The 126,225-nt window shown below is 35.4% G+C and overlaps 3 protein-coding genes, 1 non-coding gene and 4 pseudogenes across 5 annotated transcripts; 5 read left to right on the forward strand and 3 right to left on the reverse strand.

Annotated features, from left to right (window-relative positions):
- Positions 1-3,454: 3,454 nt before the first annotated feature.
- LOC147787709 (myrcene synthase, chloroplastic-like) lies at positions 3,455-4,810 on the reverse strand (annotated as a pseudogene).
- Positions 4,811-13,819: 9,009 nt separating this feature from the next.
- Positions 13,820-15,932, forward strand: LOC111777719 (myrcene synthase, chloroplastic-like; annotated as a pseudogene).
- Positions 15,933-28,283: 12,351 nt separating this feature from the next.
- LOC111777715 (myrcene synthase, chloroplastic-like) lies at positions 28,284-98,790 on the forward strand (annotated as a pseudogene).
- On the reverse strand, positions 42,905-45,300 carry LOC111777716 ((-)-alpha-terpineol synthase-like). Its single transcript, XM_087118344.1, has 7 exons — positions 45,217-45,300; positions 44,838-45,120; positions 44,385-44,760; positions 44,000-44,218; positions 43,716-43,854; positions 43,365-43,613; positions 42,905-43,269 (listed from the first exon to the last, which is right to left on the reverse strand). Exons 2-7 carry the CDS (start codon positions 45,091-45,093, stop codon positions 42,976-42,978), a joined length of 1,533 nt encoding a protein of 510 aa, XP_086974470.1. The 5' UTR covers positions 45,094-45,120; positions 45,217-45,300; the 3' UTR covers positions 42,905-42,975.
- On the forward strand, positions 45,774-45,913 carry LOC111797786 (small nucleolar RNA Z247). The gene has a single exon (XR_002815611.2). It is a non-coding gene; the product is annotated as a small nucleolar RNA Z247 (small nucleolar RNA).
- On the reverse strand, positions 58,487-60,857 carry LOC111777718 (terpene synthase 10-like; annotated as a pseudogene). The gene is made up of 7 exons (XR_015412037.1): positions 60,727-60,857; positions 60,346-60,628; positions 59,861-60,236; positions 59,542-59,760; positions 59,324-59,462; positions 58,956-59,204; positions 58,487-58,863 (listed from the first exon to the last, which is right to left on the reverse strand). The product of XR_015412037.1 is annotated as a terpene synthase 10-like (transcript).
- On the forward strand, positions 73,549-84,063 carry LOC111777111 (golgin candidate 5). Its single transcript, XM_023656554.2, has 20 exons — positions 73,549-73,990; positions 74,319-74,532; positions 75,025-76,094; positions 76,386-76,457; positions 77,239-77,313; positions 77,683-77,797; positions 78,099-78,160; positions 78,249-78,296; positions 78,476-78,760; positions 78,860-78,919; positions 79,061-79,144; positions 79,244-79,309; positions 79,393-79,491; positions 79,565-79,783; positions 80,542-80,656; positions 80,723-80,943; positions 81,618-81,677; positions 81,775-81,888; positions 83,631-83,705; positions 83,775-84,063. Exons 2-20 carry the CDS (start codon positions 74,385-74,387, stop codon positions 83,805-83,807), a joined length of 3,021 nt encoding a protein of 1,006 aa, XP_023512322.2. The 5' UTR covers positions 73,549-73,990; positions 74,319-74,384; the 3' UTR covers positions 83,808-84,063.
- An 11,238-nt stretch (positions 98,791-110,028) lies between the features above and the next one.
- Positions 110,029-112,993, forward strand: LOC111777125 (terpene synthase 10). The gene is made up of 7 exons (XM_023656582.2): positions 110,029-110,205; positions 110,299-110,569; positions 110,931-111,306; positions 111,498-111,716; positions 111,972-112,110; positions 112,195-112,440; positions 112,624-112,993. Exons 1-7 carry the CDS (start codon positions 110,029-110,031, stop codon positions 112,924-112,926), a joined length of 1,731 nt encoding a protein of 576 aa, XP_023512350.2. The 3' UTR covers positions 112,927-112,993.
- Positions 112,994-126,225: the final 13,232 nt, after the last annotated feature.

The raw sequence follows: 126,225 nt of genomic DNA on the forward strand, positions 1-126,225 counted from the left end.
GTTTACGGCCGAAAGTAACCGTTACAAAAAGAAACATAAAAACAATAATGGTCAGATTTACTCGAGGAGAAAAAAAAAACGAGAATGGCTACACAGGTGAGATTCACTGTAGATTTACGTGAGGATAGATCTGATCAATAAGTTATATATTAAATCTTCATTTTCTTTTATCCTGTTTTTTTATAGATATCACAGCAAATTATAGTTAGATTTTCATTGAATTATTCTAGCTTTGAGTTAAAAACGAAATGTCAATCATTTATACGATTCTAGTAAATCACTAAGATTAGTAATATTAGATTAAATTTTTATGCCAAATGAATAGATTAAAGATAGAATGGCAAAAAAAAAAAAAAAAAAAAAAAAAAAAAAACTTCTGAATAGGAAACAATGAGATAAGAAATAGGAAACACTAAGATAAAGGAAAGATTTGGAAACAGACTGTAAATTTAGAATACATGGGAACAAAATTAAAAGGCAAAAGATAAAAATAAAAAATAAAAAAATTAGGGAATTAAAAACCACAAACTAAATATAGAGGGAAAGGTAAATATAAAGGGTAAATAGGGAGAGTAGTAAAGCCCACAATAACTTGAAATAGCTGTATCTATTTCTTATACAAGAGTAACCATGAAAAATAAGATTTTTAATAAAAATATAATTATAGATATATAACATTTTAAGACTTCTAACCATAGACCAATGTAAACTAGAGAAATAATGTTGTAGAGTTCAAACCTGAAACTAATGTCATGGCTCATATAGGTTGACTCGGATTTCAAAGGACGGAATCGAACTTTAAGCAAAGATATATTCGTGATAACGACTTAAGCTAGCCAGGTAAGTGACCTTACTATCGGCATGGTTATATTTGATGTTGACACGTGCCTGTGGTTCTGCACGTGTCATATATATTGATATGTGTGAATTGTCTGTGGATCGATATGCTTCCTATATGTTATGTTATGTTATAATATGTGGTTTGTATGATAATAAGTATGGTACGATGTGCTCAAGGATATGTTTGAGATAGGATACGAGAAGAATGCACAAAACGAAATGTAACGATAGGAGTAAGATACGTTCATGAAACGTTAAGGTTAGGTTACATACCGGAGTGCTATGGATAGGAGAGATTGATGAAAGAATACGGTTAGGTTATGGGTAGAAAGGAATAGGTTTGTGATAGATTGATAGAACGATAGTGTTAGCGTACGTTCTTGTGAGGATATGACTAAGGTACGTTACGTAATGATATGTCTGTGATAGGTATAAGAACGTGAATGCTATGGTAAGTTAGAGAACGATATGACTATGAAGTGTTTACGTTATGACTTGTTTATGATATGATACATTGTATGCTAGATTATTGTGCTTAAGTACCTAGTTATGTGAACGTGAATGTATGCTATGTATGCTTTTAGTTTGATGTGATGTGTAATGCATGTAACGATATGAGGTCCTCGAATGATTATGACATGTTTGTATGGAATATGTGAATGTGAACAGCATGAATTGTATGACATGAAACATGGTAAACTGTCTGGAACCATAACCCCGATAGAAATGTGTATGAAATGTGAAATGAAAATGAGAATGACATGAAGCCTGGATCGTGACAGGGGGGTTATGGTCATTAAAGATAAATGTAGAAATAGGGGGACCTCATGCATTATGTGTGTTCATGCATCTAGGGGATACCCCCATCCCATCACGAGGGTGCGGACGCGTACATCCAATGGCAGGACAACGATCGTTATGCATTGCATAGCGCTGCCGTGACGGTTCTAGTTTTAACGGGTCCCGACATAAGGGGCTCCCAGAGTATGCCCACCGGATAAGGACAGTGGCCCAGCGGTGTGCGAACTAGCTGGTGAGCCCATACTCGCACGTATGGGCTGTGTGTAGAGTATATGGTACACGTCCACGATTAACCGTTAGGACAACACCGTAGGAAAAACGAAACGAAACGAAACGAAAGATAGGTACCATCATTTCATTGCATGTGATTGTTGCATTTAACCCCAATAATGGGGTCACTTACTGAGTATTTATTTAAATACTCAAGTCATGTGCTACTACATTTTTCAAGTTAAGGTAAGGCATTCCTGTACGGCTGACGACGGCATCGCAACTCGAGATCATGACACATGCATAGGATAGTGGTATTTATTTTCTTAGACTTAGGATAGAATAGGATGTTTTAAACTTAAACGCTTATTTATATTATTTCGGGTCTTTTGTTGTGTCGTTTTAAAGATGTTTTTGAAACACGTATGTCCATGGCTGTGTTTTAAGTTAAAGGTTATGTTTTATGGAATTTAAATGAAGTCTTCCGCATTCAATATTTATGGTACGTATACAGTAGCGACCTTAAATTAAGTAGAAAATTTTGGGTCATTACATAATTCATGTATGGAATGTGTCATAGATGAAATGAGGAAACCAATGATGTTTATGCTATGTTTTGAATCTAAATGATGGAGACCTCATGCATGTTTGTGTGTCACGTGCATCAGGATAGTTTTCGTTATGGTCTGTTAGTATGGACGCGTATCTTCGATATTTATGTTTGCCAGGATATCATTCGAGCCTTTCCTTTTTTGTGGTGTCTGGCTATGTGTAATGCATTAAGCCCAATCATATCAGGCCCATGGGGTACGTATATGAGCCTGCCTGGTGGGTCCATATGCGTGTATGTGGGTCGTGTGTGGGTTAGTACCACACATCAAACCTTGCCTGGAACTAAAAAGAGTTCAAAGTTATGTGACAGTTTTAAGATAGTTCTTAATCATGTTATGCGTGTGATTCCATTGCTAAACCCAACAGTAGGATGACTTACTAAGTATTTCAGAAATACTTAAGCCACGTGCTACCCTTACATTTTTCAAATAAAGATAAAACGTTCCTGCACGAATGATGGTAAATGTTGTAATAATGATGGAAGTCAAGATAAAGTAGTATGCATTTATTTTCATTTAAAAGTTGATAAGAGGTTTATTTCATTTTTTATATTCAAAGACTATTTATTACAAATTTCTTGTTTTGAATTAAATGGTAAGCCCATTTAAATGTTTATTATAAACTTCTGCCTAGTTTGACAAAGCAAATTAAGATTAAATAATTCCCAAAACTTCAAACATTTGAAGTCAAATTGATTTGGGAGTTTTAAGCCATTTATGCACTGGAATTGCATATCCAAACTATTTATAAAGGTTAATAAATACAATAATACATTCAATAATAACAATATTTGTTGACTATGTGTATGACTTTAAGCAGCCTTGATGAATAAAGTCTCATGGTCTTCATACGTGTCCATCTATGTTCATAGACTGTATGTTAGATTTAAAACTATTTCAATGAAATCTTTAAAGATAAATGACGAAGAATTCAAAGTTTGAATTTCATTCATTTTCTTCCATGACTCGATAATCAACTCTTTTATATATCTTCACGCTTCATGTTTGGAGGTATCTGTGTCATTCATATAACATTGAATGGCTATAGCGGCTTCACCTCTTTTTACTTCATCCTATGGTTTAGAAAACATTATTGTTAGTATTGTTCGTTCACATGCTCAAAAATTATGAAACTAATAACATACAAAAATACTATTTTAAAAAAATACCGTTGATGAAGCTAAGTCATTGGTGAGCCAAAAGATCATGGATGAATGTCGAATTATATCAGGATGGTCTACCAAGCATTCCAAAATGTCTTTCATTATTGAGTTTGTGGCAAGGATGTAAGCATGAACGAGAACAAGAGCTCCCAAGGATGTGATCCATGCATTGTCTAAATACTCTTGAAATGAGGTTGGCATCCTATTCCCATGGATCAAAAAACAAAAAAAAAAATTCCATCAATCTATCTCTTGCGAAGTCGAGTTTCTGTCCGAGCTCAGTGTTCTTCAGTGTTCTTCCAGCACCTTCGTACATACTAAATAAACCATTACAATATATTAAGTTCAATGTTTAAAAAAGAATTAGGTGAAAAATAATATAGAATATGACATAAAGATCTCTATGGAAACACTTCCTAGATTATATTTTCTTTTAAAAATACTTTTTTGGACAATTAAAAAATCATTTCAAATTGATAATTAAACTTATTACATAGAGGTATATTTGAGGTCATCTTGATGTGTGGATTGGACAATATTAAAGTCTAACATGGCCAAATCTAACAACACGAGATTTGGTTTGGATTTTCTTCGATATAAATCGATGAACCATCTAACCTCCAATCTTGGCATTCTCGAATGAAGTGGGAGTTCGAGAGCATGCCTTCCCATAGTACAAATTATTTCATCACCACTCGATTTAAAGTATTTTGATAAATTTTGGATGGCAAAATGTCTAGCTTCATCCAATAGGCCATCACCTTCCATTGCTAAAAAGGAAGCCTAAGGATAATATTCCCATATCTTTCTCTTCACAAATACTATTAAAATTTTCTAACTCATCATTAAACTTCTCGAAGAAATTTGCATATAATCAAGGAGAAACATTATTTGATAGAACGGGATATAAGAATGGAATTTGAAAAAGAAATGGGTTACCTTCAGAGATATAATAGTCGTGTTGCCATTAAAATCCTAAAATGAAGAGTGGTGGCATACAAGTTGTTGTTCCACTCCACTCTGGAACTCTTCCTTCATATTCTCTAACATTTGATTTATTTCTATTTGGATGTGGTATGATAGTCCGAGCTTTTGCAGTTGGTCGACTAGCTCCAATTGTCTCAAACTATTTCCATCCAATAATATTTTTTTGTTCAACAACATTTTCACTCTTCTTTTTAGCATATCTCTTCTATTTAAACTATTCTCTCCGTGAAATTAAATAATGACTTTGTTTTGGATAAATAGGTGAAAAATAATTCGAGAAAACATATCATAATATACAAACTAAATTATATCGACACACTATCGTGAATTCACTCGTTAGCGATTCAACAAACTCATGCTTCTAAATAAGAGGTTGGTAATTTGTGTTAGGATCGAAACCAGTTGTTAGCTCTGATACCAATTGTTTGAATCGCTCAATAACGCACACACTCGATCAAGATGAACACAAAGAACAGGAGAGAGAAAATACAAGGAGAAATATTGGCTAAAGGTTTTATATTGATGACTTCGGGTATTGTACAACAACAGAAAATAATGAAGAGAAGTACATTTTGAGAGTCTGACTAATGGGATATATATATGGTTTCAATTTACTAAATATGGCTTCGAAAGATTTAAACCCAGATATAATCTAACAAATATACCCCTATCAAATCTTTACCAAATCTCTCCCATATATATCTCTATCATGTCTTTACGAAATATCTTCCAAATATATCTCTACCAGATCTAGGCATCAGGCTCCATATCCCAATAATCTCCCACTTGGAGACTGATCCAGTCAACCGCAACAATCTCAGACGGCTCCAGTCAACCCCAACAATCTCCTACTTAGAGACGGGTCCAATCAACCCCAACAATCTCCCACTTGGAGACTAATCCAGTCAACCAAAAATTTCATTCTCAATCTGTATCATATCAATTGAGGCTTTGCACAACCTCAATGTTCCAACATCAACACAAAATGTTTGCTGGATTTCTTGCACCCTCTATCTTCTCCAAACACATCACCATCTTCAACTAACCTCGGAGTAAAATGGTATCACCTTCTGTGTTTTGAATGATAGACCGGGTTCCTCGCCAACTGCATGACACTCTAACTATCTACCTGAAGAATCTTCTCGTGGTGCTTCTTGCCTAATTCTTCTAGATAGTCTGTCATCCATATCATCTCCTTTCCAGCTTCAGCTAATGCCACGTACTCAGTCTTAGCAGGTGAAAGAGCAACACATTTCTGAAGCCTAGACATCCCATCATCCATTGCTTGCTCCCACTTAGTTGTATCCTCCAACTGTAGGGCCCCATCAAGGGGCTTTCGTTCCCCTTCATCAGTCACCAACCGATAGTGTAAAGAAGGTACATACTTATCTGGTAATCTGATGGCTCTGGATGATCTTTTCAACACCTGCTCAGGTGTCACTTGCTCGCCTTCCAGTTCTTCAGCAACAGTCTCAGGAGTTTCTTGAGTATCAGCTACAACATCACTAGGTGAATCTTTCAGCAACTCAACCTCAACCTCAACTCCAACTTGCTTCACCTCTGGTTCCTCAGCAAGAGTCTTAGGAGTTTCTTGAGTATTCGCTACAACATCACTATGTGAATCTTTCAGCAACTTAACCTCAACTCCCACTTGCTTCACCTCTGGTTTCTCAGCAACCGTCTCAGGAGTTTCTTGAGTATCTGCTACAACATCACTCTGTGAATCTTTCAGCAACTTAACCTCAACTCCCACTTGCTTCATTATCCCGGTACTTTTCTTCAATTCTCTAACAGTCTTTGTGAAGCTAACTCGTTTCTGTTTGCTCATAACGCAGTTCTCACAAGAACTAATAACAATCTCCGCATCAAATACACCTTGTTCATAGCCGACGGTTTTTCATACATATTTGACAACGCCTTCAACAGGCTTGACGTTGTCTTCTCCTTAATAATGTTGAACGCCACGTTTCTGGATAGCGTCAACCGGATCAGCCCTAAGGCTGTCAATCCTTGAGCTTCCACTGTTTAGTGATCATGGTATTCGGCTTCACCTCCAACAGAGGTTCGTGAAAATCTTTCTGGTACAGATAATCTTCAATCTGCATCTTCCAGAAACCGAAATCGGATCCATCGAACTTCTCAATTCCAATCTTTGAACTTTCCATCTTCACAGATCGTGGTGACTTTCGCCTCGCTCTGATACCAGCTATTAGGATCGATACCAGTTGTTAGCTCTGATACCAATTGTTAGGATCGCTCAACAACGCACACACTCGATCAAGATGAACACAAAGAACAGGAGAGAGAAAATAGAAGGAGAAATATTGGCTAAAGGTTTTATATTGATGACTTCAGATATTGTACAACAACAGAGAATGGAGAGAATACATTTTGAGAGCCTGCATAATCGTATATATATGGTTTCAATTTACTAAATATGGCTTCCAAAGATTTAAAGGAGATATAATCTAACAAATATATCCTTATCAAATCTTTACCAAATGTCTCCCATATATATTTTTATGGTATCTTTACGAAATATCTTCCAAATATATGTTTTCCAGATCTAGGCATCAGGCTCCATATCCCAACAATTTGCAGACCGACGAACATAAGAAGTATTATAAACTTTTGTATCAACAGTCGATCGGTTAATCATTTGGAAAGGAACACAAACGTTAGGATGAGAAGAAATATTTCGTCCGAGGTATGAGTAGAAATGGAGGAAAGAAGAGGAAGATGGAGAAGACGTCATATTGTGAGCAAACAAATCTCTCTCAATTGCTTTATAACACAAAAGTGAAAGAAGTGTATTGCTATTATCTCTCCCAATTCCTTTTATAAATTAATGTTCTCATTTTCAAATAATTAGAAGGAGAAAAACGTGTATTGATATTATCTCCAATCAATTATCCATAAAATTTTACAACAAAATGAAGTCGTGGTCACTACTTCTCCTCCTCATCGGGCAAAGGCAACATGTCATGGTTTTGGAATCTTAATTTATGTGGAAGGGAAAAAACTTGCCTTTAAAATATTTCATAAACGATATCAGACTTAAAAGAACGCTGAACGAACTTAAGGCTACTAAAAAGATATGAGTACCAATATTTTAATATTGGTTCTATGACTTCCATCACGACACCGTGATCCATATATGGGTGTCTTACTTTTATTTGTAAAATAAGAGTAGCACGCTTGAGTACGGTAATAAATACTTAGTAAGTAACTCCATTATTGGAGTCGGAAAATGTAAACACATGCTATATGGTGGGACATATCATTTTAAAACATCATGGCATGTCTTAGGCTGCTTTCCCGTTCAAGTTAAGTTGGATGTGTAGTACTTCTCTACACACAACCCACGCATGCACACATGAGCCCACCAACTAGGCTCGCATGCCTCTAGACCTGACTCGTCGGGTTAGCAATCGCTAATCGGTTGCTCGATACAATGGAGGGATAGGGTCTACATAACATCATAATGAACATAAATGTTCACGTTTTTCATTTATGTTATTATGTTATTAAATTTTAAATAAATTTATGAACATTTAAGTCTATGACAATCTTTAAAGTGAATTATTAAAATAATTTTTTTCTACCTACAAAAGTCGATCTTATTTTAAAAGAAAAAGGAGTTCCTTACAATTTAAGTTCTACAGCAAAATTCTATTTTATTCATTCACATTTTTTAGAACAAATATTATTTGCACCAGATTTCTTTAACGAGTGTAGGACTTTCGAAGTTGGCCTAGTAATAATCAATGTCTACTTCCTCTCAGGCATCCGTGCATCTTTCATCCTTCATGAGATCATTAACAAGACCAAGAAAGTCGACTACTACTAGTTATATGTATTTATAAGCATTGCTTTGTTCATCACTATTTTCCTTGTTTTCGTCCACATTTTAGTCACGCACAAACTCTTCACCATCAAAGTTGACAAAATCGCCTTGACCGCCACCACCTTCAATGACGTTGCTGCTGGATTTTTCTTACATTTTTTGCTATTAAACATAACCCTGCCAAAGGTGAAGGGCAATGGGTCATATTTTCGAGATTTGGATTCATGGTTTTCATGACAATGGTCACTAAATTGGTCATATTTTCGAGATTTGGATTCATGGTTTTCATGACAATGGTCACTAAATCTGAAACAATTTAGTTATTACGGCGCCACAACCATCCCCGCCGCCAACAACTCCTCACATATCCTTAATCAACTTAGTTCTTCGATAAGACAGAAGAAAGAGACTAATGTTACTTTTTTTATGTTTCTTTTAGTAAGAGAAACGAGCATTTGTTTTTAACTTCTTGTTGAATAATACTTTTGAAGAGTACCATTCATGAAATTTTAATCAGCTGGGTAGCTGTGTTGCACTGTGACCCACTACAAAAGGGTACTACTAACCATTGCTTGAAAGAGATATGTTTTGGTTTTATTTTCAACAACAATGCTTTTCAAAAAGAAATAAACGTGTGTCTGGATAAGTGGAGAAAAAAAATTGCATCAATTTTAACCATTTTAATTTCATCCATTTAAATTTAAAACTTAAATTAGTTGGACCATTTATACCATCCATAAAATTTTTATTTCAATTTTTCATTAGAACCATTTACGACATGCTTAAACCCATCTGCTACTCTATGATATACACTTCTTTGTTATATTTTTTTTAAAATAATATTGTGAGTAGAAACGAATATTATTTGCATTATAAATTTCTTCGATGGAGTACTTTCATTCTCGAATTAGTCGTCAATATTGGTTTGTTGTTCTTTTTATTTCTCATTAGTCTTAAGTTGGATTTGTGCTTCATCTAATGCAGTTGATTGTAGGTCATTCAAAATAAACCTTATCATAATCTTTATCTTCTTTTTCTCTCGCTTTGAGGTCACCTTCATCAATCGTAATATTGTTGACGGGGCAAACAAGGTCAACTACGTCTAATTCATTGTATTAATGGGCGTTACTTTGTCCATTACTGCTTTCCTTTGTTCTTGTCTCAAAATTCTCATAATAAGTAAAATCAACATGGCTGCTACTGTCTTCAACGAATCGCCCCTAGATCTTCCTCAAACTTTTTATTGTTTGTGGTAACAAAACTGAAGGCCACGAGGAACGCAAGAATTTTTTATTATTTATTCTAGTGAACCATTGGCTTTGAGCATGTATCTATCACAGTGACCCACATGGCTTTTTGCATGTGTAAACCTTTTTAACAATGATTAATACATAAATTTAGATGAAAATTTTGTAAGTGGCTTGGAATGGTGTGACGATGATGGTTTTAGTCTCGACTATTGTTTCATATCACTGCAACATTGTTCTAAGTCTTTTTTTTTTTTCTAGTACAACATTCTAACTAAATATCTACTCCAAAAACAAATAGTTCAAAGTAATATTACAATTTTTAAAACGAATAAGTGTATTTAAGAAACAAATGTCAAAGTTTAGGACTATTTTTTTAGAATGTATACCTTGAAATTATAAAATATGTTATACTATGACACATTATTAATCAAGATCCAACCAGAAGATGTAGTTTTAAAAATGATTCTATGATTCATCACTACTTTAAAAAATAAATTATCTTTTTACCAAAAAAAAAGGAAAGAGACTAGGTAAAAAACAATTAGATAGAGGAATCCACCAATAGATACCCATTGCTTCAACCATTGCTTCAACCAATGTGTTATAAATAACCAAAGTGATTTTGAAGATAGGTTGGTTAAGAAAAACTTGAAAGAATGAAAAGTTATTAGTTACAGAAATAAGGTCATCTTTTTTGTTTTGTTTTTGTTTTCTGTGTCTCAATCATAAGAATTTCAAACTTAAAGCATAATTTGTTTTGAGTCATTTATATTGGGTGGCCTCCGAGTTATTTTCCTAGGAAACATGTGGGTTAGAAAAAAGTATTCGGAAAGAACTCGTATTAGATTGTGGGGATAGTTTTCACTCTTATATGTGAGGGGAAGTAACGTGATCATGTCGTAGGAGAATATCGTGACCAACCTGTGCCGATTTTAGATTCCGAATCATGAATATGATTAATTACAATAGGTTTGGTTTTATTTGCAATTGGGGGAGACTGAAGGTAAGAACAATGCTTTCCATAATGATATTAACTAAAAATAAGTCATATATCAATGATTATGTACTCTTTTTTTTAGATTGACACGTTCTCATTAAAAAAAAGACAAAATTGGCCAATGTTCTTTTTATGTGGTCCACGTTGTTGGACAAGAGTACCACACATGTATTTATTGTCCTCGATCAAATAGCTGTACACGATTTTTTTTTTTCGTTGTTTGCCTAATATTATGTTTTAATTAAACGTTTTATTTTTATGACTTTAATTTCACTTTGTGAGTAAATAAGCTCGACTTGTTCAAAGGGGGAGAAACCAAAAGTAAAATCTTAAGACTTTGGGCTCAAAGTGGATAATATCGTAACATTGTAGAGGTTCATGATTCTTAAAAAAATTTCAATGCATGACTGCCACATTCCATGATTCCAACGGGATGTTTAATATTTCGTTTTTAACAAGTCGAGTTTATTTACTCACAAGATGAAATTGAAGTCTTAAAAACAAAACGTTAAACATAATACTATGCAAACAGCGAACAAAAGAAATTGTGTACAACTCTACTATGGAGAACAATAAATACATTTATGGTACTCTTTGCCCAACAACTTGGACCACATAAAAAGGGCATTGGCCAATTTTGTCTCGTCTTTTTTATGTTCATAATGAACGTGTCAATCTAAAAAAAAAAAAGTACATAATCATTGATATATGACTTATTTTTAGTTAATATCATTATGGAAAGCATTGTTCTTACCTTCCGTCTCCCCCCCTTGCAAATAAAACCAAACATATTGTAATTATTCATATTCATGATTCAGAATCTAAAATCAGTATAGGATGGTCACGATATTCTCCTACAACATGGTCACGTTACTTACTCCTCGCATATAAAAGTAAAAACTATCCCAAAATCTAACACGAGTTTTTTCAGGATGCTTTGTTCTTACCCACATATTTCTTAGGAAATAGCCCGGGGAGGGTGACCCAATATAAATCACTCAAAATAAAGCATGCTTTAACTTTGAAATTTTTATGATTTAAACAAATAATAACTTTCAATTTTTTTAAGTTTTTCTCAACCAATCTATCTTCAAGATAGCTTTCCTTAGGGTGTGGCGTCACCTTTATTTATATACTCATTTGTTCAAGCAATGAGTATCTATGGGTGGATTCCTCTATCTAATTATTCGTAACATAGTCTCTTTCTTTTTTGGTAAAAATATAATTTTTTTTTTTTTTAAAGTGGTGATGAATCCATAGAATCATTTTTAATATAACATGTTTTATAATTTTAAGGTACATTATAAAAAAAATATAAATACACTTATTCATTTTAAAATTGTAACATAGATATTTAGTTAGAATGTTGTAAAATAAAAAAAAAAAAACAAAAAAAAAAAAAATGTAACATTAGTCTCTTTCTTCTTTGTCTAATCTAAGAACTAAGTTGAGTAGGGATATGTGAGTAGTTGGTGGCGGGGATGACTGTGGCGCCGTAATAACTAAATTGTTTCAGATTTGGTGACCATTGTCATGAAAACCTTGAATCTAGATCTCGAAAATATGACCCATTGCCCTTCACCTTTGGCATGGTTATGTTTAATAGCGACAAATGTAAGAAAGATCCAGCAGCAATATCATTGAAGGTGGTGGCGGTCATGTCGATTTTGTCAACTTTGATGGTGAAGAGTTTGTGCGCGACTAAAATGTGAGCGAAAACACGGAAAATAGCGATGGACAAAGCAATGCTCATAAATACATATAACTAGTAGTAGCCGACTTTCTTGGTCTCGAAAACAAGGAAAATAGCGATGCACGGCTGCCAGAGAGGAAGGAGACATTGATTATTACTAGGGCAACTTCGAAAATCCTACCCTCGTTAAAGAAATCTGGTGCAAATAATATTTGTTCTAAAAAATGTGAATGTAATAAAATAGAATTTTGGTGTAGAACTTTAATTGTAACAACCCTCCTTTTTCTTTTAAAATAAGATCACTACTACATGCATGTCATGACTTGTGTACGTAGAAAAAAATCATTTTAATAATTCACTTTAAAGATTGTCATAGACTTAAATGTTCATAAATTCATTTGAAATTTAGTAACATAATAACATAGAATATTGAGTGTTCTTCATGATGTTATGTAGACCCTATCCCTCCATTGTATCCATCAACCGGTTAGCTAGTGCTAGCCCGATGAGTCATGCCTAGGGGTATGTGAGCTTGCTTAGTGGGCTCATGTGCGCATGTGTGGATTGTGTGTAGTGAAATACTACACATCCAACCTTCCTTGAACTGGAAAGTAGCCCAAGGCATGCCATGATGTTTTAAAATGATTTGTTCAACCCTATAGGATTTATTTAAATTTTCCAACCTCAATAATGAAGTTACTTACTAAGTATTTATTACAGTATTCAAGCGTGCTACTCTTATTTTTCAAGTAAAAGTAAGACACTCGTGTATGAATGACGGCGTCGCGATAGAAGCCATAAAACCAATATTTGAATATTCTTACTCTTAAAAGAGTAGCCTTAAGTTAGTTCAGCTTTGATTTAACTCTAGAGTATCTTTTATGAAATATTTTAAATGAAAGGTTTTCAAAAATTAATATTCCAAAATCATGACATGTAGCGTTTACCTGATAATAAGGTTTATGCGGGGGAGAGTACGGAGGAGGAGAATTATCGATTGGAGATAACAACCATACACGTTTTTCTCCTAATTATTTCAAAATGAGAACATTAATTTATAAAAGGAATTGAGAGACATTTGTTTGCTCACAATATGACAATGGGTCTTCTCATTCTTCCTCTTCTTTCCTCCATCTCTACGCTTACCTCCCCACGAAATCTTTCTTTCTCATTCTAATAAGCTTATCTCCCCACGAAATCTTTTTTCTTATCCTAACGTTTATGTTTCTTTCCAAATGATTAAGCGATCGACTATCGATACAAAAGTTTATAATACTTTTGTTGTTCGGCGGTCTGCAAGTTACCAACCTCCTATCTGGAAGCATGAATTTGTTGAATCGCTAACGAGTGAATTCACGGTAATGTGTCGCTATAATTTAGTTTGAATATTATGAATATGTTTTCTCCAATTATTTTTCACCTATGCTAAAAAGAAGAGTGAAGAACAAAAAATTATTATTGGATGGAGATAGTTTAAGACAATTGGAGCTAGTCGGCCAACTACAAAGGCTCGACTGTCATACCACTTCCAAATAGAAATAAATCAAGTGTTAGAGAATATGAATGAAGAGTTCCAGAGTGGAAAGGATTTAGAGTGGAACAACAACTTATATGCCACGGCTCTTCATTTTAGGATTTTAAGGCAACACGGCTATTATATCTCCGAAGGTAACCCATTTCTTTTTCAAATTCCATTTTGTTGTTTTTTTTTTTTTTTTCTTTTTTATATTTCGTTCTCTCAAATAATGTTTCTCATGGATCATATGTAGAGGTCTTCAAGAAGTTTAATGATGAGTTAGAAAGTTCTAATAGTATTTGTGAAGAGAAAGTTAAAGGAATATTATCCTTATATGAAGCTTCCTTTTTAGCAATGGAAGGTGAAGGCTTTTTGGATGAAGCGAGACATTTTGCCATCCAATATCTATCCAAATACCTTATATCTAGTGGTGATGAAATAAATTGTACTATGGTAAGGCATGCTCTTGAACTCCCACTTCATTGGAGAATGTCAAGATTGGAGGTTAGATGGTTCATCGACTTGTATGGAAGAAAACTCGAACCGAATCTTGAGTTGTTAGATTTGGTCATGTTAGACTTCAATATTGTCCAATCCACACATCAAGATGACCTGAAATATGTCTCTAGGTAATAAGTTTAATTATCAATTATGATTTTTTTTAAATTGTGAAAAAAAAATTTTTTAAAAGAAAATATAATCTAGGAAGTCTTTTATATTTGATATTATTTTTCACCTAATTCTTGTTTAAAAATTGAACCTAATGTATTGTATTGGTTTATTTGGTATATACGAAGGTGGTGGAAGAGCGTTGAGCTCGGACAAAAACTCGATTTTGCAAGAGAGATTGATGACAAATTTCTTTTGGTCGGTGGGAATGGGATGCAAACCTCATCTCGGATATCTTAGAAGAATGTCTACAAAAATTACTTCATTAATAACAATAATTGACGATGTTTATGACGTGTATGGAACTTTGAATGAACTTGAACTCTTCACCGATGCTGTCTAGAGGTAACTTCTACCCACTAAATCGAACCAAATTTAACAACAACAACAAAAAAAAAAAAAAAAAAAAAAAAAAATTACCAAGACAAATAATTGGTGTTCAAAGTTGTCGTAATTAATAAATGAAGGTTTTATTCAACAAATGATTATATGTTGATACTCTTAGATGGGATATTGGCGCAATTGATGCATTGCCTAACTACATGAAGATATGTTTTATTGCTCTCCACAACACAATCAACGATGTGGCTTTCGATGTTGTTAAGAATCATGGAGTTAATGTCATTCGATTAAATTTTATGCTAAATGAAAAATTCTGTTAGATAATTTTATGATACCGTAACTCCTTCGACATTTAAAATGTTGTAGTGGATAGATTTATGCAAAACGTTCTTGATAGAGGCAAGATGGCACTACACCAATTATAAGCCAACATTCCAAGAGTATTTAGACAATGCATGGATTTCAGTATCGGGATCTCTTCTTCTCGTTCATGCTTACATCTTTGCCACAAACTCAATAATAAAAGAGGATTTGGAATACTTGGAAGACTATCCTGATATTATTCGACATTCATCCATGATCTTTTGTCTCACCAATGACTTAGCTTCATCATCGGTATTTCTTTTAAAATAAAATTCTTCATGCTATTAATTTCCTAATTTTCGATCATGTAGACGAATAACACTAATTATGACAATTTTCTAATTCATAGGATGAAGCAGAGAGAGGTGAAGTTGCTAAGTCTCTCGAATGTTACATGAATGACACAGGTACCTCTGAACATGAAGCACGAAGATATATAAAGGATTTGATTATCGAGTCGTGGAAGAAATTGAATAAAATTCAAATGTTGAATTATTCACCAATCATCTCTCAAGATTTCATTAAAATGGCTTTAAATGTCGCTAGAATTTTTCATACAGTCTACCAACATAGAGATGGACATACTGTGGAAGATCAAGAGACCAAAGATCGTGTCTCTTCTTTATTCATCAAGCCTACATAGATTCATACACATTGACAACAAATATTATATATTGTTTAATGAAGGGTTGTTTGGTAAATTTATGGAGAGTAAATATTATGGAATTTGATTTAAAGATATCTGTGGAATAGTTAGGGAATGTATTTATTATACCGACTGTTAATAATTTTTTTCTTTTTAAGCTTGATTTTTTAGATTTTATCAACGATGGGTGAATTACAAGATGAGGTACATAGAAAAACTTTAGGAACTTGAAAACAATATAAAACAAAATAATAAAAAATTTATTAAAAAAACCTTATACCATTAGTTTTACTTTGAATCAAGTTCTACTTTTAGTTTCTATGAAAGGTCTCGTACAATTAGAAATTGTGTTCCTTATAAACTCGTGATTTTTTTAAGCTGTCGGACAAAGTACATCATTTGTTCGATGCTCAAGTCACCTTTGACTTTATCTTCGAGGCTCACAATTTTTTTGTTCGACACTTGAGGATTCTATTGACATGGCTAAAGTAAGGACATGACTTTGATACCATATTACAAATCACGAACTACACAATGGTATGATATTGTCTACTTTGAGCATAAATTCTTATGGCTTTACTATTAGTTTTCCAAAAGGCCTTAATAGAGATGACGTTCCTTACTTATAAACCCATGATCTTCCTCCTAATTAGACAATAACGTGCTACTCCTCTCAATAATCCTCATCCGCCTCCTGTCTAAATATCCTTTATAATCTAAATCCGCATAATTGTATAGTTTGTAAGCTGATTGAGTTTGTTTGTAAACAGTCTATAGCATCCTTAGAAGTAGTTAGACACCTTGGTATCGACATAGTTGCTTCCGAGTACCTTTTTCTACGGTTAGTCATATGCAGACGACTAAAACTAATAAGCATAAGACACAAGACAAATGTTATGGTGGATTTGAAATAGAGCCTTAAAATCAAACAAATGAAGCTGAAAATTTCTAGGTATGAGTGTATTTTTTCTTTTTTTTTTCAAAATTCTCCATCCAAAGTATACCTCATGAGCTCGCTTTTATCCCTTAAATCACAAAATTTGAACCACTGACCGTTACACAGTGATGTAGAAATGAGAAAAATGCGTAAAATTTAAAATCTTGAAATTCATGTAATTTGAAATTTGATTAAAATAATAATGATTTTTTTTTTTTTTATAAATAAATAAGAAACTACCACTAAAATACAACACTAGGAGATCAAACTATTTAAAATACATGAAATACAGGACTTAAAGGTGAGTACAAAGGCACTTGAGACTCTTTATTGCCAACTGCCCACGTGTACCTCCACCTCGACCGCTACGCCAAACTCCACCCGAAAAGAAAGTTATCGTAGCTGAAATGAGTATATAAAATATAGTTAGTAACAATTTTGCTAATAGTTCATATTTCGTTGTTAAGTCTTATTGATGTTGTTCATACGTTCGGTATCTTATTCTCTTTTGGGGATTCGTTCCCCCATATAGGCTCTTCCTAGACTACACCCTAGGTTTTCTCATTCTACTTTCTCTTGGTTCTTTGCCCTATCTGGACCTCCAGCCCTCGTAATATTCTTAAGTTCTTTAGGTCTCCTGGTTAGTCGTTTCTGCTAGTCTCTCATCATCATGATCATATCTCAAAGTCTTCGAGGCGCGACCTCAGTATAAATCCCATAGGGTTCAACCATGTCAAGCCTCGACCAAATCTAAGGTGCAACTGTGGACCTCTACCGCTCGGGACAAGTTCACAAAAAGAAAGCTAACTGGCAAACTTTCTAATATTGCCTACAGGGCACAAATCATGTATCATAAAATCATATACCAGTTCTATTGTTATCCGAACTCTTGACAAGTGAGTTAGGTTTACGAACCATACATGTAGGGATTGTTTAAGACCATATAACGCCTTCTTCAATTTGTATACCTTGTACTCTTTATCTTTTTTCTCATGACCTTGTGGTTGCTCAACAAACACTACTTCTTTTAATTCTCCATATAAAAAAAAAAAAAAAAAAAAAAAAAATTCACGTCAAGCTGATACATGTTCCAACCATTCTAAACTGTTAAATCAATTATCATTCGAATAGTATTTCACCTAGCCACATGTGTAAACACCTTTATATAGTCTACACCATGTTGTTGTGCATATCCTTTTGCCACTAGCCTAGCCTTATACTTGTCAACTTCGTCATTTTCGTTGAGTTTGGTTTTGAAAACACACTTTACTTCAATCTTCTTATTTCATTAGGCAAATCTGTCAACTCTCAAGTCTCATTTCTTTCAATGGCTTCTATCTCCAAGTCCATTGCATCTCTCCATTTTGAACTTTGAACAACTTCTTCAAAGATAATCGGATTTGTAGTTGAGGTTAATAGAACTAAATTGTTGTGTTCCGCTTCTTCAGAAAATTCAACACCCCTCACATAATCTTCAATCCATAATGGTGCTCTTCTGTTCCTCACTTCTAATGTGCTTTATTCACATGTTGAAGAACTTGATTCACATTACTCACGGGAAGATACATTGACTTCTCCTTCTTTTTCTACTACAACCTCTTTTTCAAATTCTTCCTCACTTTGGTTAGATCCGCTTCCTTCAATATTACTATATTATCATTCGAGAGTACCAAATCTAGCTTCTTCATTACTTTTCCCCAATCCCTAACACTTATTTTCTTCAAAAAAAAAATTACATCTCTTATCACAACTATCTTCTTGGACATCAGATCATAGAGTCTATATGCTTTTGACTCTTCCTTGTTGTTTTTCGACAATCGGCAAGGATAATCGGCAAGAGAAATCCTTTTCGGTGAGAGGAAATCGTTTGACGGGAAGTTGTTGGAAGAAAATAAAAATGCAAAAAACAACCGAGAGAGAGAGAGTTGCTGAAGACTTTTGCTTGAAATGAGGTGGTGAAATCTTTCTGAACACATTTACCTATTTAAATATCTAACTATCCTAAAAATGGCCCGAGGGTGGCCAACTAGATGTGTGTCACTCCCTACTAAAGGGCAATTTTGGTAATCCATTCAATGTGTTTGTCAAATGGTCAAAAGAAGGTATTCAATCAACTAATGAAAACGTGTAAATCTAAATAAGAAAAACCTCAGGTTTTATCTAACAATCTCCTCCTAAAACCTGTGGTATATCTACCTTATTTTGTTTAAACTCCGATTTGAGCCCTATGGCTCGGTGTCCCTGGCACCATGTCCTCCAGACTCCACGTCTTGTTCAACCACTTCTTCTTCGAGCTGGCGCGCCGCCAGTCCCAGTGGTTCACCTCTTCCTAATAGGTCTTCCATCCTCCAGTACCGGCCGAGAGGCTGACTGGTTGCTCTATCCCTTGTTGTTTTTCGACAATCGGCAAGGATAATCGGCCAGTGAAATACTTTTCGGTGAGAGAAAATCGTTTGACTGGTAGTTGTTGGAAGAAAATAAAAATGCTAAAAATAACAGAGAGAGAATTGAGGAAGACTTTTGGTTAAAATGAGGTGATGAAATTTTCTCAACAATAGAATTGACCTGTTTAAATATCTAACTATAGTAAGAATGGCCCGAGAGTGGCCAACTAAATCTATGACACTTCCTACAAAATGACCAATCTAAAATTTTTGGTAATCCATTCGAGGTGTTTGTCAAATGGTCAAGTATTCAATCAACTAATGAATCAACTAATGAAAAGGAAACCTCAGTTTTATCTAATGAATCAACTAATGAAAAGGAAAACCTCAGTTTTATCTAACAATCTACTGCTAAAACGTATGGTATATCTACCTTATTTTGTTTTAACTCCAATTTGAGCCCTATGGCTCAGTGTCCCTGGCAGCATGTCCTCCAGACTCCACGTCTTGTTCGGCCACCTCTTCTTCGAGCTGGCGTGCCACCAGTCCTGGTGGTTCACCTCTTCCTAATAGGTCTTTCATCCTCCGATACCTGGCCGAGAGGCTGACTGGTTGCTCTATCTCCAACTCTAGGATGTAAAGGCGGTTTGTCATGCACCGAACTTCCGTGAGCAATCGTCGTCGATCATCGCGGATCCTAAGTAGCCCACGCTTGATGAAAATGTGGCAGCCGGCCTTATCGAGTTGACCCAGGCTCACAATATTAGTCTTGAGCCTCGGGATGAAGTAGGCGCCAGTCAGCTTGTGGTGCTTGCTTCCCTTGCCAACGAACAGGATGGTGTCGCGCCCTTAGATTTCGACGACGAAGCCGTCGCCAAATTTCACTGTCTCGCAAATCCCCGAGTCAAGTTCGAAGAACGCAGACTTGTCCCTGGTCATATGGTTTGTTGCCCCCGTGTCGAGGACCCATCGCCGGTGCTCTTGCTGCTCGCCTCTTTCACCGATTCGAGCGAACACTCGCTCCTCCTTCAGTTGAATTGGCTCCCCCAGCCCCGGTGCCTTTGTTATGCACAGTTGGAGTTCTTCCTCTGGTTCGACACTCACCGAAGTAGTTATGTCGTCGTCGATTACCTCCGTGGATTAGATATTTTAAGAAATTATATTTTATTTTTTTAAAAAAATAAAAATTTAACTAAACAACACAACATTAAATATCTGAACCAACCGAATCCAAAAATGGTTACGAGAACCACATTATTGGTTGGGTTCTTATTTTTGTAATTGTATGAACCAATTAGAAAATAAAAAAAGTGAGAAGTTTAAAGATATTAGAACCACATTCGTGTTTTTGGCATCACCCAACAAATGGCCACAAAAAACTCTCCATTTGATATCACATATTTCATTTGACTGTAATAAAATAATAATCATTTAAATTTATTTGAGACCTACAAAATATTTATTTATTAATATAAGTACAAATCTTGATCTTTTTTTTTTTATTACTTATTATAGAAACATTTGATATCACATATGATTGATATTTGAGATTTTAAAATTACTTATTATAGAAACATTTGATATCACATATGATTGATATTTGAGATTTTAAAAATGAATGGCCACAATGTCATAACTGATCACATCATCGACGTCACTACAATGTCTATTGAAAATTTAAATAAAATATCTCGAAGGAATCTATGGACTTATTCGTTTAGTTTAAAACAAGAAATAGAAATATAATCGTCAAGATAAAATCTTAGCATAATGTTTCAGTATGAAAATGAAAACACATATATACATGATGAGACCTATCTTTTAAAACAATAGCTTCACCTTGAGCTCTTTCCAGTTCGGAACAGGGTTGGATGTGTTGTATTTCCCTACACATGGATCATGCACGCGCACATAGACCCACTAAGTGGGCTCATATATGTAGTTTTGGACTTGGTTTGGTCGGGCTCAACAGGCTAACGCATTGCTGAACGCCTTGGAAGGGAAATGCCCCCTGATATCATGACAAATATAAATATCAAAACTACGTATCCGTACTAACATAACATAATGAGAAAGTATCTCGGTGTACATGACAAACATAAATGCATGAGGTTCCCATGGTTTAAAATTATAGCATAACATCAAAATCATTTCCTTCATGTCATAGATACGCAGTAATCATCATGACTTTCATCTTACATTATCACATGCATAGCATGACGCATGCAAGGGCTACCCGGCAATACATCATCATACATCATACAAATCTTCCAACTCCAACGATAAGGTCACTTTTTTAGTTAGTCTAAGCCGGAGTTACTAATTTGCTCCTGAAGTTTCAATTCAACCTTACATCCATAATCTCCGTGATATGAATTACAACAAAATGACCACAAATTTGTAGTCCAATTATTTAGGGTAAAAAAATATTTCAACATATACACTCTATCTCTATCTCTTTCTAAGTCAATCTATTGTTTCTTATTTCAATTGCAATTAAAAATCATTTTTGTAGTGGTTTGATTATTCTAGTTCATATTTATAATTAGCATAATAATTTAGGCTTTATCAAATTGATAAATTTTATCTCGTGTTTAAAAAAAATTTAATCTTTCCATTTAATGTTTTTTAGAATATAAATATATCTAATAAATACAAGGCCACCTGACGGTGATTTTATAATATATTTGAAAATTATTTATATATTTGCAAATATGTGTTTGTTAGAATGTCATCATATTTTCCACATCTTTCATTTTCTTTTTTCTTTTTCTAGTGTTTTTTATTATTATTATTATTATTTTATTTTGTTTTGCTCACAGGTCAATTCTAATAAATTCATTTTTTTTTTGTTTCAAATGGCTACTTATTTCCAAAAATTATTATCATTTAATTCTTTAAGATAATGTTAAAAATACAAAATAAGGAACAGACACAAAATATTTACAACAAAAAAAGTTGAAGAAGACGACAAGTGTTTATGACACCTGTTCTAGAGTCCGCTCCCGACTTCAACCAACTCCTTGTTTACGTGAAAAACATGAAAAACATGGGATGAGTACAAAGACTCAGTAAGTAGCCTAGTTGAAGGCTCTATGCTAGGGTACACGTTTTTCTTTTCTTATTCTAGTTCTTTTTGTAAGTACTTAGGCCCTTTGGTTTTGTTCTTGACTTGTGAATTCTTATCACGATCTATCTTGAAGACTGGATTTTTAAATGTTGGTTCTGCTCTAAGGGCCTTAGTATTATGGTTCTCAGATGGTCTTCAGAAGTTCTGTTCTTGGTTAACTCCAAGACACTTTCCATAGGATTTATGGTACGAGTCATGAACTTGATAATCTCTGCTCAAAACATCATACATTCCAAACGACACAGTCTTAACTTATGTTCAAGGCTTCATACATTCCAAGGGACGTAGTTTGAACCCGCATCCAGGACTTGCCATGTGATACGGTCTGAAAACCTATGTCCAAAGCTTCATGCTTTTCAAGCGGGTAGTCTGAAAACCTACTATAACCACCACATAAATTATTTAAAAAAAATCAATTGCCAGAAAACGCGCGGAATATCTAGCGAGGCACCAAAATTCTCGCACCACTCACAACCCAAAGAGAGAGAGAGAGAGACCCTTACGCAACTCCGATGAGGAGAGAGTAAAACCATCTTAGGTTCACCGGTGAGATTCGAAAGTTCTAGAAGTTGCAAAAATTGAAATGATATACGTTCTTAGGCACTCACACAGACCGGTGCCAACGCAAGATTGGATGGTACGCCGAAACAGAGCTACAAAAGTCGAGAAACCATCGGAAACGTCGTTGGATTTTTGTTATACGGAGGAGAGAGATATAGACTTTGAAATCGAAATAGGTTACCTTCGCGGATATAATAGTCGCGTTGTCTTAGACAGGTAGCATATGTGTTGCTAGTTGCACTCTAAATCCTTTCCCCTCTCAAACTTTTCATTCATATTCTCTAACATTTAATTTAGTTCTATTTAGGAGTGATATGCCAGTCCGAGCCTTTGTAGTTGGTCGACCAGCTCCAATTGTCTCAAACTATCTTCATCTAATTATATTTTTTTTTCTTCAACATCATATTCACTCTTCATTAAATAATTACTTTGTTGTGGGTAAATACGTGAAAAATAATTCGAGAAAACATTTTCATAATATACAAACTAAATTATATCGACACATTACCGTGAATTCACTCGTTAATGATTCAACAAACTCATGCTTTTAGATAGGAGATTGGTAATTTGCAGACCGCCGAACAACAGAAGTATTACAAACTTTTGTAATAAGGTGGAAAATAAACAATATAAAATTAAAAAAGGAAGAAAATAATAAAACAATATGAGTACGAATATTCTAACACTGATTCTATGGCTTCGATCGCGACGCCATCCTCCGTACACGGGTGTCTTACTTTTACTTGAAAAATAAGAGTAGCATGCTTGAATCTTATAAGAAATACTTAGTAAGTAACTCCATTATTAGGGTCGAAAAATGTAAATACATGCTATATGGTGGGACCTAGGCAGCTTTCTAGTTCAAGCAAAGTTAGATGCGTAGTACTTCCTACACACTATCCACACATGCACACATGAGCCCACTAGACAGACTTGCGTATCCCTAGGTCTGACTCATTGGGCTAGTAGTTGCTACACCCCACGCCATGGCCATAACCATCTCGATAACCGCCACCAACAACGACCCACATATCCCTAATCACTTTAGTTCTTCGATAAGACAAAGAAGAAAATAGTGTTCTTAACTTCTCGTTGAATAATAGTGTTTTGAAGGTACCATTTCATTAAATTTTAACCAGTTGGGTAGCTGTGTTGCTTGTGTGACCCCATACAAAAGGGTACAATTAGACTGTGGAATTCATCGATTTAAACTTGTGAATTAGTTTGACCATTTATACCATCAATTAATTTTTTGTTTCAACTTTTTTTTAGAATCATTTGCTACACATGTTCAAAGTCATCTGCAGCTATTTGATATACACTTCTTTATTATATTTTTTAAAATAATATTATGAGTACGAAACAAATATTTTGTATTAAAAAATTCTTCGATGGTTCATTTTCATTCTCGAATTAGTCGTCTATAATAGTTTGTTGTTCATTTTATTTTTCACTAGCCTTGAGTTGGATTTGTTCTCCATCTAACACAGTTGTGTGCAGGTCTTTCAAAATTAACTTTGTCATAATCTTCATCTTCTTCCTCTATGGCATTGTTGTCACCTTCATCCATTGTAATCCATTGTAATATTGTTTGATAGGACTAACAAGGTCAACTAGGACCAGTTTAGTATTAAAGGGCGTTACTTTCTCCATTACTGCTTTCTCTTTGTTCTCGTTTGCATTTTATTCTTGCTAAAATTCTCATTATCGAAGTGGGTGAAATCAACATGACCACAACAGTCTTCAACAAATCGCTGCAGCATCTTCCTCACATTTGTTATTGTTTGTTGTAACAAAACTGAAGGCTATGAAGAACACACAAATAGTTTTGTTTTTATATGGGTCTTATACAGAGAAGGTGCACCTATCTTTTCGGTGGCTCAATCATAACAATTTTAAAATTAAGCGTGCTTTGTTTTGATTCATTTATGTTGGGTGATCTCCGAGCTATTTTCCTAGAAATTGTGTGACTAAGAACAAAGCATCCTGAAAAGACTCGGGTTGGATTGTGGGGATAGTTTCCACTCTTATATACATGGAGTAAGTAACATGACCATTCGTAGGAGAATACAGTGGCCATCATGTGCCGATTTTAGATTCCGAATTAGGAATATGAATAATTTCAACAAGTTTGGCTTTATTTGCAATTGGGGAGACCGCAAGTAAGAACAATGATTTCCATAATGACTAAACGTATGTCACATGTTTGGTAATTGATCATCAGGTTTGATTTACACGTTCATTATGAACACCAAAAAAGCTGGGAGACAAAATTGAGCCAAAGTCCTTTTCATGTGGTCCACGTTGTTGGACAAGAGAACCACACATGTATTTATTGTTCTCGATCATACAATTGTACACGATTTCTCTTCTTCGTTGTTTGCATAGTATTGTGTTTTAATTAAACGTTTTATTTTTAATACTTCAATTTCACCTTGTGAGTAAATAAGTTCAACTTGTTTAAAACGGAATATTAAGCATCATATTGGAATTATGGAATGCGGTAGTCATGCATTGAAAAATTTGTTAAGAATCACGAGCCTCCACAATGGTATGATATTATCCACTTTGAGCACAAGCACTCAAGATTTTACTTTTAATTTCTCCAAAAGGCCTCATATATACAATTGGAGATTGTGTTCCTTACTCATAAACTCGTGATCTTTCTCTTAATTAGTCAATGTAGGACTACTCTTCTGAATAATCCTCAACAATCCTCTCCTCGAACAAAGAACACCACAAAACCTCCCCTAATCTCCTTTGGAGCTCTCAAACAGTCTCCTGTTAATTGAGGCTCTACCCCCTTTTTGCTTTTGTGGAAGATCAACTAACACTCTTAACCAAATGGCTTGATCTAGGTTATTGGATTTATTAGATTCTTAAGGCAGCTAGGTGGCTTAATGCGGGCTTCTAGATCTAGGTTACTCTATTATGACTCCTCTTGTCTTTCGTAGTTTGGGAGCATTAGGGTCTAGACCCTCTGAATGGTACTCACAGTCCTAAGGTGGTAAGCCTATTAGAGGCATCCTGATCTAGGTCATCGTCTTACAACTTTACTTTAACGTCGTATCTCTTTATAGATAAAGATGCTCCACAGGGAGAACACACAATCAAACACTTGGAGTTAACACGTATTGTATCATGCACACATACAAGCAAACAAGCTCAATGAGAAGATAAAATCCATCAATCATCCGGAGCATAGATTGCAATAGTTCATCCTCCTTTTAACACAATGGAAAGCATATTAAACAACGTTCATCACAAATCTCATTATAGAGGTCTTTTCCTAATTCTTACATCATGCCTAACATACTCATCCATATTGCCCAACTCGTATTTTAGTCATGTATATTCTCTTTCTAGCTTACCATAATACATAAAACAACATGTTTATCGAAAATTTCCACCTAAGGGCATTACGGTAATTTCATCATAACATACATACAATACATACTCATCCAAAAAACCCCTTCTAAAGTCCTTAACCTGTATTTTTTAACAACGGAAAGTAAGGAATATTTGCATGCTAGCATGTCCTAGCGATCCCTACAAATATTACCGGACTAAAGTCCATTGGGTTACTCACTTGGATGACACATGCCTTCCTGAGCTAACTTTTCTGGAGTTATGAGCTCCAAAATTCCTTAAATCTCTCGTATGTGGCGGTCACATGCACATTCAATTTCTTTGTGAAAATTAAAAATTTAGCAAACTTTTTTATTCTTTTCTATTTTCTTTAAATTTTCATACCTTTCTTTACAAACTCAAATTAATTTTGTTTTTTCACGAGAATGGTAGACTTTTCCGTTTTAATAGTTTTTTTACTATTATTATAAAAATTAATTAAAAAAATTTCAAACCATATTTATTTTATATTAATTAAACTAAAAGTGAGCATTTATTTCGAATAAAAAGTGAAAAATACTAAAATCTAAAAATCAAATATAACTTCAAGAATAAAAACTAAGTATTAATGGGTGATAAGAGAGGATAGAGAATGGTTAGGAAATAGACGGCCGCTTTAGCTTCGCTTTCTCCCATGAACTATTTAAGTACCAATTTTAAATATATTTTCACTAAATTGTCTAAAAATAAAAATAAAATAATTTTCTAAACTCATTCAAAAGAATCTTAGACATTGAAATGAAAGCACACTTAATATATATTATCATTATGGAACAACGTTGATAGTTCGAAGATCGACGAACAGCAACATCGCCATTTAACAACAAGCATATATGACAGACAACTTAGAAGTTGGAATAAGTTGGAATAGATACTTTTTTTAGTTTCTCCTTTTGTTTAAGGTTCTTAATGCCTATATTTTTCTTTTTTTTCATTAAGAAATGGGTTAGCTTTTTCTACGAGGAATTGGTTAAAATTTGAGGCATGTGAATTCTATTCCTTTTATTGGTATTAGCAATAATAAATATTTTTAAATTTACTTACTTTTATAAATGGTCCTTCCTAATCTCTATCCATTTATGATGTTTTAATTCTCCATATCGACACTAATTAGCATTGTTGGATGATGGAAGTCCCACATCGACTAATTTAGGGAATGATCATGGGTTTATAAGTGAGGAATACTAACTCCATTGATGAGGTCTTTTGGGGAAGCCCAAAGCAAAACTGGAGAGCTTATGCTCAAAGAGGACAATATCATACCATTGTGGAGAGTCGTGTTCGTCTAACAAGCAAAACCATGACATGAGACGTAGCCATTGCTTCACCATAAGATGTTGACCATGGCTTGTGGATCATTGATAGGAGATAATAGCAATACACGTTTTTTCTCCTCCTAATTATTTCAAAATGAGAAAATTAATGTATGAAAGGAATTGAGAGAGATGTGAGCAATGGGTCTTCTCCATCTTCCTCTTCTTTCCTCCATCTCTACCCTTCCCTCCACACAAAACCTTTCTTCTCATCCTAACGTTTATCTTTCTTTCCAAAGGATTAAGCGAGGGACTATCGATACAAAAGTTTATAATAATTTTATTGTTCGGCGATCTGCAAATTACAAACCTCCAATCTGGAAGTACAAGTTTGTTCTCGTTAACGAGTAAATTCACGGTAATGTGTCGATATAATTTAGTTTGTATATTATGAATATGCTTTCTCGAACTATTTTTCACCTATTTATCCACAGAAAAGTCATTATTTAATTTCAGGAAGAGAAGAGTTTGAATAGAACAGATATACTTAAAAGAAGAGCGAAAATGATGTTGAACAAAAAATTATTATTGGATGGAGATAGTTTGAGACAATTGGAGCTAGTCAACAAACTACAAAGGCTCGGATTGTCATATCACTTCCAAATGGAAATAAATCAAATGTTAGAGAATATGAATGAAAAGCTCGAGAGTGGAAAGGATTTAGAGTGGAACAATAACTTATATGCCACCGCTCTTCATTTTAGGATTTTAAGGCAACACTGTTACTATATCCTCGAAGGTAGCCCATTTCTTTTTCAAATTCCATTTTGTTGTTTTTCTATCCGGTTCTCTCAAATAATGTTTCTCATTGATTATATGCCGAGGTCTTCCAGAAGTTTAATGCTGAGTTAAAAAGTTTTAATAGTATTTGTAAAGAGAAAGCTAAGGGAATGTTATCCTTATAATGAAGCTTCCCTTTTAGCCATGGGAGGTGAAGGCCCTTTGGATGAAGCGAGACATTTTGTCATCCAATGTCTATCAAAATACCTTAAATCGAATGGTGATGGAATAATTTGTTCTATGGTAAGGCATGCTCTCGAACTCCCACTTCATTGGAGAATGCCAAGATTGGAAGCTAGATGGTTTATCGATTTGTATTGAAGAAAACCCGAACCAAATCTCGTGTTGTTGGATTTGGTCACGTTAGACTTTAATATAGTCCAATCCATACATCAAGATGACATGAAATATGCTTCTAGGGAGTAAGTAAGTTTAACCGTCCATTTAAAGTGATTTTCTTGATGTTAAAAAAAAGTTTTTTTTAAAAAAAATATAATGTAGTAAGTCTTTTTCTACCTAACTTTTAAGTTATATATGATATTTTCTTCGTTTCTTAATTGTTGTATCTCCATGTACTTTTTTTTAAACATTGAATCTAGTATATTGTAATGGTTATTTTGGTATGTATGAAGGTGGTGAAAGAACACTGAGCTCGGACAAAAACTCAACTTTGCAAGAGATAGATTGATGGCAAATTTCTTTTGATAATGTGGGAATGCATGTGAACCTCATCTTGGATATTTTAGAAGAATGTCTACAAAAATTACTTCATTAATAACAATAATCGACGATGTTTATGATGTGTATGGAACTTTAGATGAACTTGAGCTCTTCACCGATGCTGTCGAGAGGTAATTTTTTACCACTAAATTGAACAAAAAAAAAAAAAAAAAGTGACATTTATAAAAAAAAAAAGTTTTATTTAACAAATGGTTATACATTTTTTTTCTAATAAAATGGTTATTGATTCGTTACATGAAAATATGTTTTATTGCTCTCCATAGTACAATCAAGGATATGGCTTTTGATGCATTTAAGGAGGATGGAGTCAATGTCATTCAATATTTTTATAGGATTTAATTGAAATTTCTATTTTTTATTGCACAAAGAGTATTTAGACAATGCATGGATTTCAGTTTGTTGATCTCTTCTTCTCCTTCATGCTTACGTCTTTGCCACAGTCTCAATAACGAAAGAGGCTTTGGAATGCTTGGTAGACTATCCTGATATTATTCGACATTCATCCATCATCTTTTGTCTTACCAATGACTTAGCTTCATCATCGGTACTTCTTTTAAAGTAATATCCTTCATGCTATTAATTTCCTAATATTCGAGCACGTGGGATGAATAATACTAATAATGAAATTTTTTTAATTCACGGGACGAAGGAGACAGAGGTGAAGCTGATAAGTCTTTCCAATGTTACATGAATGACACTGGTGCCTCTAAACATAAAGCAAGAAGATATATAAACAATTTGATTATCAAGTCATGGAAGAAAATTAATGAAATTCAAACTTCGAATTCTTTTCCGATTATTTCTAAAGATTTCTTTGAAATTGTTTTAAATCTCGCTGGAATTTCTCACACGGTCTATCAACATAAAGATGGATACACTATTGAAGATCAAGAGACCAAGGATCGTGTCTTATCTTTATTCATCCAGCCTACATAGATTCATACATTTTGTCAACAAATATTATATATTGGTTAACGAATATTTATTTGGTAAATTTCTCAAGGGTAACAAATAGTTAAAAGCATAGTTTAATGATCGTTTGTAGATATATAATAAAAATTCATAAGAATAAATACAAGTATACAGTGTCACTAGCTGACACTAAATTATCTGATTCCACCTGAAATCTATTTTTTGGGTTAATTTTGTTGGTGGAAATTTACTGAGTTTTTGGTAGTATGTTCGGGTGATATTAAACTAATTGAACAGAGAGGTTTGACTAGGAGAGATTAAATGGATAAATTGTTAATTTTTGTGGTGAATTTTAGTTCCTTTTAATAGATTCGGAAGCTCACTTCTCCAACACTGTCCATGACGGTGATTACTTCAATAATCGTTTGGTAATTTTTATTTGCAAGGATCTAGAAGAATAATTATTCCTAACTTTTTCAATTACGTTCCAGTATTAAACAGAATTTCCTTCCTCTCTTTCTTCTTTTATGTATGTAAAAATGACAAACTAAACAAACGTGTAAATCATTAATAAAAAGTCTTTAATGAACTAAGATCACACCATCAACATACTTAAACTGCATAACACTATCCCGCCTTCTCTATAAAGTTTAACTCTCCATACAAAAATTAAATTAACAGAGGAATCTACATCTTAATCAGGTAAAATTGATAGAATAAAAAATGTAGCCCACACCTTTACTTCCCAGTTGAGGTCTATTGTTATCATTGTTCTTACTCCTCCTATTGATATATGCCACTGTGATCCTCCGATGGTTACGGTCTCCAAAGCTGTTTCAAGTTGCACATCCAATAGAGCTACTACCATTTTCGTTGAAGGCGGCATGCTCGAATAGTTGTAGATGGAACATTTAGTTAATGGCCTTAGGGTTCCAATCAACTACTTGTTTTCTCATTATTGTGTTAGTGTTCATTTACATATGCATAGAAATCCTTCACCATTGGGTACTATGCTCGTTCTCTATTGTGGCAGAAAATCTCTTAGTCAGGTTTGGTAATGACATTTAGAAATGATTGAGGAAATGTAGGATATATCACGGGAACCTCCTCTCTAGTAGCACCACTTTTGAACTGAGGATCTCGTATTTGTTATACGCCTCCTCAGTTATAAATATTTCTATTAGTAGCACCACTTTTGAACTGAGGATCTCGTATTTGTTATACGCCTCCTCAGTTATAAATATTTCTATTTGTACTAGAGGGTTCCTTTTTTTTTTTTTTCTTTTTTCCTTTTGATCTAGAGTTAATGAGGAAGGTGTCTTAGTGCATCTCTTCCAATTCTTCTTGTGGCATTCCTTTCCTTCCCACATCATCTTATGCTTGGATGAGCTAGATGTTCTTACTCTTGCTAGCGTTCCCATCTTTTATCATTGGATTGGTGTTGCATCTTCAAAACTCCTCTTGCACCACTTGCTCTCTTGTTGTTAGTGCCATTGTTTGTAGTTTGCAAGCTTATTTTTTTTGTGGTTTGTTTTGTTCTTCAATTTGAAGGATATTTGGAAGAACTATGTGGTTTTTGGTTGTAGGGGCTGCTATATAGTGACTCCATACCCTTCTTCTTCAATTCTTAGTCTAGCATCTCAAGACATGCTTCAGCCTTGTGCATGCAAACTGCCTTCACAAGTCCATTTAGTGCTGCTGCTGTCAAGGATGTTGTAGGTCTGGTGCAGCATGTGATACTCGATGTGTAGCAGCCCTTTTCTTACCACCTTTGTTGTTTTTCCATTTCAAGCTCACCTAACACTGCACAAGAATTATTTTCCTCCATCTCTCTTTTTCATGATTTTCATGTGATATTCAATGATTATTTACTTTTTTATGTTTTTTTAGTAAAAGAAAGAAAAGAATAGTGTTTTGAAGGGTACCATTTCATTTAATTTTAACCAGCTGGTAGCTGTGTGACCCACTACAAAAGGGTACAACTAGACTGAGGGAGGAATTCATCCATACATAACCATTGCTTTTCAAAAGGAAATAAACGTGTGTTTGGATCTCACTTTTTAAGTGGAGAAATTTGGTAGAAACTTTTAATTTCTCTATTTAAATCTAAAACTTAAATTAGTTGGCTCCATTAAATTTTTATTTCAATTTCTCATTAGAACTATTTACGCCATGCTCGGTGCTCTATAATATACACTTCTTTGTTATATTTAAAAAAAATAATATTACGTAGAAACGAATATTTTTTGTATTATAAATTTCTTCGATAGAGTACTTTCATTCTCGAATTAGCCGTTCATTTTATTTCTCACTAGTCTCGAGTTCGATTTGTCCACCATCTAACGCAGTTGAGTGCAGGTCTTTCAAAATTAACCTTGTCATAATCTTTATCATCTTCCTCTCTGCATCGATGTCAGCTTCATCCATCGTAATATTGTTGACAGGGCAAACAAGGTGAACTACGACAAGTTCATTGTATTAATGGGCGTTATTTTGTCCATTATTGCTTTCTCTTTGTTCTTGTCCGCATTTTAGTCTGGCTCAAAATCTCACAATCGAAGTGGGTGAAATCAAAAAGGCCACTATGGTCTTCAACGAATCGCTGCCAGATCTTCCTCACACGTGTTATTGCTTGTCGTAACAAAAATTAAGGTCATGAGGAACACAAAATTATTTTTTTTCTATATGGGTCCTACTTTCAAGAGTTCCGTTCATAGTTTTTGTGATGGTTATTACGAGATCTATAATAATTTAATTTTTTTTTTTATAAATTTTTAGTATCTATCATAGTGAACCACACGACTTTGAGCATGTATCTATCACAGTGACCCACACGACTTTGAACACGTATATATCATAATGACCCACGTACCTTTCAGCATCTGTGAGAAACCTTTTAAATGGTGATTAATAAAAAAATTTAGATGAAAATTGTGCAAGTGGCTTGGAGTGGTGTGACGGTAGTTTGAGTCTTAATTATTGTCTTATACAACATTATTCTAAGTCCTATATATATATATATATATATATATTTATATATATTTACAACATTCTAAGTGAATATCTATTCTAAAAAAGTAAATAGTTCATAGTAATATTACAATTTTAAATAGCAAAGCATATTTAATAAACAAAGTTTAAATCCTACCTTAAAATTATAGAATATATTATACTATCCCACATTATTAGAAGATGATCTTAGCTTAAAAGAGTTGACAGTCATTATCTATACCAACAAAGTGCACATTATTTTACAGTGACTCAATCATAAAGTTTCAAAGCTAAGCATGTTTTGTTTTGAGCAATTTAAGAGTATTTTTCAAGGAAGTATATGAGTGAGAACAAAACATCCTAAAAGGATTCCTGTCGAATTGTAGGGATAGTTTTCACTGTGAAGGGTAAGTAACATAACATTGTTGCAGGAGAATATCGCGGCCAATAAGATTGAGTTGTTAGACAATGTGGCAGTCGTGCATTGAAAAATTTGTTAAGAATCATGAACCTCCACAATGGTACAATATTATCTACTTTGAGCACAAGCTCTCAAGGTTTTACTTTTGGTTTCTCCAAAATGCCTCATACAATTAGATCTTTCTCTTAATTAGCCAAGGTAGGACTACTCTCTTCAATAATCCTCAACAATCCTCTCCTCGAACAAAGAACACAACAGAGCCTCCTCTAATACCTCCTTCTCTAGAGTTCTCGAACAACCTCTCCTTAATTGAGGCTCAACTTCTTTTCTGGAACCCTCGAACAAAGTATACTATTTGTTCGATGCTTAAGTCACCTTTGACTACACATTCGTAGCTCACAACTTTTTTGTTTGAGACTTGAGGATTCTATTGACATGGCTAAATTAAAGACATGACTCTGATACCATATTAAGAATCATGAATTCTATAATGGTATGATAATGTCCATTTTAAGCATAAACTCTTATGACTATACTTTTAATTTTCTCAAAAGGACTTAATGGAAACGGTGTTCCTTACTTATAAACCATAATCTTCCTCTTTAATTAGTCAATAACGTGAGACTACTTTGAATGATTGAATTTTTTTTGTAAGAGCAGTCTAGCATACTTAGAAGCAGTTAGATACCTTAGAATCTACCAAGTGTCACATGTCGACCAACAAATCTAGTAGCATAAGACAGATCAAGGAATGCCATAAAATTTGAAATCATAAGATTTAAAATACCAAAGTTCCGTACTCCATGGTTCTTGCAGCATAAAGTAAGGCCCATTTTGCTGCTCCACAACCAAGTTTTTGAGGCTGTTATATAAGTTTGGAAATAATGTAATGTTGTATGGTAAATCAATCCGTCAACCAAGCTTATGGACCTTCTAATATCCGTCCTTTTGTAATTTTCTCACTAGGTTGAAGGCTTACAATTAAGCATACTAAATTTACGTATATTATTTTTTGACATGTTTCTTTTGCGAAATAAAAATTATTGTTCAACTTGATATGCTTCAATACCAAGAAAATAGCGTAATAAGCCCCTGTTCGACATCTTAAATTTACTCGTCATTTGAGACTTAAATTTATCTAAAACAGAGTTAGAAGAGGTAGTATAAATGATATTGTCAACAAAGAGGCAAAAAAATGATAAAATCACTTTTACCTTCCTTCTTCACATGCAAACTAGACTTCCAAACTAGACTCATTAAGTCTCTTGTATCATTTTTCTTCCAAATATCAATCAATCTTGTTATATCAAGTTTGTGGGGTTTGTTTATTTGTCTTTTTTCTTTTTATTCAAGATTTTATGGGAATGAACCCACTACAGAAAATCTAATTAGTTGGAATCAAATTTAAATAAAGGGCATTATAAGATCATTCATTCTTCAGCGATTCAAAGAGCCGTTCATGTTTGGAAAAAAGTGCGACTCGTTCAGACCATGAACCGGGACAAAAGAAAGATTTTTGTTTATTTGTCTTTCTTCATGAATGTGCTACATAGACCTCTTGTTCTAATTCTCTATTAGGAAATTCAGACTTAATATCAATTCTACCACTAATGCTTCAACAATTCTTACCATTTCTAAGTGAGCTACTCAAGAAAAAGTTTTTTCATGCGCCACAAGCCACAACCATATCCGACAACCGCCACCAACAACTACCCACATATCCCTAATCACCGAAGCTTTATACCATCCATTAAATTTTTATTTCAATTTCTCATTAGAACCATTTACGACATGAGCCATCTGCTGTATGATAGACACTTTTTTGTTATATTTTTAAGAAATAATATTTTTGGGTAAAACAAATACTATTTGCATTATAAATTTCTTCGATGGAGTACTTTCATTCTTGTATTAGTCGTCGTTCTTTTTATTTCTCATTAGTCTCAAGTTGGATTTGTGTTTCATTAGTCTTTCAAAATTAACCTTTTCATAATCTTTATCTTCTTCCATTCTGATATCGTTGTCACCTTCCTCCATCGTAATATTGTTGATAGAGCAAACAAGATTAACTACGACTAGCTCATTGTATTAACCATCAAGTTTGATAATCACCTATGAATGATGATGTACTCCTTTTTTTAGATTGGTAATTGACCATCAGGTTTGATTTACACGTTCATTATGAACACCAAAAAAATCTGGGAGACAAAATTGAGCCAATGTCCTTTTTATGTGGTCCACGTTGTTTGACAAGTGAACCACACATGTATTTATTGTTCCTGATCATACAATTGTACACGATTTTCTCAATCTTTGTTGTTTGCAACGTTTTATTTTTAAGATTTCAATTTCCTTTTGTTTGAGTTATTCAAAATGGAGTATACATCACGTTGGAATTATGGAATGTGGCAGTCATGCATTAAAAAATTCGTTAAAAATCACGAACCTCCACAATGGTATGATATTATTCACTTTAAGCATAAGCTTTCAAGATTTTACTTTTGGTTTCTCCAAAAGACCTCGTACAATTGGATATGTTGTTCCTTACTTATAAATTCATGATCTTTCTCTTAGCCAATGTAGACTACTCTCTTCAATAATCCTCAACAATCCTATTCTCAAGCAAAGAACACCATAGAGTCTCCCATAATACCTCCTTCTCTGGAGCTCTCGAATAACCTCCTCTTAATCGAGGCTCAACTCCTTTTCTAGAACCCTCGAACAAAATATACCATTTGTTCGATGCTTAAATCACCTTTAACTACACCTTCGTGGCACACAACTTTTTTATTCGACACTTGAGGACTCTATTGACATGGCTAAATTAAGGACATGGCTCTGATATCATATTAGGAATCACGAACTCCATGATAGTATGATAATGTCCACTTTGAACATTAGCTATTATGACTGTACTTTTAGTTTTCCCAAAAGGACTCAATGAAAACGGTGTTCCTTACTTATAAACCATGATTTTTCTCTTAATTAATCAATAATGTGGGACTACTCTCAATAATCTAAATCCATATAACCATATAATCCGTCATAAGATGATTGAATTTGTTTGTACGGTAGTCTAGCATACTTGGAAGCAGTTATATACCTTAGAATCCACTTAGTTGCTTCGGAGTGCCTTTTTCTAGGATTCGTCATATGTCGACGAACAAAACTAGTAGCATAAGACAGATTAAGGAATGCCATAAAGGATTGATGTTCATAAGCCTAAAAGGATTGTTACCGCTCTTGCTAAAGAGATTGACACAGATTTTATCTTTGTCATTTTGATTCTTGGCAATATAAAAAGTAAGTAATAGATTATTATAAGATATCAAAGTGATATTATAACATAGCTAAAACACAATATTAAAATTTTCGAGCCAAATGTTGCAAAGGGAACTTAGCACATGACAGTGAAAAGAAACTTAAAAAGAAATCGGAGTACAAAAATGAAAACACAAATCAAATGCTTTAAACCCTCAAGAAAATACTATAATTGCGATAGAAAATTGTTAGTGGGAGAGGGAGTGATTGAATAGTTGATGAGAAGATTGAATTATGAAGAGCAAGAATTCTATATATATATATATAATACAAAAAGATATTTAGAAAATCTACTTGCAAAATAGACAAACAAAAATCTGGTACAAACCCGTAAACAAATCAAAAACTAAATCAAATCAAAATTAAATCAAATTAAAACTAAATCTAACTCCTAATGATTTAATCAGATACATCAATCTAAATAAATACGTGATCTTTAACACTCCTCTTGTTTAGATGCTATGAACTCCAAGCTTTTTCCTAAACACCAATTTTATTCCAATTATCTTTCTGTTTAACACTCCTCCTTGTTTAGATGCTATGAACTCCAAGCTTTTTCCTGAACACCAATTTTACTCTAATTATCTTTCTGTTTAGAGGTCGATCAACCAACTCTCTGGTTTTATTTTTCTCGATCACCGAAGGCTCCTCCTCTGACAGGTGCATCATCAACCAAAGTATCTTGTTGTTCATCTTCAGACTCTTTTAGTCGTTCATCTTCAGACTCTTCTAACATGCTACCAAAGATTAAATTGTTTGGTGCATTAGAAATTCAATTCACCTTCGTTAGTTCTTCCCAATTCCATTGTTCATTTCCAGCAAAATGAACATCTTGGCTGACAATAACACGACTAGTGTGTGGTTGAAAAACTTTGTAAGCTTTGGATATAGTGCTATACCCAATAAAGATGTCAGCTTCTGCCTTTTTGTCAAGCTGATCATGCTTGACCTGTGGAATGTAAGTGAAGTAAAGACACCCAAATACTCTAAGGAACTTTAAAGAATGTTTGTAACCATACCAAACTTCAAATAGTGTCAGGTTCTTCACAGCATTTGTTGAAATTCGATTTTGCAAGCACACAACAGTGTTTGCTGCTTTTCCCCAAAAACGTTTTGGAAGATTCTTCTCATGAAGCATGCATCTCGTCATCTTCATTATGAATCTATTCCTCCTTTCACTGACGTCATTCTATTGAGGAGTGTATGGAGCTTCAATTGATGTTCAATTCCAGCCTCTTCACAAAACCTATTAAAAGTTTCTGAAGTGTACTCTTTGCCATAATCTGGTCTTATAGTCTGAATCAAGCATGCACTTTCATTCTCAACTTTGGCTTTGAATTTCCGAAATACACCAGCAACTTCTGACTTTTACTTCAGCAAGAAGATCCAACACATTCTTATTAGATCATCAAAGATCAGTATGAACCAATTGATGGTGTTCGCTGAGGACCACAAAGATCAGTATGAACCAATTGCAGCTTTTTCGAGCCTCTCCATGCCTGTTTAGGAAAGGGTTGCCTATGTTGCTTGCCAAAATTACAAGTACGGCAAGGAGGCATGTGTTCATCAATGGCAGTGAGTTCTTCTACCAGCTTCTTTGATTGCATCTTAAGCAAACCTCGATGATGAGAGTGTCTAAATCTTTTGTGCCAAATCTCAGTGGCACTAACTCTCAATATAAAGGTCGTCGGATTTAGAGCAAAGCTTTTTTCTTCCATTTTGACATTGAACAAGTCTTTGCCATTAGCATCTTTGATCAAGCACTGCTTATTCTCAAACAATACTTTATAGCCTTTATCAAGTAACTAACCAACACTTAAGAGATTTTGATCAATTTTAGGTACAAATAAAACATCTGGAATAAATTTTGTACTTTCATAATTTGTTATAGCTATTGTGCCTTTTCCCTTGACTTCCAAGTGTTCACCATTGCCAATCCTCACTCTCTTATCTTCGGTGTCTTTTAATTCCTCAAAAAACTCCTTGTCATATGTTATGTGATTTATGCACCCACTGTCAATCAACTAGCTCTCGCTTGATTCTTTGCCTGAGGAAGAAGTGACCATAAACAATTGATCTTCTTCTTCTTCTTCTTAATCAACTACCTGTGCATCTACTTCTTTCACATGATCTTTGGCTTTGCAGATCACAGCTTCATGTCCAAGTTGATTGCATTTGGAGCAAAAGGCGTCAGGTCTTCTCCAACACTTGTATGGTGGATGACCTTTCTTCTCACAATGGCGGCAAGGTGGATAGGATTTTTTGAAACCTCCTCCTTTTGTCTTCTGATAATTGGCAAATGAATCTCCATACGTCAATTGATTTTTGAAATTTTTGTTATTTTTATACCTGCTGCTGTCTTGATGCTTAACAAGTAAGGCACTTTCAATCACCCCTTGTTGCCTCATAGACCTCCTTTGCTCTTGTACTTGTAAAGCATTCAAGAGCTCTATAAGAGAAATCTTTGACAAGTCTTTGGTGTTCTCCAGAGTAGTAATGGTGACTTCAAACTTCTCTGGAACAGTGACTAGCAGCTTTTCATGATCCTGGAATCATTTAAAACGGAACCAAGTAATCTCACCTTGTTGGCAATGCTGAGGAGTCTGTCAGAGTACTCTTGCACCGACTTCGACTCCTTCATCTTCTGCAACTCGAAATCCCTAATCAAATTTAGGACTTTCATTCCACGAATCCTCTCATCTTCTTCATATTCAGCCTTGAGATAATCCCAAATTTCCTTTCCTGTTTTGAGGGACATTATTCGCATGAAGATCATTTGAGATATAGCGGCAAATAGGCAAGCTTTCGCCTTTGATTTCCTTGTCTTCTTTTCCTTCTGTAATTTGATTTGTGCTACAGTAGGATTTGCTGGAAGCGGAGGGACCTCGTAATCCTCTTCTATTGCTTCCCAAAGATCCAAGACCTCCAAATAAGTCTCCATACGAATTGCCCACATTAGATAATTGTCTCCATCGAAAACTGGTGGTGCAACAGCGGAAAAACTTGATTTTCCTCCCATATTGATCTCACAGATCCCTCAAGAAGATAACTTTGATACCAATTGTTAGTGAAAGAGGGAGTGATTGAATAGTTGATGAGAAGATTGAATTATGAAGAGCAAGAATGCTCTATATATATATACACAAAGAATACAAAAAGATATTTAGAAAATCTACCTAAAACATTCGGCATAAAATCTGGTAACAAACCAGTAAACAAATCAAAAACTAAATCAAATCAAAATTATATCAAATTAAAACTAAATCTAACTCCTAACGATTTAATCAGATACAACAATCTAAACAAATACGTGATTTTTAACAAAAATAAACAAAGAAAGAAAATGGAGTGCAGATGTCAAGTATATCTGCTAGGATTGGTGTTACGTACTTCAAAAATATTTCTTCCTTTACAACAAGATTACGAATAAATGATGTCGAAATTTAATATGTTTTGTTCTACTATGAATTGTTGGGTTCTTTGTCATCGAGATAATTGCTTTGTTATCACAAAATATCTCTATTGCTCTTTTTTGCTTTTGTTGTAGATCAACTAACACTCTTCTTAACCAAATGACTTGACACGCTTTTGGATCTGCTGCAATATATTTTGCTTATGAAGTTGACAACACCACTGTTACTTATTTTTTTGATCTCCAAGTGATAACTCCTGATCCTAGAGTGAAAATATTGGCTGAAATACTCGGTTTACTATCCACTGATCTTGCTCAATCACTATCCGTGAACCCATATAATTTGAAATCAGAAGATTTAGAATAACAAGTTCCATACTCCATGGTTTTGGCTGCATAAAGTAAGGCTCATTTGCTGCTCCACAACGAACTTTTGAGGCAGTTATTTAAGTTTGGAAATAACACCAGTAGGAAATGTAACGTCCTATTGTGCATTAAGTAAATCAATCTGCCAACCAAGCTTCTAAACCATCTAATATCTGTCATTTGTACTCCATCTTCATGTTGTAATTTTCTCATTAATATTCGTGGGTGTGGTTGTAGGATTACAATTAAGCATACTAAATTTACTCATAATATCTTTGACAACTTTCTTTTGGAAAATAAAATTTTCATTTTGAACTTGATATACTTCAATACCAAGAAAATAACGGATTAAACCCATATTTGACATCTCAAATTCACTCACCATGTGAGACATCAATTTTTCTAAAAGAGAGTTAGAAGAGCTAGAATAAATGATATTGTCAACAAAGAGACAAATAATGATGAAACCACTTTTACCTTTCCTCTTCAAATGCAAACTAGACTCATTCTCACTTTTCTTGTAACATTTTTCTTCAAAATACCCATCAATCTTGCTACACCAAGCTCGAGGGGCTTGCTTTAATCCTTATAATGTCTTTCTCAACTTGTATATTTTTGTTTGTGTCTTTCTTTATGAATCCTCTGTTTGTGCTACATAGATCACTTCTTGTAAATCTCCATTAAGAAATGCAGACTTGACATCAAACAGATAAAGAGGTCACCGCAATTCTATCGCTGATGCTCGAACAGTTCTTACAATTTCTAAGTGAGCTACTGGAAAAAAAAAAAAAAAAAGTTTCTTCAAAACCTACCCCTTGTTGCGCATACCCTTTAACCACAAGATAGGCCTTATGCTTTTTTATGCTTTCATTTTGTTCGGGAACACATTTTCAAGTTAATTGCAATTTTTTTCATTTGGTAAATCAATCATCTCTCATGTTTCATCTTTCTCAATTGTTTACCTATCTTTTATCATGACTTTCTACCACTCTTATTTTTAAGTTGCTTCTTCATAATTTATAGGATTTGAAACATTAATAGCAAATTTAAAAGATTCATATATGTTAGTGAAAGATTTATAACGTCCTTAGCAGTGTCTTGTCTTAAAATTCTTCAAGAGAAAAGTTGTTTTCTTGGGATGATGAAGTTGATAAATTTGTCAAATTTTGTGTTGTATTAGAGGTACTAGAAGATGCATAGGGGTTGACTATTGTATCTTGCTGCACTGATTCTTTACTCTAATTGTAACTTACATTTTCATCAAATATTACATCCTTTCAACTAAAATCTTTTCATTAGGAGGGCAATACAATTTATATGCTTTTGATTGGGTATAATAACCAAAGAAAATGCATTTTTCAGATTTTTCATCAAACTTTGGACGAACTTGAAGATTTATCAAAGCAAAAACTACACAACCAAAGACTTGTAAATGACTTATAGATGGTTTTTTTCGTGCTTCATAAGGAGTTCAATTTAATAGATACATATCGCTAAAGCTTCTACCTGAAATTGGTTTGTAAGTTCCCTTGCTTGTAAAGATATTTCTTGCCATCTCCACAACAGTTCCATTTCATTCAGCGATTCACCATTTTGTTATGGAGTGTAAGGAGATGTTGACTCCCTTTGGTTGTCTTTTCTTGCACAAAACAAATCGAATTCTTTAGACATGAACTCCACACATCTATTTGTGCGAACAATTTTAATGTGGAAGCCAGTTTAATTCTCCGCCATAGCTTTAAAATATTAGAAATTCTCCAAGGTTTCTAACTTGTGTCGTAGGAAGTAAACTCAACTCATGCAACTGTAGTCATCAATAAGTAGTAAAAAAATAAATATTTCTACATACAGATTTTGTTTGAATTGGCCCACATAAATCAACATGAATGAGTTTTAGACAATTTGAAGCTTGTTTAGACTTTCTAATTTGCTTGCCTAGGTGCATGAAAGTGATGCATGCTTTGAGGGTTTTGTGTACATGCCTAGAAGGTTTTAGATTTCACTATAATCAAGTTAGTTAAAGTTATGAGTGTGTGAAATTGCATCTCTAAATTCGAGGAATAGAGTCACTTACTAGATGTTTGCTACAAAGGTCATAGTATACTTCAAATAGAATTTTGTTTGTGCATAAAATTTTCTCATTCTTTTGTTGTTTTGCAAGCATGTTTAATATAAAATAATGGCCGGTTTTACACTTCAAAAGATTTTCGTAATGTGCATGTAAGAACAGTCATAATCTAATCATGTTTTAGAAGCTGGACGTTACAGTTTTAAATTTATTCTATGCTATTTTTTCTTTCATAAATTCACTAAACAAACCATCATTAAATAATATATAATATTTGTTGTTAAGATGAATGATTCTATGTAGAATTGATGAATAAAGAAGAGACACGATCTTTGGTCTCTTGATCTTCCACAGTGTGTCCATCTCTATGTTGGTAGACTGTGTGAGAAATTCTAGCGACATTTAAAGCAATTTCAATGAAATCTCTAGAGATGAATGGAGAATAATTCAACATTTGAATTTCATTCAATTTCTTCCACGACTCGATAATCAAATCCTTTATATATCTTCGTGCTTCATGTTCAGAGGCACCTGTGTCATTCATATAACATTGGAGAGAATTAGCAACTTCACCTCTCTCTGCTTCATCCTATGAATCAGAAAATTTTCATTATCAGTGTTATTCGTCCATGTTTGAAAATTAGGAAATTAATTGCATGAAGAATTTTATTTTAAAAGAAATACCGATGATGAAGCTAAGTCATTGGTAAGACGAAAGATCATGGAAGAATGTCGAAGAATATCAGGATAGAGTTCCAAGTATTCTAAATCCTCTTTCATTATTGAGTCTGTAGCAAAGACGTAAGCATGAACGAGAAGAAGAGATCCCGATACTGAAATCCATGCATTATCTAAATACTCTTCGAATGTTGGCTTATAATTGGTGTAGTGCCATCTTGCCTCTATCAAGAACGTTTTGCATAAATCTATCCACTACAACATTTTAAATGTCGAAGGAGTTAGGGTTTCATAAAATTATCTTAGCGAAAAAAATTTCGATTAGCATAAAATTAAACCGAATGATAAAATATTTACCATTTTTCTTAAATATTGAATGACATTGACCCCATGATTCTTAACAGCATGGAAGGTCATATCGTTGATTGTGTTATGGAGAACAAAAAAACATATCTTCATGTAGTTAGGCAATGAATCAGTTGCGACAACATCCCATCTGAAAGTATCAACATATAATCATTTGTTAAATACTACTTTTTTTTATTAATTATGACAACTTTGAACACAAATGGTTTGTCTTTGTAAAACTTTTTTCATGTTTTTTCTTTTTAATTTGGTTCGATTTAATGGGTAGAAGTTACCTCTCGACAGCATCGGTGAAGAGTTCAAGTTCATTCAAAGTTCCATGCACGTCATAAACATCGTCAATTATTGTTACTAATGAAGCAATTTTTGTGGACATTCTTCTAAGATAGCCGAGATGAGGTTTGCATCCCATTCCCACCGACCAAAAGAAATTTGTCATCAATCGATCCCTTGCAAAATCGAGTTTTTGTCCGAGCTCAGTACTCTTCCACCACCTTCATATATACCAAATAAACTAAAACACTATATTAGGGTCATTGTTAAAAAAAAAATGAGGTGAAATAGTATAAATATAACTTAAAAAGTTCTCTATGGAAAGACTTGGTAGATTATATTTTCTTTTAAAAACAACCCTTTCAAATTGATAATTAAACTTATTACCTAGAGGCATATTTCAGATCATCTTGATGTGTGGATTGGACAATATTGAAGTCTAATGTGGCCAAATCTAACAACACGGGATTTGGTTCGGGTTTTCTTCGATACAAATCAATGAACCATCTAACCTCCAATCTTGGCATTCTCCAATGAAGTGGGAGCTCGAGAGCATGCCTTACCATAGTACAAATTATTTCATCACCACTCGATTTAAGGTATTTTGATAGATGTTGGATGGCAAAATGTCTCGCTTCATCCAAAATGCCTTCACCTTCGATTGCTAAAAATGAAGCTTCGTACAAGGATAATATTCCCTTAGCTTTCTCTTCGGAAATACTATTAGAACTTTCTAACTCATTATTAAACTTCTCGAAGACCTCTACATATAATCAAAGAGAAACATTATTTGAGGGAAATAAAATCAACAAATTGGAATTTGAAAAAGAATTGGGTTACCTTGGGGGATATAATAGCCGTGTTGCCTTAAAATCCTAAAATGAAGAGCCGTGGCATATAAGTTGTTGTTCCACTCTAAGTCCTTTCTATTTCGGAACTTTTCATTCATATTCTTTAAGATTTGATTTATTTCTATTTCGAAGTGATATAACAATCCCAACCGTTGTAGTTCGTCCACTAGCTCTAATTGTCTCAAACTATCTCCCTCCAATAATAATTCTTTGTTCAACATTATTTTCACTCTTCTTTTTAGCATATCTCTTCTATTTAAACTTTTCTCTCCCTGAAATTAAATAATGACTTTGTTGTGAGTTTAGGTGAAAAACAATTCGAGAAAACATATTCTTAATATACAAACTAAATTATATCGACACATTACCGTGAATTCACTCGTTAGCGATTCAATAAACTCATGCTTCCAGATAGGAGGTTGGTAATTTGCAGACCGCCGAACAACAGAAGTACTATATGTTAAACCTAAAATAGATCATAACTGTATATACTAAAATAGTCTAAGATTTACTAGTTTATGATTTGAAGGGTTTGTTACCAAATCTATGATTTTATGGTTTGTTACCAAATCATAGATTTGGAATGTAATCTTCATTATACGCATCTATAAATACATGAGGTCGTGACCCATATAGGTTATCGTGCCATTCAATCTAACATGGTATCAGAGCCAAGGTTTATTTTTTAAACTCCTCGCCATGTCTTCTCTCCTCCATGTCTGAGGAGATTCTTCATGATGTGGTTGCCGCTACTACGTCCAAGGAGGCGTGGGATACCCTGCAGCGGATGTTTTCATCGTCAACTCGTGCTCGCACTACTCAGATTCGTGTTGAGCTTGCCACGTCCAAGAAACGAGATCAATCTGCTGCAAATTATTTTTGCAAGATCAAAGGGCTAGCCACCGAGCTGGCCGCCGCCGGCTCTGCCTTGCAGGATGATGATGTGATCGCGTATCTTCTCGCTGGTCTTGGCCCTGACTATGATCCCTTCGTCACCTCAATGACTACCAAGAGTGAAGCCCTCACCCTTGATGATGTGTTTGCACATCTAATGACGTATGAAGCTCGCCAACTACAACACCAGGCTGAACTTCAGTTAAATCTTGGATCTTCTGCCAATTATGCTAGTCGTGGTGGTCAGCAGAAGAATCGTGGGCGTAGGGATCGCGGTCGTGGTCGTTCTCAAGGTTATGCACCCTCTCGTCCTGCTGGTGATCGTCGTGGCCCTTCTGCTCGTCCTTCCTGCCAGATCTGCGGCAAAGTGGGGCATACTGCTATCCGCTGCTGGCATAGGATGGATGAGTCCTATCAAGATGAACCTTCTTCTGCTCCTCCTACGGCACTGGCGGCTACTTCCTCTTACAAGATTGACCCAAATTGGTACAGCGACACAGGCGCTACGGACCATATCACCAGTGACCTGGATCGTCTCGCTGTGCGTGAACGTTATCATGGAGGTGAACAAGTTCAAGTCGGCAATGGAGCAGGTTTGCGTGTTTTGCATACTGGTCATTCTCTAATTAATACTGCTACTCGTCCTCTTGCGTTGCGTAATATTTTGCATGTGCCTGAAATTTCCAAACATCTTCTTTCTGTTCATAAATTTTCTCGTGATAATGACGTATTTTTTGAATTCCATCCTTGGCATTTTTCTATAAAGGATCGACAGTCGAGGAAAAGTCTCCTAAATGGGAGGTGTGAATCTGGTCTTTATCCTATTAAGCCATCCGATGTCGATAATCTCAAGCACGCCTTGGTGAGCAGATCTACTACTCACGCCCAATGGCATGCTCGTCTTGGACATCCTTCATCTCAAGTAATAAAATCCATTTTGCGTCTAAATAATATTTCGTGTGCTAGTGAGTCATCTTTGTCAGTTTGTAATGCGTGTCAGTTAGCAAAGAGTCATCGATTACCATATACTAGTTTTTCCCATAGGTCTTCGTCACCTTTGGAACTTATTTTTTCGGATGTTTGGGGCCCTGCACCTCCATCTGTTGGGGGTTTTAAATATTATATTAGTTTCATTGATGATTTCAGTAAATTTTCGTGGATCTATTTGATGCATGATCGTACAGAAGCTCCTCGTATATTTTTGCAATTCCAAGCTCATGTTGAGCGCCTCCTAGATACTAAAATCAAGTGGGTTCAATCTGATTGGGGTGGGGAATATCAGAAAATTCATAACACATTTTTTCGTTCCCTTGGAATTGGTCATCGTGTTTCGTGCCCTCACACACATCAACAAAATGGGTCTGCTGAACGCAAGCATCGTCATATTGTTGAAACTGGCCTAGCCCTTCTAGCTCATGCTCATGTACCTATTAAATTTTGGGACGACGCGTTTCTTACAGCCACATATCTCATCAATCGTCTTCCTACTCGTGTCATCGATAAAAAATGCCCCTTAGAGCTTCTTTTTCATACCCCACCAAATTACTCCTTATTAAAAATTTTTGGGTGTGCCTGTTGGCCTCATCTTCGTCCTTATAACAAACAAAAGCTCTCTTTTCGATCAAAGGAATGTGTCTTTCTAGGCTACAGTTCTTCACATAAAGGGTATAAGTGTCTTGACACCGATTCTGGTCGTGTCTATATGTCTAGAGATGTCATATTTGATGAAAATGTTTTTCCATTCAAGAGAGCCTCACCTAATTCTTCCCCAATCATGCAGTCGACGCATAATGCCCCTGATTTGTGCACCTTGCATTTGGGTAATAGCAGTACTAATTTGGAGAATGATCACATGCATATGTCTGGGCCTACTAACTCTTTGGATGCAGAAAATTTGGTGTCTACATCAGCTTCGGAATTGCCGCAACAATCCTCCGCGTCGCTGCCATTCGAATCGGCGTTGGTTGTTCCGCCAATGATTGAGGCATCGGCTTCTCCGCCAGCAGATGATATTGCGCAATGCCCGGTCGAATCCTCGGCCGTTGGTCAACCAACTGCTGTAGCATCGGTTGCTCCCCTCGCAACGGCTGATACGGCCGTCCCCTCAAATGTGGATCCTGCACCTACTACTCATCCGTATGGTACTCGATTGAAGCACAATATCAAAAAACCCAAGGTGCGTACAGATGGAACAGTAACATATCTTGTAGCTCGGTCTTCTGCCTCTGAACCTACTTCACATATTACTGCTATGGAGCATCCCCTCTGGCGTCAGGCAATGAATGATGAATTTCAGGCACTTCAAAAAAATAAGACATGGCACTTAGTTCCTCCTCGTGCTGGTCTTAACGTTATTGATTGCAAATGGGTTTTCAAACTCAAACAAAAGCCAGATGGCTCTATTGATCGCTACAAAGCACGCCTGGTTGCTAAAGGTTTTAAACAGCAGTATGGCGTCGATTATGATGATACCTTTAGTCCAGTTGTTAAGCCCACTACCATTCGGCTCTTATTATCTCTTGCTATTTCTCGTGGTTGGGCTATTCGGCAGATTGATATTCAAAATGTTTTTCTTCATGGCCTTCTTAATGAAGATGTTTATATGAAGCAGCCCCCTGGATTTGTGGATTCTCAACACCCTGGTTATCTCTGCAAGCTGGATAAGTCGCTTTATGGCCTTAAACAAGCTCCGCGTGCCTGGTTTTCTCGCCTTAGCTCCAAACTATTACAGCTGGATTTTACACCTTCAAAGGCTGATGTCTCTCTTTTTATTTTTAACAAAACGGGCATTCAGATGTATATTCTCATCTACGTTGATGATATTATTATCATCAGCTCATCTTCTACGGCTACTGAGAAACTTCTTACACAGCTTCAGGATGATTTTGCCGTCAAGGATCTTGGTATTTTGAGTTATTTTCTTGGGATTGAGGTCCGCCATACTTCTAGTGGACTTATTCTGACACAACATAAATACATTCGAGATTTATTAGCCAGAACCAATATGCTCACCTCCAAAGGTGTGCCCACACCTATGCTTCCCAGTGAGAAGTTGTTATTGAATGGTGGTGAAAAGCTCTCACCTGAGGATACTACTCGCTATCGAAGTGTCGTTGGTGCTCTCCAATATTTGTCTCTGACACGTCCTGATATATCCTTCTGTGTCAACAGAGTGTGTCAGTTCATGTCCTCTCCGACTTCTATACATTGGGCGGCAGTCAAACGAATTCTCCGTTATCTACATGACACTATTGATATGGGTTTGTGTCTTACAAAGTCCAGCACTGATTTGTTGAGTGCCTTTTCAGATGCTGATTGGGCTGGGAATCCTGATGATCGTCGAAGCACTGGAGGCTATGTGATCTTCTTTGGTGGCAATCTTATCTCTTGGAGTTCGAGGAAACAATCGACAGTTTCTCGTTCTAGTACGGAAGCCGAATATAAGGCGGTTGCTGATGCCACTGCCGAATTAATTTGGATCCAAGTTCTCTTGCGTGAGCTCGGGATCTCGCAAGCGCGAGCGCCTAGCCTATGGTGTGACAACATTGGTGCCACCTACCTATCCGCCAATCCAATCTTTCATCGACGGACGAAGCATGTTGAGGTTGATTATCACTTCGTTCGTGAACGAGTATCGACTCGTCAGCTTGATGTTCGACTCATATCTTCCAAGGATCAGCTCGCCGATATCATGACAAAGCCACTGCCAGCTCCTTCTTTTAGCTATTTTAGGCGCAATCTGAACTTAGTAGTACATCGTCCAGATTGAGGGGGGGTGTTAAACCTAAAATAGATCATAACTGTATATACTAAAATAGTCTAAGATTTACTAGTTTATGATTTGAAGGGTTTGTTACCAAATCTATGATTTTATGGTTTGTTACCAAATCATAGATTTGGAATGTAATCTTCATTATACGCATCTATAAATACATGAGGTCGTGACCCATATAGGTTATCGTGCCATTCAATCTAACACTATAAACTTTTGTATCGACAGTCGATCGCTTATTCATTTGAAAAGATCGGTAAAAGTTATGACGAGAAGAAAGATTTCGTGGAGAGGTAAGAGTAGAGACGAAGTACGGAAGAGGAAGATGGAGAAGACCCATTGTCATATTGTGAGCAAACAAATGTCTCTCAATTGCTTTATAACATAAAAGTGAAAGAAGTGTATTGCTATTATCTCTCCCAATTCCTTTTATAAATTAATATTATGATTTTGAAATAATTAGAAGGAGAAAAACGTGTATTGATATTATCTCCAATCAATGATCCATAAAAGTTTACAACAAAATGAAGTCGTGGCACTAATTCTCCTCCGTACTCTCCACCGCATAAACCTTATCATCAGACAAAGGCCACATGTCATGGTTTTGGAATATTAATTTTTGTGGAAGTAGCTTGGAGTTAAAATATTTCATAAACAATACCGTAGACTTAAAATAACGTTGAACTAACTTAAGGCTACTAAAAAGATATGAGTATGAACATTCTAACATTGATTTTATGGCTTCCATCGCGACGCTGTTATTCGTACACGGGTGTGTTACTTTTACTTGAAAAATAAGAGTAGCATGCTTGAGTATGGTAAAAAATACTTAATAAGTAACTCCGGTCGGAAAATGTAAACACATGCTATATGGTGGGATATATCATTTTAAAACTTTATGCTATGCCTTAGGCTGCTTTCCGTTCAAGGTTGGATGCTTCTCTACACACAATCCACGCATGCACACATGAGCCCACCAGGCAGGCTCACGTATCTCATTAGAACCATTTACCACATGCTCAAAGTCATCTCTCCTCTGTGATATACACTTCTTTGTTATATTTTTTAAAAATAATATTCTGGGTAGAAACAAATAATATTTGCATTATAAACTTATTCGATTGAGTACTTTCATTCTCGAATTAGTCATCACTATTAGTTTGTTGTTCATTTTATTTCTCACTAGCCTCGAGTTGGATTTGTCTTCCATCTAACGCAGTTGAGTGCAGGTCTTTCAAAATTAACCTTATCATAATCTTTATCTCCTTTCTCTTTGCATCGATGTCACCTTCATCCATCGTAATATTGTTGACGGGGCAAACAAAGTCAACTATGACTAGTTCATTATATTAATGGGCGTTACTTTGTCCATTACTGCCTTCTCTTTGTTCTTGTCAGCATTTTAGTCTTGCTCAAAATTTTCATAATCGAAGTGGGTGAAATCAACATGGTCGCTATGGTCTTCAACGGATTGCCGTGGGATTTTCCTCACACTTGTTATTGCTTGTGGTAACAAAACTGATGGCCCTGAGGAACACGAATCTTTTTTTTTTTTTTTTTTATGGGTCCTACTTTCAAGAGTCAGTTAACACATTTATAATAATTTAAGAATTTTTCATAAATTTTTAGCATCTATCATAGTGAACCACACGTCTTTGAGCATGTATCTATCATAATGACCCACATGATTCTATGGATTCTTCAATACTTTAAAAAATATATTAGATTTTTACCAAAAGGGAAAGAGACTATATTACGAAATTAGGTGAGAATTTGAAGTTAGGCATTAAGAAAAAGAAGTTTATGCTTTTATGGTAGAAGTCAAGTTGTTGATGTTCTTGTTCGAAGAACAGTTTGTTGAAGAGTACAATTTCATGGATTTTGGATTAGATCAAGATACCCATTGCTTGAACTAATGAGTATATAAATAAACATGAACCACACCCTAACGAAAGTGATCTTGAAAATAAGTTGATTAAGAAAGACTTAAAATAATTGAAAGTTATTATCTATATAAAAAGTTACACTTTTTTTTTTTTCGTGTCTTAATCTCAAGAATTTCAAAGTTAAAAATGTTTTGTTTTGAGTCATTTATGTTGGGGGATCTCCGAACTATTTTTCTAGGAAACATGTGAGCAAGAACAAAAAATCCTGAAAGAATTCGTGTTAGATTGTGAGATAGTTTTCATTTTTATATGAGAGGAGTAAGTAACGTGACCATTTCGTAGGAGAATATCGTGACTTTCCTTTCCTGTGTCGATTTTAGATTCCGAATCATGAATATGAGTAATTACAATAGGTTTGGTTGGAGACCGAAGGTAAGAACAATGCTTTCCATAATGATATTAACTAAAAACATGTCATATATCAATGATTATGTACTCTTTTTTTTAGATTGACACGTTCATTATGAACATCAAAAAAATCGTATTTTGCTTGATTCTGAAATCCTTAAGCAGACCTTTAAGCCATAAACCTCGTTTAATGTCCTTTGAAAGAGCTATGAATTCAGCTTCAATTGTTAATAAAGCTATAAGTTATTGTAGCGTAGCTTCCCAATTCAATATATTCTCTTCACAGTCGTCTTTTTTTAGGAATCACGAACATTCACAATGGTATTATATTGTAAGGGTTCAAGTTCGCCGCTAGTAGATTCTGTCCTCTTTGGACTTTTCCTTTCGAGTTTTCTCTCAAGATTTTTAAAATGGTGTCTATGAATAATGTTTTGTTCTCCTCTCAAACCAACGTGAGATCTCACAATTGATCCCCCTTTTGAGCCTAGCATCCTCATTCCCTCGTCCAATATATGTGGGACCCCCCAATCCACCCCCTTCAGATCTAGCGTCCTTGCTGGCACACTGCCTCGTGTCCACCCTCCTTTAGGGTTCAATCTACTCGTTGGGTGTCAGACTCTGATACCATTTGTAACAACCCAAGCCCACCACTAGAAAATATTTTCCTCTTTGGGCTTTCCCTTCCGAGCTTCCCCTGAGGTTTTTGACATCCTTATAAAGAATGTTTCATTCTCTTCCCCAATCATGTTTCGACATCCTTATAAAAAAATGTTTCATTCTCCTCTCTAACCAATGTGGGGTCTCACAGATATTGTCTACTTTGAGCACAAGCTCTCGTAGTTTTACTTTTGGTTTCCATAAAAGCCCTCGTACAAGTTGAGATGGTGTTCCTTACTTATAAACTCATGATCCTTCTCTTAATTAGCCAATAATGTGGGACCACTCGTCTCAATAATTCTCACACCCTCCCGTCTAAATATCCTACATAATTAGAATCCGCCTAAGCAGATTGAGTTTGTTTGTACATGAGTCTAGCATCCTCAGACGAAGTTACATACATTAGCATCCACTTACTTCCTAGTGCCTTTTTTTAGGGTTAGTCGTATGTCAACGAACAAAACTAGTAGCATAAGACATATCAAGGAATGTCATAAAGGATTGAGTTCATAAGTCTAAAAGGATTGCTACAGCTCTTACTTAAGAGATTGACACAGATTTTATAATTGGCTTTTAACCACAAAAAGTTTATCTTCATCAATGTTATTTTAAGAGGAAGATTTGGAACAACTTTCGTAAAGGAAAGGAACGTTGAAACCCACTAGAACAAAGATTTTATGATTTGGGACAATTTTTGTGTTGGGATATTCTGATGGTCAAAGCTTTCTATTAAGATTTTGGTCCTTTTATGTAAATCACAAAATTCTCGGTCCACACTTAAAAGTCGTTTGACGCGACTTAATCCTACAACTTCGGGGTAAGGAAAGGAGAAAATTAGATGAAAGAATCGGAAGCTAAACAACTCTGGATTGTTCTACTCAATAAGGTTGACTTTTTCTTAAAATTTGAACCCATACCGTAATATCGGATAAATTCTCTCTCGATACTCAATCCCTTAGTTTTAGGAAAAGAAACCTACAACTTTGTATAAAGAATCGAAAGGAGTATAGGTATAGAAGTCTCTAAATCGAGAGGAAGAATAACATAAATTCTTAAAGATGGCAGGTGAGTGAACCTCTTCCTCGATCATTAACTATTTGTATGATGAACTAAAATTTGTGAAGATTGAACCTAGAGCTTTATGGATGATCGATCTACAAGTTCAAGGAAGCAAACCAACTTGAAATAGTAACTGAAACATGCTGTCGAGTTCTATTTTTAGAGGTAAATGACCAATGTCGCATGTCAACCCCTTGACTAGAGGTTGAAGATGATGATGTGACCGATTTAGTTGAACTGACCACCCTTTAAACTTTTTTCGATCACCTTCTATTTTAACCTTTTAATTGGCTCTTATAAAATTTTCTTTGATTACTTGTTCTGTACATATTGTAGAACCTCACAATTTTTTTTCCTTGAAAAATTTTGAGTTTGGAAAGCTCGAGAACGGAGTCCACTAACATGTTCAAATATGTAGGTTACCATCTTAAACTTTTCTTAAAAACTACTTGTGTGGAACCATCTTGTATGACTTTGAAACCTTGAATATGATCTTGTATAATATAAATGTTCATGTTTGGGGATTCAGAATAAAAATTTATGAACTCCAAGTAATTCATTTTACCCTATATGTCAATATGAACTCGACCTTGACTGGTTAATTTGTTTCGGCTAAGCATGATATGAGATGATTGGATATATTACTCTAACTATAATTAAGGTCTGTATGCTTGTAATGAACCTTCATGTTTGCACGTCTGATTTCTTGCTAGCATGTCTAAACTTGTTGATTCTTGATGCATGAGATTTGTATCACTTATGTTATTTTAAGCTAGAATAAGATTGTAGGATGCATGCTAGACTCAAGTAGAAGATAATGAATTTGCATGAATCATTAGAAGTCCATAAGCGATCGAGCTAAGTACCACATAGCATAAGAACGCCTTAGACTTTGCTATTCTTAGATTAGTACCAAGATTATAACCAAGGTTGCTCATTGATTCTTTATAAACTAGTCCACATGATGGACAAGAGACCAAATTGGTACTTAGTAGATGGCAGGCATGAGGATCACTCTTGGCATGACATTACGAACCTATTTAGGGTTCACCACCTATACCTTTGTAGACAGAAATCCGATAATGATGCCTCTAAAAGTGTAATGCCCTTTATAGACCATTAGTGTTGGAATTAGAATGGGGACGTACCTCAATAGAAGTGTTCAAAAAATTCGATGACCTAAAATACTCGACTAACTCAACCAAATTTGTATGATTTGGGTTTGGTTGGGTCTAAATAAATCAAAATTTTATGAATTTGGTTGGTTCATGAGTTTTCTTTACACTAGATTGGATGGAACAAAATCAACTCCAATTTTGTTGATTTTAAAATATAAATTCTTGTTTAAGATAAAATTATATATACATATATTTATCTATATTTATTTAATTTTATAATTATTTTTTATTATTTATTCTTCAACAACTCTCGATGGGTACTCACACTCGTAGTGCGACATGTCGTGTACTTGGATTGGTGCTCTCGACCTCTTGATCCTAGGTTCGAATCATGCCTCATTAAGTTTCAAAATTGGAACAAAAACCCATAAACTCATAATTCTTGGTGATCACCGGAACTCTGTCCTCCAATTCCAAGGTACAAAAAATAAGGCATTTAAAATTATAAGTACATACATATATTTACATTATATCAAAATAGAATTTATATACACAAAGTTTAGACACAAAATGAAGAAAAATTGGAAGTTGAGTGGTTGATTTATGCAAAATATGGAAAACATGGAATGACTACAGAAATTCAGTAGCCTACTTTTAGATACTTAATTGTACAAAGCCTCTCCTTAAGTAACCAGGGACCTAACATGTTACTTGGCTTGGCTCATGGCATATGGTCAACTTGGTAGCTACCCGTAAAGTGTTCTAGATTACTCCCATGAAAGACCGATGTGATCAAATGGTTGGCGCTAATAAGAAATGACAGCAATCTCATCTAGGTGAGAGAAACATGAGGTTTATCATAATATCCTGCTCTTAAGACATTGTGCAAGTCATCCCTCTTAGAAAAAGAATCAGGGTCTAATAATGCTCTGTGTGGCAGGAGGTCATGGTCACTTCGGGTTCAGTGGCATAATACCTAGTGGCATAATGCCTAGCATACTTAAGTTATCGTAAGTTTATGGCATGGGTAAAGGCATGTATGGTCATAGGGTATTGTTCTTAGTGTATAGTTCATTAATAGCCCCCACGTTACTTAAACCTTATAACGTACCTATTTAGGGCACATGTAAAGCCTTAAAAGTAAACTAAGCATTTTTACGGTTATTTTCGTGCCATAAGTACTTGGAGTATCATATAAAGAAGTCTTAAGGATAGCATGACCAAAGTGAGTACTTAGGTTCTTAAAATCCTTAGTCTTAGTTAATAGGGGCAAGATGGTATTTTTCCTCCTAAATCATGGTTCGAGCCTCAATCATGGCCCAATGGTCATGAAAATTTACTACTCTATTAAAACATTGTAATTTAGAGTCATGTATAAAGTTTCATGTCGTTCGGAGGTCATTAAGGTCGTGAACCATAGGTAAATTACCTTAGAGTTATTATGGTCACTTTGTGCTATTACTCAGTTTAGCTACTTCGCCATGTTCAATGACCACTAAATTTCATATAAAACCTTAATATATCATAATATGCTTGAATTAAAATTTTATTAGAAGCAGAGTTTATTTAATGGGTTATTTTAACGTTACTTGATTTTCGAGCAAAACACTCGCTAAAGGTTCTTAACTTATTTGTCCCATAATCCTTTATTTCTTACTTTACTCGAGGTTTATTTAAAATTCCAAATTATTCCTAGAAATATTTCGTACCAAAAAAAATAGAATTGGCTACTTACCTCTAGATCAATGTTTGGGGCCTTGGTTCTTGAGCTTCTAGCATCCGAATTATTCCAAATTTTCTTTGGCAGGCTCATAAGAATATCTAGTTTCTAAAACTTTTGAAAATTATATGAGAACTGATCTAGGAGGGATTTAATTTGATGAAAAATTAGGGAGGGTCTATTTTAGGCTACCGTAGCCAGTTTTATTGAACCAACCACGTCATGGTCTTCTTCCTCCAACAGGGAAAGAAGATGTCTGGGTCGTTAGTGTCACCATCTAAATATCGTGGTGTACATTTTTTCCTCTTGCCTTCCTCATGAAAGTTAATGGTGGCACATCAAGGAAGAGTTAGAGACAAGTTTCTTACCTTGAGGTGACGGTAACGTGTTATATAACCTCACAACATTGACGAAAAACATGATTCTTTGTTGGAGTAAACCGAAAACCACTTTCGATTGGTTAGGGCATTTGAGATATTCTTAGGCCACGATTTGTTCACTCTTTATACTTCCCTCAAGTTCAGGAATTCAAGAAATAGTTTTAGATGAATGAACTTAAGTGATCGTGGCTAATTTTGGGGTCAAAGTCTTGGCCTGCAAGTCGACCAAAGCGCAGCACATCGATCCTTTTGGGTAGTTCAACCTATACTTTATTAGGCTTCGTGTCCTTCATGAAAAATGATTGTTTCATTCCGTTAAAGCTTAAGTAATGCTCAAATTTTAACAAGAATGACCAAAAGTAAGAATTTAAAATTTTACCCTAAAAACTTACTCGAATACGTTTTTCTTCAATTCAGTATTCCTTAGCTCAACTCCCTTCACCGTTTTTTGCAAAAATGATTCTTTATGGTGCAAAAACAACATTGGATAGGCCTTATTTGACAAATTCACGGTAGCCTCCAATTAAATTTTTCAAGTTTTCTTCGAGCTTTATCAATAGCGGTCGTATTGAGCATTTGGGTTAGAGGCACTTTGAATGCTTGCCTTCACCAAAGTTGTGGGCAATCCTGCGTGGAAGGTGGAGAAATAAGTTCGAAGAGAATTGGTGAATCACATGACTCCTAAATTTAAAAGAAATTCAAGAAAAGAAAAACGAAAATGCTAAACCTCTTAATTGAGGACTTGGTGTCGCTTGATTCGTGTTCCAAATGGTTGCCCACACTTCATAGTTCATAGAGGAGTCTCCATCGACCTTAAAGCCTCAAGAACTACCATGAATTTGAAATCAAATTTTCTAGATATTTCACTGAAAAAAATATTCTCCGACTAGAGGCTTAGAGACATCGATTTGAATTACAGTTGTTGGATTCAATGAGTTGTGTGTCTTCTAGAGGCTGTCCAATTTTGAAAAAGATCCAACGGTCGATTTTGAGATTTCATGGATTTTGTTGAGACAATCATCGTAGTGAATGTGATTTTTTTAAGGAGTGGCATAATAGTAAATATTTCAAACCCTAGGGACATTTTTGTAATTTTCCATTTTTAAAATTTATTATTATAATTTATTAATATTATTTTTCTAAAAAGTCCAAAACTTTTCTATATATATATATATTTGTCATTTTTCCAAAACTCATGAATGTAAAGGAAAATCGAAATCAAAAGTTCGAAATTCTTACCTCTTATTCCATTAAAATTTTGTCTCAAAGACTTCAATTTTCTTCTGAGTCAGAGCTTTAAAAAAAAAATTGGGTAATTAATTTTCATTGGAGCTCGGGTGTTACTAATGAAAGGAATGAAATGAGCTAGCGAGATGGTAAGAAATGAAATGAGCTCAAAGAGGAGTTAGATTATTAGAAATAAGTAAGCTATGAATTGAGCTAACTATGAGAAATAATAAACTCTTACGAGCTCGATTCAAGAATCGATGTGCTTCAATGAACTAGATTGACCCATAATTTCAATTTTTTGAGAAATCTATGACTTATCCACGTGGCTTTAGATATGAAATAAGATTTATGAATAATATAAGCTAAATGATGGACAATTAAGAGCCTACAAATAGGTTATTTATTGAGTATTTTTATATTCACACATATTACTTTACCTTTTTTTTTTTTTTTTTATGGAACTCGAGCTGTGTGGTCGAGACGAGTGTGCACAAGTTGTAAAGATGTGGTCTAAGGGTTTGCATATCCAAAGCGTTTATGAAGGTTGATGAATAAATATAATACATTCCATAATAAAATTATTTGTTGTCTATGACTCTAAGCAGGCTTGATGAATAAAGATAATACACGATCCTTGGTCTCATGGTCTTCAACGGTGTGCCCATCTCCATGTTGGTAGACTGTTTGAGATATTCTAGCGAGATTTAAAGCAATTTCAATGAAATCTTTAGAGATGAATGGTGAAGAATTCAAAGTTTGAATTTCATTCATTTTCTTCCATGACCCAATAATCAGCTCCTTTATATATCTCCGCGCTTCATGTTCGGAGGCACCTGTGTCATTCATGTAACATTGGATAGATGTAATGACTCCACTTCTTTCTGCTTCATCCTATGGTTTAAAAAACTTCATTGTTAATATTATTCGTTCGCATGTTTGAAAATTAAGGAACTAATAGCATACAAGAATACTTAAAGAAATACCGTTGAGGAAGTTAAGTCATTGGTAAGGCGAAAGATCATGGATGAATGTCGAAGTATATCAGGATAGTCTACCAAGCATTCCAAAGTCTCTTTCATTATTGAGTTTGTGGCAAAGATGTAAGCATGAACGAGAATAAGAGATCCCGAGACTGAGATCCATGCATTGTCTAAATACTCTTGGAATGTTGGTTTATAATTGGTGTAGTACCAGTTTGCCTCTATCAAGAAAGCTTTGCATAAATCTATCCACTATAAGATTTTAAATGTAAAAAAGAGTTAAGATTTAATAAGAATATATTTATCCAATGAAAAAAAAAAAAAAAAAAAAGCGGATTAACATCAAATTAAATCGAATAGAAAATATTTACCATTTTTCTTTAATATTGAATGACATTTATTCCATGATTCTTAACTGCATCGAACGTCATATCGTTGATTGTATTGTGAAGAGCAATAAAACATATTTTCATGTAGTTAGGCAATGAATCGATCGCACCAATATCCCATCTGAAAGTATCAAATGCAAGATTAATTGCGTAGAAAAAATGAAACTTGGAACCCATATGGTTTGCCTTTATAAAATTACCTCTCGACAGCATTGGTAAAGAGTTTGAGTTCGTCCAAAGTTCCATGCACATCATAAATATCGTCAATTATTGTTATAAATGAACCAATTTTTGTACACATTCTTCTAAGATATCCAAGATCGGGTTCGCATCCCATTCCCACGGACCAAAAGAAATTTGCCATCAATCTATCCCTTGCAAAGTCAAGTTTTTGTCCGAGCTCAGTGCTCTTCCACCACCTTCATACATACCAAAATAACCATTACAATATATTAGATTCAACGTTTAAGAAAGAATTAGGAGACACAACAATAATATATATATATATATCAAATATACCTAGAGGCATATTTCAGGTCATCTTGATGTGTGGATTGGACAATATTGAAGTCTAACGCGGCCAAGTCCAACAACACGAGGTTTGTTTCGGGTTTTCTTTGATACACATCAATGAACCATCTAGCCTCCAATCTTGGCATTCTCCAATGAAGTGGGAGCTCTAGAGCATGCCTTATCATTGTACAAATTATTTCATTACCACTTGATTTAAGGTACTTTGATAGATGCTCGATGGCAAAACGTCTCACATCATCCAAAAAGCTTTCACCTTCCATTGCTAAGAAGGAAGCTTCGTATAAGGATAACATTCTCTTAGCTTTCTCTTCACAAATACTATTAAAACTTTCAAACTCATCCTTAAACTTCTTGAAGACCTCTGCGTTTAATCGATAAAAAAAAAAAAATATATATTATCCGACAAAACCAGATATAAAAAAGGGGAAAAAAAAAACAACAAAATTGAGTTTTAAAATGAAACGGGTTACCTTGAGGGATGTAATAGCCATGTTGCCTTAAAATCCTAAAATGAAGAGACGTGGCATATAAGTCGTTGTTCCACTCTAAATCCTTTCGGTTCTGGAACTTTTCATTCATATTCTCTAATATTTGATTTATTTCTGTTTGAAAGTGATATGACAATCCCAACCTTTGTAGTTGGTCGACTAGCTCCAATTGTCTTAAACTATCTCCATCCAATAATAATTCTCTATTGAGCATCATTTTCACCGTTCTTTTCAGAATATCTCTTCTATTTAAACTCTTCTCTTCCTGAAATTAAATAGAGAATTTATTGTGGATAAATAAGTGAAAAATAGTTTGAGAAAAGATACCGATAAAATAAAAAATAAATTAGCTCAACACATTACCCTGAATTCACTCGTTAACGAGTCAACAAACTCATGCTTCCAAATAGGAGGTCTGTAATTTGCCGATCTCCGATCAACAAAATTTTCGTAAGCTTGTCTATCCAACGTCGATACCCTAAGCATTTAGAAAAAAAAAACGCATAAAAGTTAGAATGAGAAGAAGTTTGTTGGTGTGCAAAGTGAAAGAAGTGTATTCCTTTTATACATTAAATTTCTCATTTTTAAATATGATATCTTCCAAATAAATAAATAAATATTCGGTAGCTCAAAAAATTCGACCAATCTAATCCAATCTATACATTTTGAGTTAAACTCTGAATTGATTCATTAGTCCGCTTAAAATTAGATTAGATTGAGCTGAATCAACCCTAGTTTATTATTAATTTTTAAAAATATGTTTTCTTAGATATAATTATTATTTATTTTTTTAATTTCATAATTTTTTTTTATTATTTATTTGACTCTTAAAAAAGGAAAAAAAAACGTGTCAGTTTAAAGTTATTAGAATCACATTCATGTTTTTGGCATCACCCAACGAATGGCCATAAAAAAATTTCGAAAAATATATATTTTTAAAAAAAAAGTTATAATAAAATGGCAACTAAAACATGTCCAAATTCTTATGCCCATTCTCCATCACATAAAACATTAAATTTATTTGAATGTAATAAAATAATAAGCATTTAAATTTATTTGAGACGTACAAAATATTTATTTATTAATTTAAGTATATATTATGATTTTTTTTTTTTTTTTGTATATATATATAATTATTCTATAAATATTTCATATTTGAGATTTCGTAAATGAATGACTAAGATTTTTGCAGAGCGAGTCGTTACAATTGGGAATAAGAGTATGCCAATTTTGTACGTCAAATAAATTGATACTCACAAATTATCACACGTTTATCTGCCACATTGGGATTCACAACCAAATGTGTTGAAGCCTACAAAGACTCCTCAAAATATTGATGAGGAAAAATGAAATGTTAGAATTGTTAGAATGAATTGATTAGTGGAGGAGACACTAAATATAACGATTCTAGATTTCTAATTACCTAAAGTCGTTACCGTTATCATAGCGTAATCATTTATATGCGAAAATAAGCATTTAGACTTTATCATAAAACATAAATTTCATCTTAAAACACTGTCACATCATGTAATAGCCCACAAAATAAAAATAAATAAACAAATAAAGATAATTATAAAAATAATATACGTGAAAATAATAATAATAATAATAATCAATAAATAAATAACTAAAAATGATTACTTAAAAAAATAAATAAATAAAACTTACCCACGTCACTTCACTAACCTCTCTGTCCCCAAAAACATATAAGAAACGAGGATAAACAATATATCTAAAACTAGAAAACAAAACATTGCCCTAATCTAACCTAAGGCTATAAAATAAGATAAATGCAACTACCCTAACACTGGTTCCATGGTTTTAGGAGCGCATGACTTGAATATTTTAAGCCAAAAGACTATCGTTTTTCCAATTTCTAAAGAAATTTCTCCATTTTTGATTTTTTTGTCTAGAGGGAATTTCAAGATTTAAAAAAAAAAAAAAAAAGAAAAAAAAAAGAAAAAAAAGAAAAATATGGATCTTAAAAAAATAATAATAATAAAATATTATGAAAGTGGCAAATTACCAAATTACCCCTAAAGATATGGATAATTACGAAATTTCCCTTCTTGAAAGAATCAGAAGATCAAAGTCCACTCGATCTCAAGTTGTCAATATTGGTTTGTTGTTCTTTTTATTTCTCATTAGTCTCAAGTTGGATTTGTGCTAGATGAAGCTGAGTGCAGGTCTAATCTTTATCTTCTTCCTCTCTGGCATCGTTGTCACCTTCATCCATTATAAAATTGTTGATAGGATAAATAAGATTAACCACGACTAGCTCATTCTATCAACCGTCAGGTTTGATACTCACCAATCAATGATTGTGTACTCTTTTTTTTAGATTGGTTAGAGGGTTTGATTTACAACTGGGAGACAAAATTGAGCCAATGTCCTTTTTTTTTTTTTTGTGGTCCAAGTCAATGTCCTTTTTATGCCGTCCACCTTGTTTGACAAGAGAACCACACATGTATTTATTGTTCTCTATCATACAGTTGTACACGATGTTTTAATTAAACGTTTTATTTTTAAGACTTCAATTTTACCTTGTGAGTAAAGAAGCTCGACTTGTTTAAAATGAAATATTAAACATGATATTGGAACCATAGAATGTGGTAGTCATGCATTGAAAAATTTGTTAAGAATCACGAACCTCAGCAATGGTATGATATTATCCACTTTGAGCACAAGCTCTCAAGATTTTACTTTTAGTTTTTTCAAAAGGTCTCATACAATTGGACGTTGTTCCTTACTTATATACTCATGATCTTTCTCTTAGCCAATGTAGAACTACTTTCCTCAATAATCCGCAACAATCCTATCCTAGAACAAAAAACCACCATAGAGTTTCCCCTAATACCTCCTTCTCTGGAGCTCTCGAATAACCTCCCCTTAATCGAGACTCAACTCCTTTTCTGGAACCCTCGAACAAAGTATACCATTTGTTTGATACTAAAATTGCCATAGAAAATAAACAAAGAAAGATCTCTATTGCTTTTTTTATTTTTTGCTTTTGTTGTAGATCAACTAGCACTCTTTTTAACCAAATGGCTTGACACACTCTTGGATCTGTTGCAATATATTTTGCATATGAAGTTGACAACGCCACTGTTGCTTACTTTTTTGATCTCCAAGTGATAACTCCTGATCCTAGAGTGAAAATATTGGCTGAAATTCTTCGTATACCATCCATTGATCCTGTCCAATCAGTATCCGTGAACCCATATAATTTGAAATCAGAAGATTTAGAAGAACAAGTTCCATACTCCATGGTTTTGGCTGCATAGGAAATGCAAGGTCATATTATGCATTAAGTAAATCAATCAGCCAACCAAACTTCTAAACCTTCTAATATCTGTCATTTGTACTCCATCTTCATGTAATTTTCTCATTAATATTTGTGGGTGTGGTTGTAGGCTTACAATTAAGCATGCTAAGTTTACTCCTAATATCTTTGACAAGTTTCTTTTTGGAAATAAAAATTTCATCTGAAACTTGATATGCTTCAATACCAAGAAAATAATGGATTAAACCCATATTTGACATCTCAAATTCACTCACCATTTGAGACGTAATTTATCTAAAAGAGAGTTAGAAAAGCTAGAATAAATGATATCGTCAACAAAGAGGCAAATAATGATGATCTTCACATGCAAACTAGACTCATTCTCACTTGTAATATTGTTATCTTCCTCACACACTTGTTATATTGCTTGTTGTAACAAAACTAAAGGCCATGAGGAACACAAGAATGTTTTTTTTTTTTTTTTTTTTTTTTTTTTTTTTTTTTATGGGTCCTACTTTCAAGCCTAGTTTAGTTTTTGTGATGGTTGTCACCATATCTATAATAATTTAATAACTTTCTTTTATAAATTTTTGGTATCGATCAAAGTGAACCACACTGCTCTAAGCATGTATCTAACGTAGTGACCCACGTGGCTTTGAGAATGTGTGAGAAACCTTTTTAATGGTGATTAATACATAAACTTAGATGAAAATTGTGTAAGTAGCTTGAAATGGTGTGATGATGGTTTGAGTCTTGATTATTATCTTATATCACTACAACATTGTTCTAAGTCTTTTTTATTTTTGGTACAATATTCTAATGATAAGTTTAGGACTGTTTATTATAATCTAAACCTTAAAATTATAGAATAGGCTATACTATGATATGACACATTATTAATCAAGTTCCAATTAGAAGATAATGAAAGAGAGTATGTTACGAAATTAGGTGAGAATTTGAATTTGGGCATTAAGAAAAAGAAAGTGTATGCGAAGTCAAGTGAAAGAAGTACCTAAAACCACACCCCAACGAAAGCAATCTTGAATCTTGAAGATAGATTGGTTAAAAAACACTTAAAAGAATTGAAAGTTATTATCTATACAAATAAGGTATACAAAATTTTTTTTTTTTCTGGCTTTGTTTTGAGTCATGTATATCTAGTGATCTTTGGGCTATTTTCCTAGGAAATATGTAGGTAACAATAAATTAGATGTTGCCGTCAGCCTCACAATTTTAAAACACGTTTGATAAGGAGAGGTTTCAACACCCTTATAAGAAATGTTTCTTTCCCCTCTTAAATGGATATGGGATTTCACGATTCACTCTCCTTGGGGGGCCAGCGACCTCGCTGGCACACTGCCGGTGTCTGGCTCTAATACTCAAGCCCACTGCTAATAGATACTATCCGCTTTGATCCATTTTGTATTGTGAGATCCCACATCGGTTGGTGATTTACAAGGGTGTGGAAACCTCTCCCTAACCGATGTGTTTTAAAAATTTTGAGGGAAAACCCAAAGAGGACAATATCGGCCAGCGATGGACTTGAACTGTTACAAATGGTATTAGAACTAGTCGTCAAGCAATGTGCCAGCGAGAAGACCGAGCCCTGAAGGGGGTGGACACGAGGCGGTGTGCCATCAAGGATGCTAGGCCCCGAAGGGGGTGGATTATGAGGTCCCACATTGATTGGATAAGGGAACGAGTGCCAGCAAGGACTCTCGACCCTGAAGTGGGGTAGATTGTGAGATTCCATATCGGTTGGGGAGGAGAACGAAATATTCTTTATAAGGGTAAGGAAACCTCTCTATGGCAGACGCATTTTAAAAATCTTGAAAGAAGGCCTGAAAGAAAGAGATTTCTACGAAGGACAATATCTGCTAACGGTGGACTTGAGTAGTTACATGTATTGTCGTCAGCCTCCCAATTTTAGAACACGTCTGGTAGGAAGAGATTTTTACACTCTTATAAACAATGTTCCAACCGATCCGACCATTTGGAGACGTTTTTCGGTAAATGTTTCTTCACAAAAGATACTCATTACCTTGAGGATATTCAACCTCGACTTTTGAATCGTACAAAACGGTCAAGAAAACGGAGGAGATCTTGAGGTAAAAGTTTTGGGATTCTAGCCTCGGTTTTCATTTAGATCCGTGAGTTTCTTTGAGTTTTAGGTTACGAAATTAGTCTCAACCGGGTTAGGAAGCATTTTTTTTATTTATTTTTTATTATTTTTTTATTTTTTAGATTTCATGAAGAAACATGAAGGCAAAATTGACCAGAAGCCGGAGTACCATTCCATCCTCAAGAACGATAAGTTATGAGTTTTTAGCCAACTTGAAACATGCTCAAAAGGAACTTAACAAAATTCTTTTTTTTTTTTTTTTTTCCGAATTACTGGATTAAAAGTCTTCATGTAACGACCCTATTATACTATAATAAAGTTGTTACCGTATTCATTACGTGGTCATTTTATGCAGAAACCTTTATTTTAAAAAGTAAATAAATGATGCATGGACCTACAAGTTAAAAATAAAATTATTAAATCAACCCAAAAACATATAAGAAACGAGAATAAACAATATATCTAAAACTAGAAAACAAAACATTGCCCTATCTAACCTAAGACTAAAATAAGATGAAATGCAACTATCCTAACACCGATTCCATGGTCATAATGAGTCACCTCTGACATCCGTACAAGCGTACTTTGCCTTTACCTGAAATGTAAAAGTAGTGCATGACTTGAGTATTTTAAGAAATACTCGATAAGTGACCTCACTATTGGAGTTGTGAAATGCAGACACATGCAACATGGAAGGACCTATCATTTAAAATATCATAGCATGACCTTGAGCTTTTTCCAGCTCAGGCGTAGTTAGATGTCTGGTACTTTCCCACACACAACCCACACATGCACACATGGACCCACTAGGTAGGCTCATATACATACCTCTAGGTCTAGCTTCATTAGACTAAATGCGCTGACGTGTCACCGGACAACACGGAAGGAAAGACCCGCATGATATCATGACAAATATTAATATCAAAGGTACACATCTATACTAACATAACATAATAGGGAAGTATCTCGATGACGTGAACACACAATAATGCATGAAGTCCTTATACTCCATCGTGCCATAATAAATGATGCAAGACAATCTCCATTCTTTCATGACATATTAAATTCGATAATTAAGCGTACATAATTCTTATACATCATTTCATACATAACATAGCTTAAAAAACATGGCACAGGGAGATTGTGCATCATAGATTTCCTTATTTCAAAACATATCATGACATGTCATAGCATATCATTACATAACATGACATTTCATCTATACTATAATGTAAGATCCCACATCGGTTGGAGAAGAGAACGAAATACCTTTTATAAGGGTGTGGAAACATTTCTCTAGCAGACCTATTTTAAAAACCTGAAGGTTAAGTTCGAAAGGGAAAGCCAAAAGAGGACAAAATATCTGCTAGCGGTGGGCTTGGACCGCTACAAATGGTATCAGAGCCAGACATCGGGCAATGTGCCAGCAAGGAGGCTATGTTAAAATGTCATCACTAGCCCAAGAGTGTTAAGCCCAACCATTGTATGAGTAATTATATTTATGATTTAGGATTTTAGAAATAAATTTAGGAAAATGATTTAAGTATTTTAGGAAAAAGTTGAGAAAGTTTAGGAATAGATTGACTACGCTTCAGTATAAATACCCCTTCATCCTACTTAGTTTATCATCCAAGAAATCTCGAGCAATATAAAGTAGTAGTTTCTACCGAGTGTTTTGTAAATCTCTTCTCGATTGGTCTAAATAAAGTGTGTGAGTGTTTCCCACAGAGAGTTGTGTTCAACAGGCTATTCCCCAAAGGGGAGTAGACATGAGACGGTGTGCCAATAAGGACGTTGGGGTCTCGGAGGGGGATGGATTTGGTGGGGGTCTCACATCGCGATTGGAGAAAGGAACGAGTGTCAGTGAGGACGCTGGACCCTAAAACGGGGTGGATTGTAAGATCCCACATCGGTTGGGGAGGAGAACAAAACACCCTTATAGGGTGTGGAAACCTTTCCCAGACGCGTTTTTAAAACCTTGAGGGTAAGCCTAAAGAGGACAATATCCGCTAACTATAGGCTTGGGCCGTTGCACATGATATTATTTGGCATATCATATAGCGTAATATAACATAACATCACATATCAAAGTTTATCACACATGACAAGGAGTCACGGAACGCGTGTCATCATACATAAAGCAATTCTTCCAACCAACGGTGGGCTTGGGCCTTATACAAAACATAACACCCTAATCGAAATGACTAGAACACTTTTTTTTTTTCTTTCTTTTACTACAACAAGAAACTATCTAAATGTTGTTGAGATTTATTTTTTAAATAGAGAGATTTAGTGGGTAAGTGAGTACCTTTTTTTTTAAGTGGTTAATAGAAAAATATACAATAATAAAACATAAATAAAAAATAAAAACCCTAAAATAGCAAAATGGTTATAAATTCTAGAATTTTGATTACTCAAACAAAATTCGGAACAAAGGTGATCGAAATGGGGATCGAAGGCAGGCCCTTGGTAGAGGAGGGTAGGGGTGTATATGGTCCGGATTGAGTTGAGTTGAGGGATATTTTTGACCCAACCCAAAAATTCGGGTTGGTTGGATTGGTAACCCAACCCAACCCGAAAACTTTCACAACCCAACCAATCGAACCCTCTATTTTCGGATTCGATTGTCCGATTGTTAAAAAAATTATTTATCCACACTTTATAATTATTCGGATACAATCTTAGATAAAAGATAATTAAAAGTTCACAAATCAATCCATAATTATTCACACAAAAAACAAATTCAATCCAGAAAAAGGAGGGAAACGTAAGAAATTAACATAATTCAACATTGTCATAAAACTAAAAACAACTAAAATATCGACAAAAAGATAGGAATAGATCATAAATTAAAAAAAAAACAATAAAAATGATTAGTTTAAAGATACTATATATATATATATATATATATATATATATATATATATATATATATATATATATATATATATATATATATATATATATATATAAAACAAAAACAAAAAAATATTATAAAAATATTTTAATGGAAATAGACTGACCGGATGAAGTTAAAGGACCCTAAACTATTATAAAAATAAAAGAAATATATAGATTGTGATACAGTAATGTTGCAACAAATAGATAATAAAAGTTCGGGTTGGGTTAGTCCAGGTTGTCGGGTTGAATGTATACTCCTAGAGGAGGGGACACATGTTAGGCGAATCGAGTCTGTGTGAGGAGGGATACCCCATGTAACACCGAGGAGTAAGGTCCCCATGTATCACGGCGGAGTAAGTTTAAACGTAATTTGAAGGATTTAAGGAAGATATTCAAGTAAGGACAAAGACCGTAAGCAAGTCAATTCAATACCTTAATAAGTAGTTTTAAGGATTTAAAGGCTTTGTAAAAAGATTGGAACAAAGGTCTTAAGTAAGTCATTTTAAACAATTTTAAGGACCTTTGGAGAAGATTGGAAAGGAAAATATAAGCAAAAAGGACGAAAAGGTCGTTTTACCAATTTCTAAAGAACTTTCTAGATTTTTAATTTCTCATCCCGAGAAAATTTGAAGATGCTAAAAAAAAAATCACCAAAAAAGAAGAATTTTTAGGAAAATTATGGATTTTTTTGAAAAAAAAATAATGAAATATTGTGAAAGTGGCAAATTACTAAATTACTCCCGAAGATATGGATAATTACGAAACTACCATTTTGGCAAGAATTAGATGATCAATAGTGACCATCTGCACAAAATCCACCTAATCTCGACTATCAGCCATTTAATCTCCTCCAAAATTGGATATATTCTAGAACACTCACAGATCATCACATCCAACGGATAGGATTCAAAACCAAGGTCGGTAGCTCGCTGATCAGAGATGATATTTTCGACGGATTTTCTAGAAAATCTAACCTCCAATTCACGATGATTCTGGAGCTCTCACTGTCGATTTAAGTTCTCCTATAAATTCTAAAATTGGGGCAATAGTTTGGAACAAGAATCGAGCAAGCTCGAGCTCCCAATCGTAGGCAATAAGCATTTAGATTTTAGGACTCCTACTCTTGAATTTCTTCCAAATTCGAGAGCAATGCACCACCATTTTTCTTCAAACTTGTTCCTATAGCTTCTAAACAAGATTACCCACAAGTTTTATGAAGAAATTGAGTGCTGAAAGTGCCTAGAAACCATTCCCCCAATCCAATCCGCCATTAAAGAATTTCAAGGAAAACTCAAAATTCTAATCCGAGGATGCACGAGAATTTGTCGAGTAAGAACGATCCCAATAAGTTTCTGCATCTCCAAGGAATGTTTCCATAGAAGATCACAAAGAGAAATAACCTCAGGAACATGCCCAATTGAAGAAAATCCATTTCGGGCTTAAATTGGGAGTAAGTTTTGAATTCCTATCTACGATTCCTTTTCCTTCAAATTGATAATTCCTTAAGCTTCAGAGGATCAAGTTGAGTAACTTTGATAAAGGAATAGAGAGCTGAAACATCATAGAACAAGATACCCAAGAGATCGAAAATCGGAGGTGTCGGGTAACTTGCAGACTAAGAGTGGTTTCTCAAAATTAAGACCCCACTCTCAAATCCGTTCCTCCAAACTAATTCATTGAGCTTGAGGAAAGAATAAGTAAGAAGTTCCATGAAGAAATCGAGCCTTGAAAACCCCTAGAATCGGCTACCCAATAAGAAATCCTCTGTTTTTGCTCCGGCAAGAAATCATATTTTGGACGACCTTTGGAGGCTAATATCTTAGGCTATGATCCATGAGAAGGTATGAAATCAATCTCTAACTCTCCCTTGTAACACCATCTTTAAGTTTCATGAAGTAATCAAGGGGAGAAATGACGTAATCAAAGCTGTGGAGCTCGATTTTCAAATGGCGGCAATACGCATTTCAACGTCTTCTTCCCGTCTGGAGGAAGAAGACGATGTGGCTGGTAAAGTTGAACCGGCCACGTCAACCCAAAACTCGAACTTCCCTTGGTTTTTTCTCAATTTTAATCCCCTTCCATACCATTTCTCATAAAAATCATTATGATTCCAGAAACTACACACAATAAGGAGTCTGTGGAAGGAAATTTAAAGTAATTCGAGTACCGAAAGCTCAAGAACGGAGGTCCCAAACATCGACGATTAGGTAAGTAACCACCTTGGACTTTTTGTTAAGAAATACTTGTAGGAATCACTTGCATTTCCATATGAACCCTAAACCTAGTATGAATTAAGGATATATGAAAGAAAAACTCAATGAACCGTACGTGAGTTAAGGCCCTAAACCGATCAAATTGCTCGAAAATTAGGTAACGTTAAAATAGCTCATTAAATGAACTCCGCTGCATATAAAATTTTAATGCTAAGCATATTATATCATGTTGAGGTTATATATGAAATTTGGTGGTCATTGGATAAGGATAAGTAGGTAAACCAAGAAACGATGCAAAATGACCAAGAATTAAGGGTAAAATGACCAAAATGCCCCTATGACTACTTGTGAAAATTAAAGGTCTATACATGCTCCAAATGATTTGCTACTTCTTATAAGGTCTATTCTGAAAGACACGAAGATATGTTTGAGGTTTCAAGTTGATTGGAGCAAGTTTGAAATCTAAACCGACTTAGGACCTTAAAAACATTTGAAGGAAACACCACAAGAATCAAGACTCTTCTAGAACCCTCTAAAGAACTCCCTAGGAATCTATGACCTTCTAGAACAACTCATGCTAAGATGGGTTCATATGGTTACAAATGCAAGTTCCAACTTATGTCTCAAGAAAATATGGACCTTAGAAACTTACATGAGAACCAAGAACAACACCACACAAGCTTTACAACTACCCAAGGACGTGGGACCAAGGTCCCCAAACTCAGAAACTTAAGAATGCTAGGTATAAGCAAATCATGCCCAAGAATTTCTCTTCTAGGTGGGATGCCCTGCACCATGTTTCCTTTGCAGGATGTCATGTTTGGCCTCAAGTTTCCCTCACTTAGAAGAGATGCCCTGCATCAAGTTATGGGTACCCAAAATATTTGCAGGATGCCATGTTCATGTATGCACCGAGCACGTGACCTTTATGGTCTATCCTAGGGAGTAGTCTAGGGTTACGATGGAACAAGAAGAGAGTAAGTTACCTTAGCCAAGAATCAAGAATCAAGAATCTCCTAAGACCTCCTACGGTACAACATGCTTATGACTTAGACTATGCTGCTTGGAACGCATGAAGCCTTGCGCATAGATATTCAGACTGTATTATAAGGCAAGCTCTTGATACAGGATTAGACTACATTGTCTGGAACGTAAGAAGCCTTAGATGTAGGTTTTCAGACTATGCTACTTGGAACGCATGAAGCCTTGGGCATAAGTTAACAGACCGTATCAAAGGGCAAGCCTTAAGATGCGGGTTAAGGCTATGTCGCTTGGAATGCATGAAGTCTTGGACACAGGATTGTCAGGTGCATGGCTAGTGCCGTAAATCCTAGGGGGAGTGTTTTGGAGAACGAACCAAGAACAAAACAAGAACCAAGAAAGTACCAAAAAAAAGAGAAAGATCAAAGTCTAGAATATGGATCAAGATCCTAGTTCTAAGGATGAGAACCAAGAACCAAGAACCATGGTACTAAGGCCCTTAAAGAATAACCAAGCTTTCAGAAATCCAGGGACCGAGGTCCTCAAGATAGATCAAGTTAAGAACCCCAAGTCAAGAATAAGAACTAGAGGGCCTAAGTATTTATAGTAAGAGAAAGAACAAGAACCAGACAAGAACAAAGAATGTGGTACCCTAGCATATCAAGGACATAATTAACAGCCTACAAGTAGGCTACTTCCTGAGTCTTTGTACTCATTGCTTATTCTCCATTTTTTCTAGGTGATAAGGAGCTGGTCGAGATCGGTCGGGAGCAGACTTCGAAGTAGGTGCCATAAACAAACCTCACCCATCGTCCTCTACCCTTTTGTCTTAAAATGTTTTGTGTATGTCTCTTATTTTGTATTTTAACTAATATGTTGTGTTTTAAATTCCTTTGCTTTATTTCAAGAAAAATTTACCCGTCTTTTAGAGTTATCGAGTCACCCTGGTCCTTACAAATAAAATATAAAAAAAATAAAAAATTACCAAAACACCCATGAGCTTCGAGATATTTACGAAAATGTCACTAATCAGAAAATCAGATATGTGACTGTGAGCAATGAGCAGAAAATCATTTAAATCTTTAAATCCAACCGTTGGATTTTCACCAAATTTGAGTATGTTCTAGAGGACACAAAGCTCACCACATCCAACGACAGGAATTTAAATTAGAAGACGATAACTCAATGATCGGAGATGATATTTCCGACGGATAATCCAAAAAACTCAATCTTCAAATCACGATGATTTTGGAGGTTTCAACTTCTCGTTAAGCTTCCCCTATAAACGAAACAAGAATCGAGTGTAGTCGAGCTTCCAATCGCAAGTAATAGCCGTTTTTGGGTCTCCTACTCTCAGATTTCTTCTAAATTTGAGAGCAATTGTCCACCATTTCCCAAGTGCTATTTCCTTCCATTTAAATAAATTTGAGATTTCTTTAAACTTATCTAATAGGATATATGAGTTTTAGAGATAATTGTTGGATGAATTTGGATGAATACTATATTTATCGAGATAATAGGATATATGATTATCGAGATAAATGATTTTACTGTTCGAATGCTATGTATGATGTATTATTATGTTATGATGATGATGAAAAAAAAAAAAAAAAAAAAAAAAAAACGAAGGCGAAGGTATAAAATGAGAGAAGTTTATAATTTTAATTGATGTAATATTTGTTTCCCTTGATTAAAATGGTGGGTCCAAATTCTCTTGTTCTTCCTTCTGCTTTCCTTTCCCTTCTCTTTCTTTCATCGTCTCCCGCGATCTCTTTCCTCTCCCTCCTCTCCAACGTTTAACCCCAACCCCACCTCCACGCGCCGTCGACAGCCTCTTCTCCGGCGAGAAACGCGCGACGGCGACGGCGCTGAACCAGATCTGTGTGTCTGACAACACCTACGTTGTGACGAATCCCCCCACTGCCACGCTACCAACGCCCAACTCCCCGTTTCGTATTGCGCACCGTCGCGATCTTTCACCATTCTAAATTTCGTATTCAAACCCAATTGTCTGCCGAAATTGTCTGCAGCTCAATTGTGCAAAACCATCACGTGATTCCGGGATCCTCTGCTATTCACTGCTCCTACCAATACTCAATTGGATCCTCTTCCGCGGTCGATGACGAGGTTCTTATAAGCTTGGCCTTTGGATGACAATTTAATTCTTCCTATTCCTGTTTCTGATCAGTTTCTATGTGGATCTTGCAACTTCACTTTTCTTGTATTGATTTTCCGTTTCTTGCATTATGTCATCATTGGTGTGAGGAAAATGAATGAATGAATTGTTGCGTTCATCGAAAATGTAGCTCACTGGGGAATCCCTCCGCCCTCGTATCATATTGCTAATTGTCAAATACTGTTACCGACTAAATTTGGTTGATTTCGTAGTTTTTTCTTAATGCTCGAGAAGCTTTTATCAGTCAATTGAATTCTTTGTTCTTATTTATTTTTTCAGTATTAGCTGGGGACTTTATGTGCAAGCATTAGCTGATTGAATTGTAGATCTATCGTTTGTTCTTGAATGGCGTGGTTTAGTGGGAGGGTTTCTTTGGGTAACTTTGCGGATCTTGCTGGTGCGGTAAATAAGCTCCAAGAGAGCGTGAAGAATATAGAGAAGAATTTTGACTCTGCTCTTGGGTTTGAAGAGAAGCCGGAATCCAGCAGTGATGGTAATTACTCTATATTATGTTGCTAATTATCATTGGGTATTTGGTTGAACATTTTTTTCTATAATGTGTAATCTGTAGGAAAGCTCAAACGATGCAGGGATGGTATTTTTCTGCTGAGACAGATTATTATGAAATGGCTACTGTGATTAAAATTTCTATTTCATATGTGCTGGAGTCTACCGTCTAGAAAACTTAGTGTTGAATAAAATCAAAGAGGGTTTTGTTCCAAATCCTTTTTCTTGTAAAGTTGGAACTATTGAGGCCACTATTTTCCTTGAATAAAGCACAAAATGCTAAATTAGAAAAGTTGGTTAATAAATCTAACTGCCATGAATCGAAGTTAATTTTTTTCTGTGGTTGTGTGTTCCTAGTTGTTCTTGCTCTGCCATCATTAATCCATGATTCCTGAAATTCAGGAGCTGGTCAATGTCTGTACTATCATTGCCAGTTCTTTAGCCAATAGTTTTTCATGTTCTCTTTATATCCTTGTAGCTCCTGGATTCTGGCAATCAGCTTCTGAAGGGAAAACACTCTTCGATCCAGTCAGGGCGTTAATTGGGGAGTCATCAGAGAAACAGGAACTGCCATCTTCACCAAGCCCCCCTGAAGTTACGGAGTCATCAGAAAAACAGGACCCTTCACAGCTTCAACATGATTTGAATGAAAAGGAAGGCATTGAAAGTGAGCAGTCAGTTCCTTCTCCTTTAAAGGAACCAATTTCTGAAAATGATGTTGAAGTTCCCACAGAAAAAGATGACGAAAGGTCAGACGTACAACAGGAAAGCCAAGGAGAAGCAGAGTCTGAATCACCAGTCATGCCTATTGAAGTTCTTGGATCTTCTGTCCAGAACCATGAAGTATTGGAATCTTCTGCTGAAGCCAATCATGAATCACCAAGAATGTCTGTTGAAAGTCCTGAACCCACTGCTGAAATTTCAGATTCCATTCACAATCTACAGCAGAAAGAGATTTTAGAAGTGGAAACTTCCGAACATCCAGAGATTGGTGCCAAGTTAGGGGGAACGGATGTATATCAAGATGAAGGAAGTAATGAGCTGTCGGTTGAATCTCAGAGTTCTTCTGATGTGCATAGCAGAAGTACTGAAGAAATATTGCTAGCAGATAGGACAAATGAACCAATGGTTGAGGTAGAGAGCACCGATAAATTAAAATCAGAAGTAAAGGAGCCCTTAAAACTGATTCAACAGGTTGAAGTTGAGTCATTTGATGATAACCAGGGTGAAGGTGGTAGTGAAACTTCTAGCGTAAATTCTGGTAGCACTGAGGTAAAAGAAGGCCCTCGGGAATTGTCAAGTGCCCCATTCTTTGAGGACGCTTCTCCGCGAATTTCTAGTTCAGATTCTAATGTAAGTGATCTAACAATTAAAGCAAATGAAACGGAGCAGCAACCTAAAGATAGTGAGACAGAAACCAAAAGGCAAGGTTTGAGCTCAGAGGAAAATATACCTGGTCATTTAGATTCTGCGCATGAACTAGAGAAGGTGAAGGCTGATATGAAAATGATGGAAACAGCATTGCAAGGTGCAGCAAGACAAGCTCAGGTACTCCATGTGGCAATACATTACCTACAACCTTGTAGATAAAGATACTCTCAGGTCGGAGGTTTGAATTTATCCACCCTACATGGTTTTGAACTCTCAAGAAAGATACATTTTGAGCCTGGAGCTCTTTTACATGGTTATTCTTGCTATTGAAAATGGACTATATTTGACTGAGCTGCAGATAATTGAGATTAGATTGTCTAGGGTATCTTACCTGAGAAGTGGTCTTTTGAGATGTTCCTTTCCTTATAGTTTTCTCACTTATGAAATCATTAATCTGATTTCCTGCAGGCAAAGGCTGATGAGATAGCGAAATTGATGAATGAAAATGAGCATTTGAATACTGTGATCGAAGAATTAAAGGTATTTTATATTTTCATGTTAATCAATTAAGATCTTAATTTGTTATCCTTTTTTCGAGCAGTTAGGTGTGGTGGTTGATAGAGGAAGGCCACTTACTTAAGGGGCACTCTAAGCAAATACAAATGAATGAACTTGAGATTTGATCCATATAACCTTGTACCTAACACAAATCTTATTCTGATTATTTTCTGCACTTGCCTTCTCACTATTCAACTTTTTGATCCCTTGTTTTAGCTCACCATCCAAGCCCCCCATACCGTATAGCTTAGAATTTTCGAGCAATTGGAAGCAGCTTTCGATGATGAGACCGATACATTGATATTATGCAATCGTGACTGTCCATCTTTACCACTCTTCGTAGCTTCTTATCTTAAGTCAGAAGTTCATAACGAACTAACAAGTAAACTATCTGGATAACAAACTAATTAGTCAGCTGCTAGTTTAACTGTAAACAACGACTAGTTTCAATAATTAATTTACAAATAACCCTACATCATGTTACTGACATTTTTTCCCTCTTGAAAGTGTGGATGGAAAAACTATCTCAACAACTGAATTTGGTCAATTAATAGTGGAGGCCTAATGCAATTTATGCCTTTTGACCTGTTTTCCTTGTTGATTCGTGCCACTTCATTTTTCTCACTTGAACAAACTCATTTGAATTTCATTATGAAAGCTTGGCTATGCCCATTTCTCTGACATTTTTGTCTTCATTTGTGAATATTCCCTGCGTAGAGAGAGATGAAAGATATGTTACTTACATTCCTTGTTATTATAACAGAAAAAATCGAGTGATGCGGAAATTGAATCGTTGCGAGAGGAATACCATCAGAGAGTCTCAACTCTTGAAAAGAAGGTTTGTCTTTTCTTTTTTATATTATTGGTCCAACATCTTCTGTATGAAGTTTAATCTTGATTTTACTAAAAGTAGTTAAGACAGCTTGAGATTTTCGAAAACCTTTTGTTTTCATCACCCATACACATTTCTTTCCCATGGGCCTGATTTATGAAGTTTGAACTCCAATTGATGGCATTAATAACCATAAGTTTAGAGATATACCAAGCATCAATGGAGTTTGTCCAGTTGGGACATGATTTACTTAAATCACTTTCTCGTAGAAAGTTAGCAACTGTTTCGGAAAAAAAGAAGTGAGCGAGTGTGAATTATATTCATATTTTATTTCCCTTGGGTGATTTCTAATGTTTTTGGATAGTAACATTACAGGTATATGCTCTTACTAAGGAGAGGGATACACTTAGGAGGGAGCAAAGTAGAAGGAGTGATGTGGCTGCTCTTTTGAAGGAAAAAGATGAAATAATTAATCAAGTTATGGCAGAAGGTGAGGAACTTCTTAGTCTTTTCTTATGTATGTCTAATGGTATTTTCTTACATCTAATTTCTGCAGAAACGAAAATTCTTTATCCAAAAAAAAATTCTGCAGAAATGACAACTTTATAGTTGCTTTTCTTTTTTCAGTGGGTATTGTGGGGGAATAAAATATTTGCTGTCTGCATCTCACATTCGCTCAGTCTCTGTCCTTTTCGTTTTGAAATATTTACACCTATGCATGTTAGAGTGTCCTATTAGGCAGTTTGTCTTCCTATTTGATTAACCATTGAGAATATTTGTCTACCAACCAGGCGAGGAGCTTTCAAAGAAGCAGGCTTCTCAAGAATCTCAGATTAGGAAATTAAGGGCCCAGGTATGCTCAGTCAACTTTCACTGAGATTTTTGGGAAAAAAAATTATATTACTCAGACGAATACTAATTTAATTGGTTCTGGAGGCTAGATAAGAGAGCTTGAAGAAGAGAAGAAGGGATTAATTACCAAGCTTCAGGTAATTGAATTGTCAGGTTCTTATCATATTTCTGTAGTATGCTTTAGAATATTTTCATTGAATCAATGTGGAGGTACAGAAGGTTTCATATGGAATTTTATCTTTCCAGAATGTATGGTCTGTTGCACCTATCATTTGCAATGACTTCATTTCTTATGCATCTTATACTTCAATTTCAGGTGGAAGAAAATAAAGTAGATAGCATCAAGAGGGACAAAACTGCTACAGAGAAATTGCTGCAAGAAACAATAGAAAAGCACCAAACCGAACTAGCAGCACAGAAAGAGTACTATACAACTGCCTTAACTGTTGCCAAGGAGGCCGAAGCGCTAGCAGAGGCACGTGCAAACAGTGAAGCCAGAACTGAGCTAGAAAGTCGTCTTAGGGAGGCTGAGGAACGTGAAACAATGCTAGTTCAGACACTTGAAGAATTAAGACAAACATTAAGTAGAAAGGAGCAGCAGGTCTTCTTTGTTCTTCTAAAAGTTTTCATTGTAGGAAAGTGAGCTAAATTAAGAAATTTCAGACAGATGACTTTATCATTAATTTTTTTCTTTCTGCAGGCCGTCTTTAGAGAAGACATGCTTCGTAGGGACATCGAGGACCTTCAAAAGCGTTACCAAGTATGTTGCATTTCCTATTCAGTGCTTCTTTTAGTTCTTCCGACTACACTGGACCTGGGAACTGGAAAACATAAAGGGAAAATTTTGGAAACAATCTCGTTATCTTCCTTTATTTATATCCTAGTAATCGTTGTTTTATAGGCAAGTGAGCGACGTTGTGAGGAATTGATCACTCAAGTCCCAGAGTCCACAAGGCCTCTTTTGAGGCAGATTGAAGCAATGCAGGTCAGTACATCTTACAATGCATTTGGAGATTTATGTTGATCTTTATACTTCAAGTTCAGGCTATTGGACTTATCTCTTAACCTCTCGTGATCATAATAGGAAACAACTGCTAGAAGGGCAGAAGCGTGGGGTGCTGTTGAAAGATCTCTTAACTCTAGACTTCAGGTTATTTTGAGATTTATTCTGTGCTATATACCATTTGCCCAGCATATAGACATGTCTTTATTGATTTTTTATTGAATACACAGGAAGCAGAAGCCAAAGCTGCTGCTGCTGAAGAGAGAGAACAATTTGTAAATGAACGCTTGTCCCAAACCTTATCTAGAATTAATGTTCTCGAGGCGCAGGTTCTTATTTCTAATGATTTTCATCATCCACCTTGCCTTTCAAATATTACCTTTCATCAGAATTGTATTGCAGGTCTCATGCCTTAGAGCAGAACAGACTCAATTAAGCAAAACCCTCGAAAAGGAGAGACAGCGAGCAGCTGAAATCAGGCAGGAATATCTTGCAGCAAAAGAGGAAGCTGACACTCAAGAGGGTCGTGCAAATCAACTTGATGAAGAAATCAGGGATCTTCGAAGGAAACACAAGGAAGAGTTGCAAGAGTCTCTTAGGCATAGAGAGCTGCTGCAGCAGGTTTTGGTTCTTATATGAACTCATAACCCCTTTAACCTAGGAAGTACAGACTCATCTATAAGTGAAAGTTTCCATGTTAGGTGCACATCTGGGTGTGAACACACCTTGGACATAAATCCAACATGCAACACACTGGAACATAGTTTGACCGAAACGCCTTTTGGAAATACCAAAATACCTTGTTGTTTTGAAAAAAAAAATGTTATATACGTGAATATTGACACTTTTGGACACTTAGATAACCTAAGACACTTCTTGGACTAGAAATAAGCTGTTTAATTGTTAAAATTTGTTTACATGGACAATTTTTTCTCCCAAAAATATATTTTAGTTCATGTTTTTTATATGTCATGTTTATGCCATGTCTTTGCTTATGTTTTCAAGTGTTTTACTTACTTTCTGTTTTTTCGACTAAAATATGTTTCTATTACTCATTTCCACTCGAAAGAGGATTTCAAGTATTGATTAATCAAATTGAAGATGCCATGTCCTTGTTGCAGATTTCAGTATCAAACACTTTATTGTCCGTGATATAATCATGTCCTTTCTCTGACCTACTATCTAGCAATCAAAACTAAATTTCTGGTGTTTAAAATATTAAGCTTGCATAAGAGTTGTCTGTTTTACTTGCTAGGCTGGGTGGGGGCATTTTATCATCTGTTGCAGGAGTTTAATTATCATGAAGTTTCTGCATAATTTGTGTGTTAAACTCCTTTATTCATTACTTGGAAATTTTGCTTTTCTTCAATCTCTGACAGGAGATTGAAAAGGAGAAAACTGCCAGATCAGATTTGGAGAGGAAAGCTCATCTCCATTCTACTGCTGTGGCTGATCATAGCCCCATAAAACGGCATAATTCGACTTTTGAGAATGGTATGCTTCTTTGTTTGCATGACATTATTTTTCAGGGTGTATTTCCTTATACCATTACTCGTGCAGGTGACTTGGCACGTAAGCTCTCAAGTTCTACTAGCCTAGGAATCATGGAGGAAAGCTATTTTCTTCAAGCGTCTTTAGGCTCATCTGAAAGTTTATCTGATAGGAAAATTGCTGGGGACGTAGCCATGAGTCCATACTATATGAAAAGCATGACTCCTAGTTCTTTTGAGGCTGCTCTCCGTCAGAAGGAAGGAGAACTTGCATCTTACGTCTCTCGATTGGTTTGTCATTTTAATACCTTGGAACTCTTCAATTCGCACATGTTACCTTACTGCATTGTCTGCATTCCTTATATTACATTTCTAGGGTTTATAAAAGACTTTTGGTCTCAAATACTTTCATTGAAGTAAAAATTTTGTTCCTAAATTTTTTATAGTTCATGTACCATTAAATATGTGACTATTTAGTCTTTATAATCTATATGTAATTGTAGTCTCCCTAGTATAAAGTTCGTATTATTGAGTTCCTACTGACTAGAAGAATTTGATCAATGTGAAGAATTGAGTTTAGTATATAATGACTTAGTTCTGGTAGTTTTATAAACATATGATCTTCAAATAGTGTATTGATCTACATATTTGAGGAACGTCATTAAATCTTAACAAGATTTAACATGATTGAGTTTAATGTTACACTTCTAATTTATAGGAATTAAATTGTTACTCAAGGCTAAAATTATTACTTCAATAACATAAAAATATAAGGACCATAAGTGTTTTATCCCATATTCTATTTAGGCAGTGTTGTGGACATGTGGTAGTTAAGATTAGAGTTTAGTGCATTTCATTCTCCTTTCCTGGGAAGGGATTGTAGAAATATTAAGAAAATTATATATTCAATCTTTTAAGCCCCATTAGTTCAAACTTTAGCTCTATTTTCATTTATATTTGACCAGAAATCGCTGGAATCTATCCGTGACTCTCTTGCTGAGGAGCTAGTGAAGTTAACGTCACAGGTTGGTATTGATTCTTCACATGCTATTCTCTTTATGCCATTGAGCTTGATGCCACTTGCGCTGACTTCACATTTGAATTGATTCTCTTGACGCGCAGAGTGAGAAGTTAAGAGCAGAGGCTGCTATGTTACCTGGCATACGAGCAGAACTTGAAGCGCTAAGGAGAAGGCACTCGGCTGCGCTAGAGCTGATGGGAGAACGTGATGAGGAGGTAAAATAACAAATCTCTTTAGTGTGGAAATCTAGATAGATTGTACATGTGGCAAAAGCACAATGCTTGCTCCTCCCCTATTTAGATTAGTTTATCTTATAGTGGTAGTGCTTTTTTTTTTTTTTTTTTTTTTCTTTTTGGTTATTGGAAATTCACGTTACTTTCATCAAAGCCACCAGAGCAGGGAATCACTAGAATGAATATAGTATCGCATTATAAGAAAGAGAAGAATCTATCTTAGATTGTATCAATCAAACTGGGATAAAAATTTTGGCCATTGAGGTCCTATTCTTATGGCTGGTTGAAAAGGGTTCCTAGTGATGCTTGGTTTCTTGTGAGATCTTTGGGGTGAGTGGACTAACAAAGTGTTTTGAGGGTTGGAAAGGGTTCCTAGTGATGCTTGGTTTCTTGTGAGATCTTTGGGGTGAGTGGACTAACAAAGTTTTTTGAGGGCTGGAAAGGGTTCCTAGTGATGCTTGGTTTCTTGTTAGATTTCATGTTTCTCTTTGGGGTTCGATTTAAAGATCCTTACGAAAGTCCGTAGACACTATTTTGTATGGCTAGAGCTTCTTTCTCTAGTTGGGCTTCTTTTTATGGGCTTACTTTTAAGTATCCTTTCTTTCATTTTTTTCCTCAAAAAAGGCAATGCTTCCACAAGGGGACAGAATTCATGTGCAGCTGAAGGTTCCTTGGAGTTGTCTGGTTACTGCTTTTTAGGAGCAGGTTAGTTACTGTATTTGAGTAGGGTTTGAAACCCAGTGTTGGCTACGTTTGCTAGGGGTGAGCTGGTTGGGCCAAAACCTGGTGCTAGATATGTGTTTGGGAATTAGACAATGAAACGCCATGGCTAGGGGTGAGCTGGTTGGGCAATCCTATCAATTTTATTTACACAACCTATGGTTTACAAGCTAGATGGTGTACCTAGATAATAAAAATAGGTGAGGACACCGAACTTGTGAGATCCCACCTCGGTTGGAGAGGGGAACGGGTGTAGAAACTTCTCCCTAGCAATCGTGTTTTAAAAACCTTGAGGGGAAGCCTAATTTCGTCCAAAGAGCGCAATATCTGCTAGCGGTGGGTTTGAGTTGTTATAAATGGTATCAGAGTCCGACACCGAGCAATGTGTTAGCGAGGAGGTTGAGCCTCGTAAGGGGGTGTACACGAGGTGGTGTGCCAGCAAGGACGCTGGGCCTCGAGGGGGGGTGGATTGTGGGGTCCCACATCGATTGGAGAAGGGAACAAGTGTCAGTGAGGACGTTGGGTCCCGAAGGGGGGTGGATTGTGAGATCCCACATCGGTTGGAGAGGGGAATAAAACACTCTTTATAAGGGTGTGGAAACCTCTCCCTAGCAGACGCATTTTAAAATGCTTGAGGGGAAGCCCGAAAGAGAAAGTCCAAAGACGACAATATCTGCTAGTGGTGGACTTGAGTGTTACAGAACTCATTCAATTCAAAATATTTTGGACGAAGGTTCGTACGATTTGCCAATGTGCTTAAAATTTGGTATGATAGGAAAAAATAGGTTAACTTGGAGTCTTTTTCGGTCTATCTTGATCGTCCCTCATCGGACATGGAAGTAGAACAATAATATAACACCGTCTTCCCCTTCCCGTGACACATAATTACAACGAAACAGGTTCGTACGATTCAAAATGTATGCCGGGCAGCTCATGTCTATTTTATACAACAGAAGTGCGTTTTATTTATATCCTCCAATGACTGTAATTGATTGCTGGTGCAGCTGGAGGAACTTCGTGCAGATATTGTTGACTTGAAGGAGATGTACAGAGAACAAGTAAACTTGCTTGTGAACAAGGTATTTAGTTTTGCATAGTTTGCTATACAAAAGGCTTTACTGTTCCTAATCTTCTCCACTCCCTTGCAGATTCAGACGAGTTCATCAATGGGTACAGCCTGAGAAGTGATTTTGTATAGCACAACAGAGCTATGCAAGTGGTTAAAAACAGGGCCATTGCGATCGAGACGGGGGAGTATTAAGATTTTGTGCATGTACTGAACAGTATATACTTGAACCGAAACTGAAATCTTTTTGAATGTGTTACATAATTCCCAACCGCATTGTAATTTTACAGTATACCTTCATTTTTAGTGTACTTGTTACAGTATACAGTGATGGTTTCAAAGCTTGAATAAGATCCAATATATTTGACTTATGAATTATGAACATTGTTGTTCTAGTAAAGATGTCTAAATGATACGGAATTTAAAATAGTGTTCAGAAGATTTCTATCATTTTATCCTTTATTTTTGTTTTGTTTTGAACAATTAAAGGGTTTGTGTAATATCACAATGCCGACTTGTGTGTTCTTACGATCACGAAAAGAAATATAATTTGAATTCATATACCAATATATGCCCGTATAATTATGCTTGGAGAGGTAATCCATGATCCGTGTACACAGAACATGTGCGAGGTCTCATATGTAAAATTATGCTACCGCCTATGATGCATATAATACTTCCATACTTGATGAGGCTATCATACATATTACATGCATAGATTGAACATGCTCTATAGGGAGAACGCACAGGAGCTAACAGAGATAACATCCATCAATCACCTAAAGAATAGAATAGATTACAAGAACTCATCCTCCTTTCTAACATAGGAGAAAGTGTATAAAACAAACCTTTATCACAAATCTCATCATAGAGACAATTTGGTAATTTCTTACATGATGCATAACGTACTCATCCATATTACCCAACTCGTATTTAGTCATGCATATTCTCTAGCTTAGCATAATACATAATACAACACGCTCCTCGAACATCTCGGGCATAATAGTTACAATAACATGTAGTACATACTCCTCCAAAAAAAATGCGCTTCCGAAGTCTTAATATGCATTTCTAACCACCTAAGATAAGAAATGCTCGCATGTTTGCACGTCCTAGTGATCCCTACAAGTATTAATTACCTAAAATTTAAGTTGTTACTTACTTGAATGATGCTTGGCTTCCCGAGCAAGCTTCTCTACGTGTTGGGAGCTCTAAAATTTCTGAAATTTCTCTCTCTCTCTCTCTCTCTCTCTCTCACGTGCTGTCATCTGCGTATTCGACTCCTTCGTCAAAATTTCCATATTTCTAAATAAGTTTTCGATTCTTTTCTATTTTCTTTAAATTTTAATAACTTTTTTTACACCACTCGGAAAACGTAACTTTTGATCTATCTTTACTAAGGTGTTTTTCTCATAATTTTTAGCCAATCAACAAGAAATAATTGAGTCCAATGATTGTCAAAAGCTAAAACTTACAAAATATTTCAGCTTTTTGATATTAATCGGAATTGGACTTTATGGTCCGAATCTACTCCAACTTTTTTCATAAAACTTGTGCAAAATTCCTCTAATATCACCCTGCTGAAAATTCAGAACTTAATTTCAAGAAAAACTCATCTCAAAAACCCTAAATCCCAATTTCCTTTCTCTCTCTCTTTTCCTTTTCTTTATTTCTTTTGCTTCATCATTTACCATCTAATTAAGGCCAATGCAAACCCCTAATTAGAAAAGGGCCAGAATGATGTGAGTGGTAGAAAATTTGAATAAGTTTGAGTGTTAGAAATCACGACCCTCCACAATAGTATTATATTATCCACATTGAAATAAGCTCTTATGCCTTTATTTTTTGTTTCCCCAAAAAGTCTCGTACCGATGGAAATGTATTAGCAGATTTTAACTTTCTCTCTAGCTCTATCTCAAAAACCCTAAATCCCCCTTTCCTTTCTCTATCTCTATCTCTTTTAATTAAGAATAATGCAAACCCCTAATTAAAAAAGGGGTTCACAATCACCGATTTACCCACTCGGGCTTGACTTTGACCGATTTTCTCAACTGTAAAAGGAAAAAAATAAGTATTTAATTTCTTGTTGGACTCAAGTGTTGTAGAAAAACTGTATGGTAGAAAGTTTGAATAAGCTGAGTGTTAGGAATCACGACCCTCCACAATAGTATGATATTGTCCACTTTGAGATAAACTCTCATGGCTATGCTTTTGGTTTCCTCAAAATGCCTCATACCAATAAAGATGTATTTCTTTCTTATAAACGCATTATCATTCCCTAAATTAGCCAATGTAGAATTCTCTCCCAACAATCCTCCCCTCGAACAAAGTATATTATAGAGCCTCCCTTGAGGCTATGGAGCCCTCGAACAAAGTACACCCTTTGTTCCAACTTGAAGATTCTATTTGATAGCATGTTAGGAATAACTCTCCACAATGGTACAATATTATCCACTTTAACTATAAGCTCTCATAATTTTGCTTTTGGTTTTCCCAAAAAAACCTCGTACCAATAAAGATGTATTCCTTGCATGTACCCATGATCATTCTCTAATTAGCCAATGTGGGATTCTCTCCCAACACTTGAGTGTCACAGTCGTACATATTCAACTGTACGGCGTCGTGATCTTGACATGCTCAAGACAGGGGAACCTAAATCTCATATACGTAAACCATGTTAAACATACTCATAAACCACGTTAATCATGCTGGTACTATAACTCAAAAATGGTGTGTGGAAAAATTGAACGGAGAAGGAGAGGACATGCTATAGGTTTGGCTTGAAACAAAATGTGTCTTGTCTTAATTATTTTGTCGGAAAATTATTGGGTGAATTATTTTTTAATTTGGAGCAATGAATTAAAAAGAGTACATTACTATTTTTTTTTTTAATTATTTTAAAGAGTGAATTGATAATAAAATAATATAGGAAATAATGTAACACACAAATATGGAAAATTATCTAATGAAAAATAACTAATTAATTGCTAAAAATAAATCACAATTATTATATAAAAAAATAATAATAATATAGGAGAACAAAATAGAGTTTGGATGATCTATATATATATATGTTACTTCAATAAATCAACCCACAAATTCTTTATTCTTTATTCCACAAATTGTTACCAATCCTTTTATGATGACCCGAGTCTCTTCTGATCTTAATCCTTCATTTGTTCCTCCTACTGTTAAAGTAAACGCATCTGCGAAAATATCAAATCAAACCAGTGTACGAGATCTGGAAATTATAAACCTCCTGTTTGGAAACATGAATTCATTGAATCATTAAAGAGTGAATTCAAGGTATGAATCATAGAAATCTTTAAATTTATTATTTCCTTTATTTATTTATGTTTAATTTTGAAAAGAGTTGATTGTTACTTGTGGATTCGAATGTGGTTTTTAGGGAGAAATGTTTGTTCAACGTTTCGATGAATTAAAGGAAGAGGTTGGTATGATCATGAACCAAATGATAGACGATCCTTTAAAGCAACTCGAGCTCATTGATACTTTACAACGACTTGGAATCTCATATCATTTTCAAAAGGAGATTAAAGATGTATTGAAAAGAACATATAAGAAGAGTTGTAAAAGTGATGATTGGAAAAAGAATAATTTGTATGCAACATCACTTGAATTTAGACTCTTGAGACAACATGGATTCAATGTTTCACAAGGTATTAACTTTCTTTAAAAACTAAGTACTATTTGTTATGAAATGTTGTAGGATTATACTTTGAAAGTTTTCACTCGGATGGAAGAAAATAAGATTGGTAACAATTTTTATGTCAATGTTATATTGAAAGACGTGAAACTGTTAACATGACAATTTTTCCAATTTAGACAATACATATTTATTAATTCAACAACTTTTAATTTTAATGACAGAGGTTTTCAATAACTTCAAGGATGAGACGAAGAACTTTAGCACAGAACTATATCAGGATTTGAATGAAATGTTATCATTGTATGAAGCTTCGTTCTTAGGTATAGAAGGTGAGAACATTTTAGAAACAACAAAACATTTTACAATAAACTATTTGGAAAAGTACATGAGATCGTGCAAGGATGAATATGAAGTATCCATTATTAGACATGCGTTGGAGCTTCCCTTACATTGGCGAATATCAAGATTGGATGCAAGATGGTTCATTGATATCTATGAGAGAAAAGTAGATATGAACCCTATTCTTCTCGAAATTGCTAAATTAGATTTTAATCAAGTTTAATCTATCCACCAAGAAGATCTGAAATATGCAAAACATATTTATACCGCTTTTAATCTCAAAATATATAAATATTTAACTCTCTTCTAAATTATAATTTTAGGTGGAATGTTGATGCAATAGATCAGCTTCCCGACTATATGAAAATATGTTATCTTGGTCTCCACAATTCTATAAACGAGATGACTTTTGATGCATTAAGAGACAAAGGAATTGATGTGATCCAATACCTTAAGAAAATGGTATGAATTTGATTATAATATACTTTTCTAACTTTACATCAAAATTATTATGTAATTTTTATAACGAATTTAATTTTACAGTGGATAAATTTTTGCAAAGCTCTTTTGTTGGAGACTAAATGGTATCACACCGGCTATAAACCAACATTGGAAGAATATCTAGACAATGCGTGGATTTCAATAGGGGGAACAGTAATGTTAGTTCATGCATATGTTTTTATGACATCTTCAACGTTCGAGAACATGGAGAGCTTGAATGAACATGATATAATTCGATGGTCTTCTACAATTTTGCGACTTGCTGACGATCTAGGAACATCAACGGTATGAAAACAATGTCTTATTATCTTTTTTAAAAGCAATAAAAAGCTAAGTATACGAATAAATAAGACTTTTCCAGGAATGAAATTCAATATAAATTGCTCAATTTAACATTTTAATACTTCTCTTAACTAACATAATTCGTAACTAACATAATTCTATGATTTAAATTTTATCTAGGAAGAATTAGAAAGAGGCGATGTTCCAAAATCAATACAATGTTATATGAAGGACACAGGAGCATCAGAGAATAATGCTCGTGAATATATAAAGCATTTGATTGATGAAACATGGAAGAAGTTAAATATGGTTGAGGTCGAGAATTCTATTTTTCTTCACGTGTTGATCAAGAGAGCTAAAAATGTTGCTAGAACAGCTCAATGAGTGTATCAATTTGGAGACGGACATGGCGACCAAACAAATGCTAATGTAATGTTTCTATTTGTTCGACCCATTTCAATTCACCCATATGGTGAATAATTGCCAAAGGTTAATTAAGTAAATTCATTAGAATTTACACAAGGTAAAATTATGTAGTTTAAACTTCCATTTTGAAGAAAAAATAATTTTTTTTTAACTCATCCATCTAAAATTTACCTCTTTTATTGTCAATTTATATAGTTTTTATTTCTTTTCATTTTAAAATTACAAGAAATCAATTCTGGATAGAAAAATGTCAACATTTGGGTGAAAAATATTTAAGAAGGTTTTTTTGTTCGAAAAAAAAAATTAAATTATACGAAGTTAGCAGGCATTTACCCTTTATTTTTATTATATGTAATATATTAAATATTAACTCAATAATTTTAGTGTTTGTACGTTTAACTCTTTAGTTAATTATTTTTTTATTCATTAATTATACATCATTTCACTTAAAATTAAGAATTCCCCTCCGGTGCACTATAAGATAAGTTGTGTCCATTAAAATGTACACCCCAAAATTTAAGGGGTCGAAATACCAAATGTGGCTCAGACTATGCAATGCATGACTCACAAATGAAGTATATAAGACATGTACATTAAAAAATGGGGAATGGGGGTAGGGATACATAGTGTATAAGGACATGTGAACTACAACACTCGTGGACTCGACAGATACTCAGGGCCGACATTCCTTTGTGATTGTTGAGCTTCCAAACACCCCCTCGCCTTGTCCATCTTCAGCATGGATCTGAAAAAACGGAAAGTAGAACGGTAAGAAATCTACTTGTAGGCTCTCATCGCATCCTTGACCTGAACAAATAACCATGGTTTATTTATAGGCTCTAGGTGCGTCGATGTTGTTGTGCATAGACCTTGTATCTCATTAGGCTTTGCAACAATGTTCAGTAACTGGAGTTAAGGCGTTACTTCAAGAACACTCTCAAAATCTGGTGGGAACAACATGGTGAGTACTAGTTTGCTCGTCATCCATGGAAGATAGCAGACAAACCTGTCCCATAGGCCATGGAGTCGCCCAATGTCAAGGGTGCTACCCCCTGTGTACCAGCTCTGCTTGCTATCCGCATGATCAACACCTCCCATAGGTCGGATCCTTTGTGCAAGGTAGCCAAGTAAAGCACTCTTACTCAAGTCACACAACCCTAACCAACCTAACGCCTAGCTCAATGATACCAAATCAGAGCGAAATAAGTGTGGAGGCTCCTCAACGTCATACAGTCTAGTACCAACCTATGTGGTAACTTTATTCCCTCTGGGGTTAACAAGGTGGTTGTGTAACAACCATAAATTTTCTACTTAATCTAAGGTTGCTTGTGTATGCATATAATTTAATGCAAAATTACTTCATTTAAACTCTCATAAAACATAACTTTCATCTTGAAACACTGCCATGGACTTTCGTGTTCGAAAATATCTTTAAAACGATACAAAAAATGACTAAATAAAATAAATGAACGATTAAGTTAAAAACATCTTATTCTAGCCTTAGTCTAGGAAAAATAAATGCAACTACCTTGTGAATGTGCCTTGTCTCGAGTTGCGATGTCATCGTTAGCCGTACATGAATGTCTTGCCTTTACCTGAAATAGAAGTAACACGTGGCTTGAGTATTATAAGAAATATTCAGTAAGTGATCTCACTATTGAGGTTAAATGCAAACACATACAATTTCATGAATGAGACCTATCATAATGGTCTATTTTCCTATGGCGGATATATTAACGGACAATTGGGATGTGTACATAATTTTCCTACACACGTTCCACACGTTCGAGTATGAACCCACCAGTCGATTCACACACCTACTGAGCCCACTTTCTGGTTGGGCGAGCATTCTCTGGGAGTTGTTGATGTCAGTTACCCATTATGAATAGCGACCACCACAACAACATTATGATAAACATAATGAACGATCTCCTGCCTAGTGGTGTACGTATCTGTACTATCGTGAAGGAATAGAGGTATCCCCCAATGCATGAACGCACAATAATGCATGAGGTCCTAACATTTTTCCATTTTCATTATTATTTAATACAACCCCACTAGCGTCTTTCTTCATATCATATCATTCATGCGTATGTCGGGGTTGTATTTCATGCTAGTACTTCATTTTGCATGCATTCACATCATATCAATCACATTTACATGCATATATTATATCCTAACGTTTCCATATTTCGAGACATAATAGTTCTCATCATGTACATATTATACCTAATATGTTGTATCACAATATATCATATCGTAAACATATCATTTTATAACATTTACCATAGCATAACATATTATTGTATCGTTAAGATATTCTAGGAGGTGCGAACCACTTTTTGTTTCTTGTTATTTTTAATTAATGAATGAATTAACTTACTTTTGCTTTATTTTATCATTTTTTTTAACGGTTGTTAAAAGTAATGTCCTCCCATAGGACGGATCCACCGTGTAGGTTAATCTAGCCAAATTCTCTCTTAGATCATACATTCGTAATCGGCCTTACGCCTAGCTCAACACAGTGTTGTACCAGAGTGAAAAAGGAGGTGGAAGCTCCGCATACATTACATTGGCTGCTGTCATCTTACAGATTACATTTATTTTTCTCTAGGGTTGTCGTGGTTGACTTTTAGGTCTCTAGGAGCGTCTAAGAAGTTTAAATTTCATCTCTCGTTTCCAAGACGTTTGAGGTTAGCTCTTCAAACCTAACAAGTCTCTTAGTGCACAGAGGTCTAAACCACTAATTGTTGACGATCTTCGATGCAAGGTCTACTGGAAAATTATTAGCCTGGGTCAATATATAAACCACTCTAGTTATGGTGCCCAAATCTTAGTTGAGTTTTCTTAGGCATGTTTTGTTAGGGAGATATTTCTATCAATCACCTAATCACGCATTTCATAACATAAACTTCACCTCAGTCATAGGTTGGAGCCATTGGATTCATAGTGAGGCCTAACTTAACGCGACTACTCGACTTTTACTCCTCCCGTCTTTCTCCTCTAACCATTGCTCACGATCTTAAGGTGCTCAGTTTACTGAAAGTGTCCTAACTTAGATCATTGTAACACCGAAGTCCGTGAGAAAATGGTTAAAAAAATCTCAAAACTTGAAGACAAAATATTAAAGAATTAAAAAAAAAAGAAAAAAAAAGAAAAAAAAAAAAAAGGGGCCAAAGTCACCCAAGGATAAATCAGTCATTTTGACCTTCCTTGCTTAATTAAGGGTCCGACTATGTTATGCATGATATAAGAAAGGATCAAAATGCCCTTATAATGAGATTAGTGATGAATGTTGATCTATATGCTTTTCGCTGACTTAGAAAGAAAGATGGATTATTGTGTTATGTGCACCTTAGGATACTTAGAGATAGTTAGAGGGTCTAGATCGTAGTGCTCCTACACTAAGCAAGCATCGTAATTAATTATTTAATTTACAATTTAATATTATTCATTGTATGAAAAATCTAAGGTTATTCGTGTAATCTTGAATAATATGTGGTTGTCATATTGGACAATCACGTTTAATAACCCAAAGGATCTTTAGTACATGGATAAAATTGAGTGTCTTATATTGATAACATTATTGATACGACTCATTTTGTAATTGTTACTAATGATTTAATCTAAACCGTTCATCTTTCAATTCTGAGATGATAGAAGAGAAAAATCTTGAAGAGCTCAAGAAGAATATAAAAGAAAATAGTGAAAATTGGAAAAATGAGTCGAAGTCAACCCTCGGGTAAATTGGTCCTTAGACTCTTTCCTAATTAGGAGTCTCCATTAGCCTTAATTCTATTGCCAATTGTAAGGAGCAGGTGACTAGATGATGGACAATTTTTTTTTTTGCAAAATAAAACGAGAAGAATTTAAAACATGATATAAATTATATTTATACTATATCAAAATATAAAATTCATACATAAATAGTTAAAATACACCATATTAATTAATGTTGAGGATTATTGGGAGTGAGTCCCACATTGGGATGAGTCTTTTTTGGGAAGCCCAAAGCAAAGCCATGAGAGCTTATGCTCAAAGTGGACAATATCATACCATTGTGGAGAGTCGTGATTCCTAACAGTTAAAACATAAAATAAGGAATGAACACAAGATTTAAAACAAAAGGGTATGGTGGAAGGCGGGTGAGGCTTGTCAATAGCACCTGCTCCAGAGTTTGCTCCCAACCTTGGCCAACTCATTGTTTACCTGAAAAACATGGAAAACATGGAATGAGTACAAAGTAGCATACTTGTAAGCTCTTAATTGTGCCCAGTAATATGCTAAGGTACCATAGTTTTTCTTGTCTTGTTCTAGTTCTTGTTATATCTACTTAGGCCATTTAATTCTTGTTCTTGACTTGTGAGTTCTTATTATGATCTATCGTGAGGACCTTGATCTTTGGATTCTGAAATCTTTTTTCTGTTCTAAGGGCCTTAGTAGTATGGTTCTTGGTTATTGTTCTTAGAGCTTGAATCTTGATCCAAATTCTAGTTCTAGTCTTTGATGTTGTCTTATTCTTGGTTACTTTCTAAGTTCTTGTTCTGTTCTTAGTTCGTTTTCCAAGACACTCCCCTTAGGATTTAAAGCACTAGCCATGAACCTGACGACCCGTGTCCAAGGCTTCATACGTTCCAAGCAACACAGTCTAAACCTACGTCCAAGGCTTCATGCGTTGCAAGCGACATAGTCTAAGAGGCATAGTCTTGCGATATGGTCTGAAAACCTATGCCCAAGGTTACATGCGTTCCAAGAGGCATAGTCTAAAAACCTACATCTAATGCTTCTTACATTCCAAGTGATGTAGTCTAATCCTACATCCAGGGCTTGCCCAGTGATATAACCTGAATACCTATGCCCAAGGCCTCATACATTCCAAGCAACAAAGTCTAATTACCTACGCTCAAGACTTCATACGTTCCAAGCAGTGTAGTCTAAGTCATGAATATGTTGTACCGTGGGTGGTCTTAAGAGGTTCTTGATTCTTGGCCAAGGTAGTTTACTCTCTTCTTGTTCCATCGTGGCCTTAGATTACTCCGCATGATAGACCATAAAGGTCACGTTATTAGTGCATACATGAACATGGCATCCTACAAATTTTAGGGTACCCATAACATGGTGCAGGGGCATCTCATTTAGGTGAGGGAAACATGAGGCCAAACATGACATCCTGCTAATAAAACATGGTGCAGGGTATCCCATCTAGAAGAGGAAATTATGGGCCTCTAAATGCACCACGTAGTTAGAGTATCACCTAACATTCTTGAGTTTCTGTGTCTCAGGACATAGGTCCCTTATCCTTGAGTGATATCTAGCATTCTTCTTACCTTGGTAGTCGTAGAGCTTGTGTTGTATTTTTATTCGTTCTCAATTTTGTAAGTTTCTAAGGTTCATAATTCCTTGAAGCAATAAGTTGTAACATGCATTCATAAACATAAAACAAGTATGAGTTATTCTAGAAAGTCAGAGTCATAATAAATTCTTTAGAGGGTTCTAGAAGAGTCTTGAGTCTTAAGGTGTTTCTTGGGCTATAATTTGGTTTAGGTACCAAACTTGCTCTAATTAACTTGAAATCTATAACAAATCTTCATGTCCTTAACAATAGGCCTTATAGAAAGTAGTAGGTCATTTGGAGCACGTATAGACCTTGAAATATCATAAGAAGTCCTAGGTGCATTTTTGTCATTTTACCCCAAAATTATTGGTTTGGTACATAACCTATTCCAACGGCTTTCAAACTTTACAACATCATTAAACATCATAAACTAAGATCTACTATAGAGTTTTATAGCATTTAGAGGTCATATAAGTCATGAACTGAAGGTAAATTACCTTAGGGGCATCATATTCAGTTTACAACATTTCTTAGTTTACTTACTTACCCTTATCCAATGAATACCAATTTTCATATATAATCTCAACTTGCTATAATATGCTTAGTATTAAAATTTCATAGGCAGCAAAGTTCATTTAGTGGGTTATTTTAATGTTACTTAAATTCCGAGTAATTTGATTGTTTCAGGGTCTTAACTCTCGGTTCTTTTAGTTTTTCTTTCATATATCTTTAATTCATACTTGTTTAAGGTTCATACACAAATCCAAGTGATTCCTACAAGTATTTCCTAAGAAAAGTTCGAGGTGGCTACTTACCTCGTTTGACATTCAGGACCTTCGTTCTAAAGTTTGCAGTATCTAAATTACTCCAAATTTTATTTATTAGATTTATCTTTGGGTATCGTTTCACGAACCACAAAGAAATTCATGAGAACCGTTCTAGAAGGGGTCCAAATTGATTAAAAAGTGTAGAAAGGTGAACATATGGTTACATTTGACTTTTATTGGTCAAAGTTTTATCTTTGACTTTGGACTTATCTTCTTCCTTGGTTGCTGGAAAAAATCACATTTTTTCCTTGTCATATACCTCTGATTTTGCCCTTGTACAACTTTATATAGACTTTGGATGGACTCGATTTCTTCACCAAAAGTTTAGATGAAGTTACAGAGACGAAGTAGAGAGCAATGTTATACCTTGTCGTGATCTGTAGCTCGAGTTATAACCTTCAAAAATTTTCTGAAGAACATGTTTCTCGCCGGAATAAGTCTAGAAACTTTTTGTTGCGCAACCTATTCTAGAGCTTTTCAGGGCTCAATTCCTTCTCGAAACATTTTGGAAAACCCATATGGAAAGTTTAGGGGTTGGTAGAAGAGAAAATAATTAACCATAGTCCTCGAATTTAGAAGAAATCCGAGGAAGAAAAACTCACAATATAAAAGCTTCAAACTCGAGTTTTAGGAATCCTCATCACTCGATTCTTGTCTACAAACATTGCCTAGAACTTCTTGTTTATAGATGAAGCTTGCATAGACATTGATTGTTCGAGAATCGTGGTAAATTTTCTCTTTTAATTTTTAAACAATTTGAAAATTTGCTTTAGACATATCCAAAATTTTAAATATTTGGGTTTGACATTTTGAAAATTTGCAACGTTAGGTTTTAATTTCAACCGTTGGATCTAACAAGTGTCGAGTCTTGTTAAACATATTCAAATTTCAGCTCAATCCAACCGTTGGATGTGAAGATACCTAAATTTCAGTTCAATCCAACGGTTGGATACGAAGATACCGATGATTTCTTAAGGATGGACGGTTCAGAATTTTGAAATTCCTTCCATATAAGAAATTAAAATTTTGGAAAGATCCTTACAAATTAGAAAAATGACTTACTTTACCAAATTAAAATTTTGAAATTCTTCTTCTTCCTTTCTAATTCTTTTCCAAATTATTGTGACTTGCTCAACACCCTTTTCTTTTTTTAAATCCCATAATTCATTTCCTTGGAGCCTTTAGGTCTTATATAGGTTACTTATTCTTATTGAAGTTGATTACCTTTACTTTAGGGTGTTATACGAGTGAGGTAGAAAAAGAAAGAAAGAAAAAGAAAGAGAAAAAAAATAAATTGGGGTTTAGAGCTCTTGATAAAGAGTCAGAGACAAAAAGTTAGAATCCGCTTTAAACAGCTATTTGGAGTTGGAATTTCACTGGGGTTTCTTCGCAAGAAATGTTCAAGGACATTAGAGGAACCATTTTGAGCTTTTGAATCACTCAATTTCGTCAAGAATCAAGGAAAAATGTAAGGTATAGTTTTTAAGATCTTGATTTCAATTTTCTTTCAAATATGAGAGGAGTTTTTGGAATTACCTCTTGAATTTTTAGTATGTTGATATTTGAGAGATTTTGCCCATGTTTTATGAAGGAAGTCGACGTTGCATTATAAATTCGATAGGGGTCATTTACTAAGTATTTTTAAATACTCAAGCCACGTGCTACTATACTTTTCAGGTAAAGGCAAGACATATATGTAAGGCTGACGGTGGTATCGCAAACTGCGAGACTATGGCAATTCGCATTTAATTTTAGTAGACTATAGGTTAGTATAGGTTAATTGAATTTCCATTTAGTAGCATCGTTTTTATTGTTTATTTCGTTTTATTTCTTTTGTATTACTTTTATTCAAAAACAGTAAGTATGCAAAGTTGAAGATTAAATTTATTATAGTTAATTCCACATTAAATATTTATAATATGTATATTTTAGTGACTTTAAGTTAGTAAAAAATATAGGGTCGTTACATTACCCGTCCACACACTATATTTCAAAATTATTAGTGTAGTAGTTAAGGTTCTCTTTGAAGAAAGAAACGTATAAGCAATAACCACCACATATTAAATAAACAATGTGAAACATACTTAAATTGACTTAATTGAGCACGAGGAGAGGATAACCTATGTGCTGGGGAGGACAGCCTATGTGTGGGGGAAAATTTTGGTTTTGGAAGAGATGTGCCCTATTCTTCTCGAAATTGCTAAATTAGATTTCAATCAAGTGCAATCTATCCACTATGAAGATCTAAAATATGTGTCAAGGTATGACTATTAGAAACCTATTTAGTGCATTAAATTACATTAATACTTTTGCTAACTAAGCATACAAATTAGGTGGTGGGAAAGCACTGGATTTAGCGAAAAGTTGAGCTTTGCAAAAGATAGATTGATGGAAAATTAAAGATAGATTGATGGAAAATTTCTTTTGATTGGTGGGTATAGGATTTGAATCTAGGCTCTCATATTTTAGAAGAATGTGTACAAAAGTTGGTGCAATAACAACGACAATAGATGACATTTATGATATATATGGCACATTAGATGAACTCGAGCTCTTTACCGAATCTGTAGAGAGGTTAGCAATCATTTGTTTACTTGATGATTTTAAAGAAAACTTTAGAAACTATTCTTTTAATCTCTTAGATAAAAGTAACAATTTAGTTTAAATTTTAATAATAAATTAGTTCTTAAAATTTTAAAAATTAAATAAAATATTATTAAAATATATGATGTCTTATATTCTATAAGAGTTTTAATTGAAAATTATATAAATATTTAACTCTTTTGCATTATAATTTTAGGTGGGATGTTGATGCAGTAGACCAGCTTTCTGACTATATCAAAAACACTTAAGAGACAAAGGTACAAATGTGATCCAATACCTTAAGAAAAGGGTAAGAACTTGATTATGATAAACTTTTTTAAGATTTAAAATTATAATGTAATTTACTTCGTAGCAAATTAACTTTCCCGTGGGTAGATTTGTGCAAATCTTATATGTTAGAGGCTAAGTGGTATCACACCGGCTATAAACCAACCTTGGAAGAATATCTAGATAACGCATGGATTTCAATAGGAGGATCAGTTATATTAGTTCATTCATATGTTCATTCATATGTTTTCGTGACATCTCCAATACTCCAAGACATGGAGAGCTTGGAAGAACATATTGATATAATTCGTTATTCTTCCTTAATTTTGCAGACTTGCTAATGATCTTGGAACATCAACTGTATGTGAACAATAAATCTTGTTATCATTATTAAAAGTAAACATTTTTTTATTAAAATAATTAAAACCTATATATACTTGTAGATAAGCATCTTCGAATCAATGAAATTCCATATTGATTATTCAATTTAACATTTTGGAACGTTTATTTATTAACAAGATTTTAGGATGAATATTTTATTAAGGTTGAATTAGAAAGAGATGATGTTCCAAGATCAATACAATGTTATATGAATGATACAGGAGCTTCAGAGAACAATGCTCGTGAACATATAAAGAGTTTGATTGATGAGACATGGAAAAAGATAAATACGGTTGAGGTCGAGAATTCAATATTTCCTCATGTGTTCATCGAGATAGCTAAAAATCTGGCTAAAATGGGACAATGCATGTATCAATATGGAGATGGACATGGCACAGGGTGCCAAAAAATAAACGATGGTGTAATATCTCTACTTATTCAACACATTTCCATGCAACCCATCTGATGACGTATCCAATGAAGTTGATACTGCCTTGTAATAAAGTACATTACTTTCTTTTAATGTACAACTAGTTCGGTCTAAGCTTTTCAAATACTAGGTTTAAGTGTATTTTGTGTTCCTTCATCGTAGTGCTATAATACAACAATATCGTTGTAATACACCAAAAACTAGTCCATTGAATGTTCAAACTCGTCCTTCAAAAATATATTATTCAATAATATTTAAATTGTTCAAATTAAAATTTAATATCGTTGTTTAATTCTATGTAAAAGCAAAATCGAATCCACCGCTTTCGCTGCATGAATGAACTGTTCGTTCCTAACAACTCTATTGTTTGATACTTTCAAGGATTACAATGGGATTGCAATCAGTCATCAGATACATATAGCTAGTCGTATTGGATGAGTTTATGTTCAAGAAGAAAGTCTGTTCCAAGTACTATGTCGAAGTCGTACATATGAATCACAATAAGATCCATTTCTCTTGACTTTCTTATAGGATTCAACGATAGGTAGAGCCTCTAAATTAACAACTTTCACTTTTCCAAAATCCTTCACTATCTTTAGTCTCAATTTGCAGGCCTCTTAGTTAGAGATGAAGTTGTGAAAAGCACCGAAGTCCACTAAGACGCCTTTATTTGGCTGAGAATTTATCATAGTATTAACAAACATCAACTCATTCTTGTACACTAGATCAACCACTACAACAAATCACCTTTTTTATAACTTTTGAAGATAGCATTTTTTAAAACATGCTATTTAAAAGAAAAGGCCAACACAAAATAAAATAAAAAAAGGATACCAAACAAAATAAAAGAAGGAAGAGTAGATATATATATTTTTTAAATTGTAAGCTCTTTATTTACTCTCTTTCTTCTTCCTTTTTTTTTTCTCTTAATTTCCTATCTTCCCCTTGTGCTCCATTTTGTCATAATCGGCAGATTTGGAGCTATAACCATTGTATTTCATCTTTTTCTTCCATTTGTATTCTATTTTTGTCCAGTATCGAATGGCAACTTCGTCTTTGCTCTATTCTCAATGTCGCTGATCTGGGCCAAATATAAAAGCTCATAATTTAAGTTAGCATTCACATGCGTGTTTAATCTATTTAGCAGAGTTCAATATTTGTGCTCTGAAGGAGGAGTACATAGTACCCTACATTATAAAACGAGAATGAGCAGAGTGGATTTGCATCAAGGTTTCTCATTTCTTAAACATTTGGATTGATACTTCTTCCTTTTCGTTCTAGGGTTTAAAGTTTCTCTATGTTTTGATGTTTGGTTCTATGTTTATGTCCCTTCATTTTCTCAATTAATTTGGAGATGATGCTTTTGATTTCTAGCATTTTGATTAATTTAAAAGATTTAGTTAGATCAGGGGCGTAATTCTCATAGAATTTTGTTGTTTATTTTCCTTATAGAATTTGTTTCACTCACGGGCACCAACTTGGAGAGCCAAGGCTCTGTATCAACTTTGTGAGTTATGCTTGAGTAGATCTTCCAATTTTGTGGGCATTGTTTTTCCCATGTTTGTTTCAATATACCAGCATATCATCCTTACAAATTAAAGTTCTAAAGTTATACTTTTGACAAATTTAAACACTTTGATTCTTTAATTGGTCAAATTTGTCATCTTTCTCGCTTTCGTTTTCTGCTACTCGAGTGATGCTGTAATATTATGGAAGAACAAGAGGATGAACTCAAACTATTGAATGTACTACTTCCTTCAGAGGACCAAATTAAATTTGTATTATTTCTTACTCAACCATATCATTTTAAAAGACTTCATTATTTAGTTATATCAATTATTTATTCATACCCCTAAATTTCAGAAATTTGGGGAGAAATTTGTTTGTATGATTTGATTGATTAATTGGAGTTTAAATATGTTTAACCTAGACAAACACAATGAACTAAACTCGGAATGCATGCATGATTAAAGCGATAACACTGAGGAGTGGAAGCACATAATGCTCCCTAAAATGAAACTACACCTATTCATGAGGCTAGAAAGCCTTCTATTTCCTTTCTTCGTTTTCTCCTTCTCATATTTGTTACCCTCGTTGTTCTAGTAAAAAAAATCCAAATTTGAATGTTTAATTTTTTGAGTTTTTAAAGATTTAAGTTCACGTAGAACATTCTTGCAAACAAAACGAAGTTTGAAGTTTATGAGTGTTAGGATCGATACCAGTTGTTAGGATCGCACAACAACGCACACGCTTGATCTAGATGATCACAAAGAGAAGGATAGAGAGAATTGCAAGGAGAACTCTGGCTAAAAGGATTTTTTATTGATGACTTCAGGCATGTACAACAAGAGAGTACAGAGAATAGAAAAGTACATTTAAAAGCTTTACTAGACGGGATATATATATGGTTCAGTCTACTAAATATAGCTTTACCAGATTTAACCATCTACTATATATAGCTATGTACCATATATAGCTTTACCGGATATAGCTTCACCATATATGGCTATACCAAATATAGCTTTACCGGATATAGCCATTGACCAAGCTATAAATACAGGGAGCAGACTCCATAACTCAACAATTCTCCCACTTGGAGACTGATCCAACACCATACCAATTAGGGCTTTGCATAGCTTTAATTTTCCAACATCAACACATTTTGTCAACATGCTGGATTCTTTGCACCCTCTATCTTCTCCAAACACAGATCGCCTTCTTCCACTAACCTGCGAGTGAAATGGTACCGTCTTCTAATGTGTTTTGTCCTTGAATGATAGACTGGGTTTTTCACCAACTGTATGGCACTCTGACTATCTGTATAAAGGATCTTCTTGCACTGCTTCCGGCCTAATTCTTCTAGATAGTCTGTCATCCATATCATCTCCTTTCCAGCTTCAGCTATGGCCACGTACTCAGCTTCAGTAGATGAAAGAGCAACACATTTCTGAAGCTTGGACATCCAACTCACTGCTGTTCCATCTATAGTGTAGATATACCCAGATGTGCTCTTGCTGGAGTCTACATCTCCACTCAGATCAGCATCCACAAAACCTTGCAGAACTACTTTGCCATTGCCATAACAAAGTGTAGTATTGGATGTACCTCTCAGATATCTCAGAAGCCACTTCACAGCTTCCCAATGTTCCTTCCCTGGATTTGCCATGTACTTGCTAACAACTCCCACTGCATGTGTTATGTCAGGTCTAGTGCAGACCATAGCATACATCAAACTCCCAACTGCAGAAGCGTACGGAACTGATGCCATGTGCTCACGTTCCTCAACTGTCTTGGGAGATTGCCCCTTTGACAATTTAATATGATTTGCCAAGGGGGTAGTCCTGGGTTTAGCGTTATTCATCTTGAATTTGGACAACACCTTCTCAATGTACTGCTCTTGGGATAGATTTAATGTGCCAGCAGATCTATCTCGAGAAATCCTCATCCCAAGGACCTGCTTCGCTGCACCTAAATCTTTCATCTCAAATACTGAAGACAAGCTTGCCTTCAGGTGGTTTATCTCCCTCATACTTGATCCAGCAATTAGTATATCATCCACATACAGGAGTAGAAACACATAAGAATCAGTGTATTTCTTGAGGTAGCAACACTGATCCTTTTCACTTATGTGGAAACCACTCTTACTCATGAAGGAGTCAAACTTCTTGTACCATTGTCTCGGTGCTTGTTTCAGTCCATACAAGCTCTTATTGAGCTTACACACCATGTGCTCCTTGCTTGGAGCTGCAAATCCTTCGGGTTGTTGCATATAGATCTCCTCATCTAGATCTCCATGTAAAAATGCCGTTTTTACATCCATTTGCTCAAGGTGCAAATTCTCCGATGCAACAATACTCAGTAGAATTCGGATAGTAGTTAATTTCACAACTAGAGAAAAGATCTCAGCATAATCAATGCCTTTTCTTTGTGAATATCCTTTAACTACTAACCGAGCCTTAAACCTCCTTCTGCCATCTGGTTCAACCTTGATTTTGAACACCCATTTGTTCAACAGAGCTCTCTTTCCTGTAGGCAACTCAGTCAGCACCCACGTATTATTCCTTTCAAGTGAGCTCATCTCATCATCCATGGCTTGCTCCCACTTAGTTGAATCTTCCACTTGTAGGACCTCATCAAAGGACTCTGGTTCTCCTTCGTCAGTCAGCAACAGATAGTGTAATGAGGTTGAATATCTGTCTGGTGCTCTGGTAGTTCTGGATGATCTTCTCAACACCTGCTCAGGTGCAACTTGCTCCACGTCTGGTTCTTCAGCAATAGGATCAGCCACGTCTGGTTCTTCAGCAATAGGATCAGGAGTTTCTTGAGCTTCTGTTGTACCATCACTGTGTGAATTTTCTTGCCACTCAAATTCAACTCCCACTTGCTTCGTAGTCTCAGAGTTTATCTTCTCTCTGTCCTTGTACATGACATTTTCATCAAAGGTCACATCACAGTGTCTTAGGATCTTTATATTTTTCTCATCCCAAAACCTATACCCGAACATGTCAGAGCCATAGCCTATGAAGTAGCATTTCACAGCCTTAGCATCAAGCTTATCTCTCTTCTCTGGATCAACATGAACATACGTAGTACAGCCAAAGGTTCTCAAGTGAGAGTACTTGAGTTCTTTTCCTGTCCATACTTCTTCGAGCAATTTGAACTTCAAGGGTACTGACGGCCCTCTATTAATCAAATATGCTGCTGTGTTCACAGCATCAGCCCAGAATGTCTTTGGCAATCCAGAATGAATCCTCATGCTTCTTGCTCGCTCATTCAAGGTTCTGTTCATCCTTTCTACAATACCATTTTGTCTTGCCTTACCGGGAATTGTTCTTATTAATCTAATTCCCTCAGCTGCACAAAATGTTATAAACTCTGATTTGTTGTACTCTCCTCCATTGTCAAACCTCAGGCATTTGATCTTCAAGCCGGTCTGATTTTCAACTTCAGCTTTCCACTTCTTGAAGGTGGTAAACACATCTGACTTGTGTTTCAGAAAGTAAACCCATACCTTCCTGCTGAAGTCATCGATGAAGGTGACGTAGTACCTTGATCCACCAAGTGATGAAACTGGAGATGGTCCCCAGACGTCTGTATGGACCATTTCCAACCGCACTTTCTTCGGTTCTCTGGCAGCCTTTGTGAAACTAACTCGTTTCTGTTTGCCCATAACGCAGCTCTCACAAAGACCCATATCAACAGATTTTAAGCCTTCTAAAGCTCCTTTCGCAGTCAGCATCTTCATTCCTTTGACGCTCATATGTCCAAGTCTATTGTGCCATAGACTTGAATTGGAAGCACTCTCAGCAGCAGCAGTCATGTTTATACACTCTGCAGTAGTGTATAAGGTTCCGGATTTTGTGCCACGCGCAACAACCATGGCGCCTTTCACAATCTTCCAGGAACTCTTTCCAAACTCTGCTGCATAGCCTGTGCTATCCAACTGACCAATAGAGATCAGGTTCTTCTTGAGACCAGGAATGTATCTGACATCTTGTAATGTCCATTGATTTCCTGCTGGAGTTTGTATGGAGACATCTCCCTTTCCTTCAATCTCCAAGGTTTTATTGTCGGCAAGATACACCTTCCCGAAATTTCCTGATTTGAAATTTCGAAACAATTCCTTACTTGGAGACGAATGGAACGATGCACCTGAATCCAAAATCCAGGATTCAGCTGGGCTATCCACACTAAGGATTAGAACGTCCTCAGCATCTTCTGTTGTGTATATAGAATCATCATCATCTTCAGATTTATGATTCTGCTTCTTCTTTAGCTTTGTACAATCTGTCCGAAAGTGTCCTTTTCTCCCACAGCTCCAACACGTTACGTTGGATTTGTTTGGAGATTTTCCCCGGTTCTTTGATTTTGAACGCCCATGTTTGTTTGAGCTCTTTGATTTGCTTCTTCCCCTTCGATCAACACTGAGAGCATTGCCTGATGAATCTCCAGTTTCCCGTTTGCGAATACTTTCGCTGAGAACTACATCTCGAATTTCATCAAACTTCAGTTTATCAGATCCTCGGGAACTGCTGATTGCGGCAACAACAGTATCCCATGACTCGGGTAAGGATGACATCAAAATCAACGCTTTAATTTCATCTTCGAAATTAATTTCCACCGAACCCAGTTGACTTATGATCATATTGAATTCATTTATATGATCCGCAACACGTCCACCTTCAGACATCTGTAGATTGAACAATCTACGCATCAAATACACCTTGTTCATAGCCGACGGTTTTTCATACATATTTGACAGCGCCTTCATCAGATCTGACGTTGTCTTCTCCTTGATGATGTTAAACGCCACGTTTCTGGATAGCGTCAACCGGATCATCCCTAAGGCTTGTCGATCCTTGAGCTTCCACTATTCCGTGGTCATGGTATCCGGCTTCACCCCCAACAGAGGTTCGTGAAGATCTTTCTGGTACAGATAATCTTCAATCTGCATCTTCCAGAAACCGAAATCGGATCCATCGAACTTCTCAATTCCAATCTTTGAACTTTCCATCTTCACAGATCGTGGTGAATTTTGCATTGCTCTGATACCAGTTGTTAGGATCGCACAACAACGCACACGCTCGATCTAGATGATCACAAAGAGAAGGATAGAGAGAATTGCAAGGAGAACTCTGGCTAAAAGAATTTTTTATTGATGACTTCAGGCATGTACAACAAGAGAGTACAGAGAATAGAAAAGTACATTTAAAAGCTTTACTGGACGGGATATATATATGGTTCAGTCTACTAAATATAGCTTTACCAGATTTAACCATCTACTATATATAGCTATGTACCATATATAGCTTTACCGGATATAGCTTCACCATATATGGCTTTACCAAATATAGCTTTACCGGATATAGCCATTGACCAAGCTATAAATACAGGGAGCAGACTCCATAACTCAACAATGAGATCGTGCAAAAGATTTTACTGTTTCCTATACTACTGTAATTCATTTTTCCATAGGGCTTTGTGTGACGAGATTTTATTAACTTAATGCCCTATTCTGTGTATGATAAATTAGGGCTCAGAAACGTAAAACTCGTAAGTATATCTCTACAGCTTGTAACCCGTTAGTATAGAGGCAACTCCTATTCTTAAAATGTCTTGGTCCTCTTCTTTTCTACCACTGGTTCAACTTTTGATTCATTCCCTCGTTGTACTACGACTTTGAAGGCTTTGGGTTTTGAGATCCATAGCTTGTTAAGCCCGACGTGATCTTGACATGGGGATTTATTTTTCACCTTCCCATGGTCAAGTTCATTTGGGTTTTCTATTTTCGTATTCGACCGAGTTTTTTCACTAAAATTGAAGAGTTTCAATCTAACAAAATTAATGTCATGCAATTTTATCAACCATGGAAAATGGTAACAACACTTGAAATTAAGTGTTTTCTTGAATCTTATTGTTTCAAAAATTTGTGGACAAAAATGGTATTCTATAACATATAAAATGTACCTTTGAAACTTTTTATATTTTTGATGGGTTTCTATGATTCAAAACTCTTATCTATACATAACAACCCCTTGAGCAACTTTTGTCATAGATGCTTTCTTGATTCTTGATCTGTTTCTATGATTCAAAACTCAAATCTATGGATAACAACCCCTTGAGCAATTCTCGTGTATCCTCGGATTGGAATTTTGAGTTTTCCTTGAAGCTCTTTAATGGCAGATTGGATTGGGGGAATAGATTCTAGACACTGTCATCACTCTATTCCTTCATAGAACTTGTGGGTAATCTTGTTTAGAAGCTGTAGGAACAAGTTTGAAGAGAAATGGTGGAGAATTGCTCTCGAATTAAGAAGAAACCCGAGAGTAGGAGCCCAACGACTAGAATTCTAATTGGAAGTTAGTAGCTCACGGATCGGAGATGATATTTCTGATGGATAATCTAGAAAACTCTTTCTCAAAATCATGACGATTATGGAAGTTTCAATTTCAGTTTAAGCTTTCCCTATAAAGTCTAAAGTTGGGGCATTCATATGGATTAAGAATTGTATTGAGTCGAGCTCCTATCACAAGTAATAACCATTTAGTGTTTGGCTCTCCTAGTCTCATATTTCTTCCAAATTGAGATCAATCGTTAATTATTTCTTCTAAATTGAGATCAATTGTTAATTATTTTCCTTTAAACTTGTTCTTACAGCTTCTAAACAAGATTGAGGGTTGAAATGATATTTCATGATAGGTCCCTAACACAATTGCATGTGTATGCATTTCCTAACCCCAGTAATGGAGTCACTTACCGAGTGTTTCTTAAAATACTCAAGTCATGTGATACTTTCACTTTTCAGGTAAAGACAATACACATTTGCATGGATGATAATGTCGTGGTTATGACCATTGGACTGAAGCTAGGGTAGATAAGGTATTGTTTTAATTTTTCTTTATTGTCTAAGTTTCATGTGGTTTATTTTTCCACTGTAACTATTTTAACGATTTTGTTATAAACATGACATTGTTTTGAAATGTTTTAACTTAGATAGTTTAACGGTCACTAAACATATTTTCTATGCATGGAGGAGAGGATAAGCTATGTATGGTGGACAAGCAATGAGGTGGCTTGAAATGAAGGCAGCCAATTTTTCAAACATTTTAAAAAATTGGCAAAATTTAAAAATTTGAAACACCCTTCAAATAAACGAAAAATGACGATTTCAACAACAAATTCAGCTCCCATACGTATTAATCAACTTTTTAGGAAAATTAAAGTGTGTAACTAAACTCATTTAATAAGTAAATTGATAATAAAATAATATAAATTAACACGGAACTTAAGTGGTGATAATTAGCACGTACTTCTTATTCTGTTTGCGAATACTTTCGCTGAGAACTACATCTCGAATTTCATCGAACTTAAGTTTATTAGATCCTTGTGAACTGATGATTGCGGCAACAACAGTATCCCACAACTTGGGTAAAGATGACATCAAAATCAATGCTTTAATTTCATTCTCGAAATTAATTTCCACCGAACTTAGTTGACTTACAATCATATTGAATTCGTTTATATGATCAAAATCAGATCCACCTTCAAACATTTGTAGATTGAACAATCTCCGCATCAAATACACCTTGTTCATAGCCGACGATTTTTCGTACATATTCAACAACGCCTTCAACAGATCTGACGTTGTCTTCTCCTTGATAATATTGAACGCCACGTTTCTGGACAGCGTCAATAGATCCACCCCAAGGTCTGACGATCCTTGAGCTTCCACTGCTCCATAGTCATAGTATCCGGCTTCTCCCCCAACAGGGATTCGTGAAGACCTTTCTGGTACAAACAATCTTTAATCTGCATTTTCCAGAATCTGAAATCAGATCCATCAAACTTTTCAATTCCAATCTTTAAAGTTTCCATCTTCACAGATCGTAGTGAATTTTGCCTCGCTCTAATACTAGTTGTTAGGATCGCTCAACAATGCACAAACTCGATCAAGATGAACACAAAAAACAGGAGATAGAAAATACAAGGAAGAATATTGGCTCAAGGTTTTATTGATGACTTCAAGTATGTAAAACAAGAGAGAATGCAGGGAAGGAAGAAAAATACATTTTGGAAGCAATACCTAATGGGTATATATACCGTGTTTCAATTTATAGATTAAAGAAATATACCTCTACCAAATCTTTACGAAATATCTACCATATATATTTCTACGGCATCAGACTCCATATCCCAACCGATTGTTACATCAAAAATTTGTTTGTTCTAGGATTGAAAAATGGTGTGGTGGATAATTTGAAAAAAATGAATTAACGCACCTAACTCTCTTAATTAGTCCAAATAGTTTCAAAATATTTTAACTTGAGTCACTCTTGTAGAAGCATATTTCCTATGTGAAGGAGAGGATAAGCTATGTATGGTGGACAAGCAATGGGTTGGCTTGAAATAACGGCACCCAATTTTTCAAACATTTTACAAAATTGGCAAAATTTAAAAATTTGAAACACTCAAATAAACGCAAAATGACGATTCCAACAACAAATTCACCTCCCATACGTATTAATTAACTTTTTATGAAAATTAAAGTGAGTAACTAAACTCATTTAATAAGTAAATTGATAATAAAATAATATAAATCAACATTAATAACAATTCGGAAGATGTCAAATCTACGAATATGTGATGATGCGTATTTATTAATTTAACAACGGTTTATATGAACATGACAAAGGTTTTCCATAACTTTAAGGTGAGAAGAAAAACTTCTTCACCCCTTTTATGATGAACCCTTCCATCAAACAAGTTTATTTTGATCCAAACTCTTCTATTATCTGTCCTACTGCTAAGGTAAATACTGATGCAAAAGTATCAAATCAAACCATTATACGAAGGTCTAGAAATTTCAAGCCTCCTATTTGGAAACATGAATATATTCAATTATTAAACCGTGAATTTAAGATACAAAGGATAAAAATCTTTAAATTAGTTGTTTTCTTTGTTTATTTACATTAAATGTTATAAAGAGTTAGCAATTACTTGTTTGTTGTGTTCAGGGAGAAATATATGTAGAACGCTTCAATGAGCTAAATGAAGAGCTCGGTGTGCTTATGAACAAAATAAAAGATGATCCTCTAAAGCGACTCCAACTCAGTGATACTTTACAACAGAAAATGAGATTAAGGATGTGTTGAAAAGAACATATGAGAAGAGCTATGAATGTGATGATTGGAAAAAAAAAATAACGTGTATGCAACATCACTTAAATTTAGGCTTCTAAGACAATATGGATTAATTGTTTCCCAAGGTATTAACTTTCTTCTCTACATATATTTTTTTTTTTTTATTATAAGAATAAAGATATCAACATTAATTCTCTCAAAAATTAAGTATTGTTAATACTCTTATCATGTTCGTTAAGGCAATGCAAATTTATTAATTTAACAATTTTTTATATTATAATGACAGAGATTTTCTATAATTTCAAGGATGAGACGAAGAACTTTAGCACAAAACTTTATCAGAATTTAAATTGAATGTTATTATTGTATGAAGCCTCAATCTTATGTATAGAAGGTGAAAACATTTTGAAAGAGATGTGAGGACAAGCAATGAGTTGGCTTCAAATCTCTCACGTATTTGGTCAGTAGAATATTTTCTTAAAACATTTACAAATTTAATATATTAAAAAAATAATAATATTAGAGAATAAAGCCAGGTTTGGATCATCTATATATATTAAGCTACCTCTCCTCAGAATTAAATCAACCAACTGTCTTCATTCCTCTTCATCGCCAATTTCTCACTCGTTTTATGATGAATCATTCCATCACACGAGTCTATTTTGGTCAAAACTTTTCATTTATCTGTCCTACCGATAAAGTAAGTAGCGTTGCAAGAGTATCAAATCAAACCATTGTACGACGGTCTGGAAATTACAAGCCTTCTCTTTGGAAACATGAGTACATTGAATCATTAAGCAGTGAATTTAAGGTATGAATGATAGGAATGTTTAAATTAGTTTTCTTTGTTTATTTTACATTAAATGTTAAAAACAGTTAGCAATTACTTATTTGTTGTGTTCAGAGAAAAATATATGTTGAACGATTCAATGAGTTAAAGGAAGAGGTTGGTGTGCTTATGAACCAAATAATAGAGGATCCTCTAAAGCAACTCGAGCTGATTGATACTTTACAACGACTTGGAATCTCATACCATTTTGAGAATGAGATTAAAAATGTGTTGAAAAGAACATACGAGAAGAGCAATGAAAATGATGATTCAGAAAAGAATAATCTGTATGCAACATCACTTAAATTCAGACTTTTAAGACAACATGGTTTCAATGTTTCACAAGGTATAGACTTTTTTCGTCCCTTAATATTTCTTTCTTTCTTCTTCTTTCTTTTTTTATTTTTGTCACGATAAATTATCATCAGGTAATATATATTTCTTACATTTTATAAATGAATTTGATTTTATTTCATTTTAAATGAATTTGATTTTATTTCACTTTAAATGAATTTGATTTTATTTCACTTCAATTTATTCTATTTATTTTTAAATTATTTCAAATTATTTCATTAATGTTAATATGTATAATGGAATAGTGAATATGTCAAATCTACAAATATGTGAAAATGTCAATATGAAAACTTAATACTTTTGTCATGTTGGTTAGATAATGTATACTTATTAATTTAACAACTTAATGACAGATGTTTTCGGTAATGCTAAGGATGAGACCATGAACTTTAGCACAGAACTCTATCGGGATTTAAATGGAATGTTATCATTGTATGAAGCTTCATTCTTATGTATAGAAGGTGAGAACATTTTAGCGGCAGCAAAATATTTTACAATCAACTATTTGGAAAAATACATGAGATCGTGCAAGGATGAATATGAAGCATCCATTATTAGACATGCGTTGGAGTTTCCCATACATTGGAGAATATCAAGATTGGATGCAAGATGGTTCATTGATATCTACGAGAGAAAAGTGGATATGAACCCTATTCTTCTTGAAATTGCTAAATTAGATTTCAATCGAGTTCAATCCATCCACCAAGAAGATCTTAAATATGCATCCAGGTATGACTATGATAAACATATTTGAAGTATTGAAAATAATGGTATGTGGTATTTTTTTTTTCATCAAAACTTTGTTTTGAATCACAAACTTACTTACAAAATTTATTTTTAATAAGAAAAAGAATATTCTAAACAGATGGATGGTTGTATATTACATTAACACTCTTTTGCTGACAAAACATACAAATTAGGTGGTGGAGGAGCATTGGATTTACCGAAAAGTTCAGCTTTGCAAGAGATAGATTAATGGAATGTTTCTTTTGGACCGTGGGTATAGGATTTGAACCTGAGCTCTCATATTTTAGAAGAATGGCCACAAAAATTTGTGCATTAGCAACGACAATAGATGACATTTATGATGTATATGGCACATTAGATGAACTTGAGCTTTTTACGGAAGCCGTAGAAAGGTTAGCAATCTATAAATATATATTTCTTTTACCAAATTATTAATTTCTTTAATTGATAATTTTAAAGAAAACTTTAAAAAATATATATATATATTTTTTTTTTGTTCTCACGAAAGTAATAACTTAAACTTTAATAATAAATTAGTTGTTAAAATTTAAACAATTAAATAAAATATTTATTAAAATATAAATAAAATACCGATTTTAATTGGGAAATATATAAATATTTAACCCTCTCCTAAATTATAATTTTAGGTGGAATGTTGATGCACTGGACCAGCTACCTGATTATATGAAAATATGTTTTCTTGGTCTCCACAATTCTGTAAATGAGATGGCTTTTGAAATGTTGAGAGATAAAGGAATTAATGTGATCCAATACCTTAAGAAAACGGTAAGAATTTGATTATAATAAACTCTTTTAACTTTAAAAATTATCATGTAATTTACTTCCTGAAAAGGAAATTGAATTTTACAGTGGGTAGATCTATGCAAATCTTATTTCTTGGAGGCTAGGTGGTATCACACCGGTTATAAACCAACATTAGAAGAGTATCTAGACAATGCATGGATTTCAATAGGAGGACCACTTCTATTAGTTCATGCATATGCTTCCGAGACATCTCCGATGCTCCAAGACATGGAGAGCTTGGAAAAACATATTGATATAATTCGTTGTTCTTCCATAATTGTGCGACTTGCTGACGATCTTGGAACATCAACGGTATGAACAATAAATCTTGTATCATCATTACAAGCAAACATTTTTTTATTAAAACAATTAAAACCTATGTATAGGAGTAGATAAGTGTATCTTTGAGTTAATTAAATTCCATATAGATTATTCAATTTAACATTTTGGAACATTTATTTACTAACATGATTTTGGGATGGACATTTGATTCAGATCGAATTAGAGAGAGGCGATGTTCCAAAATCAATACAATGTTATATGAATGATACGGGAGCTTCAGAGAATAGTGCTCGTGAACATATAAAACATTTGATTGATGAGACGTGGAAAAAGTTAAATACGGTTGATGTTGAGAATTCATTCTTTCCTCGTGTGTTCATCGAGATAGCTAAAAATTTTGGTAGAATGGCTCAATGCATATATCAACATGGAGATGGACATGGCGCTGAGCACCAAAAAATAAACGATATTGTAATGTCTCTACTTATTCAACCTATTTCCATGCAACCCATTTGATGATGATCCAAGAAGTTGATATAGTTTAGTGTGGGAGCACATTTCTTTTTTCTTTTAATGTACAACTGGTTCTGCCTTAGTTTTTCAAATACTAGGTATAAGTGCACTTTCTATTTGTCAATCGTGGTACTGTATACATACAACGATATTGTCGAGATACACCACAAAAAACTGGTCTAGGTATTTATGAAAAACTTGGTTCATGAAGGTACAGAATGTAGCTTGTAACGCCTCTAATTTTCTTATCTAGATCAGAGATTTTGCTACATGCACGCCTTTGATAATATATGCAAATATATATATATATATATATATATACATATATATAAATGAAAAATTTCAAATGAAGCCATCGACTTATGTGATTAATTTAAACAAGAAATAAAAATAAAAATATTGTAAAAAACAAAGCCTTAACATAATTTTAGGTACCAAAATAAAAAGTCACCTATAAAACTAATATTTAAAAACCATGCATGTTAGGAACTCTCCTCGTTATTCTAATTACTTGAAATTGTCCTCATTAATCGAATTCTCTCAACGGGACAATATGCTTTAAATTATGACATGTTGTACTCTCCAATATTATCAGGCTTCAAGAATTTGATCTTCAACCCAATCTGATTTTCAACTTTACAAACACATCTGACTTGTGTCTCAAAAAATAAACTCATACCTTCTTGTTGAAATATCAATGAGGGTGACGTAGAACTTAGATCAACCGAGTGATGAAATAGGAGATGGTCCCCATACGTTTGTATGTACTATTTCCAACCATACTTTCTTTAGTTCTTTAGCAACCGTTGTGAAGCTAATTCGGTTCTTCTTGCCCATAACGTAGCTCTCACAAAGACTCATATCAATAAATTTAAAGCTTTCTATAACTTCTTTCGCAGCCAACATTTTCATTATTTTAACGTTTATATGTCCAAGTTTATTGTACCATAAACTTGAACTTGAAGCACTCTCAGGAATAGTAGCTATGTTTATACACAAGGTAGTGGTATATAAGACTCTAGATTTTGTGCCACGTGATACCACCATAACATCCTCAATATCTTTTGTGGAATATAAAAAATCATGGTGAACTCTAGAGGTGTGATTCTACTTCTTCTTCGATTTAGTATAATCTGTCCAAAAGTGCTCTTATCTTTACAATTCCAACCGGTTACATTTTGTGTCACACCCTAAATTTTGAGACATTGAAAGACCAAGAGTGACTCAACAAACTATGTAATGCATAAAAATCAAAGAACAGGTAACATAAAATAAGTTATAAATTTTTTTGCTGGAGTTTGAAACTTTACAAGCAATGAGAACGAAATCAGAGTAAGATCAAAAATGTATATTTACATATGCCAAGTTCAAGTAATGAGGAGAACGGGGTTGGGATACATGGTGTATGTTAAATATCAATTATGTGCATGTAATCAAGACAGATGCCTTGGGTCGAGATTTTCTCTGTGACTTTCGAACTCCCGAGCACCCCAACGCCATGATTTGTAACTTCATAGACCTAAAAAAGAAGTTTAGAAATGAGTGAGTATAAATATACCCAATAAGCAACCTACACGTGGTCTCTTATCGCATCCTTATCCTAGAAGCGAACCACAAGCTTACTCTAGGTTCTAGAGTTTCAACAGTCTTTGTACGCATCTTTAGGTAGAAGACTTAACCATTGCAGTAGTATTCAGCATTTGAGGATGAGGCGCTACCCCATATAACCCTGTACCACATGGGGAACAACATGGTGAGCGCTTGCCTACTCATCGTCCATGAAAAAGTTAACTGGTGAACCCATCCTACAGGTCATGAAGTTGCCCAATTGAGGGCGTGCTACCACCTGGTAAAAGCCAGCTCGAACAGGTTGCCTGCATGATCAACGTCCTCCCATAGGACAGTTCCTCTGTATAGGGTAACCATTGATTACTCACATGATTAATGTTTTACCATAGGGTGGATCCACCATGTAGAGAAGTAGATCTACCACTGAGTAACACGGCCCTAGCTAACATCACGCCTAGCTTGACGGTACCATACTAGAGTAAGAAGGAAAAGTGGAAGCTCCTCAAACGCTATACCAGCTACTTTGGGTAAGAGATGTTTCTCCTTCATCACGAGGTTATGAGGTGGCTTTCTAGGTCTCAAGGGTGATTGGGCGGTCTTGGTAGGGACTCTAGTTTCCAGTTTCACAATTTCTTACTCCCTGACTCTATCGTTGTCAAGGGCTAAAGAGTCTCACCCTCTAATCGTCCCTCACTATTTGATTGAATGCAACATCTGGAGGGTCCCTTGTCTAAACCTGACCCGATCATTATTTGTGCACACCCTAGAGTCAAATCAACCCTACTACTTATTATCTGTAAAAAGAAGTTCACACAATCGTTCACCTGGAGTTTATGTACATTTAACATGCATATAATTACATATGCTCAACGGGGTGATAACATTCATATAAAACCCGAAGCACAAGTACAGTCATAACATGATTACGTACAAGCAGTAGTAAAGTATATGAAGAAGCATAAAAGAATCAAGTCAGAGAATTCCATCAATATATTTAGTTAACTCCCTAAGCACAGGCCTAGCCATCTAGAGTTAATATTTTTACTAGCATACATGCTTCACCAAGCACTTCCTACAAGTATTTCTTCCTAAGTTACTTTAACAGTTTATCATATGTCTTTCCAAGTGCAATTTACTGGCTGAAAAAGTCCCCAAAATTTATGGAAAACCCTTGGAGAAACCTATTTTAGGTAAAAATGGGGTTAATATGGACATCGGGATGAAAATCAGCAAATGGAGGTCAAAACAGCAAAAGAGAACCACTAACACGCTAGGCAGAGCTATAGCCGCGGATCGATAAGTCGTGTTTGCTCGCAGGCACCACGTGTCTGCGCTCAGCATCGGGCACGTCTCTCCACTGCATGCTTGACAAGTGTCCTTATTGGTCGTAAAACGTATTTTTCCTCTCTTCGGTTGTCACGTGACCGTCCCCGATTGTCCTGCATTGTATTTTTTTTTTTGAAGATTCCAGTCAGTTCGAATTTTAAATGCAAACCTATCGAGAAACAATTTTCTTGAAATTATTTGGCACTCACATAACTTAATAATTGAGTTCAAATTTCGAAAAAAGTTTAGTTCTTAGCAAAGTTAGAACTTTCTTGATTTCAATTTCTGACACATTTCCTGGCCGAGTTTCAACATGAAACTTGCAAGATCGTTCTCTAGAGTATTATAGTTGAATATTAGAACTTAAATCAACAAAAACCCTTGGGTCTAGGTTGCAATCCTAAAACAAAAGGGTCGAACACTTACCTCGTGTTCTTTCTCGTTTCTTGACGGAATCAGACGTTCCAACATCCCAGACCACTTCTTCTTGATCCCTTGAGTAGGTCGTCTGTAGAGGAATCCTTGGCCAAATTAGTTATTCAAGGGTCGGATTGAGCGTTTCTTTTACACTTCTTCTTCTTCTTTTTAAAACCCTAACTCCCTTTCATTCACCTTTTTCCATTTTCTTCTTTTCTATTTTTTACACGTCAGCCCTGACGCACTCAAAGTGGTGTATGGGAGAAAATTTATATTTTTACCCCATTCACTTTGACCCAAAATTTCCAATTTAATCAATTTTTTCCTAATTTTTTTTTTTTTTTGATGTTTTCCGAGCATTTTTTCCTTATGCACGGGTTTGAGAATCACTTTTTAAGATCTCTAATAAAATCTTAAACACTTTTAAAAGAAGTTAATAGCGTTGAAGTGCTAGTATGTACCTGTTGGGCTCGGTGTTACATTTTGTCTGTTTGAAGATTATCATTTCTCCCTTATGTACCCACTATATATGTTTGGGCCCTTCGACTTACTTCTTCCCTTCGATCAACACTAAGGGCATTGACCGATGAATCCCCAACTTATAGTTTGTGAATACTTTTACTAAGACCTATATGTTTGATTTTCCCACGACATTTTCAAAATTAATTTCTACAGAGCTCAGTTAACTTACCAAAACATATCCACCTTAAGATATTTGTAGATTGAATAATCTATGCACAAATACATCTTGTTCATAATCGATGATTTTTCATACATATGTGATAGCGTCTTGAATAGATTTGACGTTGTCTTCTCCTTAACAATATTGAGCATCACGTTTCTAGATAGCGTCAACTAGATCACCCCTAGAGCTTGTCAATTCTTGATCTTCCATTGCTTCCTTGTCATGTTATCAAGCTTCACCTAGACAAGGGTTCGTGAAAATATTTCTGGTACAGATAATCTTCAATCTACATCTTCCAAAATCGAAATTTGATCCATCAAACTTTTCAATTCTAATCGTTAAGCTTTTAAGCTTCACAGGTTGTGGAATATCTCCTAGCTCTATTACTAATTGTTAGGACCATACCACAAAATAATCAATCTAGATATACACAAAGAACATGATAGAGAAAATATAAGATATAAGGAGAAATTGGCTAGAGATTTATATTCCTAACTTCAATTCTTTATAAATTCCATTTCCTAATGCCTCGGACCATTCACGCAGAGCCATTGAGAAAACTATAAATAAACATTAGGCTTGATAAACTAACACAACCCTTTGATAGTCCCTCACAATAGTAAGTTTTTGTAACACTCAAGTTTCGACAAGGAATTAAGTATATGATTTTTTTTTCTTATAAGTACCCACTTTTGGAATTCTTTTAGGGGTTTTAGACACCAAATTTAAAGATGACATGGAAAAGCAAATTGCTTAGAAAAATCGAAGGAACTTCAGATAAATATAAATTAAAATAGCAAAAAATTAGAAAAATCCGTCAATTTCAAGCCTGATGGATAAATTGGCCCTTTTGAGCCACCTTGCCCAATTTTAGGGACTTTAAGACCCTATTGAGAGAATTAATGAGAGAGAGGAGAAGTGAAGAGAAGAAAAGAAAGGGTTAGGAATTTTATTCAGAGAAAGCCAAGATCTTCTCCTAACATCAGAATCTGAACTGCAACCGAACTGCAACCCATTCGGCTTACGCTTATCCGAAGGATCCAACCCGCGACTCGTGACCTACTGGACATGTGACATGTGTTGGCGTTTAGAAATTTGAAGGCAACTACATTTGCTACTGATCGAACTCAGAACACGATATCCCTCTCAGTGAACGAGCGAACGACACATGTCAAGGAATGAGCGTGCCAATTCCTTCCTCAATGCATGAGCTATGCGTGCGTGGGTAACTTCTTTAGCTTGTGTAGGCGCGTGCAACGTGCATGAATTCCTCTTTTTTTTCTCCGCTTGACTTCAATTTGTCAGTTGTTTTGTCTCGATTTCAAAACTAACACTATTATGACTTGATTTAGAACCCACCAGAGAAATTCTGGAACTCCGCACATGTGGAAACTAGCTCAAAGAGGTAGTCATCATCCAAGTACGTAACCACACGAACTTTAGGCAAGTCATAATTGTAGAGATTGCTAGGACTGGCTAGCATGCGAGCATTCCTTATCTTAGGTTGTTAGCAAATACATGTTAAGGACTTCAGAAGGGCGTTTTTTTGATGAGTATGTTATGGTAAATTTATCGTTAAGCCTCTAGGTTGAGACTTTTGTGAGACATGTTATCTTATTTATTATGCAAAGCTAAAAAGAGAATGTGTATTACTAGAATATGAGTTTGACAATATGGATGATTATGTAATGCGAGACATAAGAAATTACCAAAATACCCATATGATGAGATTTGTAATGAAAGTTATTTTTTATGCTTTCTGTTGTGTTCAAAAGGAGGATAGACTATTGTGATCTGAACTCTGTGTGATTGATGAATCTTATCTCCCCATTGAGCTTGTATGCTTGTATATTTGTATCATTTGTATGTTTTAGTTTTAGGTGTTCGACTGTGTATTCTCCCTGTAGTGCATGTTTTTCTACACAGAGTTAAGGTGTTAGAGTTGGATTTAGGTTGGTTAGATGATTACCTAGGCCAGAACACCTCCAATAGACTGAGAACCTTAAGATTATGAGCAATGGTAAGAGGGTCTAGATCTTAGTGCTCCCAAATTAAGAAAGTTTCGAGGAGTCAGAACAGAGCAGCTTGAAGTCAAAAGTCCACGTTAAGCCACTTAGCTGGTTTAGGAATATAATAGACCTCCTCATTTTCCAAATATGACTAGGATGATATTTAAATTATGGATTACAAGATTAGGTGATCGATAGGTATATCTTCCTAGCAAAGCATGCATGAGAGAAATCAGTTAAGATTCTGGAGCTACAATTAGTGCATTTTCCATGTTGACCTAGGTCACTCCATTTCTAGTAAACCTTGCATCTCAGGATCGTGAGCCATCAGAGGTTTAGACCCGTGTGCACCCATAGACTAGTTTAACCTGAGAAGTTAACCTCGAATGTCCTAAAAATGAGAGATATAATTTAAACTACCTAGATGTCACTAAGAACCTAGCAAACCTCCAATCATCCAAGAATGATAAAAGTAGCTCTTTCTAGTTTGATAACAACAGGTATAGTGTCTGAAAACTTCCATTTTCATTCTCACTCTAGTACGGTATAGGTGACCTAGGTGTGAGGCCATTTAGGGATGTGTGATTTGCTTGTTTGTTGGATTACCTTGTATGGTAAATAAGTCTTGTAGTTACCCTGCACGGGAAGTCAGCGGTTACCTTGCATGGAGGATCCATTGTATGGGAGGGCAATAATCATGTGGGTAGCCAATGAAGTTGGCACATACCTGGGGTAGCACCTCTAACCTTTGGTGGCTACATGGCCTGTGGGATGGGTTCGCTAGCTAACATTCCATGGATGACGAGCATGCTAACACTCACCATGTTATCCTCACCTTGTACGAGCAGACTAACACTATTCATGTTGTTTTCAACCATATATAATTGGATTTTAATTTTGTATTTTAGTATGGTGTTGTTTGTCTTAGTTGGATTTTAATGTTCCTCATTTTTTTTTTTTTTATTGTACTTTTTTTTTTCTTTCATCTTTCTAGTCTTGATCTAGGTTTCAAAGCCTTGAAATTCGGGTTGTGATAGATTGGTATCAGAGAAGTTGAGTTTTAGGTTTCGTAGACTTTTCTCAGGATAAAGAGGCGTATAACTCTATGACTAAACTCAACGACACCCACAACCAGTTATGTAGCATAACCATTTTTAATATTATATGATACGTCGTAAAAAGTATATAAATTTTCTATATGTTTTTGGTTTTATTGTAGTTATGATAGCAACCTTTGACATTGAAGAGTGAACGTTAACCTTATAGGTCAATGTTGGATCCAGGTTATAGTGTTTTGGTAAGGTGATGTGGCCAAGACGGGCCATGAGATAGTAGACTTACCATAGGAAGATAGAGAACTAACGAGCAGAGTGCAAGATATCCAATCGATGAATTTGGGCATGACATACCTTAAGGCTCAGTACCCGATTAGGTACCCTAACCAAGCTTCCTGTGACCATAACTCTAGAGTCCAAGCAAGTCTCTGTACATATCACGTAATAGACCCAAACAATATAATTCACACTGGCAATAGTGATCACCAAAGGAATTAAGTACCCCATGAGCAGACCATTACTCCAAGTTTATGGACTTCTAGGAGTGTGTGTTATGCCATTTATGAATTTTGGGGTGGATATTACTGGTTAAGGATCGTCCAAGTGGAAACAGTTTGACAGGAAGAGTATGCTCGTAAAGTTAAGGATGTGGAACTATTAGTATAGACCTATGAACCTTAGAGTCGAGGCAACAGAAGAATGGTCAAGATATGACCACAACTTCATTGACAAAGAAAAGTTCAAACACAATGTTAATAGGAAGAACCAACTATTCTAGATTATGAAGAGAAGGACTCCAATTCAACACAAAAATGTTAAAGCAAGGTCATATAGAAAAGAAAGAAGAAGAAAAAAAAGACAACATTATGCTCACTTGCAAAAGAAGTATTTCCAGAGTTTAAGAAAACTAGCCACCATACAAGAGTTTACAATAAGTTCTTTAAGATCTCAGGCAAGAACTTGAGAAGTCTACGTGCTTAAAAGAGCCTGTGATGCAATATCACTAATAGATAAGATATGACTAGATCAACCATAAGACATTACGAGAGGAAGCTTAAGTAATCGCATAGGACCTATATAAAGCCTATCTTCTTCTAAGTGGTCTGTACTTAACTCAGATGAGTGTTAATGCTAAAGCAACATATATAATAGGGCATCACTCTATAATGAGCTATGAGGCAATTTTTGGTGATACAATAGGATCATAAGGGTTTTGGCATGGTTAGGTTACATTTAGATGAGGGTTAGAGCGAAGGCATACTGAAGTCTGCTTTCGAGAGCCGTTATGAGTATTAAGAAATTTTTGTTACGTTCTATGACCTCATCGATGCCCTACCGAGTTTAAGGATCAAATGCGTTGAGCGTTCGTAAGGTTATTTGGCGAAAAACCTTGTTTTTTCTAATGATTAACTAGTGTACACGAAGATGGAAGTATAACATACCAGTTGTGATGGTGTTAAGAGCGCACTTGTTGTATAGTGATGAGTTTTTGTTATTGGAAATTACCTTCCTTATTCACATGGTATCGAGTTAAGGGATTAGAGGTGCAATAGAAGTTTAGTTGCAGACTATAGAGATAGTCTTTCAATATTTGAACTGTCATGTATGGTATTTACTATGTCACGTATGTGTTGAGAGGCATGGTACACTTAAGTAGAAAAGCACTCTAGAGATACTTGAAATTAAGGAAGGGTTAGAGATGTAGTCTAAATCAAAAGGTGGCTACCTAATGAAGTACCACCCAATGGTAGCCAGCCTCAAGAATTAAGTCGCCTTCCTTGCACCGAAATAGTGTTAGAGGACGGTCGGAGAGGAGAACCTTGTGCTTAACAAATTGATAAGATTTACGCAAGAATTGGTCATTTGGTCAGTGTAGAAAAGGTTAAGGTATACTTCTTAATCGGGAGTCCCAAAGACTAGATCTAGGGCTTGAGATAGCCTAGGTTTCCTTAGATTACGCAGAGGCACTGCATGATGATAGAATGGTCAACATACTAACTTGGATCAGAGCCTATAAAATCTTTGTGATTGTAATCATGCTCTAATGGATAGCAAAGCCCTAGTAGAGACCTTTAAATCTTGGTGGGATGGAACCTTAGAAACACATTGTTGGATAGGAAATTCTATGAACTACTCAAAGAGGACAATAAATTTTGGTATGACTTTATTGACTCTAGCAATTCGGAGGAAAATGTCGACGAAAAACTGGCCGAAGGTTTCTTCGAAAGAAAAATAGCAGAAGTAAAAGGAGAGAGGGAGAGAGATTCGCTGAGATTTGCTGAAGACTCGATGTTTTATTTCTCTTTAGTTGAATCGTTTAAATAGAAAAACTAATTACACAAGAATAGAAAAGTGGGCGAAGACTTCGCCCAAGTTGGCCAAAAAATGGCAACTAGAATTACGCTCTTCCATTGGCGTGAATTCAGAAGTTGTGAGGTAAAAACAACCTAACTAAATAAGGAACATAGCTTTTATTTAACAATCTCCTCCTAAAAGTTGTGCTATATCTACCTTATTATTTGAACTCCGATTTTTTAGCGTAGTTCTTCAAATTTTACCGCGCTTGGGACTTGGTGAAAATGTCTCCAAGTTGTTTCTCTGTTCGAATGAAATCAATCCTGATGAGCCCTCGATCTGCACATTCTCAAATGTAGTGGAATCTGATTTCTATGTGCTTGCTCCGGTCGTGCAGAACTGGATTTTTGATCAGGGAGATCGTAGCTTTGTTGTCGACGTATAGCATTGGTGGATCGCTTTCTCTCCCGATGAGTTCTTCCATTAGTCGCGCAAGCCAGACCCCTTGTGTTGCTGCCATCGAAGCGGCGATGTATTTTGCTTCGCGGGAAGACAAAGCAACTACCTTCTGTTTTGTTGATTGCCAGCAGATCGTGCTGCCTAAGAGAAAGTAGATCATTCCGCTGGTGCTCTTACAATCATCAACGTCACCGACCATTTCACTATCACTGCGCAGTATCTTACACCCCAACCTCTGGTTCCGGCTACATAGCGCAGGATGCGCTTAACAACCACTAGATGCTCCTCCCTAGGTGCTTCCATAAACCTGCTCACATATCCAACAGAATAAGCAAGATCAGGACGAGTGTTTACCAGATAGCGCAGACTCCCGACAATGCTGCGGTAATTGGTGGAGTCGACTGTCGTCGTAGTGCCGGCATTCCTTAGTTGGAGTCGGGCCTCCATTGGCATCATTGTAGGATTACTGTCTACAAGCCCAGTTGTATTCAGCAGCTTCTTCGTGTATGCACTTTGGCAGATGGAGATGCTGGTAGAATTCTGTTGCACTTCGATGCCGAGGTAGTAGCTGAGAACGCCGAGATCGCTCATCTCAAAGTTCTTTGACATCTCCTTCTTGAACCTTCCAAGGACTTCCACATCGCTTTCAGTGATTATGAGGTCGTCGACGTACACTCCCACGATCAGTCGCTGCTTGCCATGGTCGTGCGTGTACATGCCATGCTCAGAGGCACAGCGTTTGAATTTCAGTGACAGTAGGTATTGTCGAGCTTCGCGTTCCAGGCTCGTGGGGCTTGTCAAAGCCCGTAGAGTGCCTTGGGTAGGCGCAGTACCTTATCGGGGCTGTCGTTGTCCAGGAAGTCAGGTGGTTGTTGGACATAGACGGTCTCCTTCAGCTCTCCGTTAAGGAAAGCAGACTTTACGTCCATATGGTGAACCTTCCAAGAGTAATGTGCCGCAATTGCCAGCGAGAGACGAACGGATTCTAACCTTGCCACTGGCGCAAATACCTCTTCGAAGTCCATTCCTTGCTTCTGGACGTAGCCCTTCGCCACCAGACGGGCCTTGTGCTTCACAACTTCTCCTTTTTCGTTGCGCTTCAGTTTGAAGACCCATTTGAGCCCTATGGCTCGATGTCCTGGCGGGGCATATCCTCAAAACTCCACGTCTGGTTCTCGGTGATGGATGTCATCCCCTCTTGCATTGCCTTCAGCCAGCACCGGTTCTTTTCTGCTTCGGCGAAGGTGTTCGGTTCATCTGGCACTGATGGCATGTAGTTCGGCCACTTCTTCGAGCTCGCGCGCTGCTAGTCCAGGTGGTTCACCTCCTCCCACTAGGTCGTCCATCCTCTGATACCTAGCCTCCAGATCAGCATCGTGATCGACATCCAGCGTCGAATCCGCAGTCCGTGGTGTTGCGAATTCCACTAGGGTGCACCTGCTGGCGGCGGTGATGGCTCCTGATGCTGGGCTCCTCCTTCTTCCGGCTCGGTGATGAGGTACTTCACCGTGAATTGATTTAGATTATGGTCTGCCTCGATCTCGTCATTCCATTGCCAGAAGGTGCTTTCGTCGAAGACACGTGAGCTCGGCCCCCTACAGGATCATAGAGTCTGTACGCCTTGCTCCCGGGTTCATAGCCGATGAAGACGACCTTCAGCCCCCTGGGATCGAGCTTGGCGAGGTGGGGACGTGTTACCTTCATGTATGCGACGCAGCCGAACATGGTCTGCCTCGATCTCGTCATTCCACTGCCAGAAGGTGCTTTCGTCGAAGACACGTGAGCTCTCCCCCCTACAGGATCATAGAGTCTGTACGCCTTCCTCCCGGGTTCATAGCCGATGAAGACGACCTTTAGCCCCCTGGGATCGAGCTTGGCGAGGTGGGGACGTGTTACCTTCATGTATGCGACGCAGCCGAACATGGTCTGCCTCGATCTCGTCATTCCACTGCCAGAAGGTGCTTTCGTCGAAGACACGTGAGCTCGCCCCCCTACAGGATCATAGAGTCTGTATGCCTTGCTCCCGGGTTCATAGCCGATGAAGATGACCTTCAGCCCCCTGGGATCGAGCTTGGCGAGGTGGGGACGTGTTACCTTCATGTATGCGACGCAGCCGAGCATGGTATGCCTCGATCTCGTCATTCCACTGCCAGAAGGTGCTTTCATCGAAGACACGTGAGCTCGCCCCCCTACAGGATCATAGAGTCTGTACGCCTTGCTCCCGGGTTCATAGCCGATAAAGACGACCTTCAGCCCCCTGGGATCGAGCTTGGCGAGGTGGGGACGTGTTACCTTCATGTATGCGACGCAGCCGAACATGGTCTGCCTCGATCTCGTCATTCCACTGCCAGAAGGTGCTTTCGTCGAAGACACATGAGCTCGCCCCCCTACAGGATCATAGAGTCGGTACGCCTTGCTCCTGGGTTCATAGCTGATGAAGACGACCTTCAGCCCCCTGGGATCGAGCTTGGCGAGGTTGGGACGTGTTACCTTCATGTATGCGACGCAGCCGAACACGCGGAAATGATGTACCGCTGGCTTTTTGTTGTACCAGGCCTCATATGGCGTCTTCCCGTCAAGGCTTCGGGCTGGTGACCGATTGAGGAGATAGACGACCGTCATTACTGCCTCTCCCTAGAATCTCCCAGGCATTCCGGCCGTCACCAGCAATGACCTCGTTGTCCCGACGATGGTCTGATTTCGGTGCTCCACCACTCCGTTCTGTTGGAAGGTTTGAATCATAAATATTTTTAAATATATTATTTTCTTTCTTTATTTAAATTTCATTTAAAAAAATGTTAACAATTACTTGAGCATTTTTATGTTATTTTCAAGGAGAAATGTACGTTGAACGCTTCAATGAGCTAAAGGAAGAGGTTGGTATGATCATGAACCAAATTATAGACAATCCTTTAAAGCAACTTGAGCTCATTGATACTTAACAACGACTTGGAATCTCATATCATTTTTAGAATGAGATTACGGATGTGTTGAGAGAAGAGATATGAAAGTGATGATCTGAAAAAGAATAATATTTATGTAACATCACTTGAGTTTAGACTTCTAAAACAACATGAATTCAATGTTTCGCCCGGTATTAACTTTTTTAAATAGTTTCTCTAAAGAACTATGTATTATTTGTTATGAACATTTGATTGGATTCTCCTTAGAAAGATTTTATTCAGATGGAAGAAAATGAGATTGGTAACAAGTTTTATGTTGATGTCAAGTCGAAAGACACGAAAATGTTAATATGAAATTTTAATACTCTAGTCATGTTGCATTAGACAATGCACATTTATTAATTCAACAATTTCTAATTTTAATGACAGAGGTTTTCAGTAACTTCACGATGAGACGAAAAACTTTAGCACAAGGCTCTATCAAAATTTAAATGGAATGTTATCATTATATGAAGCATCTTAAACATCTTTTGAGCATAAAAAAAATAATGGTGATGTGGTTCTCCTCTCTCAAAACTTTATTT

The sequence above is a fragment of the Cucurbita pepo genome, chromosome 16 (assembly GCF_057944985.1).
Source record: "Cucurbita pepo subsp. pepo isolate OVF chromosome 16, ASM5794498v1, whole genome shotgun sequence".
NCBI classification, from domain to species: domain Eukaryota; kingdom Viridiplantae; phylum Streptophyta; class Magnoliopsida; order Cucurbitales; family Cucurbitaceae; genus Cucurbita; species Cucurbita pepo.

What these genes read in the sequence shown, in the direction of transcription:
- LOC111777125 (XM_023656582.2), top strand. Translation starts at nt 110,029, where the DNA reads ATGAATCATTCCATCACACGAGTCTATTTTGGTCAAAACTTTTCATTT. An exon ending in GATCTTAAATATGCATCCAG is followed by an intron (nt 111,307 to 111,497) that starts GTATGACTATGA and finishes CATACAAATTAG; the next exon opens with GTGGTGGAGGAGCATTGGAT. An exon ending in TTTACGGAAGCCGTAGAAAG is followed by an intron (nt 111,717 to 111,971) that starts GTTAGCAATCTA and finishes TTATAATTTTAG; the next exon opens with GTGGAATGTTGATGCACTGG.
- LOC111777111 (XM_023656554.2), top strand. Translation starts at nt 74,385, where the DNA reads ATGGCGTGGTTTAGTGGGAGGGTTTCTTTGGGTAACTTTGCGGATCTT. An exon ending in TAAGTAGAAAGGAGCAGCAG is followed by an intron (nt 78,761 to 78,859) that starts GTCTTCTTTGTT and finishes TTCTTTCTGCAG; the next exon opens with GCCGTCTTTAGAGAAGACAT. An exon ending in TAGTGAAGTTAACGTCACAG is followed by an intron (nt 81,678 to 81,774) that starts GTTGGTATTGAT and finishes CTTGACGCGCAG; the next exon opens with AGTGAGAAGTTAAGAGCAGA.
- LOC111777716 (XM_087118344.1), bottom strand. Translation starts at nt 45,093, where the DNA reads ATGCTAAAAAGAAGAGTGAAAATAATGTTGAACAAAGAATTATTATTG. An exon ending in TTCACCGATGCTGTCGAGAG is followed by an intron (nt 43,855 to 43,999) that starts GTAACTTCTACC and finishes TGATACTTTCAG; the next exon opens with ATGGGATGTTGTCGCAACTG. An exon ending in TTCAATATTTAAGAAAAATG is followed by an intron (nt 43,614 to 43,715) that starts GTAAATATTTTA and finishes AAAATGTTGTAG; the next exon opens with TGGATAGATTTATGCAAAAC.